Source organism: Budorcas taxicolor, chromosome 5 (assembly GCF_023091745.1).
Source record: "Budorcas taxicolor isolate Tak-1 chromosome 5, Takin1.1, whole genome shotgun sequence".
NCBI classification, from domain to species: domain Eukaryota; kingdom Metazoa; phylum Chordata; class Mammalia; order Artiodactyla; family Bovidae; genus Budorcas; species Budorcas taxicolor.
This window is the reverse complement of record NC_068914.1, coordinates 132,475,052-132,608,125: the sequence shown is the minus strand read 5'-3', so window position 1 is coordinate 132,608,125 and position 133,074 is coordinate 132,475,052. Positions and strand designations below refer to the sequence as shown.

At 38.3% G+C, this 133,074-nt stretch overlaps 1 protein-coding gene and 1 non-coding gene across 2 annotated transcripts; one reads left to right on the top strand and one right to left on the bottom strand.

Annotated features, from left to right (window-relative positions):
* The first annotated feature begins 44,884 nt into the window (after positions 1-44,884).
* Positions 44,885-118,818, top strand: LOC128047740 (solute carrier organic anion transporter family member 1B3-like). The gene is made up of 14 exons (XM_052640096.1): positions 44,885-44,974; positions 76,307-76,448; positions 87,085-87,217; positions 91,510-91,631; positions 92,728-92,874; positions 93,069-93,167; positions 96,149-96,394; positions 99,454-99,618; positions 103,407-103,602; positions 107,396-107,561; positions 109,998-110,182; positions 113,035-113,099; positions 117,461-117,578; positions 118,623-118,818. The coding sequence occupies exons 1-14, from the start codon at positions 44,885-44,887 to the stop codon at positions 118,816-118,818; spliced, it is 2,070 nt and encodes a 689-aa protein (XP_052496056.1).
* On the bottom strand, positions 63,728-63,834 carry LOC128049094 (U6 spliceosomal RNA). The gene has a single exon (XR_008199465.1). It is a non-coding gene; the product is annotated as a U6 spliceosomal RNA (small nuclear RNA).
* Positions 118,819-133,074: the final 14,256 nt, after the last annotated feature.

Below are 133,074 nucleotides of genomic sequence, written 5' to 3'. Positions count from 1 at the left end.
ACATGCCTTAATCTTCAGTTTTAAGGCATGTTCAATTTTCTAAGCTAGAGGAACCAGAGATCAAACTGCCAACACCCGCTAGATCATGGAAAAAGCAAGAGAATTCCAGAAAAACATCTGTTTCTGTTTTATTGACTATGCCAAAGCCTTTGACTGTGTGGATCACAATAAACTGTGGAAAATTCTGAGAGAGATGGGAATACCAGACCACCTGACCTGCCTCTTGAGAAATCTGTATGCAGGTCAGGAAGCAACAGTTAGAACTGGACATGGAACAACAGACTGGTTCCAAATACGAAAAGGAGTACGTCAAGGCTGTATATTGTCACCCTGCTTATTTTACTTCTATGCAGAGCACATCATGAGGAACGCTGGGTTGGAAGAAACACAAGCTGGAATCAAGATTGCCGGGAGAAATATCGATAACCTCAGATATGCAGGTGACACCACCCTTATGGCAGAAAGTGAAGAGGAACTAAAAAGCCTCTTGATGAAAGTGAAAGTGGAGAGTGAAAAAGTTTGCTTAAAGCTCAACATTCAGAAAATGAAGATCATGGCGTCTGGTCCCATCACTTCATGGGAAATAGATGAGGGAACAGTGGAAACAGTGTCAGACTTTATTTTTGGGGGCTCCAAAATCACTGCAGACGGTGACTGCAGCCATGAAATTGAAAGACGCTTACTCCTTGGAAGAAAAGTTATGACCAACCTAGATAGTATATTCAAAAGCAGACATTACTTTGCTGACTAAGGTCCGTCTAGTCAAGGCTATGGTTTTTCCATTGGTCATGTATGGATGTGAGAGTTGGACTGTGGAGAAAGCTGAGTGCCGAAGAACTGATGCTTCTGAACTGTGGTGTTGGAGAAGACTCTTGAGAGTCCCTTGGACTGCAAGGAGACCCAACCAGTCCGTTCTGAAGATCAGCCCTGGGATTTCTTTGGAAGGAATGATGCTAAAGCTGAAACTCCAGTACTTTTGCCACCTCATGCCAAGAGTTGACTCGTTGGAAAAGTCTCTGATGCTGGGAGGGATTGGGGGCAGGAGGAGAAGGGGACGACAGAGGATGAGATGGCTGGATGGCATCACTGACTCGATGGACGTGAATCTGAGTGAACTCCGGGAATTGGTGATGGACAGGGAGGCCTGGTGTGCTGAGATTTATGGGGTCGCAAATGAGTTGGACATGACTGAGCGACTGAACTGAACTGAATCTTCAGTTTTGTTCATAATACAAAGTTTTGCCATACTGCAGTACCCAGAATATTTTCCTAACTGTTTACAAATGCATTCTTGATTTTCTATTCAATTCAGAATTCCTATTTTCTCTAAAAGTAGAATGATTTAAAGTTTTCCTGTGCTTGACTATTTCAGTTTAAATTTAAGTTTTTAGATTAACTAACTACGTTTATAATTAGGGAATGCTGCTACTGCTGCTAAGTCACTTCAGTCGTGTCCGACTCTGTGCGACCCCATAGACGGCAGCCCACCAGGATCCCTGTCCCTGGGATTCTCCAGGCAAGAACACTGGAATGGGTTGCCATTTCCTTCTCCAATGCATGAAAGTGAAAATTGAAAGTGAAGTCACTCAGTCGTGTCCAACTTGTAGCCACCCCATGGACTGCAGCCTACCAGGCTCCTCCATCCATAGAATTTTCCAGGCAAGAGTACTGGAGTGGGGTGCCATTGCCTTCTCCAATTAGGGAATGTAGCCCACTCAATTTATTATTTTGGAAATTTGAGGATTTAAGGCCGTCATCAATATTTGAAAATGTTCAGATTTTGAAAATAAAGTATGTTTATTGATTATAGAGGATACTACTACATATATATTTACTAAACCAAACAATTTCACTGCTCACATCTTTTGATACTTATTTTCTTTCCTGTTTTCTCTTCAAGGCTTTAGAGTTACAATATGTCAAAATCTCCCAATTATGATTGAATGACTTTTTGTGAATTACTTCTACTTTTAAAAAGGTTTTATTCATAGAATTAAACATTATGTTTCACAACTATTATAATGCATATATTTGATTATTAAAACTTTGTTGTCATAGTTAATACTTTGACTTTTATTTTTAAATAATTATCTTCATTAATTAATATTGCCATTTCTGCTTTATTATGTTTACTTGATATATCTTTGGTCCTTCCTTTATTTTTAAAAGTTTCCTGTATTTTGTTTAACATTAGATATTTGTTAACAGTTCTGAATTGAATTTTATTTTCACTTAAATTTTTTCCTATCAACAAGTCATTTAATTATCACATTTGTTTGGTTTTAGTTTCGCTATATTATTCATTAAATTTTCCCTTATGCTTTCCTTACATTCTTTCATATGCTATATGTATTATATTTTTGCTTTTATTTATCAGCAATATAGAAGTTACAGCCACTTTTTTAGCAGTCTGGAAAATATTCTGCAATTGATTAACCCAAAATTATAAAAATATACATTGATATCATTCTCCTCTTTTAAAAATACCAAGAATCAAACAATAAATGTTGTCTATTGACTTTCTTCATGTAAGATTAAATATTCAAAATGTTAAGTTTAAAAGACTTAAATGTAAGACCTGAAACCATAAAGCTCTTAGAAGAAAAATAGGGATCAGCTCCTTGACATTATCATGGCATGGTTTTCTAGATTTGCACCAAAAACAAGCACAACAATAGCAAAAATAAATTTGTGGGACTACATAAAACTAAAAAGCTACTGCACAGCAAAGGAGACCCTCAACAAAATGAAAATGCAGCCTATGGAGTGGAAGAAAATAATTACAAATCATGTAAGCAGTAAATATCCAAAATAAACAACTCATAGAGCTCAATGGTAAAAGACAAACAACACTGATTTAAAAATGGGCACAGCCTTTTAATGCTGTGAATGAATAAGCATTTTCCAAAGAAAATATACAAATGGCTAACAGATATGTGAAAAGGTGCTCAATATCACTAATCATCAGGGAAATGTAAATCAAAACCACAAGATACCACTTCACACCTGTTAGAATGGCTACCATCAAAAAGACCAGACACAAGTGTCAGGAAAGATGTGGAAAAAAGAGAACACATGTACACTATTGGTAGGAATTATTAACCCATTTGTGCAGCCACTATTGAAAACAGTAAGGAGATTCCTCAAAAAATTAAAAATAGAATTACCATACAATCCAACAATTTCACTTCTGGGAATATATCTAAAGGAAATAAAAGCAGAATCTCAAAGATATACCCACCCTTCTATGTTCATTGTGTCATTATTCACAATAGACAAGATCTTGTATGAAAACTACATGTTTGTCAACAGATGAATGGATATACATCAGTTATTGCTCAATAAAGCTAAAACTTTAAAAATTTTAACTAAAAAGTTTTTACTTCCAACCTCCACTCCTACCCACAAGTCCAAGATTTTTTTTTACTAATATAATCAAGGATTTACTTTAAAGTTATTAATAAATTAATTTTACTTTCTAAATCTTTTTGCTATATAAACAAATCTACAAGGAAACTTTTGTGCATGCATCCTCTCCTTATCTTTATTTAAAATAGATTCCTAGGGATAGAATATTTCAAACATATGAATCAACAGCATTCCAAAAAACAAAGATAGTAGAGCCTGACACAAACAGCACTTAAAAGATAAGCTCTCCTCAAGCTTCACTAATCAATCAACTGCGTAAGTGGAAATGGCATCTCAATATTTTGATTTTCATGTCTTTACTAGTGACTTAAAACTTTTATATGTGTATTGATCATATTTGTTCACAGCCTTGCTTATATGTTTATGGTTGTAGATCTAATCATTATTGTATCCCATGTATAATAACCATTTTTTAGAAAAATATGGGGTCTATATTAGTTTCCTAAAGTTGCCACAACAAAATACCATCCTGGATAAAGGTCAAACAACAGAAGATGTGTTTTCTCACAATCTAGAGACTAGAAGTCCAAGGTCAATGCTTGGCAAGTTATGTTGTTTTTTGTGTGTGGATTCTAGTCTTGGCTTGCAGATGGCTGCTTTCTCATTGTGCTCACACAGTCTTTTCTCTGTGCATATGAGTCCTCAGTGTCTCTTTTTCTGTCTTAATTTCTTTTTATAAGAATCAGAATGACTGGACTCAGGCAGGCCCATTCTAATGGCCTCATCTTAATTTAGGCTTGCATGCTCAGTCTTATCTGACTCTCTGTGATCCCTTGGACTATAGCCCTCCAGGCTCCTCTTTCCATGAGATTTCCACGCAAGAATATTGGAATGGGTATTCCTACTCCAGGGAATCTTCCCAGCCCAGGGACTGAACCTGCGTCTCTTGCATCTCCTGCATTGGCAGGTGGATTCTTTATCACTAGCTTAATCACATCTTTAAAGACTCTATCACCAAATACACTCATATTCTGAGGTACTACATGCTAGGTCTTTAACATACACATTTGGGGAGAAAGACATTCAACACATAACAGGGGCTAAATTTTAATTTTTTTAATGTGATTTTTTAAATTTATGCATTTGAAAAAGGTATATAGTCAAATATCTTTCTCTATAGATTCTACATTTGCATATGTGCTTAAAAGAATTTTCTTACCATAAGATGATGATTACTTACATCTACCTGTTTTATAATTTCTAAAGCTAAGATATTTAAAATATCTCAGTTTATTTTGATGTAGTATTTTGAGATAAGGAATCCCATTATTTTGACAAATGGTTAGACACAATCCAATACTGTTAACTTAATAATCCTTATTCTCCACTTTAAAACTTCTTAAATTATGGGTGTTTGGGGACTTTCTAGTTTCATTAATATACCTATTTCTGTCTAGGGTCACTCTATATAAAAATTATAACTGTAAAATGTAAAAACACATCTCAGTTTCTAACAATTGATATCTTCTTTCATATGATTCATTTTCAAAAGTTCTTGGACTCCCTTGCGGTCCAATGGTTAAGAATCCATCTGCCAATGCAGGACATGGGTTACATCCCTGGTCCTGAAAGATTCCATGAGTCATGGAGCAACTAAGTTCCTGGTTGCAACTCCTGAGCCATGTGCCATGACTACTGAAGCCAGTGTGCTCTAAAGCCCAGGCTCCACAACAAGAGAAGCCACCTCAGTGAGAGGCTAAGCACCACAACTAGAGAGCAGCCCCGACTCAGCACAAGAGAAAGCCTGAGCAACAGCGAAGACCCGGCACAGCCAGAAACAAATAAATATTGAAAAACTTCTTAAATATGCTCACTCTTTTTTCCCCCCTGGATAAATTCAGGATTATTATGTCAAGTTCCAAAAATACCCAATTGAAACTATTAACCTAAAAGAGGAAGAAAAAAAAAAAAAAAAAACTACCTGCTTCCTCTCTGTACTATACATGACATTTAAAGTAAAAGAAAATACCCACTTTCTCAAGTAGGGCATCTCCCCACACCCACCACCAACCATTTCACCCACCCCAGCTGGGTGTCCTAAAGTGAAAATAAAAGTGCTCAGTTATGTCCAATGCTTTACAACCCCATGGACTATACCGTCCATGGAATTCTCCAGACCAGAATACTGGAATGGGTAGCCGTTCCCTTCTCCAGGGGATTCTCAACCCAGGGATTGAACCCAGGTCTTCCACATTGCAGGTGGATTCTTTACCAGCTGATCTACCAGGGAAGCCCTAAGTGTCCTAAACTTTAACTCAGTTCTATCTATTTAGAGTAATTGTCAGATGCCACAGATTAAGTGCTCATCCCACAGGACTGGGCATCCCCTTCAGAGGGCAATCACAAGTACAGGTTATCACCTGGGCTTCTGACCATCTGGCCATAAATAAAAGATGACCACATGCTCAGGTTCATAACAGGCAAACCTCAGAAATACTGCTGGTTCACTTTCAGGCCACCTCAATAAAGTGAATAGAATCAATTAAGTGTGAATAGCATTCTATTCAGCAGTTGTTGCTGCTTTTGCCAGACAACCACCATGCCACTTGTGGGATCTTAGTTCCCTGGGCCCTCGAAAGGGATTGAACCCAGACCCTCAGCAATGAGAGCTCAGCGTCCTTACCACAGGATCAACAGGGAATTCCCAGCACTATATCTAATAAAACAATGTACATACCTTAAATAATACTTTATATTGCTAAAAAATGCTAACCATCATCTCAGCCTTTACCAATTCATACACAGTAGTACCTTTATAGACCACTGATTATAGTTCACCATAATAATGAAAACATTTAAAATATTCTGAAAATTGCTAAAATGTGACACAGACAGACACAAGGGTGAGCAGATACTATTGGAAAACCAGAGCCAACAGACTTGTTTGACACAGGGTGGTCACAAACCATCAATCAGAAAAAAAAAAAAAATGCAATTATCTGTGAAGCAGGAGTTGGGCTGCATCCTGCAGTCTTAAAAGACCTGTACTTGTCCAAATTTAAGACAGAAGAAAGGACAGGAGTCAGCAACAGAGACAATGGTTTAAGGCAGGGCTCTGCAAACCCTTGTGCCCATCCATGACTTCTTAGAAACCAGGTCACACAGCAGGAGAGGAGATGGGGGAGAAACTGAAACCACCATCACCACCCCATCGCCCCCAGCCTTGTCTGCGGAAAAACTGTCTTCCACCAAACAAGTCCCTGCTGCCTAAGAGGTTAGGGACTGCTGGTCTAATGGATGAGGGGAGCTTACCACTCTGAAGCAAGGTCCTGGAGCAACACCCCACCTTGTGAGGCAGATGGTGAGCAGGACATGGCAGCAGTCTGGCTTCCAGGGGGAGGGGTATATTGCCAGTCACAGGAGGAATTGAGCTCAGGTTTATTTATCTGTTCCCATGGAAACGCCCCCTCACTGCCCTTTAATAAGAGCAATCAGTGGCTGGGGTCTGAGGCAAGTATGTAAGAAGGCCAGGTAAGTGAGTAGGGTGTAGGTGAAGCAGGCTCTCACTGGTTGGGCAGGGGACGTACAGAGAACAGAAGACCCGCCAGGTGTGGCCTGACCACACACACAATAAAAGAAGGTAATCCCCAGACAGCTCATAGAACTCAGAAAGACTTACTAGATTACTGATTTACTATGACAAGGTACAACTCAGGAATAGGCAGATGGAGGAAATGCATGGGGCAAGGTGTGTAGGAGAGTAGGAAGTTTTCACATCCTCTCCAGGTGCATCACCCTCCTAACTCTTGCACTTGTTTACCAAGCTGGAATTTGTCTGAAACCACATAGCCCATTATGTTTTTTGTTGTTGTTGTTTTAATGGAGGTTTTAATGGGTAAGCAATTAAGTCATTGACCATTAGTGATTAGATCCACCTCCAGCCTCTCTCCCATCCTTGGAGCTGGTAAGGAAGGGGGCTGAAAGTTGCAGTGGTTCAAGTAGTTGGTTTCCCTGGCAACCAGCCCCACCTCCTTTGGGACTTTCCTAAAATTACTGCTTATACATAAACTCAGGTGGTTGAAAGGGGCTTGTTAGGAAGAACAAAGATGCTCTTTTCAACTTTATCACTTAGAGAATTCCAGTGGTTTTAGGAGCTCTGTTCTTATAAATCATAGTTTCACAATAATCATGTAATCTACTAGAACCAACCTTGCATGCTAAGTTGGTTCAGTTGTGTCTGATTATTTGCAACCCCATGGACTGTAGCCTGCCAGACTCCTCTGTCCATGGGATTCTCCAGGCAAGAATGGAGTGGGTTGCCATTTCCTCCTCCAGGGGATTTTCCTGACCCAGGGATCAAACCCACGTCTCTTCTGTCTCCTGCATTGACAGGAGGATTCTTTACCACTAGCGCCACCTGGGAAGCCCAGTACCAACTGAGTAACTGATAATTTCATAATCTTGAGTCCTCCCATCAGGAACGTGGTTTATGTTTCACAATATTTTTCTTTTTTTTACTTTAATCAAATATGTGTGTGTACACACACTCAGTTGTGTTTGACTTTTGGGGTCCCCAAGGACTATAGCCTACCAGGCTTCTCTGTCCCAGCAATTTTCTAGGTAAGAATACTGAAGTGGGTTGCCATTTCCTCTTCTAGGGGATCTTCCTTACCCAGGGATCGAACCTGAGTCTCCTAGGTCTCCTACGTTGGCAGGCGGATTCTTTTACCACTGAGCTAACTTGGAAATGAGCTCTCCTCAAACTTCACTACTTTATCAATTTTATAAATAAAAAATGGCATCTTAAAGTTTTGAATTTCAAGTCTTTGCTAGTGCATTAAAATTTTATATGTGTATTGGTCGTATCTCTCATTTTATAGATTGTGTTCACAGCCTTGCTTATATGTTTATAGTGGTAGTTATCTTATTGATAATGTTAACCATTACTGTGTCCCAATATAATAATTATTTTTCTAATTTGGGAGCTGTATTAGTTTGCTAAAGATGTCACAACAAAATACCACCCTGGGTAAAGTTCAAACGACAGAAATGTATTTTCTCACTGTCTGGAGGCTAGAAGTCCAAGGTTAACGTTTGGCAAGCTTTTTTCCCTTTTGAGGACTCTCATCTTGGCTTGCAGATGGCTGCCTTCTCACTGTGCTGACATGGTCTTTTCTCTGAATGTATGTATCCTTGCGGTCTCTTTTTCTGTCCTGATCTCTTGTTTTAAGAACCAGAGAGATTGGGTTAGGGCCATTTTAATGGTCATCTTAGCTTAATTACATATATAAAGCCTTATCCCCAAATGCACTCATATTCTGTGGTTCTGGCTGTCAGGGCTTTAAAATATGAATTTGGGGGAAACATAATTCATCTTGTAACAGGGATTAAATTTTAAATTTTTGTAACTGATTTTTAAAGTTGAAAATATTTTGAAAATGTATATAATAAAATATCTCCTTTCTCTATAGATTCTACATTTTCATATGTGCTTAAAATAATTTGTTTACCTTAAGATGATACAATTACCTATATTTATATTTATAATTTAATTTCTAAAGATATTTAAAATATATCTTTTGATGTAAAATTTTGAGACAGCCTCATTATTTTGACAAATTATAGACACTTGTCCCAATACTATTAATATAATAATACTTATTTCAGATTGCTATGTTTATGTACACATTGCTATGTGTAAAATAGATAACCAACAAGGACTTACAGTATAGCACATGGAACTCTGCTCAATGTTATAGCAGCCTGGATGGGAGTGGAGTTTGGGGGAGAATGGATACATATTTATGTATGGTTGAGTCCCTTTGCCGTTCACCCGAAACTATCACAACATTGTTAAATGAATATACCCCAACACAAAAAGTTTTTTTTTTTTAATCCTGATTCTGTACCTTTAAAACTTATTAAATTATGGGTGTCTGGGGACTTTCTAATCTCATTAATATGCCTATTTCTGCCTAAGGTCACTCTATATAAAAATTATATCTATAAAATGTAAAAATACGTTTTAATTTCTAAAAATTCACATCTTCCTGCATAAGATTCATTTTCAAAATTTCTTGGACTTCCCTGGTGATCCGGTGGTTAATAATCCACCTGCCAAGGCAGGGAACATGGTTTCAATCACTGGTCCAGGAAGATTCCACATGCATGTTGGGAACTAAGCTCCTGTACCACAACTACTGAGCCAGTACCCTAGGGCCTTCGAGCCACAACAAGGGAACCTACCACAATGACAAGCCTGTACACTGCAATTGGAGAGAAGCCCCCACTCCCCACAACTAAAGGAAGCCTAGGCACAACAACAAAGACCAGAGCAGCCGAAAAATATTGAAAAAATTTTTCTTAAATACGCTCACTTCATTTTTCCTGAATAACTTTAGAATCATGTCAAGTTCCAAATGTATCCAACTGAGACTATTAATTTAAAAGACAAAAACAAGAATCAAAAAACCCCTATCTGCTTGCTATCTGTATCATATGTAACATTTAAAGAAAAAGAAAATCGCCATTTTTCTCAAGCAGAGTTTATTCTTCCCCCACACCAAACATTTTGCCAACCCCAGCTGGGTGTCCTACAGTTTAACCCAATTCTATTTAGAGCAATTGTCAGATGCCACAGATTAAGTGCTCATCCCACAGGACTGGCCGTCCCCTTCAGAGGCCAATCACAAACGCAGATTATCACCTGGGTTTCTGACCATCTGGCTGTAAGTTAAAGGCGACCACAACGACCTCTTCAGGTTCGATACAGGCAAAGCTCAGAAATTCTGCAGGTTCTGTTCCAGACCACTGCAATGAAGTGAACAGAATCAATTAAGTGTGCAATAGCATTATATATATATTTTTTCACCCATGCCACACGGCTGCCATGCCACATGTGCGACCTTAGCTCCCAGGCATTTGGCAAGGATTGAACCTAGGCCCTCCACAGTGAGACATCAGAGTCCTAAGCCACCAGACCACCAGGTATTCCCAGCATTATGTCTCATAAGATCATGTACTTACCTTAATTCAATAATACTTTATATTGCTAAAAGGAAAAGTGCTAACCATCATTTCAGCCTTCAGCAAATCATACGTGGTAGTAACATTATAGATCACTGGTCACAGTTCACCGTAACAAACAATGAAAACATTTGAAATATTCTGAGAATTATCAAAATGTAAAAAAATACATAAAATGAGCAAATACTAATGGCAAAACAGAGCCAACAGACTTGCTTGATACAGGGTGGCCACAAACCATCAATTAAAAATAAAAACTATTGAAACATGTATAATATCATATATGAAACGAATCGCCAGTCCAGGTTCGATGCGTGATACAGGATGCTTGGGGCTGGTGCACTGGGATGACCCAGAGGGATGGTATGGGGAGGGAGGTGGGAGTGGGGTTCAGGATGGGGAACATGTGTACACCCGTGGTGGATTCATGCTGATGTATGGCAAAACCAATACAATATTGTAAAGTAATTAGCCTCTAATTAAAATTAAATTTATACTAAAAATAAATAAATAAAAACTAGATTATCTGTGAAGCACAAGATCAACTGCACCCCACAGTCCTAGGAGACCTGTACTTGATCAACTTTAAGACCAGAGAAAGGCCGGGAATCAGCAACAGAGACAATAATGGTTTAAATGCAGGGGTCCTCAACCCCCAGTGCCTGTCCATGGCCTCTTAGATACGAGGCCACGCAGCAGGAGAGGAGCTACAGGAGAAACTGAAACCACCACCACCACCCGACTGCCCCCAGCCTTGCCTGTGGAATGATTATCTTCCAAAAAACTGGTCCCTGGTGCCTAAGAGGTTAGGGACTGCTGGTCTGACAGATAAGGGGATGTTCTCTCTCTGAAACAAGGTTCTGGAGTGATACCACACCATGTAAGGCAGATGAAGAGCAGGACATGGTGACAGTCTTGCTTCTGGGGTGGAGGGGGGAGGGTAAGACTGCCATTTATAGAGGGAATTGACCTCAGATTGGTTTATCAGTTCCCAGGAAAACTGCTGCTGTTGCTAAGTCACTTAAGTTGTGTCTGACTCTGTGCAACCCCATAGATGGCAGCCCACCAGGCTCCGCCGTCCCTGGGATTCTCCAGGCAAGAACACTGGAGTGGGTTGCCATTGCCTTCTCCAATGCATGAAAGTGAAAAGTGATAGTGAAGTCACTCAGTCGTGTCTGACTCTTAGTGACCCCATGGACTGCAGCCTACCAGGCTCCTCCATCCATGGGATTTTCCAGGCAAGCGTACTGGAGTGGGGTGCCATTGCCTTCTCTGCCCAGGGAAACTAGTAGAGGGACAACACCACCTCACCACCCTTCAATACGAGCAATCAGTGGCTGGGGTCTGGGACAAGTATGTAAGAAGGTCAGGTAAATGAGTAGGGTGTAGGTGAAGCAAGTGCTCACTGATCGGGCAGGGGATGTACAGAGAGCAAGAGAACAGCCACAGTGAGTGGCCTGACCACTAAGGTATGCCCTAGACAGCTCTCAGAACTCAGGAAAACTTACTGGATTACTGATTTATCATGATAAAGGACAACAGGAATAGGCAGATGGAAGAAATGCATGGGGCAAGGTATGTGGAAGAGTAGGAAGCTTTCACATCCTCTCCAGGCACAGCGCCCTGCCAATTCTTGCAAGCGTTTACCAAACTTGAAGTTTGCTGAAACCACACATCCTTTATGGTTTTGTTTGTTTGTTTTTTTTGTTTTTAATGAAATGGAGGTTTCATTAAGTAAGCAATATTAAATCGTTGACCCTTAGTGATTAGCTCAACCTCCAGCCTCTCTCTCATCCCTGGAGGTGGTAGGAAAGGGGGCTGAAAGTTGCAATGGTTCAGGTCGTTGGTTTCCCTGGCAACCAGCTCCCACCTCCTTAGAGACTTTTCTAAAATTATTGCATAAACATAAACTCAGATGGTTGAAAGGGGCTTGTTAGGAAGAACAAAGATGCTCTTTTCAACTTTATCACTTAGAAAATTCCAGTGGTCTTAGGAGCTCTATTCTCATTATAAATCATAGTTTCACAATATCATGTAATCTACCAGTACCAATCTTAGTAACTTATTTTTATGATCTTGAGTCTTCCCATCAGGAACATGGTTTATGTTTCACAGTAATATTTTCTACTTCAAACAAATATGTGTGTGTGTTTAGTCGCTCAGTCATGTCCAACTCTTTTTGACCTCATGGACTGCAGCCTGCCAGGTTCCTCTGTCCATAGAATTTTCCATGCAAGAATACTGGAGTGGGTTGCCATTTGCTCCTTCAGGGGATCTTCCCAACCCAAAGATAATGAACCTGAGTCTCCTGGGTCTCCTGGATTGGCAGGGGGATTCTTTACCACTGAGGCACCTGGGAATTAGCTTTCCTTAAACTTTACTGATTTATTAATTTTGTAAAAAAAATAGCATCCCATTGTTTTTATTCTCATGTCTTTGCTAGTGAATTAAAAATTTTATGTGTATTGGTCATATCTCTTAGCTTATAGATTGTGTTCATAGCTGTGCTTGTATGTTTATTGTGGTAGTTATTAATATATTAACCATTACTGTGTACCACTTATGACAATTATTTTCTAATTTGGGAGCTGTATTGGTGTGCTAGAGTTACCACAACAGAACACCACCCTGGGTAAAGCTCAAACAACACAAATATATTCTCTCACAGTCTAGAGGCTACAAGTTGAAAGTCAAGGTATGGCAGATTTTGTTTCTTTCGAGGACTTTCATCTTGGCTTGCAGATGACTGCCTTCTCAACATGCTCACATGGTACTTTCTCTGTAAAGATGTATCCTTGATGTCTCTTTTTATATCATAATCTCCTCTAGTTATAAGAACCAGAGAGTTTGGGTTCAGGGCCATTGAGTGGCCTCATTTTAACTTAATTACATATTTAAAACAAAATACACTCATATTCTGAGATACTGGGTGTTAGTTCAGTTCAGTTCAGTCGCTCAGTCGTGTCCGACTCTCTGCAACCCCATGAATCGCAGCACACAGGGCCTCCCTGTCCATCACCAACTCCCGGAGTTCATTCAGACTCATGTCCATCGAGTCAATGATGCCATCCAGCCATCTCATCCTCTGTCGTCCCCTTCTCCTCCTGCCCCCAATCCCTCCCAGCATCAGAGTCTTTTCCAATGAGTCAACTCTTTGCATGAGGTGGCCAAAGTACTGGAGTTTCAGCTTCATCATCATTCCCTCCAAAGAAATCCCAGGGCTGATCTCCTTCAGAAGGACTGGTTGGATCTCCTTGCAGTCCAAGGGACTCTCAAGAGTCTTCTCCAACACCACAGTTCAAACGCATCAATTCTTCAGCGCTCAGCCTTCTTCACAGTCCAACTCTCACATGCATACATGACCACAGGAAAAACCATAGCCTTGACTAGACAGACCTTAGTCGGCAAAGTAATGTCTCTGCTTTTCAATAAGCTATCTAGGTTGGTCATAACTTTTCTTCCAAGGAGTAAGTGTCTTTTAATTTCATGGCTGCAATCACAATCTGAAGTGATTTTGGAGCCCCCCAAAATAAAGTCTGACACTGTTTCCACTGTTTCCCCATCTATTTCCCATGAAGTGATGGGACCAGATGCCATGATCTTCGTTTTCTGAATGTTGAGCTTTAAGCCAACTTTTTCACTCTCTACTTTCACTTTCATCAAGAGGCTCTTTAGGTCCTCTTCACTTTCTGCCATAAGGGTGGTGTCATCTGCCTATCTGAGGTTATTGATATTTCTTCCGGCAATCTTGATTCCAGCTTGTGCTTAATTCAGCCTGGAATTTTGCATGATATACTCTGCATATAAGTTAGTCAGGGTGACAATACAGCCTTGATGTACTCTTTTCCCTATTTGGAACCAGCCTGTTGTTCCATGTCCAGTTCTAGCTGTTGCTTCTTGACCTGCATACAGATTTCTCAAGAGGCAGGTCAGGTAGTCTGGTATTCCCATCTCTTTCAGAATTTTCCACAGTTTTCTGTGATCTACACAGTCAAAGGCTTTGGCATGGTCAATAAAGCAGAATTAGATGCTTTTCTGGAACTCTCTTGCTTTTTCAATGATCCAGCAGATGTTGGCATTTTGATCTCTGGTTCCTCTGCCTTTTCTCAAACCAGCTTGACCATCTGGAAGTTCATGGTTCACGTATTGTTGAAGCCTGGCTTAGAGAATTTTGAGCATTACTTTGACAACGTGTGAGATGAATGCAATTGTGTGGTAGTTTGAACATTCTTTGGCATTGCCTTTCTTTGGGATTGGAATGAAAACTGACCTTTTCCAGCCCTGTGGCCACTGCTGAGTTGTCCAAATTTGCTGGCATATTGAGTGCAGCACTTTCACAGCATCATCTTTCAGGATTTGAAATAGCTCAACTGGAATTCCATCACCTTCACTAGGTTTGTTCGAAGTGATGCCTCCTAAGGCCCACTTGATTTCTCACTCCAGGATGTCTTGCTCTAGGTGAGTGATCACACCACTGTGATTTTTTGTGTTGTGAATATCTTTTTTGTATAGTTCTTCTGTATTTTCTTGCCACCTCTTCTTAATATCTTCTGCTTCTGTTAGGTCCCTATCATTTCTGTCCCTTATTTTGCCCATCTTTGCATGAAATGTTCCCTTGCTATCTCTAATTTTCTTGAAGAGACCTCTAGTCTTTCCCCTTCTATTGTTTTCCACTATTTATTTGCACTGATCACTGAGGAAGGCTTTCTTATCTCTCCTTGCTGTTCTTTGGAACTCTGCATTCAAATATGTGTATCTTTCCTTTTCTCCTTTGCCTTTTGCTTCTCTTCTTTTCACAACTATCTGTAAGGCCTCCTCAGACAACCATTTGACCTTTTTGCATTTCTTTTTCTTGGGGATGGTCTTGACCCCTGCCTCCTGTATAATGTCATGAACCTCCATCCATAGTTCTTCAGGCACTCTGTCTGTCTTATCTAATCCCTTGAATCTCTTTGTCACTTCCACTGTATAGTCGTAAGGGATTTGATTTAGGTCATACCTGAATGGTCCAGTGATTTTCCCTACTTTCTTCAATTTCAGTCTGAATTTGGCAATAAGGAGCTCATGATCTGAGCCACAGTCAGTTCCCGGTCTTGTTTTTGCTGACTGTATAGAGCTTCTCCATCTTTGACTGCAAAGAATATAATCAATCTGATTTTGGTATTGACCATCTCGTGATGCCCATGTGTAGTCTTCTCTTGTGTTTTTGGAAGAGGGTGTTTGCTATGACCAGTGTGTTCTCTTGGCAAAACTCTATTAGCCTTTGCCCTGCTTCATTCTGTACTCCAAGGCCAAATTTGCCTGTTACTCGAGGTGTTTCTTGACTTTCTACTGTTGCACTTAAGTCCCCAAAATGAAAAGGACATCTTGTTTGAGTGTTAGTTCTAGAAGGTCCTGTAAGTCTTCATAGAACCATTCAACTTCAGCTTCTTCAGCATTACTTGTCAGGGCATAGACTTGGATTACTGTGATAATGAATGGTTTGCCTTGGAAACGAACAGAGATCATTCTATCATTTTTGAGATTGCATTCATGTACTGCATTTCGGACTCTTGTTGACTGTGATGGCTACTCCATTTCTTCTAAGGTATTCTTGCCCACAGTAGTAGAAATAATGGTTCTGAGTTAAATACACCCATTCCAGTCCATTTTAGTTTGCTGATTCCTAAAATATTGACGTTCACTCTTGCCATCTCTTGTTTTGACCACTTCCAGTTTACCTAGATTCATGGACCTAACCTTCCAGGTTCCTATGCAATATTGCTCTTTACAGCATCAGACTTTACTTCCAACACCATTCACATCCACAACTGAGTTGTTTTTGCATGGCTCTGTTTCTTCATTCTTTCTAGAGTTATTTCTCCACTGATCTCCAGTAGCATATTGGGCATCTACCAACCTGGTGGGGGGCGGGGGGTGGTTCATCTTTCAGTGTCCTATCTTTTTGACTTTTCATACTGTTCATGGGGTTCTCAAGGCAAGACTACTGAAATGGTTTGTCATTTCCTTCTCCAGTGGACCATGTTTTGTCAGAACTCTCCACCATGACCTGTTCATCTTGGGTGGCCCTACACGGCTTGGCTCATGGTTTCATTGAGTTAGATGAGGCTGTGGTCCATGTGATCAGATTGCTAGCTTTCTGTGATTATGGTTTGCAGTCTGTCTGCCCTCTAATGGAGAAGGGCAAGAGATTTATGGAAGCTTTCTGATGGGAGAGACTGACTGAGGTGGAAATTGGGTCTTGTTCTGATGGGCTGGGCCATGTTCAGTAAATCTTTAATCCAATTTTCTGTTGATGGCTGGGGCTGTGCTCCCTCCCTGTTATTTACCTGTGGCCAAACTATGGTGGAGGTAATGAAGATAACGGCGACCTCCTTCAAAAGATCCCATGAAAGCACTGCTACACTCAGTGCCCCCAGCCCTGCAGCAGGCCACCGCCAACCTACGCCTCTGCCAGAGACTCCTGGACACTCACAGGCAAGTCTGGGTCAGTCTCTTGTGGGGTCACTGCTCCTTTCTCCTGGATCCTGATGCACACAAGTTTCCGTTTGTGCCCTCTAAGTGTCAGTTTCTCAGTCCAGTGTAAGTTCTAGTGGCTCTATGGTGGGGTTAACGGTGGCCTCCTCCAAGAGGGCTTATGCCACACCCAAGTCTGCTGCACCCAGAGCCCCTGCCCCCGCGGCAGTCCACTGCTGACCCGCACCTCCACAGGAGACACTCAAACTCAGTTCTGTCTCAGTCTCTGTGGGGCTCTGGGTCCTGGGTATGCACAAGGTTTGTTTGAGCCCTCTGAGCGTCTCTGGGGTGTATGGGGTTTGATTCTAAACCTGATTTTGTCCCTCCTACCACCTTGCTGGGGCTTCTGCTTTGCCCTTGGATATGGGTTATCTCCTCACAGTTGCTCGAGCACCATGCAGCTGCTGCTCCAGATTACTTAAGATCTTTTATTATATTTTATATGTACCAGATTTAGCAAAGCTATTAGGAGCATCATGTTAATTTTGTAACTGGTATTCTTTACCAAAGTCCACTACTAGTTCAGTTTGCTCAATTGATTCTCTTGGTATATTTTGGGAAGTGATCAAAGAATCTAGGAAAGAGTGTTATTTTGACTCCTTTTCAAAGCTGATACTTCTTGTCTGATGGGAAACTCAATGATATTTATGTATATCATACATCTAAATTTTACATGTGTTTATGATTTAAATCTGCTATTCAAAATCAACCAGTAGCTTTCCAGCATTTTTGGGAAACATCAATCATCCTGGTAAAACATGACCTTTCAAGTTCTGATCCCTGATGACCTCCTCATACCATATCCCACAAAACCCCTGAATCAAATTCTTGACTAGATCCTCTGGTCCCTTGTACCAAATAAAATTTCCTAAATGTGCTGTTCAGACCTACTACTTTCTTTGCCTAAAAAACACTTTCTCTTTTTTCACCTTTTCACCCACCTCAGGGCTCCTCAAACTTTATTATGTGTCTGTGAATCACCTGGAGATCTTGTTTGAATTGCAGATGATTCAGTGGTTCTGGGGTGAGGCCTGAGATTCTGCAATTCTAACCAGCCCCACAGACGAGCAGCATCATGTCCTTAGCAAGGACCTGGCTAATTCCTCCTCTGTGACAGTTTGGTTCAGTCCCCTCTCGTCAGCTTTCCCTGGACCTCAGCCTCACAGCACCGCCAAAGTACCTGATAATGGTCCAGTACGGACTAGTGGTAGAAACTCTTCTATCTTGCACATTACCAGATACATGCTACAAACTAAATGTTGAATAAATGAATAAGCTGGTGATATAGGAAAAATAAACTTCCTTTAGGAATTGAGAAAAGGCTCAATAAAATCACACCTTACCTAATTCTTCATAAAATTTCCGTATTTTTACTGAATTCACTTCAGGAAGAATTTGGCAAGAACGAATTAAGACTAGTCTAGAATAGGGCTTCCCCAGTGGCTCAGGAGTAAAGAATCTGCCTGCAGTACAGTAGATGCAGGAGACATAGGTTTGATCCCTGTGTCAAGAAGATCCCCTGGAGGAGGAAATGGCAATCCACTCCAGCATTCTGGCCTGGAAAACCCCATGGACAGAAAAGCCTGGTGGGCTACAGTCCATGGGGTGGAAAAGATCAGACCCAACTTAGCGACTAGCACACACCCTGCAAAGAACCCCATAACAGCAGTAGGGCCTGCTAATAAACACAGAGAACCTACAGCCATGGCAAACTGAATATCAGCACGCAGCATTGGAGGTCATCTTGGAAACTGTTCAGTGAGAAGACAGGAAAGTCAGAGTCCCCAGGTGAAAGGTCTCATAGTCCAAACACATCCAGTTACTTACTGGCTGTGCTGAGCTTGCTGACTGGATGCCTGATATCCTGTTATCTCTCACCCAGACCTGCTATTAATCAGTCTGAGCTGAAAATCAAAGACTTTGAAATTTGAGGTAGACAAGCCTGGAATTAAAAACTGAGAAACTCAGATAACTTTGTATATAAAGCACTCACACTAATATATTGTGTGCGTGTGTGTGTTAATCACTCAGTCTTGTCCAACTCTTTGTGACTCCATGGACTATATCCCCCTAGGCTTCTCTGTCCATGGGATTCTCCAGACAAGAATACTGGAGTGGGTTGCCATGCCCTTCTCCAAGGGAACTTCCAAATTCTGAGATAGGACCCGGGTCTCTGGCAAATTCTTAACTGTCTGAGCCACCTGGGAAACCCAATATAGCATGTAATTGTTGATTAGATATATTTAATGTTTTCATGGCTTTCCATCAGCTAACATAGCTGTCTTTCAAATACCATTTCCTCTCATTCTACCCACACTCATTCTGTTCCACTCAGTCGCCCTCTCTGTTGGGCCAAAAATCAAGCAGCCGCTAAGTCATGGGTGTTTGTACTTCCTGCAACATTCCTGAGTTCTCTGCCTGCAATATTTTGCCCTGTAAGACTTCAAAAAATATATATATGTGTGTGTGTGTATATATACATATATATATTGGCTGCACTGTGTCTTTGTGGCTTGCCCACAGGGTTTCTCTAGTTACAATGAGCAAGGGCTGCTCTCTAGTTGCGGTGCATGGATTTCTCATTGCAGTGGCTTCTTTTGCTGCAGAACATGGGCTCAGAAGTTGTGGTGCATGGGCTTTGTTGTCCTGAAGCCCGTAAAATCTTCTTGGACCAGGGATTTACCCCATGTCCCTTGCACTGGCAGGCAGATTCTTAACCACTGGACTCCAGGGAAGTGCCCCCTAGGATTTGATCCTTCACTCCTTTCTTCCAGTATATTAGCTTTTTGAAGGCCTTTCCTGGCCACCTTCTCGAAAACAGCATGTGCTGGCCCTCTTTGGGCTTCCCTGATAGCTCAGATGGTAAAGAATCTGCCTGCAATGCAGGAGACCCTGGTTCAATTCCTGGATCCAGAAGATCATCTGGAGAAGGGATAAGCTAAATACTCCAGTATTCTTGGGGCTCTCTGTACACTCTTAACCTTACTTGTTTCTCCTTATGGTAGTTATTATTCCTTAATATAGATCCTCTTGCTCATTTATTTATTGTCTTCAAGCTCCATAAAGTGTCAAAGAATAGTTGTTATTCTCCACTATAAAGAACATAGAACAGAGCACCCAGTGACTGAATGAATAAAACATCCCAGATTTGAAATAAATAGGAAAGACAACAGAGAAAAATCTAGAGATGTAGAAGACGTCTTCTCCATTAAAAAATAATGAGTTTGCCCATGAAAAGTTTGTAAATAGATGTCACATACTGGAAGCTAACAAACTTTTTACCCAAAGTTTTCCAGGAGTTACTCTTTACAGAAAGGCTTTATTAAGGTATTATTTACAATTAGCTAGACTTTACAACTGAGGTTACTTAGGTGCATCTACACATAAGACCCTTTAATAGACGCATTTTCTAACATTCAGTCTCCAACATCAGTACAACCAAATCTTAGATTACACAGTGCTTTAGGCCAGGTCTGGCTTGGATTAAACCCATATTTTAAAAATCCAGGCATTGATTTATTTCATGCCTAAGGCCAATGTGATTGGAACATACTCCATGCTTCATAAGTAAAATCCAAAGTAGTGAAAGATTCCAATTCCAAGACAGAAAAGTATTCAGGAGGTGAACAAATGCATCTGTTTTTGACTTATTAAGAAATACATATTTTTAAAAAAAGCCTGCCAGAACCCTGGCCATTTTGAAAGTGTATAGTTTACTGTCATTCTGAAATAGCATTTTTGCCATTCTAAATCTGGGTCAAGATCACCTGTGAGTTGACCAAGTGCCATATCTGTACTTTGCTGTTGTTTAGTCACTAAGTTGTGTCCAACTCTTCGAGACTCCATGGACTGTAGAGGAGCCCCCCAGGCTCCTCTGTCCATGGAATTTTCCAGGCACAGATACTGGAGTGGGTTGCAATTTCCTCCTCCAGGGGATCTTCCTGATGCAGGGATTGAAACCACCTCTCTTGCATCTCCTGCATTGGCATGCAGATTCTTTACCACTGTGTCACTTGGGAAGCCTCTTAGTTCCCTGAACAGCAAACCCGCATTTCCTGCATTGAAGGTGAAATCTTAAGCACTGGACCACCAGGGAAGCCCCCTTCTTCATTTCTATTTCTTCTGAGTTTATGTTTTTTAGACTCATGCTTGCACCCTCCCCTAAGTGATTTCTTTTGTATTCAAAATTATTTTTCTACCATGTCTCCTAAAAGTGACATTTCTAATCTAGAGCTGTCTGTTGGACACATTTTTAATCAATCACAGATATCTCAAACTTAATTTGCCTGTGAGGAAATTACCCTGATATTACCAGTATATGTGTGGTTTTTGCAAGTTTGGGAAGACCTATATGGAAAAGACTTATGTGCTTGTTATTATATGGGGCCATGGAAGAATAAGATAGGTTTTAGTGTTATTAACCTGGGAAAGAGGGAGTCTGTAGAAAAATTAACTAAGAAAGTGGAATATAGGCCAGTGAGAGAGAAGATTCAGGCTCCACTCTGATTCTAGTCATCAAATAATTGATATTATGGGTCTTTGTTCATCATAGGTTTTGATATGAAGCCTGACATAGAGAGTAAGACTAATAGCTAGAAAGGGATGAAATTTACAAAGGCAGATATTAGCAAACTTTTTCCCAAAAGGGGACAGACTATACATTCACGATAAGCCATATGATCTCGGTTACAACCACTTAACTCTGCCCTTAACTCTGCCCATTGTAGCATGAATTGAAGCCAAAACTCCAATACTTTGGCCACCTGATGCAAAGAGGTAACTCATTTGAAAAGACCCTGATGCTGGGAAAGATTGAGGGCAGGAGGAGAAGGGGACAACAGAGGATGAGATGGTTGGATGGCATCACCGACTCAATGGGCATGAGTTTGAATAAACTCCGGGAGTTGGTGATGGACAGGGAGGCCTAGCTTGCTGCAGTCCATGAGGTCTCAAAGAGTCGGACAAGACTGAGGGACTGAACTGAACTGAACTGTAGCATGAGTGCAGCTGAAGACAATACATAAATGAATGAGCATGGTTATGTTTCCATGAAGCATTTTTTTCTGAGAAAACCATCAAGAGGTTATTTTTGGTCCTCAGTGTGTAATTTTCCCACCATTGATTTAGAGGAACAGGAACTAATGATCATATTTAGAATGGATAACCAACAGGGGCCTACTGTATAACACAGGGAACTCTACTCCATGTTATGTGGCACCTGGATGGGAGTTTAGGGGAGAATGGATGCATGTATATGAATGGCTGAGCCCCTTTGCTGTCCACCTGAAACTATCTCAATATTGTTAATTGGCTATACTCCAATATAAAATAAAAAATTTTTGAAAAGAAAATAATTAGCAATAAGCTATTACCATAAAACCAACACCAGCCCCTGCTTTTCTTAATCTCCTAACATTTTGTTTGAACATTTTACTGATTCTTGAACTTATTCAAAGAAATTTAAGGATTTGACAGTTTGACCATAGGCGAAGTAGCGTATTACTTAGGGAGCAGCACACCCTTAGGTCATTCATTTTATTTACAATCAGTCTGGGAGCTTCCTGAGGACGTGAACATATTTGTTTGTGTAGATGCCCACCTCTCAGCATGTTACTATCACTCAATAAACTTGTGTCAATTGAATGAGCTGAGTCTTCAGCACTAGTGTGTTGTACTCAGGCTCTCAGTTCAGTTTGGTTCAGTCGCTCAGTCGTGTCTGACTCTCTGCGACCCCATGAATCGCAGCACACAGGCCTCCCTGTCCATCACCATCTCCTGGAGTTCACTCAGACTCGCGTCCATCTAGTCCGTGATGCCATCCAACCGTCTCATCCTCGGTTGTCCCCTTCTCCTCCTGCCCCCAAACCCTCCCAGCATCAAAGTCTTTTCCAATGAGTCAACTCTTCGCATGAGGTGGCCAAAGTACTGGAGCTTCAGCTTTAGCATCATTCCTTCCAAAGAAATTCCAGGGTTGATCTCCTTCAGAATGGACTGGTTGGATCTCCTTGCAGTCCAAGGGAGTAGCATTCAGCAAATTTCCACAATCCTAAGACTGATGAAAAATTCCTAAGATATATAGATGACACAAATAGAGGTCAGCTCAAGCCTATATTTCTCAAAATATGGAAATGAAGTCGACTTTCCCGACTTTGAATCACTAATATATTTGTAATGATGTTCTAAAATTGAGTTCTGTGTTGAAGGACTCTATTCCTTTACCCCGAGACTGGCCTGGCTGGGACTCCAATGTCAGAGTCCCATTGCCTATCTCAGTGCCTAACTTTCCTCTAGGATAGATAATGTTGACTAGATGGCTTTAATGTCATATTCTATTGGTTATATGCAACTTGGAAGCCCATAGAGAAGGAGAAATGAGGGGTGAAAAAGGCAGCTACCACCTGTATTATTTTCCATGATTACAATACAAAGTATCACAAACTTAGTGTCTTAACACACTCAAACATTTTCCCCTACGGCTCTGAAGTCACAAGTCTGAAACCAGTTTCACTGTGCTGATGTCAAAGTGTCAGTTGGGCTGGTTTCTTCTGGAATCTCTGAGAGGATAGAACCTGTTTCCTGCTTTTCAAGTTGTAGTGGCCTCTTGGATTCCTTGACACACGGTCTCTTCCTCCATGTTCAAATTTCCTCTACCTGCCTCTTATTTTTTCTTTAATTTTATTTATTCATTGGCTTATTTTTGCCTGATGGGGTCTTCATTGCTGTGAAAGGGCTTTCTCTACTTATGGCAAGCAGGGGCTACTCTCTAATTGTGATGCACGGGCTTTCTCACTGTGGCGGCTTCTCTTATTACAGATCATGGGCATAGGGCCTGTGTGCTTCCGTAGTTGTGGTCCACAGGCTTAGTTACCCCATGGCATGTAGAATGTTCCCGGGCTAGGGCTCGAACCCCTGTGCCCTGCATTGGCAGGTGGATTCTTAACCACCCGAGCACCAGGGAAGTCCTATCTGCCTCTTAAGGGACACTTTTGACTACATTTAGGACCTATCTGGATTTTCAGGATGCCTCCCTCATGTTAAGATCCTTAATTACACTAATAAAACATCTTTTGTCATGTAAATTAATACTCCCAGCGGCGAGGGATTAGGGTGTAGACATCTTTCAGGACTATTCTTCAGCCTCCCACATCATCATTCTCCAATGGCCTTCAGTGTTCTTTCATGCATTACATACATTTAACAAGGGATTCTGCTGGGATAACAAATCCTAAGAAGAGACACCATACAAACTTCTCTATAGTCATTCACCACTTTACTAACAAATATTTCATGTGTATCCACTAGGTATTTGGAACTTGTTAGCCTTTGAAGCTGACATTGTAGATACATCCTTGCCCTCATGGAGCTCGGGTCACATTATCCCCATTACTAAATCATGTTTGCCCTCCCACTTACTTCCTTCTCTGTGGATTTGCCCTTTTGAGTCCAATCCTCCCTTCCTGAGCCTAAGCCAAGAAGCATTGTCTTCTTAGGAGAACGAGGTAAGAACAGAATTTATTTTGGATGTCCCATGATCAATTTATTAGCATTTAAAACCTACTCAGATGATATGTGGGGCTTCCCAGGTGGCTCAGTGATAAAGAATTCGCCTGCCAGTGCAGGACCCCTGGGTCAGGAAGATCCCCTGGAGATGGAAATGGCAACCCACTCCAGTGTTATTGTCTGGGAAATCCCATGAACAGAAGACCCATGGGGTTGCTAAACAGTCAGACACGATTGAGCAGCTAAACAACAACAACAGATGAAATTTTACTCTTTTGTTATGTTTGCTTTGCCTAACCTGAACTTGCATGGAAAAATATTTTATTATACTAGGCATGGGTTAAATTCATGAAGGCTCCTAATCTCCTTTGAATAAGGATTACTGACTGCATAAATATTACCCAAGAAAGGGCAGATTCTTGGAGAAGGAAAGCTGCTTTTACTGCAAAGTGGTAAACAACGGCTCAGATATGAGAGTTGGTCATAGGATCACTTTTTACAGACAGCAGTCTGCTTCCACCTACTGGCAGGAGAATTTCACAAACATCAGTACTGCACAGGTAATTTCCAATTGGATCTTTGTATTTGCTTCTGACTTGTAGCCATGTCAGCTCCTATCTACCTAGCGCTTCTTACTCCAAAACCTACCAGTTGTCTCTAGTACAAGCTTCTGGAGTGTTTGAATAAATATTTCAGCGTGTTGTGTTATGAATATTGTTAGACGGCTACAAATATCTAAGAGGACGTTGGAAGCCACCAGGAAGTCCATGGAACACAACATACTTAGAGAGGCCTGAAGGAAATGGACAAGATGATTCAAGGAAGTCAGGTCATAACTGGAATTTCAGGATTAGCAGGAGTTAAGAATAGGAGAATCCTGTTGTTGCAGAGACATTGTTGGGAATTGTGCCTGGTCTTTTTTACAATATATTGCAGGAGAGCAAACAAACTGAGAATTATTTAGAAAAGTTAGAATTTCCAGAAAAAAAAATGTTTATTTTATGACTAGGATTCCTATTACAGTGAACGAAATGCTACACTGGTGGAGTTCAAAAGGACACTTTTTTGCCATTTGAGAATGAAAAAATATTTTTCTGAGTTTAAGCCGGAGTAAACTAAAAAGAAACAAAGGAAGTAATATCTGTGTCATATAAAATACGTTAGAGGACTTGATTATAAGATCCTATGGAATTAGCATAAATATGGTCCACGATCAAAAAATGCAAAATGAAAAAACAGTGAGTTTCCATTTAGCATCTATACTTTAAGACTGAAACTATATATGACTGATGGATATGAAATGAGAGGTGCAATATATATGCAGGGTCCACTATTGATAGAATCTATCTGGAAAGCAATTTGAAAAGTGAGTTTTTAAAAGCTTACACTCTCTGAATCAGTAATTTTGGTAGTAAGATTGTACCCTATAGAAATAATCATAGACATATTCAAATATTTACGTTAAAGATGTTCATTATAGTATTGTTTATAAATAGAAAAAGACTATCATAATAGCTGCCATGTATTGAATGACTACGATATCTGATATTGTGCTTGATCCTTAATCTTGAGATAGCAGGATATGAGAAGGAGAGAAAAGAGGAGAAAGAGGTAAATCATACATGGAAATAGCAGTAATAGAGTACTGCGTATCTTCTGTTTCTTAATAGCCTTATGATTTGGCAGTTCAATCCTTGGAAAGAATTAAGTTAAAGGTAATGTTTTAAGTGAGATTTTGTGATATTCTCAGGAAAAGGTCATTCTTACTCTGCTCCAAAAGGATACAGATTGACACCCTGAAATTATGCTATCCAATAAAGTAGCTACTAGATATATGTGGCGATTTAAACCTGAATTAAATAAAATTAAAAATTCAGTGTCTTGTTCTCACTAGTCATCTTTGAAGTGCTAAATAGCCATGTGTAGCTAATGCTGCTGCTTTTGAGAATCCACTTAGGAACATTTTCATCATCACAGAAGGAAATTTGTTCAGCGCTACCTTGAAGGCACAACACAGCCTTGAGTAGAATTTCTTTTGTTTTTAAACATTTAAAATTTTAATAAATACTGACAGTTTGCTTTCCAAAAGGGCAGTATATGATTTGCACTTCAGCTGGAATGTGGGCAAATACCTGTTTTCCCACATCTTCATCAATATTGGTTACATTCGATCTTTCAGATTTTTGCCAATATAATAGGTAAAAATGATATCCGTGTTGTTCTATACTTTTTTGATCAGTGAGAAAATGCACACCTCTATTCCACTTCAGTAAACCCATCCTGCAGCCATTTTTTTGGTATTTGTCATCATCTGGAAATGCTCTAAAATGATATATTTAGATTTCCACATTTTACCTTCATCTTATTCCCTCAAATTCTCTCAGGTATTTTTTCTCCTAACTCATTGAACTTCCAGTTTGTTGGATCCCCTATTTTCTCCCTATCCATCAGTACCAATAAGAGTAAGGAAGTAGGTAGGTATTCTGGTAGATGCTCTATGTTATCTTAAGAAAATTCTAGTCATAGTTTGCTAAGATTTTTTATCATAAATGAGTGAAGAATTTCATCAAATGCTTTTTCTGCATCTTTTGAAATAATATATGTTTAAGAGTTTTTTTTTTTCTCTTTAGCCTACTGATGCAGTGAATTACCTTGATTGACTTTGAATGTTAAGCCATTTATTAATGATTTAATTCAGAAAAAATAGAAATAACAGAAAACTTTTTTAACCAACATCTACACCAAACCTACGCTAGAATCATACTTAATTGTGAAAAACACTATCCCATAATGTCGGGAACAAAGCAAGGATGCTTGCTCTCGCCACTTTTATTTTGTGATAGATTAGCCTAGAGAGGGGACTGGAAGTCCTAATCAGTACAATAAGGAAGAGGAGGAAAAGGATCAAATTGGAAAGGAAAAAAGAAGTACAATTGTCTTTATTTGCACAGACCATGGTTCAGTTCAGTCACTCAGTCGTGCCCGACTCTGCGACCCTGTGGATCGCAGCACACAAGGCCTCCCTGTCAATCACCAACTTCCGGAGTTCACTCAGACTCCCGTCCGTCGCGTCAGTGATGCCATCCAGCCATCTCATCCTCTGTTGTCCCCTTCTCCTCCTGCCCCTAATCCCTCCCAGCATCAGAGTCTTTTCCAATGGTAACCTATATTTAAAATCCTAAGAAACCTATTTTTTTAAAAATCCACTAGAACTATAAAATGAGTTGTGTAGGGTTGCAGGATATAATTCCAATATACAGAAATCAATTTTATTTCTATATACTGGTACTGAAGAGTCAGAAATTGAAATTAAAATAAAACAAAAATAGTATAAATATGAAATGCTTAACAATTTTGACAAACCATGACAGACCAATACACTGAAAACTACAATCTGAGCAGAAATTAAACAAAATTTAAACAAAGGAGAGATGTACCATGTTCATGAATTGTATGACTCAATATTGTTAAGATACCATTTATACCAAAACTGATCTGTAGCATGACTGCAATCCCAAAATTCCAGCAGAGGCTGTTTTTTCAGAAATTGACAAGCAGATTAAAACTTTTATATGGACATGCCAAGGACCTAGAATAGCCACAACATTGTTGAAGAAGAACAAAGTGGGAAGATTTAAACTATTTCATTTCAGGACTTATTATGAAGCTATAGTAAATAAGATACTATGTTATTGCTGTGTAGATAGACATATTAATTAGTGGAATAGAATAAAGAGTCTGGATCTAGACCAACATATTTATATTTAACTGATATTTTGCAAGCATTCTAAGTCAATAGGAGAAAATAATCTTTTTAACAAATAATGCTAAATAAATTAGATAATAATAGACAAATTAATTAATCTTAACCCTTGCCTCACACCTTATACTAATATTAATGCAAAATGGAATGTAGACATAAATGTAATGCTAAAAATATAAAATCTCTAGAACAAAATGAGACAATTTCATTGGCCTTGATTTTGGTAAAGATTTCTCATGTAGAACACAAAAGCACAAACTGAAAAGAAAAAATAAATTGGACTCTATCAAATTTTAAATTTTTGCTCTTGTAAGTCTTTGCAAACAATTTTCCAAGAAAGGCCTTCTTTGAAAACATGTAAAGAACTCTTACAATTCAATGATAAGAGGACAAACACGCCAGTCAAAACTGGGTGAAAGATTTGAGCAGACATTTTACAAAAGTAAAAGAAAAAGTGAAAATATATTTAGGGAGATGGACAGGAAGTAAATACATGATAAGATATTCAGCATCATTTAATATTCAGTTCAGTTCAGTCGCTCAGTCATGTCTGACCCTTTGTGACCCCATGAATCGCAGCATGCCAGGCCTCCCTGTCCATCACCAACTCCCAGAGTTCACTCAGACTCACGTCCATCGAGTCAGTGATGCCATCCAGCCATCTCATCCTCTGTCCCCATCTCCTCCTGCCCCCAATCACTCCCAGAATCAGTCTTTTCCAATGAGTCAGCTCTTCGTATGAGGTGGCCAAAGTACTGCAGTTTCAGCTTTAGCATCATTCCTTTCAAAGAAATCCCAGGGTTGATCTTCAGAATGGACTGGTTGGATCTCCTTGCAGTCCAAGGGACTCTCAAGAGTCTTCTCCAACACCGCAGTTCAAAAGCATCAATTCTTCGGCGCTCAGCCTTCTTCATAGTCCAACTCTCACATCCATACATGACCACAGGAAAAACCATAGCCTTGACGAGACGGACCTTAGTTGGCAAAGTAATGTCTCTGCTTTTGAATATACTATCTAGGTTGGTCATAACTTTTCTTCCAAGGAGTAAGTGTCTTTTAATTTTAGGGAAATGTAAATTAAAACCACTATTAGATACCACTACACATGTACTAAAAGGACTAAAATTAAAAAGACTGTTCATACCAACATGAGTGAGGATATTGAGGAACTGAAACTCTTATACACTGCTGATGGGAATGTGAAATGATACAACTGTGTTAGAAAGCAGTTTAACAATTTCTTAAAACCTTAAGCACAAATCTTCCATATGAGCCAGGCATTCCACAGCTAGGTATTTTTTAGGAGAAATGAAAGCATATGTACACAATAATGCATGTAAATGAATATTCATAAGACTTTTATTTGTACTAGTCAAAAACTGAAAACAACTCAAATTTTTATAACCAGGTGAGTAGACAAATTGTGACATACCCATATATTAGACTACCAATTAGCATTGAAAAGAATGAGACTACTGATATACATAACATGGTTGAATTTCACAATAATTATGCTGAATGAAAGAAGTCAGTCAAAAAGCAGTACATACAATTTGACTACATTAGTATAAAATTCTATAAAATATAAATTAATCTGTAGAGCTGGAGGAGCATCAGTGGCTTGGTCTAGGCTTGGAAATACTAGAGGAGGTAGAAGAAAATTTCTGGGAGTGACTTTATGTTCATTATTTTGGTCTCATCATTGAAAACATATGTCAAAATATTAAATTATATTTGCAAATGTATAGCGTACTATGTGGGCTTCCTGGGTGGTGCAATCATAAAGAAGCCACCTGCCAATGCAGGAGACAAAACAAACTCAAGTTCGATCCTGGGGTTGGAAGATCCCCTGGGGGAAGAAATAGCAACCCATTCCAGTATTTTGCCAGGAAAATTTTATGGACAGAGGAGCCTGGCGGGCTACAGTCCACGGGATCGCAAAGAGTCAGACTCGACTGAGCAAACAGTATACTGTGTATCCAATATCCTTCAGTAAAGCTGTTAATTTTTCTCTAAAACATTATCTATGCTTACATAACTTTTCGAAAGCCTTCTCATTTCTCCAAGAGAATATGTATCCTAGACTTAAGACCTCTAAAGACTGAAATTCATAATACGATGAATTATAAGAGAAAATAAATTAGTGAGGCGCTATATTGAGGTCAGAGGGGATAATATTTAAAATAATTTTCAGAGAACACTTCACTGAGAAAGTATCATTCAGATGGGTGTTGAAACATGATGATGATGATGAAAGATGATGAGGCAGATATCTGGAGAAGAACATTCTAGACAAAAGCAACAGCATGCTGGGGTCCAGCCCCGGTGGATCCAGGGCAATTCAAAGGGGAGACGGAGTAGGCATCCTAGGAAAAAACTTATTTAATTAAAGATATAGAGAGAGATTAGAAATGGATAGTGTAGTAGGAAAATTAGTGGAGGAAAGAGGCTGAATAACTTGGTTTACGTGGAATACCAATCACCACCTACGTAGGCCACAGGCGTCTTTCCATTCTCCTGAAGGAGAGGAGGCACTGAGGCCTCCCTGGTCCAATCTTAGAAGCCCAGGTAAAATTAGTAGGCTTGGTGAGTACCCACGTACCAGATGGGAATTCAGCCAGAAGGGAAGAAAACGACACAGGGGAATCAGTCTTTCCAGAAACTGATCCGATTTATTTATTTTTTAGGTTTGTTTATATACCTTTTGTTACACACGAGGATGAATACAGAGTCACCCGGGGGTCAGCAGACCTGACCCTTGTCACAATCAGGTGCTTCATATAAAATTATACAAAGGTCTTATGGGTTTTACATCATCTTATGGCCATGAGGCCTGCTGACATTTTATGATCCTTTCTTTTCTGATAACCAAAAAACTTATTTTTTCCAAGGGTGTTTTTTCTTAAACCAGGCGCCACCCTCTGAAGGTAGCAGATAAAGTTGCATTCCTATAGGGTGAGGGTGTAGCAGGTTACAATCAAGAAAGGAACTTACTTAGCCTAAGGTTTAACATGATTAATCTTAAAGGTTAATACTTATTTCTTCTATATGCTTAAAGGTTAATACTTATTTCTCTTATATGCTAGTTATATTCATTATAAGGGCAGGGAATATGGAGATTTAGCAGCAAACATCAGCCCAACAAATGAAAACCCTTCACCAATGTTCCCCTTAAGATCTATTTAGTCTTAAGATAGTGATAAACTTACATTTTTGCATAGCAAGGACACAGTGATTTATAACAAAGTACAGTGATCTATAACAAAAGAGAAAATTCATTAACTCAAAAAGTCTAGTACTGCTATCATCAAACACTACTATATTTCCTTTTCTATATTCCAAATACATTGATTAATACATTCCCAGGTGCCTAAGGATATGGAGACCTGGAGACAATCATTGACTCAATAATGAGAAAAGCCCTATGCTAATTAAGACTTTTAAAATACTCCAAACACTCTGTGCTGTTTATGGTTGAGAGGCTGTCACACAAGCTAGTCTGTCAGCAGAGAGGTTTGACCTGAGACACCCTTATCACACCCAGGGCATGGAATTAGCAGTAATTATTAGCACAATAAATGAAAAACCCTTCACCAATATAATTCCTAATCAACCCTCTATACTATACTAATAATTTTCTAACTTTACAAAAGAGTCTGTATTTAGAAAGTTTTAAAGCATCTCATGCCTCTCATGGTTGGGAGGCTGTAAACAATCACATGTGGCCAGAGAACCCACTCAGGCAGGCTAGAGAACCTTCAGAGGAATTTATAAGTTGAAACACTCTTGTCACGCCCAGGAATTTTTATTAACTGGAGCTTCAAGTTAACTCCTTCTCCGAGAGAAATGGTGATGGGGGAGAGCCCTCTGTAAAGTCAGAAGTACAGGTGAGAGCATAAAACAGACTCTGGTTTTGGGGGTAGATGCTCGGGAACAGGGGGTTTCCTGAGGCTCGATCCTGCCTTTGTGTATGCTGAGCCTCCTTCCTCATGACCTTTGCCAAGGGCGGAGTTCCTCACGCTGGCTCCCGGCAACAGCAAGTACAAAGATCCTGGGTGTAGGATCTCTGTCTTATACAGCCTTGAGGCTAGTCTTCGGATTTTTATGCTGAGTAAGGTAAGAAGCCATTGGAGGGTTTCAGTAGAGCAGTGTCATAAGATGACCTGATTGGGCATGAGGGTTCAGGCTGTGTATTAAAGTTTACACTGGGAAGTGAGATTGGGAAAGAGTGGGGAGGAGGATGAGTGTAAAGAAGGTAACTTTTTAAAAAAAGTTAAAGGGTGTTGGTTCAGGACCAAAGTGATAACTGCTGATGGTAAAAAAAAAAAAGTCAGATTCAGGATATATTTTTAAATTAGAGCCTGATATGGTGTCAGAGAGGAGTCAAGAATGATTCCAGGATGTGTGTGTGTGTGCAGCTAGAAAGATGAGTGCGTGCTCACTCACTCAGTGATGCTATGGACTATAGCCCACCACCCTCATTTGTCCATGGGATTCTCCAGATAAGAATACTGGAGTGAGTTTCCATTTCTTTCTCCAGGGGAATCTTCCTGACTCAGGGATTGAACTTGTGTCCCCTGCATCTCCTGCATTGGCAGGTGGATTCTTTACCACTGAGCCACCTGGAATTGGGAATAATACAGGAGATGAGGTTTGGGAATGGAAAATGATGAGAACAACTTGGAAAATGTTAAGTGTAAGATGTCTATGACAGCTAAAAAGGGATGGTGAGCAGGCAATGGAAATATCTACAGCTCAGAAGTGAAGTCTTGATCAGAGATAAAAAGTTGGTAATTAGCAACTTACCAGACATCCTGGAATGTGAAGTCAAGTGGGCCTTAGAAAGCATCACTATGAACAAAGCTAGTGGAGGTGATGGAATTCCAGTTGAGCTCTTTCAAATCCTGAAAAATGATGCTGCAAAAGAGCTGTACTCAATATGCCAGCAAATTTGGAAAACTCAGCAATGACTACAAGACGGGAAAAGGTCAGTTTTCATTCCAATCCCAAAGAAAGACAATGCCAAAGAATGCTCGAACTACCGCACAATTGCACTCATCTCACACACTAGTAAAGTAATGCTCAAAATTCTTGAAGCCAGGCTTCAGCAATACATGAACCATGAAATTCCAGATGTTCAAGCTGGTTTTAGGAAAGGCAGAGGAACCAGAGATCAAATTACCAACATCTGCTGGATCATCAAAAAAAACCAAGAGAGTTCCAGAGAAACATCTATTTCTGCTTTATTGACTATGCCAAAGCCTTTGACTGTGTGGATCACTATAAACTGTAGAAAATTCTGAAAGAGATGGGAATAACAGACCACCTGACCTGCCTCTTGAGAAACCTATATGCAGGCCAGGAAGCAGCAGTTAGACCTGGACATGGAACAACAGACTGGTTCCAAATAGGAAAAGGAGTTTGTCAAGGCTGTTTATTGTCAACTTGCTTATTTAACTTATATGCAGAGTACATCATGAGAAATGCTGGGCTGGAGGAAGCACAAGCTGGAATCAAGATTGCAGGGAGAAATATCAATAACCTCAGATATGCAGATGACAACACCCTTATGGCAGAAAGTGAAGAGGAACTAAAAAGCCTCTTGATGAAAGTGAAAGAGGAGAGTGAACTGTTGGCTTAAAGCTCAACATTCAGAAAACGAAGATCATGGCATCCAGTCCCATCACTTCATGGGAAATAGACGGGGAAACAGTGGAAACAGTGTCAGACTTTATTTTGGGGGGCTCCAAAATCACTGCAGATGGTGATTGCAGCCATGAAATTAAAAGACACTTACTCCTTGGAAGAAAAGTTATGACCAACCTAAAGAGCATATTCAAAAGCAGAGACATTACTTTGCCAACTAAGGTCCTTCTAATCAAGGCTATGGTTTTTCCATTGGTCATGTATGGATGTGAGAGTTGAACTGTGAAGAAGGCTGAGTGCCGAAGAATTGATGATTTTGACCTATGGTGTTGAAGGAGACTCTTGAGAGTCCCTTGGACTGCAAGGAGATCCAACCAGTCCATTCTGAAGGAGATCAACCCTGGGATTTCTTTGGAAGGAATGATGCTAAAGCTGAAACTCCAGTACTTTGGCCACCTCATACGAAGAGTTGACTCATTGGAAGACTCTGACGCTGGGAGGGATTGGGGGCAGGAGGAGAAGGGGATGGCAGAGGATGAGATAGTTGGATGGCATCACTGACTCGATGGACATGAGTCTGAGTGAACTCTGGGAGTTGGTGATGGACAGGGAGGCCTGGCATGCTGCGATTCATCGGGTCGCAAAGAGTCGTACATGACTGAGTGACTAAACTGAACCGAACTGAACTGAACTCAAAATCACTGCAGATGGTGACTGCAGCCATGAAATTAAAAGACGCTTACTCCTTGGAAGGAAAGTTATGACCAACCTAGATAGCATATTAAAAAGCAGAGATATTACTTTGCCAACAAAGATTCAGTTAGTCAAGGCTATGGTTTTTCCAGTGGTCGTGTATGGATGTGAAAGCTGGACTCTGAAGAAAGCTGAGCACCAAAGAATTGATGCTTTTGAACTGTGGTGTTGGAGACTATTGAGAGTCCCTTGGACTGCACGGAGATCCAACCAGTCCTGAGTGTTCATTGGAAGGACTGATGCTGAAGGTGAAACTCCAATTTTTTGGCCACCTCATGGGAAGAGTTGACTCATTGGAAAAGACTCTGGTGCTGGGAGGAATTGGGGGCAGGAGGATAAGGGGACAAGAGAGGATGAGATGGCTGCATAGCATCACCAACTCGATGGACATGAGCTTGGGTAAACTCCGGGAGTTGGTAATGGACAGGGAGTCCTGCCATGCTGCAGTTCATGGGGTCACAAAGAGTCGGACACGGCTGAGCGTCTGAACTGAACTGAGATAGCATTAAAGACATGAGAAAAATGAGAGCACTGAAATAGAACAGTTAAATCCTGAGGCACTTCAATTGTTTTTTTAAAAAGTTTTTCATGTGGACGATTAAGGTCTTTATAGAATTTAGTACAATACTGCTTTTTTTTACGTTTTGGTTTTTTGCCCCCAAGGCATGTGGAATCCTAGATCTCTGACCAGGAATTGAACCTGCTCCCTACCACATTGGAAGGCAAAGTTAACCACTTGATTACCAGGGAGGTCCCCTGAAATACTTTAAGAAGCCAAAGTATATAAAAGATCAGTAAATAAAAAGAGTCAGTAGCTAGTAAGTTAAGAGGAAAATCACAAAAGATAGTATCCTGAAAATTAATTTCAGGAGAAGGAAATAATCAGCTCTGAAAAAAAATGCTGCTAATAGGTCTAGTCAGCTGAAGACCATTACATGTAGCATTTAGGTAATTTATAACTTAGGCAAGAATAATTGAGTGAAGATTTGGGGGTAAAAACATGATGCAAGTGTACTCAAGGGAGAATGTCAGGGAAGGAATAAAAGACAGTGATTATAGATAAGCTTTTGAGAAGTTTTTTTAAATGTTAAAATAGCACAAAAATAAAGTGATACCTGGAAGGGGAATGGGATCAAAAGAGGGATTTTTGAAGATGAAAAAGTGATGGCGTGTATATATGCTGAAGGAAAAAATTCTTAGAAAGGAAAAATTGGTATCCTTGAAAACACCAGAGGAAGCACAAGCAGACAAGTGGAGGTTGGTCTTAGCTAGAGCATAGAAAGTTCATCAAGACAGAATATGTGGTACTGATGCTACAGGTTAATAGATGCATTGAAAGGAGATCTGGGAAATTTTGTTCTTCATTCAATCAGTTCAGTCACTCAGTTGTGTCCGACTGTTTGTCTGCAACCCCCTGGACTGCAGCACGCCTGGTTTCCCTGTCCGTCACCAACTCCCAAGTTGTTCTTCATTTTTGTTAGTGAAATCATCATCATTTGAAGGTGGAGATAGGAAAGGATGTGTTAGAGTTTTGAAGAGAGATGAAAGCACAAAATAGTTACTGAGAAGGCAAAATGTGGATTGGGAAAATGTAGCATAATACCTAAGCCCAAGAAAGATGCCCCTTGAATTTCATGATCATAAATTTAAAGCCAACATGGTTGAGAATTTTCCTTTAGTCATGTTCAGCAACATGGATGAATGGACAGAGTTGTCTGAGAGTTGTATTTAATCAAGGTTGTGGTTTTGAAAAGCAGTTAAAATGATACCAAGATCATAATAACTTGAAGATAAATGGAGGAAAGTGATTACCGTGACCATTAAATTTAACCCAGATATGGGGGGAAATGGCGACATGAAATAAGGCACAGTGAAATCTCTGATAGAATCCATCAATAGTGAGATAGGTCCTGGTCATTAGCAAGTATTGTTGCATCCAGAGTGCTACAGTTTGTGAGCTGGCAACATAGATAGAGGAGATCAAGTCCTTGTAGCTGGCAGTAGGCAGAAGTTGCCATTTTGATGTGACAAAGCCTAGGATATGTCCATTGGGGTGGATAGAAGACCATTAGAGAAGAGAAAGCTGAAAAACTGTGAAGTGGAAGGATTAGAAGGATTCTCTTCATGACCATTTGTTGGGGTCCTTTAATGGACTGGAACCTGGTGGTCCAGAGTCGACAATAAGAAAGTGAAAGAAAGAAAAAAAAAAAAAAAATAGAGAGAGAAGGAAGGACACGGGGACCCAAGTCTCTGGTGGAACAAGGGTGCTTTATTGAATTCTGTGTGAGTAATATATACCGTATTACAAGGTAGCTTCTTCAGATAAAGATCAAAAGACCAGACTTTACAAGTTACCAAGGAAACAAGGAGCAATAGAGGCCATAAGGCCAAAAGGCAATCTGTATCAAGAGGGTTATAAATAATCCCTTTCACCATATAGAAAAGCTAATGAAGGAAATCCTATGCAAAAATCCCATTTTTTTAAATCTCAGTCCTTGGAGTGGCTTGCCACTCTGCTTGCTCCTATCAGGAACTGATAAGGAACAGAGGGCTCAAGAGAGATAGGAAACAGCACACAGGAATCCTACTGTTAAACATTCCCTGACAACCATTGACATTACCAATAATTATGACAGCAGGGATACTTTGAGAGATTGGCTTTGAACCAAGAACTGAAACTCATGGAAGAGGTAGGAGCGACTCAAGGTCTAGTGGATGATTCCACCATGAAGAAGTGATGGTCTTTAAATATGAGATTCATAACAGTGGGTTCAGAAAGCAGAAGGTTTAAAAACAGAAAGGAGGGCCTTCCCTCGAAGTCCAGTGGTTAAGACTTCACCTTCCAATACAGGGGGTGTAGGTTCAATCCCTCATTGGAGAGATAAGATCCCACATACCTCACAGCCCCACCAAAAAATGAAAATATAAAACAAAGGCAATATTGTAACAAATCCAATAAAGAATTTTAAAATAGTCCACATCCAAAAATTCCTTTAAAAAAAAAAAGCAAAGTAAGGCAAATTGGAAACCAGTGCTTCCTATGTGGTATAAAATAGACAACAATGCATCTAGCATTGATCACAGCAGCCAGAGAGGCAGTGTCTTCAGGGAAAGGCCAAGTTTAAGTGAAAGCAAGAATGTGAGGCAAAATGTGTCAAGAAAGAGGCTGAAAGTAAAGGGAATCATACTTGTGATTACTCATAAGTTCCAAAAAAATCTGAAGAGAAAGATCTCATTTCAGGACTGAGAGAGAGACAGGAGATCAGGGTCAAATACAGGAGCATGCAGAGCCATATGGAAATTAGAATGGCACTGACAAGCATGATCAGGGAATCACTTGCTTCCCATGGTGGTGATCAACACGAGAGAAGATGGCCACAGTAAGATCAATCATGATGATGCCAGGACTTTTGTGGGTAGAAAGATGTGAGTTCTGTCCAGGAGTCTGCAGCCTCCTAGTGCTTCCCACTTTTTTCTAAAATATTTTTTCCACTATTTTCCTTTTTTTTTCGGTCATGCTGAAAAGCTTTCAGAATTTGGGGCAGCATGCCCAATCTTAGTTCCCTGACAAGGGATCAAACCTATGCCCCCTGCATTGGGAGAACAGAGCCCTAGCCACTGGACTGCCAAAGAAGTCCCCACCTCTTTTTTAAAATTAACTTTTATTGGAGTATAATTGATTTATAATGTGTTACAGAACAACCTCTTGACCATTGCCAAGAGAAGTTTGGAGTAAGCAACTGCATGTTGGCTTTGAGCCTGAAGGCTCCCCACTCAGTAATCCCTGTGGACACATCTGAGCACTTTGGAAATAAAAAGCTCCTAGAAAAATGAAAAAAACAAAAACAAAAACAAAAAAAACTGCTGGGTGTGTGTCTTAGAGATTTTACTTTTATTCATTTCATATGAATCAATTGCTTTAAATATTTATAATACACTAATGTAGTACAATGAATCTTAAGTATTGAATCAATAATTTGTCAAGTACTGTGCAAAGCACTTTATGTATATTATTTAACCCTTAATCCAAGTATTGTCTTCCTACTTTATAGATGTGGTATTATTGCTCAGAAAAGTTTAGATAACCTACTTGAGTTCATACTGCTAGCAAGTGGCAGAGACACATTGGCATCAAAGTCTATCAGATTTCAAAGACCATAACATATCAGAACTGGGGTGATTACGTCTGTAGTAAATATCAATAAGGTTATTTTTAGGAAATTTTGCAATTCTATTGACCTATGGAGGTTAGCATAGCATTGATCTTGAAAGAACTGTTGCAATGTCTTTCCTCTGACCACTTTTATTCTTCCACAAGCCACACAAAGAAAACGGTCTAAGTGCTTAAACAGTCACACAAGAAAAAGAGCAAATGTTCTTTGATCTCTGGAAACACTCCAGAATTTCACCAGAGATTGGATTAGATTAGAAAGGGTCTAGTTAACTTGTACTGTTTTACCTTCATTCTTTCTACGGTTGTCTCAAAACAAGGTGGTGCGACTAGAGTAGAATAGAAATTTAGAGAGAAAATCATTAGCATAGGAACACCTAAACTGTATCATGACTCTGAATGAAAGGGAAGCACACAAAATCAATTCCTCCAGCTCTGCTACACTGGTTCTCAAAATCGGGTGTCACACAAAAGGTCACTTAAGTGCTTATTAAGAAATAGTAATCTTTGGTCAACTGAATCAGAATCTCCTGGGTGTGGGGACGCGACTGCTATAGATGTTGACTCTGCTGAGGAATATTTGGGAGGCTGAACCCTAATCTTCTCAGCCCCAGATCTTCTTTTCTCAGTTACCTTTAATTGAGAAAATAGAGATTACCTAAACCTTTCCCCTCTGCACCTGTTCTTACTGTGGTTCCAACAGTTCCAAGAATAAGCCAGGATAGAACTAATCGATCAAATAACTGAGATACAGGGCTTAAATAAATATTGTTGCAGCAGTATCAAAGATTATCCTGCAGAAGTGATGAGGGATAACATTATTTTCACATACGCATCTTCACATTACAACATAAGTATGTGCATATATATATTCACATGTGTATGTGCATACCTATGTATATATGTATACATTCAAGCTGCTATCTCTATATAATAGCTATATATATATATATACATGCACATATCTCTATACATATATGATATTAAGTATGCTGCATAATAAATAACATGCATGTATAAAACATATATAATATACATTATTTATTCATGTGATAGAAGAAAGATACTAATCTTACTTATAAGAAATAGAGTATTTCTGTCATATCAACAAGTAGGGATTTCACAGCCATCCATGAATCTGGCACTCCAAATGTGAATTTCTGAACCCAAGGGTGCCCAGGAAGAACAATACCTGCTATCAGGCAGCCATTAGTCACTCCCTAAGGTGAGCACTGAGGAGCTGGGGGGAGGGATGGAAAAAGCCAGATACTGGCCCCAGATAGCTGAGATGCATATGGAAGGAATGATTTCAGTGAGCCCAAACTCTTGTATCTTCCCACACACAGAAAAGCACTAAATTCCTTGAGATATCTGCTTTTCCTTTATTATCAATAATCTTTTGATGTTCAGACTACCTGCCCTTTCTTGCAAACCTCTCTATAACCTGACTCCTCCCTCTGCCTCCTCAGAGCAATTCTCTCAGGGTTATTTGAGGTGCTGTCTCCTGGGCTTCTTGTTGTTGTTCAGAAGCTAAGTCATGCCCGACTCTCTGTGACACCATAAACTATAGCACTCCAGGGTTCTCTGACCTTCACTGTCTCCCAGAGTTTGCTCAAACTCATGTCCACTGAGCCAGTGAAGCCATCCAACCATCTCATCCTCTGTCGCCCCTTCTCCTCTTGCCCTCAGTCTTTCCCAGCATCAGGGTCTTTTCCAATGGATCTGCTATCTGTATCAGGTGGCCAAAGTATTGGACCTTCAGCTTCAGCATCAGTCCTTCCCATGAATATTCAGGGTTGACAAGTTTGATCTTCTTGCTGTCCAAGGAACTCTCAAGAGTCTTCTCCACCACCACAGTTTGGAAGCATCAGTTCTTCAGCACTCAACCTTCTTTATGGTACAGCTCTCACATTCATACATGACTACTGGAAAAATAATAGCTTTGACTAAATGGACCTTTGTCGGCAAAGTGATTTTCTGCTTTTTAATATGCTGTCTAGGTTTGTCACAGCTTTTCTTCCAAGGAGCAAATGTCTTTTAATTTCATGGCTACAGTCACCGTCTCATGTTTGAAGTCCTAAAAATTCCCACCAAATAAAGCATAACACTCAACTTTTAGACTGTGACAATTTTTTTAAGTTGACACTTACATCATTATGTGTGAAGGAGACCTGGGTCTGATCCCTAGATTAGGAAGATCCCCTGGAGAAGGGAATGGATAACCACTTCAGTATTCTTGCCTGGGAAATTCCATGGACAGAGGAGCCTATGAAGTCTCAAAGAGTTGGACACAACTGAGTGACTAACACTTTCACTTTTACTTAACTTCTGTACACCTCCAGAACAGAGTCCAATGACTGGGGTAAAGAGGTATAATAGCGATTCAAAAGTGCTTGAGTGAGTGAATGAAATCATGAGAGCATGAAACATCATACCTCCTCAAGAAAACTTGCAACTGGATCAAGCTCTCCCCTTCTCTAAAAACCAGGTTAATAGAAATCACGTGATCTATCTTTCTGCAGACATTGATATAAGAAATCTATCATGCAAAGTAGTCTTGACTTCCATCATCTTTAAAAATTTTTGTTGTTTAGAAAATCTATCTTGTAATAAATTGGCACTTTTACTATTCCATATGGGACATCTGGTATCCAGAAACATCATGTTAGAATTGCACCCAAGTACCAAACAAAAGGGGGCTTCCTGGAGGCTCAGTTGGTAAAGAATCTGCCTACAGTGCAGGAAACCTGAGTTTGATACATACGTCAGGAACATACCCTGGAGAAGGGAGTGGCAACCCACTCCAGTAGTCTTGCCTGGAGAATTCCATGAACAGAGGAGCCTGGCAGGCTACAGTCCATGAGGCTGCAGATAGTCGGACACAACTGAGCAAATTTCACAACAAAAAGAATCAAACAAAATAGTGTATTTGATCCTTTGAATATTAAAGCAATCTATAGACAAGTTTTAAAAATTGCTTTGTAGTCTTCTTTATATGGAAGAGTTTTAATAATCTGTTGTATTTGTATTTTTAAAGAAAAATATGCAAACTAAGGAAATATAAATTATTCTCAGAAATAAAGCTTAATTTTTGAACTTTCATATACAAACATTTTGTAAGTTCTGAGATAATATTAACACAATTTTTAAAATATAAGTGTGCAGTGGAGATTCTTATAAGTGGTCGGTTTTCTTCTATTTGCCTAGGACAATGACCTAATAAGATAGTTAATCATCATTGGACTGAAAAAAGAAATAACCCAGCTAACTATTTAGCAAGAGACTCTGACAACAGATAAAGGGATAGACCTGTGGTTGTTGCTGTGGGATCCTAAGTCCAGGTAAGAAAGACCCTTTGAAATTCTCAAACTTCAGTGTTTCTCTTATGTGAGAAACTTCCACAATTTTCAAGGATAAAAATTGTTTTTATAGACATGATAAATATTACACATTTTATGCTGTGTGTCTTCTACATGGTTATAATCTAAGCCCTTAAAACCTATCTTCTAGAGGTAGCTGAGCCTCAGGCTTGTGTTTTTGAAAATAAAAGACAGGAAATCAGACATTGATAATTTAACAATAAAGTCTGAAATCCCATTCCTATTACTTTCTATCCAAGTGGAACTTCAAGTCTGAAAAAATGAACCCCCAGTTATCTTCTCAAAATATGCTCCAAGGCAATTAGTACCACTGACTATATAAAATTATTAAACTTGCTCTTAATTTCTTTGATTCCAACTGGATAATGTGGGTTGAAGTGTTAGCTGGCAAGCATTGAGAAATGAGATGTGTCTCAAACCTACTTACCCACCTCGATGTTACTTGTTTCAAGTCAAGTTTTGACTCGGCGGGGGTGGAAATAGGTCTTCAAGATTCTTTTATCTCTGATTCAATGAGAAAAAATTCCACTCAGCCCAGTTCCTGGCACAAACTATGGACTCAAAAATATCAGTCCCTTCTCCAATTCAGGAAGATGGCTAGCCTAATAATTATTGTTAAGGTTATTTAATTAAAAATTATGAAGTTATTTACAGACTTGTAAAAGATCTGAGAATGAATGCTGTTTTCACTTCCCCCCGCTCCCCCCTCTCAGTACCACCAGTACAGGTCAGGCTAAAATGTCATGATGTTTAGAGTCAACTCTGAATTGATATTCCACTCTTTTAATTAATTTGTAGTGAGTTATTACAATTTAACCTTTTTCCAGAAATAAGGTAAAAGTGCCTACTTTTCCAACTTTTTATCTGAATATTTTTCCCAATATGTAGGAGAGAGGTGACAACAAGTAGTCTGTCTGGGAAAGTAGTAGAAATACAAAGAAAAGGAATAATTCTGTTTAATTAATTAAAATAAAGTGGAATTGCGGTTATGGTGAGATCAGGCATGACCATAGTCTCTCTGAGAGGTGCTTAGAGTACACTAAGCTCTTTTTAACAAGTCCAAACTCTACCTGCTTTTTGAGCTTGGTTCAGGGGTATTTTCTCTATGAAACCTTTTTAGGGCATTCTAATTATAATTCATGACATTGTTTTTTCTGTTCATTTTGACTGTCTACTATGTGGAAGGCAGTGTTTGACACTTTGTAAAGACATAAAGATGAATTAAGGGCTTCTCAGGTGGCTCAGTGGTAAAGAGTCTGTCTGCCAGTGCAGGAGAGGCAAGAGATGTGGGTTTGATCCCCGAATTGGGAAGATCCCCTGGAGAAGGAAATGGCAACCCACTCCAGTATTCTTCACAGACAATTCCATGGACAGAGGAGCCTGGTGGGCTACAGTCTACAGGGTTGTGAAGAGTCAGACACAACTGAGTACGCAAAGATGAATTAATGTTTGTCTTCCTAAGATCTTGTAATGTAGATATGCAGAAAATGTAACAAAATTTTCTTTCTTTCTCTTTAAAAAAAATATTTATTTATTTGTTTGGTTGTGCTGTGAACAGATTTTCTCTAGTTGTGGTAACTAGGGACTATTCTTCCTAGGGGCTCAGTAGTTGCAGCTCGAGGGCTCTAGAACATACAGGCTCAATAGTTGTGGTGTGGGCTTAGTTCCTCTGTGGCATGTGGACTTTTCCTGCACCAGGGATCGATCCCATGTCCTCTGCAGTGGCAGGCAGATTCCTATCCACTGTACCATCAGGAAAATCCCCAGATTTTATTTCTAATAGATATTGCTAATAATTTATTTAATCTAATCTAGTGTGTGACTCTGTTACCTTATTTGTTAATTCAAGTTTCCCTCTATAAATTTATCTTCCTAAATTATAATCTCACTAAAACTAGAAATGTGTGTGTGTGTGTTTCCCCTGCATTTTGTGTTTCAGTGCTCAGTGAAACGTGAAACACGAGCTCTGTTCATGGAGCCGAAGAATGAAATCTGCAAACTTGCAAACTCTCAAACAGACAAAGTTTATCTTAAAGGGTAGAGATACAAAGCTCACAGCATAGACATTGAGAGGGGGTGAAGAGCCCCCAGAAGGCAGGGATTACAGCAGTTTTATATCTTTACTAGTATCAAACTGTATATCTTTGGTTGGCTGGTGACTTTAATATACATCATTTTTGACCAATCAGTTCAACTATTGCAAAGTCCAGATTGTCATTTTTATAGCTTTTTTGGATCCTCCATTTCTCAATTTCTCTAGACATTGTGATGCCATCCCTCAACCCTTTCTTAAGACCCCAGACCATTATTTAGGAACCAAAGGTATGTTTAAGAGCTAATGGTCTTCTTGAAGTTTTGGGGGGTTTTTTTCCCGCTTAATAAACTGGACAGCAGGTAATGATTGTCTTATCCTTGACCTGAATGTTTTATGACCCTCCAGACTAGGGAGGTATTCCTCTGATGCGTGGTAATTGGAACAAAAAGTGAGATGCTTACTTGGGAAGATAAAAAAAAAATGAAATTAAAAAGAACCAAGGTCTCAGAGTCTTAGACTGTCTAGCAATTTCTGCCTCATCAGGACATAATAAATCCTACATGAATATTTGTGGAATTATTGATTGATGGATGTTGACCTTGAGGTTTTTCTCATTTCTGAATTGCTAATGTGAAATAAAACCTACTTTTTCTCTCTCAAAAGGTGATCATTTTGAGCTAAACATCAAAAACAACTGGAAACATTCGCATGATATATGCAGTTCAATGATGGACCAAAATCATCATTCAGATAAGACAGCAGAGGCACAACCTTCTGAGAAAAGGAAAACTAGAAACTGCTGCAATGGATTCAAGGTGGAATAAGTTTTATATTTTCAAACTAAAATAAGTAAAGGGGTAATTTTTATTTCCAGAAAAGGCAGCCAGTCTTTTTAAAAGAACATTTATATTTCAAATTAGAGTTTTTGAAAGAAGCATACATTAAAATATAGAATGATACTTATCTTGGTATACGTCAGTCTTTCAATCAGAAAAAGTATTTCTTTGGTGACATTTTTGGCTTAGAATTTATTAATGTTGAAAATTTAGAAAGATTTTGGTATCCTCTCTTCATTCTTGATGGAACAAAAGGTACTTACAAAAAATATGATTCAAATAAAAGTAGTCTTTGTATAATGGATAATACGTTTTTTTAAAAAATCTTGTATTTGACCTATTGACAGAGAAGATTTATCAGTCTTGTGAATCACTTTGTGGTCTTGACCTATTTAATTTTAAAAAAAGAAAATAGCATTTTTATTCTATTAATTTAAATAATATAGTCTGATGGAAAAGAGATCTGTTACAACTAAAAGACCTGGCCCCAAAGCCTAGTTGATGACTTGGGATTGTCAGTTAATTTTTCCATATGCAGTGGTTAAAAGTGGTAATCCTGTCTCTTGCTTTTGTCATAAAACCGTGAAACCCTGAATGATATAGGCTGTATTGGGATTTTCACAGACAGGGAAAAGCAATCCTTGAGCACAGTATTAAGAGAACTAAGACAAACGGAAATTGAGAAGTTTGCATGAAGCCATCTAGACTGTAAATGGAAAACTCTTGAATCAAAGCCTTTTTCTAATTTATTTTTTTTAGTGAAGAGTAATTGCTTTACAAAATTTTATTGTTTTCTGTCAAACTTCAAAATGAATCAGCCATAGGTATACATATCCCCTCCCTTTGGAACCTCCCTCCCATCTCCCTCCCCACCCCACCCCTCTAGGTTGATACAGAGCCCCTGTTTGAGTTCCCTGAGCCATACAGCAAGTTCCTGTTGGGTATCTACTTTATATATGGTATTAAAGCCTTAAACCCCCATAGGGCTTCCCAGGTGATGCTAGCGGTAATACAGAACCTGCCTGCCAATGTAGGAGACATAATAAGAGATGAGGGTTTGATCCCTGGGTCAGGAAGATCCCCTGGAGGAGAGCATGGCAACCCGCTCCAGTATTCCTGTCTAGAGAATCACATGAGAGAGGAGCCTAGTAGGCTATGGTCCAAGTGTCGCAGAGTCAGACATGACTGAGCACGCACACATGCAGAGAAGACTAGAAGAAATCAAAAACTCAACCAGAGCCGACACTGATCATTATTTAAAATGTTTTCCTCACATTTATAGTTTTGTCTAGCTGAATAAAGACCAGAGATTAAACTCAATTGCAATCGTGTTATATAAGGTCTTTTTTAACTTTGTCCAGGGAACATAAGGTCTGTTTGTTTTTCAGAGATTATTGGTAAAGTCTATTCTGATGAAATATTTAAGTAATATTTAAGCCAAGAAGCAGTCACCAGGAGAAGCTACTGGCTAATGCATTTGGAACAGGTCTATTGTCTGTTGATGTCAGTATGATGTGCTGGATTATTTTGCTTTTAAACATGGGCAGTTATAGTGATTTCATTTGCACATGTATTCAAGATGACGACAAACTAGCTAAAGCAAATAAAGTTGCCTGTGTAGTCTCTTGAAGCATATTTGTAGAAAAGTTTCAAGTTAGCAAGTCATCAGTGTGTATAAAGTATGTTAATTGCAGTCCAATAATAAAGAACAGAAAAACAATCACAATAATAGTATATTGAGCACTTACTCTTATGCAAGACACTATTCCAGTGTTTTATTTTTTGTTATTTTGGTTACACTGAATGTGTAATGATCCAACCAGTCCATCCTAAAGGAAATCAGTCTGAATATTCACTGGGAGGACTGATGCTGAAGCTGAAGCTCCAACACTTTGGCCACCTGATGTGAAGAACTGACTCATTGGAAAAGACCCTGATGCTGGGAAAGATTGATGGTGGGAAAAGGGGACGACAGAGGATGAGATGATTGGATAGCATCACCAACTCAATGGACATGAGTTTGAGTAAACTCTGGGAGTTGGTGATGGATAGGGAGGCCTGGTGTGCTGCAGTCCTTGGGGCTGCGAAGAGTCAGACACCACTGAGCGACTGAACTGAACCGAACGCTGGCTGTGCAGGCTTTCTCTAGTTATGGCCGATGGAGCTTCTCAATGTGGTGGCTCCCCTTGTTGCAGAGCTCTAGGTGTATGGGCTTCAGCAGTTGTGGTGCATGGGCTTAGTTGCTGCATGGCATGTGGAACATTCCCAGACCAGGGACGGAAACTGTGAGCCCTGCACTGGCAGGATTCTTATCCACCCTACCACCGGGGAAGCCCTCTTCTAGTGTTTCAGTTCTGCGTGCCTGTGTACTCAGTTGCTTCAATTGTATCTGACTCTGTGACCCTAGACTCTTTGTGACTGTAGACTGCCAGGTTCCTCTATCCATGGAACTCTCCAGGCAAGAATATTGGAGTGGGTTGCCACGCCCTCCTCCAGGGGATCTTCCCAACCCAGGGACTGAACCAGCATCTCCTGCATTGCAAGCGGATTTGTTATCGTGGAGCCACCAGGGAAGCCTCTTTTAGTTCTACTAGTGGGTGTATTAATTATCACAATTCAGTCAGTCATGTGCTATTATCTCCCTTTTCAGATGGGGAAAAAAAAAATTTAGGAGGTTGAATGACCTTCTGTAGGTCCCTAAGCTGGTAAGTGGTAGACCCAAGGTCTGAACTCAGGCAGCCTGAAATCCCATGATCTCAACTGTACTCCATGTTGCTAATGTATAAGGGAGTTTCCATAATATTAGTATCTTCAAGATGTTCTGGTAAGCATGGATTTATAAATAATCTTTTTATTTCTATACTTCCAAATATTCCCCTTCATACCAAATAATTCAGCTTCAAGCAAACATATGTCCCCACACACATACAAATGTACATGTTGTTTCTGAGGAGTGTATATAGATTCAGCATGTAGAATGTGTAAAAGTGCAAATAGATAGCAAATAATCTTGAATAACAACAGCATGGTTTGATTCTTTCTTACCCCTTTCCCTCAATTTTTGAACAGAACCAAGTAAGTTATGAAAACCCTGCCAGTACACTGCTCACCTTTATACTTGTTTCTGTGCTTCAGATTTCTTGTACTGCTGTATTATAATGAAAATTCTTTAAAAATATAAAAGTAATGCATCATCATCAAAAAATATAAATAACAGGGCAAAAGTAAAAGTTGTCTCAGTCCACCTTCATTTCTATTCCTTTTCCAGAAATCATTAGGATAACTATCCCATTTTTATCCACCAACAGAATCACTATCCCACAGTTTTCCTCTGGCTCATTGCCTCTGTCCTATTGCTATTTCTCAAGATGCACAGTGCAATTCTGACTTGGAGAAACTTGTACTTACTGTTTCCTCATCTGAAATGTTCTACTCCCATATCTTGCACTTTCATCTCACTCAAATCTCTGTTTAAATATTACCTCATCCCTGACCACCCCATATAAACGGTGGTGAATATATATATATATTATATATATATATATATTATATATATATTATATATATATATATACACACCATATATCACCCATATATATGGATAGCAGTTCCTATCCATAACTCTTCAACCAAACTGATTTTCCATAGCATTTATCGCCACTTGACACTGACATGCAAATGTACACATATGTATAGGTGTGTGTGCATATCTATGTCCTTAATAGAATAAAACAACACAAATTTATTACAGCTGTGTAATAATTATACCATTCTAAAGTCAAGAAGTCTGAAATAGTTCTCACTGGGCTAAAATCAAGGTTTGGGTAGGGTTGTGTTCCTTTCTGGAGACTCTAGAGAAAAGTTAATTTCCTTGTCTTTTCCAGTTTCTAGAAACTGTCCAAAGTTCTTGACTAATAACTCTCTTCCATATTCAAAGCTAGTGATGGTCAATCAAATATTTGTTACATTGCATCACATTGTTGTTGAATTTTCTGCTCTCTCATCCATGCTTAAAGGATGCTTGCGATTACACTGAGTTAACAAAGACAACATATGACAATCTCTTCAAGGTCATCTGATTAGCAACCTCAACTCCATTTGCAAACTTAATATCCCCTTACCATGTTACCTAATATATTCATAGTTAGACAGAGAAATGGCATGCAAAGATGCCCAAGTCCTCATCTCCAAAACCTGTAAATATAATTCTTTCCTTGGAGGAAGTCATTTACCCTCTCTGTATCTAAGATTTTTCATCTGTGAAAGGGAAATAATAGCATCTGAGTGATGGAATTATGCTAAGAAATGAATCCACTAATGGAAGGGCAACAGTAAAACAATAGCTGGTGTATAGTACTATCAGTAGCTAGCTACCTTTATTTTTATTGCTTCTCTGAGCTTTATTATTGGACAGCAATTAACATGCTTTATACACAAAGCCATCTTGCTAACTCATAACTCCTCTCCAAATATGCTGCATCAGACCATGCAGGCAACTATACGTGCTTTGGCCAGGTTGTCATCACGTTGTTGTGCATGTGAGAATGAAGCCACTGTCCCTCCAGCACACTGAAATGTAAAGCTGGGTGGCTGATTTGAGACTTTCCTTCCTTTTATATATAGGCACTAATCACTATGAAATTCCTTCTTAGTACTGTATACGTACATCCCATATGTTTTGGTATGTTGTGATTTTAGTTTTGCTTGTCTTGAGGTATTTTCTAAATTCTTTTTAGCATTCTTTGATCTACTGTTGTTTAAAAGGGTGTTGCAGATTTTCATGTATTTGTGAATTCTCCAGTTTTTACCCTGCTATTGATTTTTAGTTTCATTCCATTGTGGATAGAAAAGATACTTGGGATGAGATCAATATTCTTAGATTTGTTACAATTTATTTTGTGGTGAAACATGCAAAGATATGTGTACACTTGAAAGCAGTATGTATTTTGCTAGTGTTGGGTGGGATGTTTTGTGTATATCTTTTAGGTCAATTTGGTCTATAATGTTCTTCAAGTTATCCATTGCTTTATTATTTCTATTTACTATTTAAAATGAGGTATTCAAATTTCTACTATTATTGTATTACTGTTTATTTCTCCATTCAGTGTTTATATATTTAGGTACTCTGATGTTGGGGATAGAAAGATAGAGATATTTATTAAATCTTCCTGGTCAATTGACTCTTTCATCTTTAATATTAATGTCTTCTTTTGTCTCTTGTGACATTTTTACTTAAAATCTATTTTGTCTGAAGTAAGTACAGCCACTTTTGGTTACCTACGTCATGGAAAATCTTTTCCTGTCACTTCACTTTCAGTCTTTGTGTGTCTTTAGTTCTAAAGTGAGAAACTGAGAGTCTTATACATAGGGAATAGTTGAGTCTTGCTTCTTTTTAATTTTTAGTTTTTTAATGAAGTGTAGCTGACTCACAATATTATATTAATTTCAGGTGTATAGCATAGAAACAGTATTTTGACAGACTATACTACACTAGAACTTATTACAAGATAATGGATATAATTCCCTGTACTATATCTTATATCCTTGAAAGTGAAAGTGTTTAGTCGCTCAGTGATGTCTGACTCTTTGCAATCCCATGGACTGTGGCCCACCAGGCTCCTCTGTCCATGGAATTCTCCAGGCAAGAATACTCGAGTGGGTCACCATTCCCTTCTCCAGGGGATCTTCCTGACCCAGGGATTGAGATCAGGTCTCCTACATTGCAGGCAAATTCTATATCATCTGAGCCATCAGGGAAGACTTAGTGCTTATCTATTTTAGCAGCTGGTATCTCCTAATTTCATACCCCTAATTGTGTCCTTCCTCTTTTCCCCTTCACCACTGGAAACCACTAGTTCTTTTTCTATATCTGTGTCTTTTTCTGTTTTGCTATACAGAAAAAGCCTTTGTTTGTATTAATTTTTAGATCCCACATGTAAGTGATATCATACAATATTTGTTTTTATCAAATCATATTTCTAGGTCCATCCACATCACTATAAATGGGAGATTTTCATTCTTTTTTATAGCTGAGTAATAGTCCTACTATAAACATTGGGGTGCATATATCGTTTTTAATTAGTGTCTTTGATTTTTCTAGATATATACTCAGGAGTGGAATTGCTGGATCATATATTAGTTCTATTTTTAGTTTTTTTTAGGAACCTCCATACTGTAAGTGTCTGCACCAGTTTACATTCCTGTCAACAGCGTACAAGTGCTCTCTTTTCTCCACGTCATCACCAACACTTATTATTTGTAGTTGTTTTGATGATAGCCATTCTGACAACTGTGAGGTTATATCTTACACTTGTTGTTTGATGTGCATTTATCTGTTAGTGATGATGAGTATCTGCTCATGTGTCTGTTGGCCATTTGTATGTCTTCTTTGGACAATGTCTATTCAGATCTTCTGCCAATTATTTAATTATTATTTTTTTAATATTGAGTTGTATGGGCTATTTATGTATTTTGGATATTAACACCTTGCCAGTCATATTGTTTTCAAATCCTATAGACTACCTTTTCTTTTTATCCATGGTTTCCTTTGATGTGCAAAGACTTTTAGATTTAATTAGATCGCATTTGTTTATTTTTGCTTGATTTTTTTTAGCTTAGGAGACAGATCCAGAAAAATTATTTGTTGCAATTTATGTTAAACAGTGTCCTGCCTATGTTCTCTGCTAGATGTCTTATGGTTTCAGGTCTCTATTCACCTCTTTATTCCTTATTGAGTTGTGTGTATATATATCTATATATCCATATTGCATTTTATATATATATATACACACATACATTCAATGTGAGGAAATGTATGCATTTCGTTGTCTTACATGTAACTGTACATTTTTTCCAACACCACTTGTTGAGAGATTTGTCTTTTTTCCACTGTATATTCTTACATCCTTTACTGTAGATTAATTGACCATAGGTATGTGAGGTTTTTCCCTAGGATCTCTATTCTGTTCTGTTGATGTGTATATCTGTTTTTTGTGGCAATACCAGGTTGTTTTGGTTACTATATCTTTGTACAGTTGTCTAAAATCTGGGAGAGTGACACATTCAGCTTTGATCTTTTTTCCTCAAGACTGCTTTGGCAAATTAGGGTCTTTTATGGTTCCATATCTATAATTATGACGGTTATAAAGCTGATAACAACAAATTTGATAGCAGAAAGCTCTACATATTAAATTCTCCAGTTTCATATACTTTACATTACTATTATCACATTTTACATCTGTATATACTTTTAAAATATTTGTATAATTATTTTTAAATATTATTGTCATTAATCTTTTATACTAAAATCCAAACTGGCTTGCCCACTACTATTATAGTAATACAGTATTCTGTTTTTGTCTCTATGTCTACCTTACTAACAAGTTTCCTGCTTTCTTCTGCTATCATGTTGCTGTCTAGTATTCTTTTATTTCAACTTGAAGGACTCCCTTTAGTGTTTCTTATAAGGGAAGTCTGGTGTTGATGATCTCCTTCAGTTTCAGTTTGTCTGGGAGAGTTTTTACCTCTCTTTCATTTGGAAGGTTTCTTTTGCTCAGTATAGTATTCTTGGATGATATGGTTTGTTTTGGCTTTTTTCTGAGTTCTGTTAACATATCATTCCATTTCTCCTGACCTATAATGAAAAACTTGCTCTTAGTCTTCTGGGGGTTCCTCTTTCTATGACAAGTTTCTCTCCTCTTGATTCTTGTCTTTCTTTTTATTTTAATTATACTGTGCCTTCAGTTCAGTTCAGTCGCTTAGTCGTGTCCAACTCTTCATGACCCCATGGACTGCAGCACACCAGGCTTCCCTGTCCATCACCAACTCCCAAAGCTTGCTCAAATTCATGTCCATTGAGTCAGTGATGCCATCCAACCATCTCATCCTCTGGAGTACCCTTCTCCTTCTGCCTTCATTCTTTCCCAGCATCAGAGTCTTTTCCAAGGTGTCAGTTTTTCACATCAGGTGGCCAAAGTATTGAAGTTTCAGCTTCAGCATCAATCCTTCCAATGAATATTCAGAACTGATTTCCTTGAGGATGACTGATTGGATCTCCTGGCAGTACAAGGGACTCTCAAGAGTCTTCTCCAACACCACAGTTCAAAAGCATCTGTTCTTTGGTACTCAGCTTTCTTTATAGTCCAATTCTCACGTCCATACATGACTCCTGGAAAAACCATAGCCTTGACTAGACGGACCTTTGTCAGCAGGATAATGTCTTTGCTTTTTAATATGCTGTATAGTTTGGTCATAGCTTTTCTTCCAAGGAGCAAGTGTCTTTTAATTTCATAGCTGCAGTCACAATCTGTAGTGATTTTGGAGCCCACGAAAGTAAAGTCTGTCATTGTTTCTATTGTTTCCCCATCTATTTGCCATGAAGTGATGGAACCAGATGCTGTGATCCTAGTTTTCTGAATATTGAGTTTTAAGCCAACTTTTTCACCCTCCTCTTTCAATTTCATCAAGAGGCTCTTTAGTTCTTGTTCACTTTCTGCCATAAGAGTGGTGTCATCTGCATATCTGAGGTTATTGAGATTTCTCCTGGCAATCTTGATTCCAGCTTGTGCTTAATTCAGCCTGGCATTTTTCATGATATACTCTGCATATAAATTAGTCAGGGTAACAATATACAGCCTTGATGTACTCTTTTCCCTATTTGGAACCAGCCTGTTGGTCCATGTCCAGTTCTAACTGTTGCTTCCTTACCTGCATACAGATGTCTCAGGAGGCAGGTAAGGTGGTCTGGTATTCCCATCTCTTTCAGAATTTTCCACTGTTTGGTATTACCCACACAGTCAAAGGCTTTGGGGTAGTCAATAAAGCAGAAGTAAATGCTTTTCTGGAACTCTCTAGCTTTTTTGATGATCCAACAGATGTTGGCAATTTGATCTCTGGTTCCTCTGCCTTTTCTAAAAGCAGCTTGAACATCTGGAATTTCACAGTTCACGTACTGTTGAAGCCTGACTTGGAGAATTTTGAGCATTACTTTGATAGCATGTGAGATGAGTGCAGTTGTGTGGTAGTTTGAGCATTCTTTGGCATTGCCTTTTTTGGGAATGGAATGAAAACTGAGCTTTCCCAGTCCTGTGGCTACCACCTGTTTTCCAAATTTGCTGGCATATTGAGTGCAGCACTTTCACAGCATCTTCTTTTAGGATTTGTAATAGCCTAATTGGAATTCCATCACCTCCACTTGCTTTGTTCATAGTGATTCTTCCTAAGGCCCACTTAACTTCACATTCCAGGATGTCTGTCTCTAGGTGAGTGATCACACCATCGTGGTTATCTGGGTCATGAAGATCTTTTTTGTATAGTTCTTTTGTGTATTCTTTCCACCTCTTCTTAATCTCTTAGGTCTATAACATTTCTGTCCTTTATTGAGCCCATCTTTGCATGAAGTGTTCCCTTGGTATCTCTAATTTTCTTGAAGTGATCTCTAGTCTTTCCCTTTCTATTGTTTTCCTCTATTTCTTTGTATTGATCACTGAGGAAGCCTTTCTTATCTCTCTTTGCTATTCTTTGGAACCCTGTATTCAAATGAGTATATCTTTTCTTTTCTCCTTTGCCTCTTGCTACTCTTCTTTTCTCAGCTGTTTGTAAGGCCTCCTCAGGCGACAGTTTTGCCTTCTTTGCATATTTTTTTCCTTGGGGATGATCTTGATCACTGCCTCCTGTATGATGTCATGAACCTCCATCTATAATTTTTCATACAGTGCCTTAGTGTGGCACATTACAGAGATATTCTTAAATTATTTATCACTTTTTCCTCCCAGCATTCATATGTATTTAAATAATTAAGAAAATAGCTTATGCCAAAAGAAGTTCAAATTTTCATAAAGCTCTTTAACATTGGTAAGCAGAGCTAAAACAAATCACTTAGGCAACAACCAGTATATTACCAAAAACTCTGGATTATGACAATGAACACATAGAATTTGGCTGAAATTAATCAAATCAAAATATATGGACAAAAAAGAAATTTACAATGATAAAATCTCTTTTAAAAAAATAGAAAGGAATTAAACACAAGATAGTTTTCCAAAGTGAATTTTAAGGCAATACAATTGCCTAATTAGTACATAATAGAAAAGAGAAGAAATATATCAAATATCAAAAAAATTTTCAGTGATTTTTGCAATTATTAAAATTACATAAAGAAAAATTCAGTCAAATAGATCAAAATCAAAGACATCAAACACATTAGAAAGACATCAAAATAGTTATTAAAACATAAGCTTAATATTTAATAAAAATTAAATCTTTGGGCTAAGTATTAGATAGTGAAGTGAAAGTCACTCAGTTGTGTCCGACTCTTTGTGACCCCATGGACTATAGTCCACGGAATTCTGCAGGCCAGAATACTGGCGTTTCACTCCTTCAGGGGATCTTCCCAACCCAGGTCTCCCGCATTGCAGGCAGATGCTTTACCAGCTGAGCCACAAGGGAAGCCCAAGAATACTGGAGTGGGTAGTCTATCCCTTCTCCAGCAGATCTTCCCGACCCAGAAATCAAACTGGGGTCTCCTGTATTGCAGGCAGATTCTCTACCAACTGAGCTATGAGGGAAGCCCAGGTATTAGATAAGCACTTTATAATATTTTTCACTCTATAATATACATGATTCTAACTTGGTTATGATATGTCTTACAGAAGTGGTAGGAATGGCTTTGGGATTTAACACTCTTCTTCCACGAGTGCAAAGAAAAAATATATATATATTTGCAGAGTGTGAATGGAGCAAAGTTTAAAAACAAGTCATATTAATAAAAAGAAAAAAAAGATAAATCTACAGTGGCCTTTCAAATTACATATATTTGGTGCACTGACAAACATTCACAAACACATCCATGAGCTCATGAACATAATTTCCTTTGAACCTTACAATGACCCTATAAAATAAATAAGCTAACTATTTTGTATTACCTTTTAATGGATTAGGAAACTGAAGTTCAGTGAACTGTGTAATTTTTTCATCTTTGTTGGGTTAGGAAATTAAAAACAAGACAACTGGATCTAGATCTTCTGATTGCAAAATACATTCTTTTTTCTTTCATCACATGCATACCAGGTAATCCATGAATAATTTTCTATCATTGCTAAGAAGGAAACAAAGTAGTGGGTAGGGGATATTAGAAGAAAGAAGAGGGAATTATGAGATATAAAGTCCATATGCAAAATAAAGTCAGTGTTAAAACAAAGAGATACAGTATATCAAGAACTTATTTTTTCTGAAACATACCAATAAATTGCATTCCAGTCTTGTTTGGAAGTAGCATATTTAATCAATAATACTTCAGGTCAGTTCAGGTCAGTTCAGTCGCACAGTTGCATCTGACTCTGTGACCCCATGGATTGCAGCACCCCAGGCTTCCCTGTCCATTACCAACACCTGAAGCTTGCTCAAACTCATGTCCATTGAGCCAGTGATGCCATCCAGTCATCTCATCTTCTGTCATTCCCTTCTCTTCCTGCCTTCAATCTTTCCGAGCCTCAGGGTCTTTTCTAATGAGTCAGTTCCTTGCATCAAGTGGCCAAAGTAATGGAGCTTCAGCTTCAGCATCCTTCCAATGAATATTCAAGACTGATTTCCTTTAGGATTGACTGGTTTGATCTCCTTGAGGTCCAAGATTCATTTAAAAATTAGACTAAACCTTATGGAAATTGAGATCTAATAATAATGCCATTCACAAAGCATTTTAGCTAGGAATTCTTCTAAGAAATTATATAATTTAAAGATGAGAAGAAAACGATAGACTTGTCTCAATAATACAAATAGCACAGTGATTTGAGATTATGTGTGTACTCATTTGTTCAGTTGTGTCCGACTCTTCACAACCCTTGGACCGAAGCCCACCAGACTCCTTTGTCCATGGGAATCTCCAGGCAAGAATATTGGAGCAAGTTGCCATTTCCTCCTCCAGGGGAGTTGCTGACCCAGGGATCAAACCTGCATCTCCTGTTTCTCCCACATTGCAGCCAGATTCTTTACCCCTGAGCCATTGGGGAAGCCCAATTTTAGATTACAAATATTCTGACAGTAAGACTAATTCAAAATCATGGTAAAGTCAGAGTCTCCCTTTTTCCATCCCCTTAAATCTGCAACCAGTAGAACACCCACAGCCTAGCAAAGCTGACTCTGCACAACACACCAGGATGCCAGAGAACCCACGCATCTGTGCATCCAAAGTTGAGTGGACTGGAATACATAGAAGAGGTGGAACTAGGGGACAGCAGAAGCAGTTCCTATTGTCCCAGACCCCCATATATAGCTGCTGAGCCAACAGCCTCAGAGAATCTAATTGCATCAGGGGAAGCAGTGCACATAGCTCCAGCCTCTCAGGCACAGCAATGCCCAAATCCATAGGAAATTGGGCAGTAATGGCAATAAGGTCTGTGATGATTTCCTCTAGCCTGGGAGGTGCCTACAACTCTGAGCCACACCTCCCACCCACAGTAGGTGCACCCGTGAATCTGATAACTCTGAACACAGCAGAGGCACTTGTAAACCTACTTTCCAGTCTGTGCTTTCCCTCTCTCTGTGGTGAAGAAGTCTTTGTGGTGAAGGAGATCCTGCCATTCCAGTGACCTACGTGGTGACACTGACAGCAGCAAGGCATCAAGAATCTGAGTCACAAGAAGGTGACAATTTTCTTAAAGTGATGGAGTATAGTGATCTAACTGAAAGAGAATCCAAAATAGCTGTCATGAAGAAACTGAATGAGTTACAAGAAAACTCAGAAAGGCAATTCAATAAGCTCAGGAATAAAATTAATGAACAGAAGGGACACTTTACTAAAAAAGAGCAAAATTCTTAACAAAAAAAAAAAAGAGAGGGGTGGGCAGGCAATTCAAAACTCAATAAACAAGATGAAAAATGCATTAGTAAGCACTAAAAATAGAGCAGACAATATGAGAGAGAATTAGCAAGCTCAAAGGTGGAAATCTAGAAATGATATAGATAAAAGAGGTGAGATAATTAAGACATAACAAAAGGAGGAAATTCTTTGAGAAATATCTGACTCTTTTATGAAAGGAAATATTAGCATGATGGGTATCCCAGAAGAAGAGAGGGAAAAGGGAACAGAGCTTATTTAAAGAAATAATAGCTGAGAACTCACCAAACATGGGGCAGAAATTGGAAATCCAATGAAGAATATTCATCCTCTATGAAGCTAAGAGAATACCTAATTATCTCAACATTAAAAGATGTTCTCTAAGACACATTATATTAAAACTATCAAAAGTCAGTGACAAAAAGATTTTTAAAGGCAATTAAGAAAGACTAGATGGTAACCTACAAAGGAAAGAAGGTTTCTTAAATTACAGAAGTTACAGGCCAGGAGAGAGTGAAATGATATTTTCAAAATGAAGAAAGCCTGTCAGCCAAAAATATCCTATCTAGCTAATGATAACTTCTAGAAAGTTTTCATTCAGATATGGAGAAATTAAGAGTTTTCAAGACAAACTAGGGTTGAAGGACTTCATCAATACTAGACCTGCCTTATGAGAAACATTGAAACTCTTATGAGAAAGAAAAAGTCTTTTACCAAAAACAAAAAGTCAAAGGTACATAACACTGAATAAGGTGATAAATAGAGTCTGAAAATTGCAACTACATATCAGAAGAGAATTTTAAACACCTCATTATAGAATAAAGGTTAAAGAAAAAAAGTAATACAAATGACCGTAGCTTCTTAAATTGGTAACAAATTCACAACATAAAAAGGGATAATTTGAGATAACAGAAACATAAAAGTTGAAAAGATGGGACTTGTATAAGCAAATGAAGATAAGGTGCTATCAGCAGAAAAGGATTATGTTATCTATGAGATATTTTATATGAAGCTCACGGTAACCATGAAACATAAGTCTAGAGCAGAGACATAAAACATAAAAAAGAGGAAACAGAAAAACCTGATTTAAAAAAAAAAAAAAACCTACCAAACTAAAATGATTGACAGAAACACAAACAGAAAAAAATGGAGATACAGACAAATCAGAAAACAAAAGACAAACAGATAGTACTAAGTCCTCATTTATCTATAATCACCTAAAGGTAAATGGGTTGAATTCACCAATGCAACAAAACACAGGGAGGCTTTGTTGTCAGTTGTTCGGTCACTCAACCGTGTCCGACTCTTTGTGACCCCAAGGACTGTGGCATGCCAGGCTTCCCTGTCCTTCACCATCTCCTGGAGCTTCTTCAAACTCATGCCCATTGAGTCAGTGATGCCATCCAACCGTCTCATCCCCTTCCATGCATTCTCCTCCTGCCTTCAATCTTTCCCAGCATCAGGGTCTTTTCTAATGAGTCCACTCTTCGCATCAGATGGCCAAAGTATTGGAGCTTCATCATCAGTCCTTCCAATGAATATTCAAGATTGATTTCCTTTAGGATTGACTGGTTGGATCTCCTGGCAGTCCAAGGGACTCTCAAGAGTCTTCTCCAACACCAGAGTTCAAAGCATCAATTCTTCGGCGCTCAGCTTTCTTTACAGTCCAACTCTCATGTCCATACATGACTACTGGGAAAATTATAGCTGTGACTAGATGGATCTTTGTCAGCAAAGTAATGTCTCTGCTTTTCAATATGCTGACTAGGTTGGTCATAGCTTTTCTTTCGAGCAGCAAGCGTCTTTTAATTTCATGGCTACAGTCACCATATGTAGTGATTTTGGAGCCCAAGAAAATAGGCTGTCACTGTTTTCATTGTTTCCTCATCTATTTGCCATGAAGTGATGGGACCAGATGCCATGGTCTTAGTTTTTTTAATGTTGAGTTTTAAGCCAGCTTTTTCACTCTCCTCTTTCACTTTCATCAAGAGGCTCTTCAGTTTCTCTTCATTTTCCGCCATAAGGGTGGTGTCATCTGCATATCTGAGGTTATTGATATTTCTCCTGGCAATCTTGATTCCAGCTTGTGCTTCATCCAGCCCGATATTTTACATGATGTATTTTGCATATAAGTTAAATAAGCAGGGTGACAATATACAGCCTTGATTTACTCCTTTCCCTATTTGGAAACAGTCTGTTGTTCCATGTCCAGTTTTAACTGTTGCTTCTTGACCTGCATACAGATTTCTCAGGAGGCAGTAGTCTAAGATAGTCTGGATGGATTTAAAAATAAATCCCAACAATATGCTCCTTCCAGGAGACTCATCTCAGCTCTAAAGACAAACATGGGCTTAAAATGAATGCATAAAAGATGATACTTCAAGCAAATAGCAGATAGAAAAAGCAAGTGTAGCCATATACATATCAGACAACATGAATTTCAAGCTAAATAAAATAACAAGACACTAAGATAGGCATTATACAATGATAAAGGAGACAACTCATAAAGGAGACATAATAGTGATGAATACATATGCACTTACAATAGGAGCAACAAAATAAAAAGCATTATAAAAAGACTTAGAGAGAATTTGAGGGCAACACAGAAATAATGAGATTTTAACACCCTGCTTACATCAATGGATTCATCATCCAGGCAAAATACCAACAAAGAAACAACAGTCTTAAATGGAACATTAGGCCAGGGAATTTGACAGATTTGTTTAGAACATTCCACCAAAATGAAGCAGAATACGCATTCTTATAAAGAGCACATGGAACAGTCTCAAGGATGAACCACATGTTGGGATACAAAACACTAAATTTAAGAAGACTGCAATCAAATCAAACATTTTTTTCCCAATTACAATAGCATGAAACTATAAACCAAAGCTGGATAAATCACAAATATTGGAGAGTAAACAATATGCTACTGAACAACTTCAATGAACACCTCAAAGGAAAAAAATTCAGACAGATGAAAATAAAAATATAACATACTAAACTTTATGGGATGCAACAAAAGCTGTATCAAGACAGAAGTTTTTAGCAATAGAGGTCTATTTTAACAAATAAGATACATATATATAGAGAGAGATATATAGATATATACATATATAATCTCACATCTAAAGGAACTAGAAAATGAAAACCAAATGAAGCCCAAAGTCAGTAGAAGGAATGAAATAATAAATATCAGAGCTGAAATAAATGAATCGGACTAGAAAAGACAATAGAAGAGATTAATGAATCTAAATGCTTGTTTTTTGAAAAGATAAACAAATTGACAAATCTTTAGCTTAACTCACTACGGAAAAAGGAGGGAAGACATAAACTCAGAACTGAAGAGGAGAAATAATAACAGATACCCCAGAAGTAAAAAGAATTATGAGAGAATGTTATGAACAGCTATTTGCTAACAAATTGGACAATCTAGAAAAGATATGGATAAATTCTTAGAATCATACAACCTTCCGTGACTGAATTGTGGAGAAATATAAATTATGAACAGACTGATCATTAGTGAAGAGATTAAAATAGTAATCAAGAAAGTCCCAAACACAGACATCCAGGAGCAGACAGCTTTAAAAAGCAACTCAAAATGGATCAGAATTAAATGTAAGAACTGAAATCATAAAACTAGAAGAAAAGATACGTAATGTACTCTTTGGCATTGGTCTTAGCAGTACTTTCTGGATATGTCTTCTCAGACAAGGGAAGCAAAAGCAAAAATAAACAAACAAAAGATCTTCTGCACAGTAAAAGACACCATCATCAAAAAAAAAAAAGAAAGAAAGAAAGAAAAGAAAAGGCAACCTACTGAATGAGAGACGATATTTGCAAAGCATATGTCAGATAAGGGGTTAATATCCAAAATATATTTTAAAACTCACAGACAACAACAACAATACAACCAATCTCATTTAAAAAAAAAATAGGCAGAGGAGCCAAAACGCATTTTTCCAAAGAAGACATATGATGGCCTTTGAAAGGCCATATATACATAGATACAGAAAGGTACACTGAAAGATGTTCAACATCATTAATTATTTGGGCAATGCAAATCAAAACCATAAGGAGATATATCACCTTACACCTGTCAGAATCTATATCATTAAGAAAAAAAAAATAAGCCAAATGAGAGATAACAAGGATGTGATTTAGGATGATAAAGAGATGAAGGAAAAGTGTGTGAGTATATCAGACCCAAGAACTGTTTTGCTTTTCATGTGTGAAATACTTGCATTTCAATTACAGTACTGCTACATTTTTAGCTTTACTCCTCTGGTTAAATAACTTTGCATGTCTAAAGTTTATTATTCTTATTCTGAAGACAGAAATGCATGACAGGCAAGGATTTTGTGAGCATTATAAATAATACTTGTAGAATACCTGGAACACATCCTAGCAAATATTAGCTTCCAGATAATAATAAATAATTATTATATTATTATATTATATAAATATTATTATATTATCTGGAATAAATAAATAAAACATAAATTGTTTTCATGTCCTTCCTGCATTAATTGGAAAAAGAAATATCTAGTGAATGAGGAGAAACTAAGTTTTCTGTAGGGTGTCAGATGCAAACCTTCATCTTCATCTCTGCTATTAAACATTTTTCAAAGGATATATTGACTCTTTACAGTTTCTGTTTAAGAAAATTTGGATGTATACTAATATCTGTCATAAGAAAGCACAGATTACAAAGAGAGTACATATACATCTATTCAGAAGATGTGGTATAAATTAGCATATTTAATATGCATATTATTTTGGATAGTGCATTTTTCTCATTTTTATAGCTTCTTTTCAGTTTTTTTTGTGTGTGAAATGTTCTGTTTCTTTTCCTTCATTCTGAGATACTTTCCTCTACATCAGAGTGCCCAGTTAGATTAGTTGCTTTAAAATTCTTGTCCAGCAATACTAACGTATGTGTTAGTTACTAACATAATCTAAGTGTTGGACTTGGTTGATTGTTAATTTTCTTGAGAATTGGCTACATTTTCCTGGCTCTCCATGTATTGGTAATTTTGGACATTGTTATATTCTTCCAAAGTCTGTTGATATTTTTCATTTGTGTTACAAGGCAATTAAGTTTGTTGACCTGAAATTGCAATGTTTATCTCTTAGGAAATAGTTCAAATCTCAGTTCAATTACCTTATCCTTAGCTGACTAGCTTAAATTGTTCAGAGGTCAAATATTTGGAGCGTTTACATATAGAATTAAAGGCCCCCAATCTCTGGATCTCTCCTTTATGAGATTCTCCCCTGAATTTATTTTTCAGATTAGACCAATATTTATTGCAAAAATACAAGCAGGTTTTCTGATCCAAGTGCTTTGGCTCCTCTGATGCAAGGGTGTATTTGGATAAAAAATTGAGAGTTTAAGATAATACAATTCCAATCATATGTGTATACATATGCATTTCTAAAATTTATGTTTATATGCTGGGTCTTCATTGCTGCAGGGGTTTTTCTCTAGTTGCAGTGAGTGGAGGCTACTCTCTAGTTGTGTTCATGGGCTCCTCATTGCAGTAGCTTCTCTTGTTGTGTAGCACGGGCTCTGGGGCACACGGGCTTCAGTAGTTGCTGCGCTTGGGCTCAGTAGTCGTGGCTCCTAAGCTCTAAATCATGAGCTCAGTAGTTACGGCACACCGACTTAGTTGTTGTAAAGCGTGTGGGATCTTCCTGGATAGAGGATCAAGTCTGTGTCTCCTGCATTAGCAGGCAGATTCTTTTACCGCTGAGCTACCAGGGAAGCCCCTGCATATACATTTGGATCAGAACATTACACTGATGACCTACAGGCTTTTTTTTAAATTGTAGGCAAAATGTTCATTTCCTCTTGTCTATCCACACTTTAATATATTTCATAGATGTTAAGAAGTATCATAAAAAATATGGAACCCTTCACACACCTGCATGCCATCCTTGCACAGGGACCATACTTATCTTCTTTGTATTGTTCCAAATTTAGCATATGTGCTGCCAAAGCAAACACTCTCCCCTAAATTTTAATCTAAACTCTTTTTTCTCACTCTTCAGGGCAAAAGTACTGGGATGTCTTTTAAAAGAATTTTAACTTGTCTGAATAATGCTAACTGTGGCCTCACCTTAAAGCCTATAAGAAAAAGAAACTAACCTTAGGTGTCTCCTTGTAAGTGTCAACTCCTCTCCAGAATCTGACAGCTTTTTTGGCTCTCCCATGTTTTGGGGTGTTTTTTTTGTTTTCCCCTAAGACTTTGCAGGATCAGTCCAGTGGGAAGTTATTCAGCTACATTGGAGAACTAAATGTTTAAAAATCACCCTCAGCCTGCTGAGGATACTTAAGAAGAATAATGCAAAAAATAAGGTTTGATTCATGGAAATGTAAACAAATCTTGGTTTTATTGAGGAAGAAAAAAAAAGAGAGAGTTATGGAAAAGTTGTGGAGCAGGAATAAGTTGTTAATGTAACAAGCCTGAATATGGATTTAACTGTAAAGTTATCCACTGGTAAATCTCAAAACTGTTTCCATACAAAACTCTCTCTTGAGCACCAAACCTGCCTTACCTGTGGGTCTATCAGGTAGTTTATTTTTAGACATCTCAATTTTTTGTGAAGAGATGGTTTCATTGTCTTCCCTAAGACTTCTCTTTTTCTCATCCCAAGTAAAAGTATTACTACATAAAATGAAGCAAACTATAAGACAAAATTAGAATACTTATATTCTGTTATTTCCACATTTTATTAGTTCTCCTCTTAAACTTCTCCCAAGCATGTCTATAGCCTTCTGTTCCCCTTTTCCCATCTCTGTTCATCTTTCTTTCTGAAATCAGCTTCCAAACTAATTTCTTTGCCATAAATTCATCTTCCTCATGACTACAGAACTAGCCCTCTAAAATTTAATTTCCTTAGGTCACATTTAAAAATGCAGATTGATCTCCCAGAGGTTGACATATTTCTATCCTTATATTTCACCCACAGATATTCTTTTTGTTTTGCAAACGATCTGTGTTCTTCCACTACTCTGGGCTTTCTGTGAGTTTCTTACTTTGTTTAAAATGTTTATTTTCTTTTTCAGTTTCTAAGCTTCTTTTACTCCCTAAAGAATTCTTTCAAATGTTACCACATTTATAGGAACATTGACCCTTGCAGACAGAATTAACCACTGTCCTGTATACTCATAAATTTATACATGTATAGCAATTGCAGTACTCATTACATTATTATACTGGCATTATTTGTTTATTGGGCGAGGAATACGTTAATTCTTTGGGGGCAATTATTATGTCTTAATTGTTTTTACTTCCCTTCTTACCCTGTGTCTTTTTCCAACTCCAAAGCTTAGTGGAGTTAATTACCATACTGTAGTTTCTCAACAAATGTTTGCTGAGTAAATGAATTGAGGTTCAAATGAGTTTATGTTGTTGATTATGGCTGTACACATGGCAATGTGGAAACTTGGAACTGCCGCTGACCTTAATTCTAGAGCTTTTGCCATAATAAACAAAGGACTGACCTGCCACTTCAGTTCAGTTCAGTCGCTCGGTCGTGTCCAACTCTTTGCAACCCCATGAATTGCAGCACACCAGGCCTCCCTGTCCATCACCAACTCCCGGAGTTCACCCAAACTCACGTCCATCAAGTCGGTGATGCCATCTAGCCATCTCATCCTCTGTCGTCCCCTTCTCCTCCTGCCCCCAATCCCTCCCAGCATCAGAGTCTTTTCCAGTCAGTCAACTCTTCTCATGAGGTAGCCAAAGTATTGGAGTTTCAGCTTTAGCATCAGTCCTTCCAAAGAATACCCAGGACTGATCTCCTTTAGAATGGACTTGTTGGATCTCCTTGCAGTCCAAGGGACTCTCAAGATTCATGTGGATGTATGGCAAAATCAATACAATATTGTAAAGTAATTAGCCTCCAATTAAAATAAATAAATTTCTATTTTAAAAAATTTTTAAAAAGAGTCTTCTCCAACACCACAGTTCAAACTCATCAATTTTCAGCGCTCAGCTTTCTTCTCAGTCCAACTCTCACATCCATACATGACCAATGGAAAAACCATAGCCTTGACTAGACATACCTTTGTTGGCAAAGTAATGTCTCTGCTTTTCAATATGCTATCTAGGTTGATCATAACTTTCCTTCCAAGGAGTAAGAGTCTTTTAATTTCATGGCTGCAATCACCATCTGCAGTGATTTTGGAGCCCCAAAAAGTAAAGTCTGACACTGTTTCCACTGTTTTGCCATCTATTTCCCATGAAGTGATGGGACCAGATGCCATGATCTTCGTTTTCTGAATGTTGAGCTTTAAGTCAACTTTTTCACTCTCCTCTTCCACTTTCATCAAGAGGCTTTTTAGTTCCTCTTCACTTTCTGCCATAAGGGTGGTGTCATCTGCATATCTGAGATTATTGATATTTCTCCCAGCAATCTTGATTCCAGCTTGTGCTTCCTCCAGCCCAGCGTTTCTCATGATGTACTCTGCATATAAGTTAAATAAGCAGGGTGACAATATACAGCCTTGATGTACTCCTTCTCCTATTTGGAACCAGTCTGTTGTTCCATGTCCAGTTCTAACTGTTGCTTCCTGACCTGCATACAGGCTTCTCAAGAGGTAGGTCAAGTGGTCTGGTATTCCCATCTATCTCAGAATTTTCCACACTTAATTGTGATCCACACAGTCAAAGGCTTTGGCATAGTCAATAAAGCAGAAATAGATGTTTTTCTGGAACTCTCTTCCTTTTCCCATGATCCAGCAGATGTTGGCAATTTGATCTCTGATTCCTCTGCTTTTTCTAAAGCCAGCTTGAACATCTGGAAGTTCATGGTTCACATATTGCTGAAGCCTGGCTTGGAGAATTTTGAGCATTACTTTACTAGCATGTGAGATGAGTGCAATTGTGCTGTAGTTTGAGCATTCTTTATTTCAGGTAAATGCTGACTTTACCTTTTATCTCAGTACTAGTTGTGTCTTTCTGCCTGTGATATTTTAAAATGTATTTGGTAATTGTGAATATTTGTATTTCTGTTCTGAAATCTCTCAGTCTTAAATTCTCTATCCTCATGGCATCAGTCTTTTAATATTTTTCATTGAAGAAATTAGTTTTTTATTAGGTAATTATTTATGTTCTAAGAATGTCACCATACCGTTCTTTCTCTGAACTTCAGCCCCACATTAAGAACATGGCTAAAATGCTCACAGCTCAGGTTATAGTTAGAATAAAAGAAAGCACATTTATAAATCTATCTACAGTAACTCATTCCATATCTTTCTAAAATCCAGTTTATGAAGAATCCTATTGTAGCCCTTGTGTTTGCACCTGTTATTATTTTCTTCTTTGTAAAGCCAATTTAGAATTATATCATGCAAATTTTGATTTTTATGAATCTCTTGTTTTGAGCTAATCTTCCTTTTAAGATTGAAAATAAGCACATTGCAAAACCTTTTTCAGAACTTTTAGAAAGCTGCTCTTATATAGAACAAGTTTTACTTCTGGTCACACTTATATCTGCTTTAATGAGATAATGTCCTGTTACTTTCTAAAACCCCTTCTCTTTGATTGTACCAATTAGAGCTTTGATGATCAGGACTTAGATAAGAGTTTGCCTCACTATTTCTTTAATAATCAATAAATCATTTTGTCAGTGTGCTCATTACTGATTCTGCAGCAACTCAAATAGTGCCTGACAAAAAATGTGTTTGGCTAAATGATCAGAGTTCTATTTTTAACTGAATGAATTTACAGCCAAAAGCTGAGTGATGACAGCTCACAGTGATAATAAAATCAGACATTTATCAATGCTTATTACATGCTAAAAATTTTATGTATATTATTTTAATTAATCTTCATAATAATTTTATTGTAATTATCTCCATCTAAAAGCTGAAAATCTAAAATATGAGAGGTTTCACTCCATGTAAACTGTATACCATACAATTTATTCAGCAACCAAAAATCGTTTATGGAGTACATACTCATAATGTGTCAGGCATCTGAGTTTGATAAAAAGCCTGATAACATTTTTTTTTCTATTTATTACAGAAGGAAAGGTATAACTTGACTTTCAGTTCAATACAGCACACTGTGAATAATAAGGCTGAAGCCATGTCCTCCTCCCTCCAATTTTAATAAAAATGTAAAAGATATTAAAAGCAACTTGTGGATGTGCTAGAAAACAAGAAGAGATACATTGTGTAAATCAGAAACTATAAGAGTTTTTGAAAAACTAAGAAGGAAAAAGAATTAGGCTAAAGAAAGAAATCACATTCTAATATAAGTGCAGGAGAAGAAAGCTGAAAAAATATGGATGTGACTCCAAGGGTGCTTCAAAGGCAAAAGCCAGTGATCATGGGATCAAGACAGGTCCCAGAGACAAGCAGCAGGCATCTGTATAGTGTGTTCCACTCATTCAGTCAGAGAAAACATGCCTCTTTCCTTGTTTAACTTTCACCTGATTGTCAAATTACCCTCCCACCCCAACTTAGTCCAAGCAGCAAGCTGCAGAGGCATCTATCCTGGGCAGGAAAAGTGAGTGTAGGTGGATGCCTGGGCATATGGAGCTGAACAATGTCTCTAGTGGCTGCTGACACCCATGGAGAAGTGAAGGCCCACATGCAGATTAACTATTGATTTATTGCTTTAGTCACTACAACATGCCTGACTCTTATGCGACCCTGTGAACTGTAGTCTGCCAGGCTTCTCTGTCCATTCAATGCTGGAACAGGTTGCCATTTCTTTCTCTGGGAAATCTTTTTGACCCAGGAATCAAACCTGGGTCTCCTGCATTTACAGGCTGATTCTTTAGCACTCAGCCACCCTGCTGCCAAAGACCGCTGCCTCTTCATCCCAGATAGGCTTCACAAAGACTGAACATTCAAAGACAAGGAAAGGGAGCTTCCATATGCAAAACAAAGCAGGCAGGCAAGAATCACCAGATATTTTATTTACTTCACCACTCTTGAAAAGAGGCAACAAACTCAATAAATTAAAAAATTCACCCATGGCTGTACATACACACACACACAGGTACACACACATAACTGTGTATATGTATATATACATATCTATAAGATTTATTTACTTATAGTTATATATATTTATAAAAAGAACAGAACTTTAAAATTAGCAGACGGTAGGGGAGAGGAATGGAGGAGGAAATGCTCACCAGGAAGTTCTACATCTGTATAAAATTTCATATATCAGGGGATGACGAAAGTGAAGAGAAGTTACAGAGGGGGAAAATGAACCTATGTAGTAACGTACCTCTATCTGTCAGCCACAGTGACAGTTTGAATATATCCAGTAGCACATGTTACTTCTCTCAGCAGAAAGCTACCCACATTTTTTAAATGGGAAAATACACTTTCTATAGTTTTAAAGACATATGATGATAAATTTATTGTCTTAACCAATTTTTAAAGGTACAGCTCAGTGGTGTTAAGTATCTTTGTGTTGTTTACAACAAATCTCTAGATTTTTTCATCTTGCAACACTGAAATACTTACTAAACACTAATATTCTGTTGTCTTCGCCTGGTTTTGGGGACCCATATTTTGCATTTATGATTTTGGTTACTTTAAATACTTCACACGAGTGAAATCATACAGTATTTGTCCCTTTATGACTGGCTGACTTCGTTTAGCATGTCTTTGAGGCTCAGCCATGCTGTAGCATGTAATGGGATTTCCTTCCTTGTAGCAAAAGAAGAGAAGCGAAAAGCAAATGAGAAAAAGAAAGATAAACCCATATGAATGTGGAGTTCCAAAGAATAGCAAGGAGAGATAAGAAAGCCTTCCTGAGTGATCAGTGCAAATAAATAGAGGAAAATAATACAATGGGAAAGACTAGAGATCTCCCCAAGAAAATTAGAGATACCAAGGGAACATTTCATGCAAAGATGGGCTCAATAAAAGACCGAAATGATATGGACCTAATAGAAGCAGAAGATATTAAGAAGAGGTGGTAAGAATACACTGAAAAACTGTACAAAAAAGATCTTCTTAACCCAGATAATCATGGTGGTGTGATCACTCACTTGGAGCCAGAATCCTGGAATGTGAAGTCAAGTGGGCCTTAGGGAAGCATCACTATGAACAAAGCTAGTGGAGGTGATGAAATTCCAGTTGAACTATTTCAAATCCTAAAAGATGATGCTGTGAAAGTGCTGCACTCAATATGCCAGCAAATTTGGAAAACCTCATTGGTGGCCATAAGACTCGAAAAGGTCAGTTTTCATTCCAATACCAAAGAATGCTCAAACTACCACACAATTGCACCCATCTCACACGTTAGCAAAATAATGCTCAAAATTCTCCAAGCCAGGCTTCAGCAATATGTGAACCGTGAACTTCCAGATGTTCAAGCTCGTTTGAGAAAAGGCAGAGGAATCAGAGATCAAATTGCCAACATCTGCTGGATCATGGAAAAAGCAAGAGAGTTCCAGAAAAACATCTATTTCTGCTTTATTGACTATGCCAAAGCCTTTGACTGTGTGGATCACAATAAACTGCGGAAAATTCTGAAAGAGATGGGAATACCAGACCACCTGACCTGCCTCTTGAGAAGCCTGTATGCAGGTCAGGAAGCAACAGTTAGAACTGGACATGGAACAACAGACTGGTTCCAAATAGGAAAAAGAGTACATCAAGGTTGCATATTATCACCCTGCTTATTTAACTTATATGCAGAGTACATCATGAGAAACACTGGGCTGGAAGAAGCACAAGCTGGAATCAAGATTGCCAGGAGAAATATCAATAACCTCAGATATGCAGATGACACCACCCTTATGGCAGAAAAGTGAAGAAAAACTAAAGAGCCTCTTGACGAAAGTGAAAGAGGAGAGTGAAAAAGTTGGCTTAAAGTTCAACATTCAGAAAACTAAGATCATGGCATCTGGTCCCATTACTTCAAGGCAAATAGATGGGGAAACAGTGGAAGCCGTGTCAGACTTTTTTTTGGAGGGGGCTCCAAAATCACTGCAGATGGTGGTTGCAGCCATGAAATTAAAAGACGCTTACTCCTTGGAAGGAAAGTTATGACCAACCTAGCATATTGAAAAGCAGAGACATTACTTTGCCAACAAAGATCCATCTTGTCAAGACTCTGTTTTTTCCAGTAGTCATGTATGGGTGTGATAGTTGGACTATAAAGAAAGCTGAGCATGGAAGAACTGATGTTTTTGAACTGTGGTGTTGGAGAAGACTCTCGAGAGTCCCTTAGACTGCAAAGAGATCCAACCAGTCCATCGTAAAGGAGATCAGTCCTGGGTGTTCATTGGAAGGACTGATGCTGAAGCTGAAACTCCAATACTTTGGCCACCTCATGCAAAGAGTTGACTCATTGGAAAAGACCCTGATGTTGGGAAAGATTGTGGGCAGGAGGAACAGGGTACAACAGAGGATGAGATGGCTGGATGGCATCACTGACTCGATGGACATGAGTTTGAGTGAACTCCGGGAGTTGGTGATGGACAGAGAGGCCTGGTGTGCTGCAATTCATGGGGTCACAAAGAGTCGTACGTGACTGAGCAACTGAACTGACCTGAACTGAAGGCTGCATAATATTCCATTACATGTATGTGCCATGTTTTCCTCATCCTTTCATTTGTCGATGGACATTTGCATTCCTTCTAACTCCTGGATATTTTGAATAATGCTGTAATAAACATGGATACACAAATACCTCTTCAAGATTATTCTTTTAAGTCTTTTGGCTGTATACCCAGAAGTGGGATTGCTGTATCATATGAACATTCTATGAATCTACATGAAAGCTTTCCCTGCAGAAAGAAAAGCAAAAACAAAGAACCTGAGACAGTATAATAAACATGAAAGGCTTGAGGTACATGCACCAAGAACACCAAGAAGGCTAGGGTTTCTGTAGGGGAATAAGCAAGGACTGAAGCTACAGAAGATGAGATTTGAAAGTAAAAGAGAGCAGGGGAGAGGAGAGATTATTTCAAACCTTGGAGGACTTTGTGAAGATGAGATATTACTATGAGTGAGATGGAAAAACAGAGAATGCTGGCCTGATCTACTTTTCATTTTGAAAGAATCTTCCTACCTAATGTGTTGAGAAGAAATAGTAGGCAAACAAGAGCAGAAGCAGAAAGGTCTACACGGATAAAGATATGGTATCTATATACACTGGAATATTACTCAACCATAAAAATGAGTGAAATTTGGTCATTTATAGTGATGTGGATAAACCTAGAGCCTGTTACACAAAGTGAAGTAAGTCAGAAAAACAAATATTGTATATTAATGCATATACATGGAATCTAGAAAAATAGTACCGATTGACGTATATGCAGGGCAGGAATGGAGATGTAGACATAGAGATCGGACTTGTGGACACAGCAGGGGAAGAAGACGGTGAGATGAATTAGAGAGTAGCACTGACATGTATACACTACCATGTGTAAAACAAATAGCTAGTGGGAAGCTGCTGTATGTAGCACAGCGAGCTCAGCACTGCTCTGTGATGACCTGAAAGAGTGGGATGGAAGAGAGAAGGGATCCTCAAGAAGGAGGTTTTATATATTTTATATATATATATATATATATATATATATATATATATATATAAAGTACACATATACATATAGCTGATTAACATCATTGTATCGCAAAGAGTCGGACACGACTGAGCGACTGAACTGAACTGAACTGACCGATAGCAGAAACCAAAGCAACTTTATAAAGAAATTATAGTCTAGTGGCTCAGACTATAAAGAATCTGTCTGCAACAAAGGGGACTCAGGTTCAATTTCTGGGTCACGAAGATCCACTGGAGAAGGTAATGGACAGAAGAGCCTGGCGTGCTACAGTCCACGGAGTCACAAAAAGTTGGACACAATTGAGCAACTAACATACTCCAATTAAAAAATAAATGAAATGGTAAAAAAAAAAAAAAAGAAGAAGCAGAAAGGTCTTCTAGGAGGCTACTGCAGTGCTCCATTCTAGACATGATGTTGCCCACCACTTTGCAGAGTAGGAGGCAATGAGAAGGAGCTGTCTTAATCAGCTTGGGCTGCTATAACAGAATACCATAGACTAGCTGTTTTAAAAAGCAGAAATTTTATTTCTCACAGTTCTGGAGGCTAGGCATCTGTGATCAGGGTACCAGCATGATTGGGTTCTGTCGGGAACCATCTTCCTTGTTTTCAGATGATAATCTTCTTGCTGTGTCCTCACATGGCAGAGAGAGAAACATATCCTATCATGAGGGCTCCACTCTCATGGCCCAATTATAGGTATGAAGCGAAGTGAAGTGAAGTCGTTCAGTTGTGTCCGACTCTTTGCGACCCCATGGACAGTAGCCTACCAGGCTCCTCCCTCCATGGGATTCTCCAGGCAAGAGTACTGGAGTGGGTTGCCATTTCCTTCTCCAGGGGGTCTTCCCAACCCAGGGATCGAACCTGGGTCTCCCTCATTCCAGGCAGATGCTTTAACCTCTGAGCCACCAGGGAAGCCCTTAATTATAGGTATACCACTTTTCAAAAGTTCGCTTCACATCATTTATGTTTATGAAAGACCTGCATTAGTACCTGTTTGTGCTAACTGAAAGAAATTCAAACAGAAGTTTTGCTTTTACAAGGAATGGCAAAAAGCAAAAATAGCATTTAGCCTTGGTCACCTTGAATAATGGCAGCAGCATTTCTAATCTCCTTCCCTGAAAACTACACTTAGCATTTCAGCATGAAGCTGCCATATGTTTGAACTGTGCTTGCAAGCATCTGTGCTTTATCTAGATTTGTTTTGTGCATTTGTTAACAAGATGTGTCCTAAGGAAATAGATTATTTCCCATCTTAGCTTATGAAAATTTCAAAGGAATGCTTTGCTTTTGAATAGTGGGGAAAACTTGTATCACCCCAACACCCCATCTTGAAATATCATCACTAGGGATTAGAGTCTCAACATATGGATTTTGTGGAGACACTAACAGGCAGTTGATAACAGGATGATATTTTAATACTAGATGTAAGAGGAATTTGCTAATGGATATAAATGTGGACCATAAAAAATATGAGTCCATAATTTTTTTTAATCAAATTGAGAATAAAACATCGATAACCAGTGGGGTTAAAAGTCTTGTTTTCTAAAAACACTGACTATATTGCTTTGTTGTCTTCATGTTAATTTGGTTTGCTCCAATATTAGTGAGGTTTTATGAATGAAAAATATTTTCAGCTGGCTTCCTAGAAAAGACTTTTGAAAATGTCTAGTTACTTCCCTCACTGTTGATCTTTGCTATTTACTTGGGGCTAAAGAACAGTTTGTCCTCATGGCCATCTCATAACATTATCTAGCTTCTTAGGCTTTACAAATAGCTGTGAAAAGAAGAGAGGCAAAAAGCAAAGGAGAAAAGGAAAGATATACCCATTTGAATGCAGAATTCCAAAGAATAGCAAGGAGAGATAAGAAAGCCTTCCTTAGTAATCAGTGCAAAGAAATAGAGGAAAATAATACAATGGGAAAGACTACAGATCTCTCCAAGAAAATTAGAGATACCAAGGAACATTTGATGGAAAGATGGGCTCAATAAAGGACAGAAATGGTAGGGACCTAACAGAAGCAGAAGATATTAAGAAGAGGTGGCAAGAATACACTGAAGAACTGCACAAAAAAGATCTTCATGACCCAGATAATCATGATGGTGTGATCACTCACACTCACCTAGAGCCAGACATCCTGGAATGTGAAGTCAAGTGGGCCTTAGGGAAGCATTATTACAAACAAAGTTAGTGGAGATGATGGAATTTCTGTTGAGCTACTTCAAATCCTAAAAGATGATGCTGTGAAAATGCTGCACTCAATATGCCACCAAGTTTGGAAAACTTAGCAGTGGCCACAGGACTCGAAAAGGTCAATTTTCATTCCAATCCCAAAGAAAGGCAATGCCAAAGAATGCTCAAACTACCTCACAATTGCACTCATCTCACAAAAGTAATGCTCAAAATTCTTGAAGCCAGGCTTCAGCAATACATGAACCATGAACTTCTAGATGTTCAAGCTGGTTTGAGAAAAGGCACAGGAATCAGAGATCGGATTGCCAACATCTGCTGGATCATCAAAAAAAAAAAAGAAAAGGGAGTTCCAGAGAAACATCTATTTCTGCTTTATTGACTATGCCAAAGCCTTTGACTGTGTGGATCACAATAAACTGGAAAATTCTGAAAGAGATGGGAATACCAGACCACCTGACCTGCCTCTTGAGAAGCCTGTATGCAGGTCAGGAAGCAACAGTTGGAACTGGACATGGAACAACAGACTGGTTCCAAATAGGAAAAAGAATACGTCAAGTCTGTATATTGTCACCCTGCTTATTTAACTTATACGCAGAGTACATCATGAGAAATGCTGGTCTGGGTGAAGCACAAGCTGGAATCAAGATTGCCAAGAGAAATATCAATAACCTCACATATGCAGATGACACCACCCTTATGGCAGAAAGTGAAGAAAAACTAAAGAGCCTCTTGACGAAAGTGAAAGAAGAGAGTGAAAAAGTTGGCTTAAAGTTCAACATTCAGAAAACTAAGATCATGGCATCTAATCCCATCACTTAATGGCAAATAGATGGGGAAACAGTGGGTGACTTTATTTTTTTGTACTCCAAAATCACTGCAGGTGGTGATTGCAGCCATGAAATTAAAAGATGCTTACTCCTTGGAAGGAAAGTTATGACCAACCTAGATAGCATCTTAAAAAGCAGAGGCATTACTTTGTCAACAAAGGTCCATCTAGTCAAGGCTATGGTTTTTCCAGTAGTCATGTATGGATGTGAGAGTTGGGCTGTGAAGAAAGCTGAGCACTGAAGAATTGATGCTTTTGAACTGTGGTGTTGGAGAAGACTCTTGAGAGTCCCTTGGACTGCAAGGTGATCCAAACAGTCTATCCTAAATGAAATCAGTCCTGAATATTCATTGAAAGGACTGATGTTTAAGCTGAAACTCTGATACTTTGGCCACCTGATGTGAAGAGCTGACTCACTTGAAAAGATCCTGATGCATTGAAAGATTGAGGGCAGGAGGATAAGGGGATGACAGAGGATGAGATGGCTGGATGGCATCACGGACTCGATGGACGTGAGTCTGAGTGAACTCCGGGAGATGGTGATGGCCAGGGAGGCCTGGCGTGCTGCGGTTCATGGGGTCACAAAGAGTTGAACACGGCTTAGCGAATGAACTGAACTGAACTGAGAAATCAACTAATGACATTAACTTAAAGAAAAATTCAACTTTGTCCTACTCTAATAATCTGAAGCTGTAATCAAGTTAGAAAATGATGCTTTATGGATATAGTTATGTTAATGTTAAAAGGACTAACAAGTACCAATTGAAATAGAAGAAAGTGAGTATTCTTTTAACACACACATGCACACACATACAATACTAAGAAGAGAGCGTTTCAAATTCTGTATATATATGTAAGCACTATGGGATCTTATGATTAATCATTTTTCCCTTTCCTGCTTTTCCTTAGATGTTTTTGGCAGCCCTGTCACTCAGCTTTATTTCTAAGGCACTGGGTGCAATCATTATGAAAAGTTCCATCACTCAAATAGAAAGGAGATTTGACATATCATCTTCTACTGTTGGCTTAATTGATGGAAGCTTTGAAATTGGTAAGTTTTATATGCATTTTGATTATTTAGTAATCAGAATTGCAGGAGTGAAAACTGTTAATATATGCTCTCCACTACTGATCCTTAACCAGAGGTAAGGATCCCCACTCCCCTGCCATGGCAATTTGGTAGTATCTGCAGACATTTTGGTTGTCATCACCGAGGGTTAGGGAATGGTACTGGCATCTAGTGGTGGAGGCCAGAGATGCCTTCAAACATCCCGCAATGCCCAAGGCAGCTCCAAACCAAAGAATTACCTAGTCCAAAATGTCAAAAGCATAGAGGTTAAACAGCTCTGATTTACACACGCTCACGGTCTGTGAACTAATATTTTGCAGGGTTTTAACCTTCCTTTTCTCAAGATTCACTAGTGCAAAAAAAGGTTGGAGAGAGGACTATGATTCTGATGATTTAGGGAGGAAGGAACAGTTTTGAAGCAATGTTTGTCAGCTTCTACTGTTTGAAAAAAGTAAAAGTGTTAGTCAGTTGTGTCTGACTCTTTGTGACTCCATGGACTGTAGCCCACTAGGTGCCTCTGTCCCTAGAGTTCTCCAAGATTACTGGAGTGGGTAGTCATTCCTTTCTCCAGGGGGATCTTTGCAACCCAGGAATCAAACCCAGGTGTCTTGCATTGCAGACTGATTCTTTACTATCTGAGCCATCATATCCCAATTCCAGGTTCACAAACACATGTCCCCCTGCAGTTTCAAAGCTGTTTAAATGCATTCCTAGGACACAACGTACTATCTGTGAATGTTGACATCTTTAGCTGTTTTTCCTACAGCTAAATAGCTGTAGGACAAAAACACTTCAGGAAAGATATTTACTCAATGCATTTTTCATTCACCTTTCAGTTCAGTTCAGTTCAGTCCCTCAGTTGTGTCCGATTCTTTGAGACCCCATAAATCACAGCATGCCAGGCCTCCCTGTCCATCACCAACTCCCAGCGTTCACTCAAACTCATGTCGATCAAGTCGGTGATGCCATCCAGCCATCTCATCCTCTGTCGCCCCTTCTCCTCCTGCCCCCAATCCCTCCCAGCATCAGAGTCTTTTTCAGTGAGTCAACTCTCCACATGAGGTGGCCAAAGTATTGGAGTTTCGGCATCAGTCCTTCCAATGAACACCCAGGACTAATCTCCTTTAGGATGGACTGGTGGGACCTCCTTGCAGTCCAAGGGACTCTCAAGAGTCTTCTCCAACACCACAGTTCAAAAGCATCAATTCTTCGGCACTCAGCTTTCTTCACAGTCCAACTCTCACATCCATACATGACCACTGGGAAAACCATAGCCTTGACTAGATGGACCTTAGTTGGCAAAGTAATGTCTCTGCTTTCGAATATACTGTCTAGGTTGGTCATAACTTTCCTTCCAAGGAGTAAGCATCCTTTAATTTCATGGCTGCAATCACCATCTACAGTGATTTTAGAGCCAAAAAAAATAAAGTCTGACACTGTTTCCAGTGTTTCTCCATCTATTTCCCATGAAGTAGCATTCTTTAAATTCTTATAAAGTACCTTTCATGGTCCTAGAAGCCAGAAGTATAAGAAAAGAATAAACACTGTATGGTATCTGCTCTAAAAGAACGTACATACCACTGACAAAAGAGATAAATGAACAGAGGGTTCAATCCCTGGTTGAGGAATTGCAATCCCACATGGAGCATTGTCACGGTCTTTGTAGAACAGGACCTGGGGACTGGAGTTGAAAAGAAGAAGGACGCAGGGGACACAAGTCTCAAGTGAAACAAGGGTACTGTATTTGCAGAAAAGCATGCTTATATATCTGCAATAAAATGATTACTCAGCCATTAAAATGAATTAAATTCCACCAGTTGTGACAAAATGGACCTAAAAGATCATTGAAGGGAGTCACTGAAGGGAATCCAAGCAGATGCTCTTTACCATGATCTCAGTCCTGAGAACTGCTGCGTGCATCTCTGCTTGTTCCTGTTATCCAGGAACTGATAAGGAACAGAGAGTCCTTAAGAAACAGCACACAAAGGAATAAAACAACATATTGGCTCCCTTAAAGTTGAACGTCCCCTGACAATTCCCCCTTTTTTATTTTTTCATAAATGGGGGTGACTCTAGATACTTTTGTGAAAATGGCTCTGACCAATTGAGTTTGTTTAGTTTGAACAATTTTAGTTGAAAAGTATCAGTATACTACAAATAGAATCACCAGGATAATTATCAGAATTATAGTTCCAGACCCAATACTATGTGTAATGTTTTGAAACCATCTTTGAGGGTCTAGCCCAGATAATTGATCAGCTAGCTGTTTAGCTAAGGTTTTCAAATTGTTGGAAGAGAGTAGACTCTTAGAGAAGGTTTCAAAGATTTACTGTGCAATAATTGTACATTTAGGGAAGCATTATTATGTATATCTTGTAAATGAAATTTGATTTGTTCCCAGTTGTAAGCACTATCATTGAACTGAACAGGAGTGATACAAAATTGAGTAGAATTACAATCACAATTTAATAATACTTGTTTTTGTAAATCTATTAATTGATCTCCAACCCAGTGGATGACTGTTTCTAATTCCTGATATTTATCTTGAACTTTTTCATCTATCTGAACCTGAGTGACCCATAGAGTATGAGCATCTTTATTCCAATTTTGAATGAAGTTTTGTGTTTGAATTGAAGTTTGTAAAGCAATATCTGCAACAGCAGCAGTGGTGCAAATGGCTAATAACCCCAAAATGCCAAGAATTTACCATCCAATGAATCGCTTAGATCATCAGAGTAATTTAGTGAGTAACCAGGAGGCAAGTCCTGCCATGGGACCCTCTTTCCAGGGTCGTTGGAGATCTACTGGCAACCACAGACTATGTCGAGATCGAAGAATCAAAAGGGATTCGTTTTTTAGAAAAATAGAGGAATTAAGACAAGCATACAATTTGCAATCTATACAAGACACAGAATGTAAAGTCTTATTAAATTGTAAGTTTCCTATGGTTATAACAAAAGGAAAGGGAACACAAGCTTGTATAAAATATGAATGATTATAATGGAAGGAATAGTTACTATGACTATGATTGGTCCCTGTGAAATATCCAGTCCAAGTTCCAAGTTTTTCAGTACTTGCAGCAAGTTTCCCGATGTCCCATTGTTTAGGCCCAATCCGTTTGTTGAGGATGATTTGAGGGCAAGGAGGTGCCTTTCCACCGCCAAGCCAGCCAAAGAGTTCTTTGTCATGGAAGTGTTCCACTGAACTGTTGGTAATCTTCCATGTTACTTGAGTAACATAATCACACATAGTACTGTTAATATCATCTGAGCAGTTAGATAGCCACATACCATGGGGTCCCCAATCAACAATGGTGTAATTGGCCATGAACATTAATTTCCCTGATTTAGCTTAACATCTATCCCAATAAACAGGAGTATATTTAAAGTCCTTATAGGTAAACCCCTTACATTCCAATTTTTGTCCTTTTCCTAGAGTTTTGGTAGTATTGACATGGTTCTCATAAAAGGACAGGGCAGTGAACAGTCCAAGCAATGTGTGGAAGTTCTTTTTTGGAGGCAGGAGGAAAGACCACATTTGTCGATTAACATTAATACATAATTCTGCTGGGCCCATGCATAAAGGAAGGATTTCATAGCCTAGAGAAATGTTAATTAGTCTTCCTTCTTCCTCAGGATGAGAGGGCCCCTCCAAGCTCCAAGGAGGAGGCATATGTACTGAGTCATTAGTGGATATGATCAATCCTATATCTGTCCATTTTACAACCTGTAATAAAGGGGGATTAGGTATATAAGCCCAATAAGTGTGATTAATCAAGTCAGCCTGAGCGGGGGATGCAAAAGCAAGCAAAGCAAGCATAGCAACAAAAATATTTTCAGGATTCCAAGGCATTCCCTGTTGAGAAACCAGATTTTCATCTTGATTGAAGGGTTTTTATCTGTCCCCAAGTATGGAGATCATAAGGTTGATGACGTCGAGTGCAGCGTTTCTTGGAAAATTTTTTAAGCCACCATAGCTTGTACTGGAATCTCCTCCTCCTGGGGATTTTGCCATTTCTTCTCTATCTTGAACACTGGTGGCTCCCCTAGGGCAGATCTTCCAAAGAGGGAGCCAACTGATTTCGTTGGATACATCTGGAGAAATACAAGCATACCCTTTCCCCTGTGATACTAATTTTCCAGATTTTCATTGTTTAGTCAACCTGTCTTGATACCAAATGGGCAGAGGAAGGGAGGTATCCTTCAATGCCTCGAAATATTTTTCTGCTTTTGTCAAAATATCTCCTAGCAGTAAGTTTAAAAAATTTAAAACAAATAAAGCTGTATTAACAATAGTGATAGGATTAAAGAATATATTGTGTTGGAATCTAGTAAAGTCTGCTCTGGATAAGGAAGATAGAAGTGTTCCTGTGTATTCCCCCCTTTTAAGTTTTTTTTATCTGTAGTTTCAGTGTATGATGTGCTCATTTAATTATGTCCTGTGTTTGTGAATTATAAGGAATGTCTGTAATATGTTTAATAGAGAATGAATGTAAAAATTGTTTGAAGTGTCTAGAAATACAGGCAGGGCCAGTGTCTGTTTTTATAGAACTAGGTGTTCTCACTACTGTAAACCGAGCTAAAAGGTGGGTTATAACGTGTCATGTAGTTTCACCTTGGAGAAGTGTGGCCCATATAAAAGAAGAATTTGTATCGAGTGAGACATGTAAGAAGGAAGAGGGAGAAAGTTCAGGGCAATGAGTTACATCCATTTGTCATAGTTTATTGGGTTGTAATCCTCAAGGATTGATATCTTGTGCAATGGGTCAAAGATGTAGGGGCCTACAAGTAGAGCAATTATTAATGATTATTTTTAGCATATCAGTATGGAATTGTCCAAATTTGATGTAGTGAGCCAGCATTATCGTGTAATAGAGCACGTTGCTCTTCAGGAGTAGCAAAAGAGACAAGCTTATCAGTTTATTTATTGTCGTGAGCCATCGGGCCAGGAAGACAAGAATGTGTTCGAATATGGGTAACAGAAATGGGGGAAGTGTGGTTTTTAACAATAGATTGTAGATTAAGAAAAAGTTGTTGGATAATAGATTGATTAGAATTTATGGTAGAAGTTTTTATTTTTTTTAATACAAAAACTGAATATAAGGAGTTAGAAACTATATTAATAGGATAAGAATGTAGGTGAACAACCTGAATGAGAGCATATAATTCGTTTTGTTGAGCAGAGTGAAATTTAGTACAAAAGACTTTATATTTTTTGAGAGACCAGAATGAAGTTTTGGTGTGTTTAGTCCCATCTGTATAAAAAACATCAGTTTGAGGTATAGGTTGTGATGTGACAATGTGAGAGATAATAAATTCAGTATTTTTGAAGAAATTTTAAAGTTTGTTAGAAGGATAATGAAATGAAAATTTTCCAAAATATTTCAGAAAGGCTATTTGGAAATTGATAGAAGTTTGTAATGTGTTCTCCAATTGAGATTTATTAATAGGTACTACAATTTTATGAGGATTGGAGCCAATTAGAGTCCTAGCTCTATTTTTTTCATTGATAATGATTAGAGTGATCAAATCAAGATAGGGTGTAAGTGACCTTGTCCCTCTAACATGGGTATAAATCCATTCTATTGGGTATTTTTGTTGGGTAAGAAGTCCTGTGGGAGAATGGAGAGAGGGGAGTATAAATAACTCTAGAGGTAAATCAAGTCTAATACGAGTAAGAAATTGCTTTTGCAATTTATTTTATATTAAATAGAGTTCTTCTTGTATCTCTTGTGAAAGTGAATTAGGGCTATTTAAATTGGGATCTCTTTTTAAAGTGTTAAATAAATTAGTCAGTTGATAATTTGCAATGTCTAAAGGGGGTTTAATCCAATTTATATAGCCTAAAAGTTTTTGAAAATCATTCAAGGTTGATAATTTATTAATATGAATCTGTATTAGTTGGAGAGTAATACATTGTCTAGTAACAACAAATCTTAACTAATAGTAAGATGTAGATGTTTGAATCTTTTTAGGGGCAATGATTAATCCAGAAGCTTTCAAGCATTGTTGAGTTATGTCAAACATCTGTTGAGTTTCTAAAACAGATGGAGCTGAAAACAATATATCATCTATATAATGAATAACAAGACAGTTAGGAAATTATTTTCTCATAGGTTTAAGGGCTTTGGTTACATAATATTGACACATGGTGGGAGAATTCCAAGGGGAACAAGATTTATCAATACGCTTTGATTTCAATTGTGTATCTATAAGTTTCTTCAGTTCAGTTCAGTCGCTCAGTCATGTCCGACTCTTTGCAACCCCATGAATCACAGCACGCTAGGCCTCCCTGTCCATCACCAGTTCCCGGAGTTCACTCAGACTCATGTCCATCGAGTCAGCGACGCCATCCAGACATCTCATCCTCTGTTGTCCCCTTCTCCTCCTGCCCCCAATCTCTCCCAGCATCAGAGTCTTTTCCAGTGAGTCAACTCTTCGCATGAGGTGGCCAAAGTACTGGAGCTTCAGCTTTAGCATCATTCCTTCCAAAGAAATCCCAGGGCTGATCTCCTTCAGAATGGACTGGTTGGATCTCCTTGCAGTCCAAGGGACCCTCAAGAGTCTTCTCCAACACCACAGTTCAAAAGGATCAATTCTTCGGCGGTCAGCCTTCTTCACAGTCCAACTCTCACATCCATACATGACCACAGGAAAAACCATAGCCTTGACTAGACGGATCTTAGTCGGCAAAGTAATGTCTCTGCTTTAAAATATACTATCTAGGTTGGTCATAACTTTTCTTCCAAGGAGTAAGCGTCTTTCAATTTCATGGCTGCAATCACCATCTGCAGTGATTTTGGGGCCCAAAAAAATAAAGTCTGATACTGTTTCCACTGTTTCTGCATCTATTTCCCATGAAGTGATGGGACCGGATGCCATGATCTTCATTTTCTGAATGTTGAGCTTTAAGCCGACTTTTTCACTCTCCTCTTTCACTTTCATCAAGAGGCTTTTTAGTTCCTCTTCACTTTCTGCCATAAGGGTGGTGTCATCTGCATATCTGAGGTTATTGATATTTCTCCTGGCAATCTTGATTCCAGCTTGTGTTTCTTCCAGTCCAGCGTTTCTCATGATGTACTCTGCATATAAGTTAAATAAGCAGGGTGACAATATACAGCCTTGATGTACTCCTTTTCCTATTTGGAACCAGTCTGTTGTTCCATGTCCAGTTCTAACTGTTGCTTCCTGACCTGCATACAGATTTCTCAAGAGGCAGGTCAGGTGGTCTGGTATTCCCATCTCTTTCAGAATTTTCCACAGTTTATTGTGATCCACACAGTCAAAGGCTTTGGCATAGTCAATAAAGCAGAAATAGATGTTTTTCTGGAACTCTCTTGCTTTTTCCATGATCCAGCAGATGTTGGCAATTTGATCTCTGGTTCCTCTGCCTTTTCTCAAACCAGCTTGAACATCTAGAAGTTCATGGTTCATGTATTGCTGAAGCCTGGCTTCAAGAATTTTGAGCATTACTTTACTATCATGTGAGATGAGTGCAATTGTGAGGTAGTTTGAGCATTCTTTGGCATTGCCTTTCTTCGGGATTGGAATGAAAACTGACCTTTTCCAGTCCTGTGGCCACTGCTGAGTTTTCAAAATGTGCTGGCATATTGAGTGCAGCACTTTCATAGCATCATCTTTCAGGATTTGAAATAGCTCAACTGGAATTCCATCACCTCCACTAGCTTTGTTCATAGTGATGCTTTCTAAGGCCCGCTTGACTTCACATTCCAAGATGTCTGGCTCTAGATGAGTGATCACACCATCGTGATTATCCAGGTTGTGAAGATCTTTTTTTACAGTTCTTCTGTGCCTCTAATTTCTCTTTTGTAAAGGGCCATTGCTCTGTCTAAATAGGCTCGTCATTTTTCTAAGTTATTTTAATAATTGTATTGTTTGTTAAATGAGCAGTGGCTCCTAGGGAAAATGTGCAATATATATTTGAGTTTGTCATTGTATGAGTAAATCTCTTTCTATTAAATTAAGGGGTGCATCTATCACATAAGGTTTTAATGTTGTAGGCTGGCCTTCTGGTCCCTCACATGGATATATTTGGACACTTTGATAAACCTCTTGTACTTTGGTTTGAGAAACTCCTGCAATTTGGCAAGAAATTCTCTGTATAGGCCAAGATTTAGGCCATAAATGTTTGGAAATAATGGTAATATTGGATCCAGTATCAAGAAGACCAGAAAATATTTTGTCATTAATTTTGATATTTATATTTGGTCATGCATAGTAATGCTCAAAATTCTCCAAGCCAGACTTCAGCAATACGTGAACCATGAACTCCCTGATGTTCAATCTGGTTTTAGAAAAGGCAGAGGAACCAGAGATCAAATTGCCAACACCTGCTGGATCATGGAAAAAGCAAGAGAGTTCCAGAAAAACATCTATTTCTGCTTTATTGACTATGCCAAAGCCTTTGACTGTGTGGATCACAATAAACTGTGGAAAATTCTGAAAGAGATGGGAATACCAGACCACCTGACCTGCCTCTTGAGAAATCTGTATGCAGGTCAGGAAGCAACAGTTAGAACTGGACATGGAACAACAGACTGGTTCCAAATAGGAAAAGGAGTACATCAAGGCTGTATATTGTCACCCTGCTTATTTAACTTATATGCAGAGTACATCATGAGAAACGCTGGACTGGAAGAAACACAAGCTGGAATCAAGATTGCCAGGAGAAATATCAATAACCTCAGATATGCAGATGACACCACCCAGTCTTGTGGCTCCTTCAACATTTTTTTTTTTAACCCAGTTCCAAATTTTTAAATTGAAACTGTCTTCATCAGGGAACAAAGGATTATATACAACCACTGTTTGGAGACAAGCCTCTATCTGTTGATGTGAAACCAAAAGTCCTTGAACCTTAAATAAATGTTGAAGTAAAGTAGAAAAGTGGTGGGGCTTTCCAGCCGTTTGTCCCATAACCCCTCAATTACCAACCTCTGTAGGTCCTAACAGTCGTTCCGTCCGCTTGCCAAGGGCATTCACCAGGTCCCTGTTCAGGCACCAATTGTCACGATCTTTGTAGACCAGGACCTGGGGACTGGAGTCGACGAGAAGAAGGATGCAGGGGACACAAGTCTCGAGTGAAACAAGGGTACTTTATTTGCAGAAACACATGCTTATATATCTGCAATAAAATGATTACTCAGCTGTTAAAAAGAATGAAATTCCACCAGTTGCAACAAAATGGATAGTCCTAAAAGGTCACTGAAGGGAGTCACTGAAGGAAATCCAAGCAGGTGCTCTTTCCCATGATCTCAGTCCTGAGAACTGCATGCAGCTCTGCTCATTCCTGTTATCCAGGAACTGATAAGGAAAAGAGAGTCCTTGAGAAACAGCACACAAAGGAAGAAAACAACATACTGAATCCCTTAAAGTTGAACGTCCCCTGACAGAGTATGGCATGGCCAAAGAAACAGAGCATACTCGTAAAAAAAATATGTAGTCTATAAAACAGACATAAACTTTGAGTCCCTTCAAACCATTAAAAAGTGGGGGAAAAGGAAAATGGGCAGACTGTTTAACAAGATATAGAACTGGGGGTTAAAATTGCTTGTTTGTTTGTTTTTTAAGAACATTGAGTATATTGCTTTGTTGTCTTCATTTGATTTTTATTTTTCCAATACTCATGAGATTTTATATAATTACTGAGCAATTGAACTATTGAGAAATTGAATTATTTCTCTTATTTTATGAACCGGTTGCTGAACGCCTTTGCCCATTTTCCTTTTTTCCCCACTTTTTAATGATTTGAAAGGACTCAAAATTTATGTCTGTTGTATAAATTACATACATTTTTTACAAGTATGCTCTTTTTCTTTGGCCATGCCATAATCTATGTGAGATCCCAATTCCTCAACCAGGGACTGAGCCCTCTGTTCATTTATCTACTCTTGTCAATGCTATGTACATTCTTTTAGAACAGATACCATACAGTGTTTATTCTTTTCTTATACTTCTGGCTTCTAGGACCATGGAAGGTACTTAATAGGAATTTAAAGAATGCTAAAAGTGAATGAAAAATGCATTGAGTAAATATCTTTCCTCAAGTAAGTCTGTCCATTTTTCTCCATTCCAATACAACCGACTCAACTCCAAATTCTTCATCAAATTTTGCTTCACTCATATCACCAAGTAATTCAAGTCCTTTCACTCTTATCTAAAGTCAAGTCTATTTATTATTAATACCATACAACTGTATAGTAAGCGGCCTAAGGTAAATGAGTATTATCCTGATTAGATTACCAGATCTTTGAGGAAAGGTACCACATCTTATGGGCTTCCCAGGTGGTGCTAGTAGTAAAGAATTCACCTGGCAATGTAGGAGACCTAAGAAATGCAGGTTTGATCCCTGGAAGAGGGCATGGCAACCCACTCCGATATTCTTGCCTGGAGAATCCCATTGAGACAAGAGCCTGATGGGCTACAATTCATAGCATCGCAAATAGACCAACACGAGGGAAGCAACTTAGCATACACATACTATGTCTTATGCTTTATTTATATCCATTCTGGGCTTTCTATTCTCTTGGACACAAATATGGACTCAGTTACTGTTTGCTATAATGAATCATAAAAAAATAATTTTGTTCTCTTTGTAGGAAATTTGCTTGTGATTGTATTTGTGAGTTACTTTGGAGCCAAATTACACAGACCGAAGCTAATTGGAATTGGTTGCATTGTTATGGGAACTGGAAGTATTTTGACTGCTTTACCACATTTCTTCATGGGATAGTAAGTGGCTCTATGCTATCAATGATCATTTCCTTGTAAATTAATCATAGAATTTTATTTTTTATGTTTAAATAAGTATTCCCCTTAAGAAGAATGTCCACTAAGCATGTATAAAAATGGATTATATTTTCTATGTAATAATTAACTCATTGTTTTATCTACCATGGCTCTCATTGATATTGAAATAGGAATAGCAATAAATCAGGTGCAGTTTCATAGAAAATAAATAAGCTTTTTGTAACTTTTTACTATAACATATATTTTATGTCTTTGCCTACAAGATTTTGATACTATTTAATAAGACTTTATTTACTGACCCCAGGTCCAACTGCTCACCACTCAAAAATTAATACCTGAGAGACGATTGTCAGTAGAAAGGAAACTGCTTTCAATCAGAATGTCAACAATCTGGGGGAGAAGATGGACTCCTATCCCCCCAAAATCAATTCCCATGATTCTGTTTAGCCATAAAAGTTTTTGAAGGGAAAACAGGAGAGATCTGTTAATCATTGAGAAAGAGTGTCAAAGTCGTTACCATGCCCCACAGTGGGCAGGCTTGTCAACCTCTTGTGATCTTTCTTTAGACGCTACATTGTTCACACAGTTTGTTCACTGAAGGGAAAGCTATGAAAGAGATCTGGTCATTTATTAATTACTTAATAGATGATTACTTAATTGATTGATTGATTAATTACTTCTTCATTTTTACTTCTTTGATCTGCGGAAGGAATAGGCAGTTTAGGTAAGATATTGTGTGATCAAATCATTTGAAAGGTGTGCTTTGGCTAGAGATTGAGGAGCACAAGGGGTGCCTGATTAAAAGTTAGTTACAATGTAGTTTTGCTAAAGTGAAGAGACAAAGGGACCTCCTGCAGAGACCTCTTTCCTGCCAAAAGCTTCTCACAACTTCCCCACTCAACTCACTGCAGTATGGATTTTCCCACTACCATCTCAGTCTTCTACCTAAGTCTCTGTGTAGTTTTAATTAGTCAGATACTGATGACAAAAAAAAAAACAAAAATAGTGATGGCTTAAGTAAGATAGGAGCTTATTTTTTACATAAAAAGTTAATGTAGCAACCTAGGCTTTGACCGGCCTTGACTTCATGGTGTAAGTTGTGGCGATGTTGTTCCTTACAACAGGACAGAAGAAGGGAAGAAGAAGAAGAAACAGAACTCACACAGGCTGAGGCTTAAGGAATATCTTCAGAAGCATAACACTTCTACTGGCTTCAAGCTGGCCAGAACTTTGTTACAGCTCACATCTAGATATAAAGTTCTCGGGAAAAAATACTTTATTTCAGGCATACATTTCCCAGCTAAAGATCCTAGATTCTGTTACTATAGAAAGGGGAGAATAATGGATACTGAGAGCCAATGAGCAGTTTCTGCTAAAGATATAAATACCTTACTCATTATCAAAGCCAACAACCATGCTTTTTGTTATTAATTAATTACTATATTTGATTTTCATAAGGTCTTTCTTCTTCCTGGTACTGTTCCTTCTTATTTCCATCATCTTATTCCCTCTTGATTTGTTTCCTCCTTTTGGCTTTTCCATCATACCCACCCTTTCCTTCTGCTTCTGATGCCATAGGGTCAGTCTTGCCTAAGTTCCCTTACCAATCTTCTGCACTTTACACTCAACATGATTTCTGTCGAGTACATGCCTTAAATGCAACTATCACTGTACAGTGAACTTATCTTATACTCAAGAGTTATATAATCAACCACCTCATGGGTATCTCCAGCCTAACATCCTACAAACATTTTCCACCCATATATTCAGAACTGAATTTATCTCTGTGCCAAAACCAGCTCAGATTTTTCACATTCACTCTTTGAGCAGTGATTCATTTATCCACAGAGAGATTCAAACCAAAGTCAAGGATCTCATCTTAGACTTATTCTTTGTTTCAGTACACATGACCAGTGGTCACCAAATCTTGGTTTTTCTACCTCCTACATGTCAAAGTTTTCCCTTTTTTCTTTCCCATCATCTCTGGCCTGGACTTTCTGCATCCCATCCCAACTTCATTGTAACTCACATTCTATACTACAGTATTCATTTTACTTTTTGTAATTTTTATTTTAAAAATTATTTATTTGGCTGTAGTGGGTCTTATTGCAGCACATGGGATCTTTAATATTCATTGCAGTATGCAGAATCTTTAGTTGCAATATGTGAAATCCAGTTCCTTGACCAAAGATCAAACCCAGGCCCCCTGCATAGAGAGCTTGGAGTCTTAACCACTGGACCAGCAAGGAAGTACTATGGTGTTCATCTTAAAAACAAAAATCTTATTATTTTACTCCTACTTAAAACTCCCAATATCCTAGAACAGTGTTTTTCAAAATTCAGATCCTGAAAAACTTGTCAATCAATAAATCAATTCAGATTATTGAGACCAACAATTTTTTTTAATATGATAGAATAGAATAGAATAGAATAGAACAGAATAGAAGAAAACAGTTATTCTGTGAAACTTTCTTTTTGGTTTTATAAATGTGTGTGTGTGTGTGTGTGTGTGTGTGTGGATATGTATGTATTGTGATTGTGATGCAAAATATATTTCTCACTGTTGGTATAGTCAAAGTATTGAAAGTCTCCTTGCCTAAAAATTAATATCTAGGTTCATTTGCATATACAGATAACTCATTGATTTGACCTTGACTGTCTTCCCAGTTTCATTTTACACGGCTTCCCATGGTTGAGGACCACATTATAGGTCTGGAGTTTTCCACATGTGCCATAATAGGTCATACTTTTGTTCATAGTGTTTCTACAGCTTTGAGTGTTTTTCCTTCTTTGTCTACTTGTTAAACTCCTTTCTATCTGAAGTTTTCTCGAATCCACACCCTTCTGAATATCCAAGCAAAGTTGATCATCTCTCTTTCCTTTACAACAACTCAGGACCTGACATATTAACATTTTTGTATCTTTCATCATATACGTTTATCTTAGAGGACGTAAGATATTTTGATAACAAAAGTTGTGTGTTTTATTTCTAGTGATTTGGAGTTGTGCATAATGCCTGGCATACAGTAGGTTGCCCTTGGAACTCACAGGGTACCTCAGTATTTTTAATTTATATTGTTTATTGAAGTATAATGGATGAATTATAATAGTAATAGGTGCATAACATGGGGATTTATTATTTTTATAGATTATACTCCACTTATAGTGATAAAATGCTGGCTATATTCCCTGCGCTGTACATCACATCTTAATATCTTATTTCTTTTGTACCTAGTTGTTGGTACCTCTAATCCCTTTAACCTATTTACTCTCTCTTCCCCCAATCCTCTTCCCACTGGTAACCATTAATTTGTTCTCTGTATCTTTGAGTCTGTTTCTGCTTTGTTATATATGTTCTCTTTATTTTTTTAGGTTCCACATATAAGTGAAAACATACAATCTTTGTCTTTCTCTGCCTGACTTATTTTACTAAGCACAATACCTTTTCATCCATTCATGTATTTTTTTTTAATTTATTTTACTTTACAATACTGTATTGGTTTTGCCATACATTGGCATGGATCTGCCACGGGTGTATACGAGCTCCCAATCCTGAATCCCCCTCCCACCTCCCACCCCGTATCATCTCTCTGCATCATCCCTGTGCACCAGCCCCAAGCATCCTGTATCCTGTATCGAACATAGACTGGCGCTTCGTTTCTACATGATAGTATATATGTTTTGATGCCATTCTCCCAAATCATCCCACCCTCTCCCTCTCCCTCAGAGTCCAAAAGTAGGTCCATCTCTGTTGTTCTAATTAAGTTCTTCCTTATCAAATTGAAATAGACTAGAACTTTTTAAACTAAGTTTTGAGGAGTCAGGCATATGACTGTGTGTGTGTGTGTGTGTCCATGAAAGAAATTCAGGTAAATTATTGATAGAAAATGCACGTGAATCAGTATGATTGTAAATTAAATTTGAAAGTTTAGATTGTAACCATCTTTGAAGATAATTCAAAGGGATGAATAAATGCACTTAGCAATTTTTTTGAAACTTGAAACCAAGATATTTCATGCATTGACCAGAATATAAGAATTCTTAGGATGACAGTAATGTGATAATCCACCTTGCCTGGGGAGTATTGCATGACATGTCTTAGCGAACAATTCTATTTTACTTTTACCTATCATTTCTCCTAACGTATAGGCTGGGAAACTGATAAAGAGTATCCTGATAATTTGGAGAAGAGAATGGTACAGTTAAAGGGGGAAATTCCTCTGCATTTCTGGGAAAAGTAAAACTATTCAGTAAATATAATGATGTTCTTACAGTTACAGGTATTCTAAAGACACCACTTTTAATCCATCAGAGAATTCAACATCAAATTTACCAACTTGTTCGATTAACCAAAGTTTGTTACCCAATAGAACATCATTGGAGGTAGTGGAAAAAGGTAAGAATTGAACTCACACTACTGAATATTACTGTCACAAATAAATATTCTAAAATTTAACAATTATATTACATCTATAAAAAACTATTATATTATCTATTAGCAAAGTTTATTTAAAAACAACAGGGAAAACAATTTCATGTATGTAAGACAAAATTCATTGTTAATATATAAAAAGCTTTTAGAAGCAATAAGAAAAAAGAAATATTTTGATATGAAATTGGCAAAGAAAATAGGCAACTAATGTAAAAGAAGAGGATGTGGCATGAATACATTTAAATGTAATTTTACTCTCTATGAAAAATGCAAATTATTACACAAATTAAAGATTATTTACCTACTAAAACACAAATCGCTTTTATTATAGTACTAGTTAAAGATTTTGCTCCCTATTAGATAGGAAAAGATTAAAAATAAAAAGAAATGAGGTAGAGGCGAAAGCCACATTTTATGTATTATAGAGAGTGTATAAATTAATCTTTTGGAGGTTAATTTTTAAGATGGTAAAGGGCAAAAATATGCATATCTGCTTAAATCAGCAATTGTACTTTTATTGCTTTATCTTAAAGGAAATAATCAGGAATATACAGAAGGATTTATCTATCATTATAATCATGGCATCTCATGGCACTCCACTACTCTTGCCTGGGAAATCCCATGACAGAAGAGCCTAGTGGGCTTCAGTCCATGGGGTTGCAAAAGACTCAGACATGAATCAGCAGCTAAAAACAACAAACAAGGAAAGAGATTGATTAAAGAAATGATGAAACTTATTCAGCACACTATGATGCAGTCATTAAAATCCTGCTATAAGAACATAAAGAATATTATGCATATTTTTGTGTTCACTAAAAATGTGAAAGATATAAGCAAACATCAGAAGTGGCTCTCTGTGTGATGGGATTACAGATCATTTTACTTGTTTTCTTTGTGTTTCTCTATATTGTCAAATTCTGTAATGTGACTATAAATCATTCTTATAATTAGAAAAGAACAAAACACTTTAAATGGAATAATTAAAGAGTTACGTTAGTTGAGTTTTTAATAGGAATGCTAAGATTAATGTCTAAAATAAAGCATCTTCTTGTCTATGTAGGTTGGGAAAAGGATTCTGGGTCATATATGTGGATATATGTTCTCATGGGTAATATGCTTCGTGGAATTGGGGAAACCCCTATTGGCCCCTTGGGGATTTCTTACATCGATGATTTTGCTGAAGAAGGACATTCTTCTTTGTATTTAGGTAATGTACAGAAAATAGTAGATTTTATGGTTACTTTCCCTGGGTGTAACTTGCAATAACACTGCTCCTCAACTCATTCTTTTAGTTAATGTAAAAGTTATTTGGAGAAATATATTAAGTAGTATTACTTTTAAAAATTTAATAAGAACCATGTATTATTGGCATTTAATAAAAATGTTTTATAATGTTTTTAGGTAATTTGCTTGCAGTAACAATGATTGGTCCAATCATTGGCTTTGTACTGGTATCTCAGTTTTCTAAAATGTATGTGGATATTGGATACGTGGATCTGAGTAAGTACTCTCAGAACAAGGTAACATGATAATGCTTTTGAAGTACATGACAGCATTCTTCCAAATAAGTGAATTCATTCTTTCAGTGGCTTTTTGCAGACTAATCATCAAAAGTTACAAACAGGAAATGTGTTAATATCTATAATAAAAATAAAATACATCTCCTGTCGACATCAAGTGGTGCTAGTAGTAAGGAATCTGCCTGAAGGTGCAGGAGATGTAAGAGATGCTGGTTCAATCCTTGGGTCAAGAAGATCCCTTGGAGTAAGAAATGGCAACCCACTCCAGTGTTCTTGCCTGGAAAACTCCATAGACAGAGGAGCCTGGGGACCTACAGTCCATGGGGCCACAGAGTCTGACACAGTTAAGCACACACATAGCTATCTAAATCAGGTTTTTACAGCTAAGCACAAAATAAGAAAATTTAAGAAACTTAAGATGACTTCATCCAACATATTGCAAATTAATTGCAGGTCTCTCAGTAGGCTTTCTGATGTCACTTACCTGCATTTCATAGAAAACCCTCTCTATCTACATAGTTTAAAGTCTCTTCTAAAATGTGGCTCCTCTTCAGAGAAGCCTTACTTCACCATGTTCTACTGGCACCAAAAGTTAAACACCCCTGTTAATCACCAAGAGCAGGTCTTTACTGTAGTCTTTATCACAATGAGCCACAAATATTCGTACACCGATATGCCATCTCTTTTAGAACATAACAATATAGTGTCTCCATTGACATATAATAAGTAATTAGCATTTGGAAATAAGCAAATCAGATTTCCAAATCAGATTTGCACCAGGGCTACATAGAGTGGACTTCACAGCAGTCCAATGATAACCACAGTCTTGCAAGTATTTAAATATAAAACTAAAATGTGGACCTGATGGAATATGTTATGTCTTCTATTTTGGATGTGTGAATCATATTCTATGTTTCTATTCATTCACTTCCAGGTTCATCATTGTTTTTACCACCAGGAACCTAGGAATAAATGGTTATTAAAATATTTGGAATTATAGTTTTGTAACCTCTTCTCTATAGTCAGAAATTACTACTCATAGTGTTTTAGACACATGGTAATCCCATTTCTACCACTGAATGTCAAGACTTAATTACATCTTCTCTTAGTCAGTCATGGGTGTGTTGTAAACACAATATGAAGTGCACATTGGCGAGCTCCAATGCCAAAGGAGCCCACGAGATAACAAGTGAATAAAGAGTGTTAAGTATGATGGTTAAACTTGTAAGAACTGGTGGTGGTGAACTACCCTCTGAACACACTTGAAAATGAATTTATTACTCAGGCTCAACCTATTCTTTTCATGCAGAAATCAGGATACATCATTGACAAAATCTACTGATTGGTTTATAAGAAAATCTAGAAATCCAGACTTCCGTGTAGAATCTTCCAATTTTTATGATAGTGTGTGAGCAAAAGAGAACACTTCAGAAGGCTGTGTCTAGACAGGTTATGACCTCTAGTTCTTTTGTGTAGACCAGGGATAGAGCACAAAAAAAAAAAAAATGTTACCAAAGTGACATTTCTGACAGATGATGAATAAGTACTTGGCATATAGATGGAGTCTCTGATTTTACTAATCATTTCTAAAGTCTACCAGAGTTGCTGATTATGAAATAATATGAACATGCAAATCAATTTTAACCTCAGATCTATGTATAGTTTAAAACCACTTCAATAAATAGAATGAATAATTTACTTCTCTATATCAATTCAATGTTTTCTCATGTTAAAGAGTTTTTCTTATAGATCAAAGAGTAACACCACCATTCCTGTGCTTCAGATTTCTAGGGTGTGTTTGTGTGTGTGGTACTTCCTTATTAGAATTTTTACTTTATACTCACTGAAACAGTTCATTTATACTTGTTTAGATATAGCACATGGACCTCCCTGGTGCTCAGAAGGTAAAGAATCTGCCTGCTATGCAAGAGACCCTTGGGTCTCTTTAGTTTGATCTTTGGGTCAGGAAGATCCCCTGGAGAAGGCAACCCACTCTGATATTGTTGCCTGAAAAATTCCATGGACAGAGCAGCCTGGCAGGCTACAGTCCATGGGGTCGCAAAGAGTCAGGCACAGCTGAGTGGCTAACACACACAAATATTGCACATGCATATCACTCACACAGCTTTAAGGGAAAATATTATTGAAATAAAATGGTTACATTTTCCCTAAAATTTTGAGTTCAGATTTTGAACTCGGAGTTTCAGTATGTATATATCTTCACTATTATCATCCTCTGTGCTGTCAAAGAGTTGGAAATGCAGGTTCTAGTAGCGGGGCGGGAACCTTACTATTAGCTCTGGGACTTTCTTGCAGACTGCTGTAAGTTTCATTGCTGGTGATTTCTTGACCTCAGAAGATGATGCCAATATAAGTTTTCAGACAGTGAGGATTCATGCCTTCCATATTGCTATCGTTGTGATGCTCAGTCATGTCCAACTCTGCGATCCCATAAACTTCAGCCCACCAAGTTCCTGTGTCCATGAAATTTTCTAGGTAGGAATACTGGAGTGGGCTGCCATTTTCTACTCCAGGGGATCTTCCCAACCCAGGAATGGAAGCTGCCATCTCTTGTGTCTCCTCCACTGGCAGTTGGATTCTTTCCACTGAGCCACCAAGGAATTCCAAAGTTGGCCCTTAAATAGTTTGCAGGCTTTAATTGTTCCATAAGGACAGATGTTCAGTCATGTCAACACAAAACCACCAAGTTCACATAGTCTCCATCAACGACAACAGTGTCGTGACTGATAACAAGAGCAATTGTAAGATGTCTTTAAATGTTAGACTTACCCTTATTTCGAAATTGAAAATGTGTGAAAAAAAGAAAACATTGTCTCAGAATGGATGAAATATCATTTACTTTCTCCATCTATGAAGTACAGCAATTATTACCAATATTTCCCAGAAATTCTTGCACTTCAAAATGATTTTTGACTGGCTTTTTCTAATTCTTTATTCTAGGCACTATCAGAATAACTCCTAAGGACTCTCGTTGGGTTGGTGCCTGGTGGCTTGGTTTCCTTGCGGCTGGACTAATATCCATTATTTCTTCTATACCATTCTTTTTCTTGCCCAAAACTTTGGATAAGCCAAATAAGGAAAAAAAAGCTTCAGCATCCTCAATATCTTTGCCTATGAAAAATGAAGAGAAAAGTCAAATGGCTAGTTTGACCAAGACTGGGCAAAATGTTACTGACACTATAACTGGTAAGTATTTCACATTTATAGTCAGTTTGGAGTTGTTAATCCCAGTGAAAGAGAGAGGTAAATATTCAAAAATAATGTCACACTCAAACCATCTAAAGTGAATGTTCTTCTGTACTAAATTTGGCTGGATTAGTCTTCTAAGATTCCTACTAAAAAACTTCATAATATTTTCTGAACACATATCAGCTCTGTAGAGAAGAGGATTAGGCTGTGGTCTTTAGCAAGGAGAAACCAGAAAGGTTAAAAAACTATCTATTATTAGTAAACCAAAAAGTATGTAGTCATTTCCAAATTATATAGTACAAATTATGAGTTAAAAGGACTCTCTTTTTCTTTCTTGGTTCTTTCTCGCTTCCTTCCTTCCTTTCTCTCTTTTCCTTTTTTTCCCTTCTTTATTTCCCTCCCTTCCTTCCTTTCTTTTGCTTCACAAATGGTACCAGGAATCATATTATGCCCTGATAATAGAATATTGCCTCTGTTTTTCAAGTATTTGAATACAGTGACGCTGTAACAAGAATATAGGCAACAGCCATATAGTGCCTATATAAGGAATTCTGAGTGCCTATAAATTGGGCAACTTTATACTTAGGTGGAGACATGGAGTATGCAGAAGGAAATTAGATCAAGTTTCTTTCTAGATAATTAGAATAAGATTGTCTTCTTGGTACTTATATAGAAAACATTGCTCACCTAAATATTCAAAAATGAAGTAGAAACGAGTAGTAGCAAAGAGGATTGGAGTCAGTCATATAAAGAAGAATCCTCCATAGTAGAGGATAGTGACTTTCCTTTCCAACATAAGCTGCCAAAGACTAATAGAGAACAATTTAGGAGCACTAATCTGTTATTGATCCAGCAGCAGTCAGAGCAAGATGATTGAAACAATGAGATGCTAACAGTGCAGTTTTCAGATCACACAGCAATGGTGGAGCAGGAAGAGTCAAAGCAGAGCAACACCTGAGCCCTTGGCAACCTTTCAAGTTAAAGCTGAAGTGACATTAGAGGTTGGTGGAGCCCAAGTGCTCCCTCCCATTAGTTCTTCCACCTACTCCTTTTATTGTTACTTTCTCCTCCCCATCGCTCTAATCTGAAAGCAGTGGTGTTACTTGTATGGGCTCATGGGAGATTTAATTTTTTGACTACATTGGTAACTTGAAACTGGCCAAGTGGGAGAAGTTACCACCACTTACTACCAAAATTGGGAAATACTCAAATCAGGCACTGTGCTCCCAAGAATCCATTGTTAAACATTTACCAGCACATCACTGAAGAGGTTTTTGAAATTAATATGCAAATAAAAGTAGCATCCCATTGAATTTTCATCCAATTTATGCTATTTTCATACTGCAGCAGATTAAACCCATTAAAAGTAGTTGATTATTTAAACCTGTAAAGAACGTGGTTGACTGTAAGCCCAGAAAGAATGGAGAGGATAATGAAAATACAAAATTAGAACAATTGTTAACATCATCTGTATTATCAACTGTGTTTGCAAGATAGTGACCAATATGAGATAGCAAAGAGGTCCTTCATATGTGCTACTAGGAACAGGTGAAATAACTAAGAAGTTTTAGTCAGAAAAATTATATACCTAATTTGAACAGAAATAAGACTAATTGATTAGAAAGAAATAAAGCTTTCAGTTCATTAAAGAAACAATTTGTAAACATGGAGAATCAACCAAAAATGGAGCAATTTCTTTCTGAAATAATCAGCTTAATGTCACTTGCGTTATTTATTGATCAAGTTATTGAGGTTACATAATGGATCATGATTACGTAGAAGTACAATTGATGTCCAAGTTCTCAGTCACCTCAAAAATTCAATGATTTGGAGAACCTATATGTCTTATTTCTTTTGATCAAATATCACAACTCACATAGAATGCCTCACAAGTCAATGGTTCTTCCTGATTGGGGAGTCCCATGAGCAAAGTTTAGCATTTTGACCTAATAATTTTAAATATTATTTATTCCTGCTATATATTTCCATACATCTTCTTCTTCCCTCTTCTAAGTCCTTTGCCCTAATCTTTTTTCTTATTGTCATAAGCAGATGAAGCTATTTCTTAATTACCATTGGATAGAAGGTTTGATTCTGACCATGCTTGATGGAAACCTTTAGAGTTCTACGGCACAAGATCTTTCAAAGTGCATACCATCCATCTCTCCAGAACGATATCTTGTTCAGTCTTGCAAAACTTTGATACTTCCCACTGTTTTCCTAAGTAGTTCTTTTCACTTTACCTCCCATTGCAGCTGGTTAACCTGGTGATCATAGACTGAAATCACATAATTCTTGCTATAGAAATTATGGATTTCTTACACTCCTGTCTATAGGCATGGGGTTTTTGCCTACTGTTGTCAAAAGGCCATTTGAGACACAATATCTCTTTAATAAAGGTGATTGCTAATACTGCCAGAATTATTGAGGCAGTATTTTATGGTAGAAACTATATACCAGAAAAAGAGTTTTGAGTCCTGGTACTAAATTAAACTTACATTTTGAACCTTAGTATTCTATTTTTGTGAGCTTTGGGTTCATACTATTTTTAAGGTAAATTTCTACTTACTAATTATTTTATTAATAGAATCATTATATTATTAAATGCTAATAAATGAGACATTTCATTAGCTTTTGTTCCTTCAGTGCCTAGCATATTACCTGGTACCCAATCAAAACCCAAACATTTGTTAAACAAATGAATAAATGAACTAACATGTATGCAGTTGTATGGTAGAGTGCTATTAGTCAAATATGAAGTGAATAAGCAACTTGCTACAACAAACAGCATGTATGCTTAATCCCATTTGGGAATAAAATGAACAAAATAAATAGTTCATTTTATTTAGTTTATTCATAAAAATATGAATGTACATAAGGAAAGAATGGAAGTAATATATTTTAAGAAAACTGCTGGCAGTAGAATTGCAGAGTACTCTGACTTTTTGTGCTATATATTTACGGAATTTTAAGTCATAAAAATTATATTTACCAGATTAAGATATTTATGTATATTTAAGCTGCATTATATTTTCTTTCTTTTGATGTTTTTATAGGTTTCCTCCAGTCCTTGAAAAGCATCCTTACCAATCCCTTGTATGTTTTAATATTATTTTTGACACTGCTACAAGCCAGCAGCCACATTGGTTCTGTTACTTATGTGTTCAAATACGTAGAGCAGCAGTATGGCAATTCAGCATCTGAGACGAGCATTTTGCTTGGTAAGACCCATTGTTTATGTTTGCTGTATAAACGACAAACTACCGAGTAAATGAGTTCCAAGTTATATTTTGTTGTGAAGGCAATTTCCTGTTTTATTAAACATAGTTTTCTTTTTTTCAAATTTTATCATATCCATCCATTTTGTGATATTACCATTGTTCTGCCTTTGAAGTTGCATCTCATGTTATTTTTTATAATATTATTCCTTTATTTATTGGCTGTGCTGGATCACTGTTGCAAGGACTTTCTCTAGTTGTGGTGAGCAGGGGCTACTCTTCACTGCAGTGTGTGGGTTTCTCATTGTGGTGACTTCTCTTGTGGAGCACAGGCTCTGTGGAGTGCAGGCTTCAGTAGTTGCAGCAGACAGGCTCAGTAGCTGTGGTTCCTGGGCTCCAGAGCACAGGCTCAATTGTTGTGGGGTCAGTTCAGTTCAGTCACTCAGTCGTGTCTGACGCTTTGCGACCCCATGAATCGCAGCACGTCAGGCCCCCCCGTCGATTACCAACTCCCGGAGTTTGCTCAAACTCACGTCCATCAAGTTGGTGATGCCGTCCAGCCATCTCATCCTCTGTCGTCCCCTTCTCTTCCTGCCCCCAATCCCTCCCAGCATCAGAGTCTTTTCCAACGAGTCAACTTTTCACGTGAGGTGGCCAAAGTATTGGAGTTTCAGCTTTAGTGTCAGTCCTTCCAATGAACACCCAGGACTGATCTCCTTTAGAATGGACTGGCTGGATGTCCTTGCAGTCCAAGGGACTCTCCAGAGTCTTCTCCAACACAACAGTTAAAAAGCATCAATTCTTCAGCTCTCAGCTTTCTTCACAGTCCAACTCTCACAGCCATGCATGACCACAGGGAAAACCGTAGCCTTGACTAGATGGACATTTGTTGGCAAAGTAATGTCTCTGCTTTTAGGTTGATCATAACTTTTCTTCCAAGAAGTAAGAGTCTTTTAATTTCATGACTGCAATCACCATCTGCAGTGATTTTGGAGCCCCAAAAAATAAAGTCTGACACTGTTTCCACTGTTTCCGCATCTATTTCCCATGAAGTGATGGGACCAGATGCCATGATCTTTGTTTTCTGAATGTTGAGCTTTAAGCCAAGTTTTTCACTCTCCTCTTTCACTTTTATCAAGAGGCTTTTTAGTTCCTCTTCACTTTCTTCCATAACAGTGGTGTCATCTTCATATCTGAGGTTATTGCTATTTCTCCCGGCAATCTTGATTCCAGCTTGTACTTCTTTCAGCCCAGCCTTTCTCATGATGTACTCTGCGTATAAGTTAAATAAGCAGGGTGACAATATACAGCCTTGACGTACTCCTTTTCCTATTTGGAACCAGTCTGTTGTTCCATGTCCAGTTCTAACTGTTGCTTCCTGACCTGCATACAGGTTTCTCAAGAGGCAGGTCAGGTGGTCTGGTATTCCCATCTCTTTCAGAATTTTCCACAGTCTTTTGTGATCCACACTCTCAAAGGCTTTGGCATAGTCAATAAAGCAGAAGAAGATGTTTTTCTGAAACTCTTCCTTTTTCCATGATCCAGCAGATTTTGGCAATCGTAGTTGTTCCATGGCATGTGGAATTTCCCTGGGCCAGGGATTGAGCCTCTGTCTCCTACACTGGCAGGTGGATGCTTTACCACTGAAGCCACCAGGGAAGCCTTCAAGTAATTTTGGAGGAAGTGAATTCCTGAAGGAAAAGTTACATGTGAATGTGAATATCCATGTAGCTACAATATCTGTATAACTGGATCTTACAATCTAGTGCTGAGATCGTGAGGCAAATCCTTTCCTAATGTGACCGTTATACTCCCATCATTCATGAACTTTGAATTAGGATCCAAATACTTATAGAAAATAGGGCACTGTTGTTTCCAAAAGAAAAATCAATGTAAACACATCGTTGATATCTACATAATTCAAAACAAAATTATCATATTTTAGAGAGGTTTTTTGTGGCATGGGGAGCTACAGTATCTATTTCCAATGATATATGAAGGCTTGTTTATGAAGGAAAGGTTTCCTCATATTATTCTTTCCCTACCCACAATATAGTCTTTGCTGGTGTCTCAGCAACAAAGAATCCACTTGCCAATGCAGGAGACACAGGTTCAATCCCTGGTTCAGGAAGATCCCCTGGAGAAGGAAATGGCAATCCATGCCTTCATTCTTGCTTGGAAAATCCCAGAGGAGCCTAGTGAGCTACAGTTCACGGGGCTGTAAGAGTAGGACACGACTTAGTGACTAAAACAGCAACGCCCCCAATATAAGATTCTGAAGAGCAGTAGAATGCCCAGTATAGAGCCCAGATATTTGTAGAAACTTAATATTTTATAAGTTAAAGCTATATTTTGGAGAAGGTAATGGCAACCCACTCCAGTGTTCTTGCCTGAAGAATCCCAAGGATAGGGGAGCCTGGTGGGCTGCTGTCTATGGGATTTCACAGAGTCGGACACGATTGAAGCGACTTAGTAGCAACAGCAAAGTTATATTTATCAAGAGGTATATAAACAGGTCATAAGTAAACAAGAAAATAATAATTGTGTACAATGTTCTTATTGAACTTCAATTCAGTTCAGTTCAGTTCAGTCACTCCGTCGTGTCTGACTCTTTGTGACCCCATGAACTGCAGCATGCCAGGTCTCCCTGTCCATCACCAACTCTCAGAGTTCACCCAAACTCATGTCCATTGAGTCAGTGATGCCATCCAATCATCTCATTCTCTGTCATCCGCTTCTCCTCCTGCCCTCAATCTTTCCCAGCATCACGGTCTTTTCAAATGAGTCAGTTCTTTGCATCAGCTGGCCAAAGTATTGGAGTTTCAGCCTCAGCATCAGTCCTTCCAAAGAACACCCAGGACTGATCTCCTTTAGGATGGACTGGTTGGATCTCCTTGCAGTCCGAGGGACTCTCAAAAGTCTTCTCCAACACCACAGTTCAAAAGCATCAATTTTTCAGCATTCAGCTTTCTTCATAGTCCAACTCTCACATCCATACATGACCACTAGAAAAACCATAGCCTTAACTAGACAGACCTTTGTTGGCAAAGTAATGTCTGTGCTTTTTAATATACTGTCTAGGTTGGTCATAACTTTCCTTCCAAGGACTAAGTGTCTTTTAATTTCATGGCTGCAGTCACCATCTGCAATGATTTTGGAGAACTTAAAACTATAAATTTAACTCTTAATAAGGTTCTCAGCCTAATTTTTTTGTTAAAAGAATCTTCATCTTTAACAAATCTTGCAGGACTATGAAATGAAAGTTATAAGGGGAATCAATTATTCGTGACACCACATACAGGCCTGTTTATCACCTCAGGGCATATGTGTGTTTAGATGAATAAAGAAGAGAAATTAAGTATTCAAATCTAAAGTACTGGGAAATTTATAGTAAGTTTTTAAGGATAGGAAATCCTTATTTTAAAGAAATATATAGTATTTATGTGATAGGATAAAAAGTCTCAGAGTCAGGAAGATGATACTTTGTTGTAGTTTTCCAGGGAGAGAACAAAAAGTACCTTATAGAAACAATATGTTCAGATATACAGATATTCTCAGTTCCTGACTTTTGCTACTGGGAGGCTAAACCTTTAGCATCGGCAGGGAGAAATTATTTTTGTCTCTTCCACATGGTACACTAGTCCTCTATCTTCATCCTAGACTGTCAGTCTTCTGTTTAAGAAATAAGAAGATTGGATTAATTTGGTTAATAGATAGCATTTCACACATAAAGACATTCAGCATAACCATATTTATATAATTACATAATTACATTTTTTTTTCTCTTCTAGGATTCATAACCATACCATCTTTGGCAGCTGGAATGTTTACAGGAGGATTTATTGTTAAAAAGTTCAAGTTTACCTTGGTTGGAATTGCCAAATTTTCACTTTGTACCCATTTGATGTCCTTCCTATTTCATCTATTAAATTTTGCACTAATCTGTGAAAACAAATCAGTCGCCGGACTAACTCTGACCTATGATGGGTTTGTATATATCAATATATCAATTGCACAACATGTAGGCTATTTAATGTAAGAGAATGTAAGAAAAGCAAGGCAGATACCAATCTTTACTAAACTTTAAGCTGAGAGGACCGTCAATACATAAATTCTTAAAACATTTCTTAAGATCTCAAAAGATTCATTTCTTAAGATCCATTTTTTCCCTCCTTAAAGAAAAATAACTAGCAAAACATTGTTAATCAACTGTACTCCAATATAAAATAAAATTCTTTAAACAAATAGATACATAAAAGAAAATCTACATAGTCTGTAATAGAAATAGGTATTACTTATGGGGTGTTTACAATGAATGATAGGTACTTTTGTCAATATTTTATAGATAAGAAGAGCAAAACTTAAGAGAGACACACAGATTATATGATTCTGACTCAAATCTGAAAATTTTGACTCCAAAACTCTTTGTCCTAACCACTACGGTCTTGGATGACTCATGAGAGAAACATAAATGACATTTTCCAAAAGTGACTGAACAATCTTTATCTATCTGCAGTTAATTTTGATGTTTAACAATTATCTTTATAAGAAAACTCTTATATTGTTCCGAGTTCTCCTCTTCTGCGAACCCATTATGTTTTCTGGTATTATCTTTATTAGCACTAGAATTGATATTCTGTACATATAATAGTATATTAGGCCTAGAAAACTTCTAATTTTCATTATTATCACACATTGTGCAGCATAGCTAGTACTACAGTGAAAAGTGAAAATGTTAGTTGTGTCCAACTCTTTGTGACCCCATGAACTCTAACCCACCAAGCTCGTCTGTCCATGGAATTCTCCAGGCAAGAATACTGGAGTGGATTGCCATTCCATTCTCCAAGGGCTCTTCCCACCCAGGGATCAAACCTGGGTCTCCTGACTTGAAGGTAGATTCTTTACCATCTGAGCCACCAGGACTATGATCTCTACCCCAAATCAAGGGCAAGCTTCCTGTGCAGCTTTCTTGGTTTGTTTATTGTAGTAAACATCACATAGTGTAAAACACATTATTTTAACCATATTTAGCTGTACAGTTCAGTGCCTACTAAGTACATTCATCTTGCTGTACAAATCTCACCAAAATCCATCTCCTGAATTTTTAACCTTTCTAAACTGAAACGCTGTCCCCATTAAACACTAGTTCCCCATTGCCTTTCCCCATGCCCTCCACCCCAAACCTCTGGCCCCTACCAATGTATTTTCTGATTCTATGAAGATGTATTGTCATCTCATGAATATAACCAACAATTTTGGTTTAGGAAAGTTCACATCAAGTAGCAAGCAAAGATCCCTGGATCATAGTTTAGTAACCAGGGTTCTTAGCACTGCTTATTGTTGGCTTTGAGCTTTTAAACTCTGGATCTTATAAGGTGTCCATTTGAACCTGTTGAATCTTCCCACATTCACTTAACATCATCTTATTCTTAGAGGCTCGCCAACTTAATCTTGAATTATCTCCCCACTCTGTCCTCATCCTCTTTGTTGTTGAAATATTCCTATCAATTATCACTCACTCTGGTAAATCAAAATACAGAGTACCTAGAACATTGAACTTCAGGGGGAAAAGAACCCTGGAGATTACACAACCCAACCCTCTCAGAGGTTAAAGCATCTGCCTCCAATGCGGGAGACCCGGGTTCGATCCCTGGGTCGAGAAGATCCCCTGGAGAAGGAAATGGCAATCCAATCCAATATTCTTGCCTGGAGAATCCCATGGATGGAGAAGCCTAGTAGGTTACAGTCCACGGGGTCGCAAAGAGTCAGACACGACTGAGTGACTTCACCTCACCTTAACCCTCTTATATCCTCTTCCTTTTCTAGTTGAGACCTGGAGAAACTTTGACTTGTTTGAAAACAATCAGTGACTCCAGATGATGCTACTTCACATATCACAAGTATATAGGTTTTAACCTAAAGTCAGTTCCCTGAAAACAGTACAATAACAGTGCTGTCTAGTCAAAGAAGGCAGCCAGACTTCTATGTGACTTTTAATTCAGTAAAATTGCACTAAGTGCCTCCTTAAAGATCAGAATTTACAGGATATATCAGTGCCCTCATGAAACTCATCCTCTAGTGATGAGTATTAACAGAATGTATATATGCAGCATTTATGAAATGTTAGTCATTGGGGTAAATTTTTAAAGTATGACTTAGTGCAGAGGTTCTCAGAATGTGGTCTGAGAACCTATAGACTTTATCAGAGAGGGCCAACAAATTCTAAACTATTTATATACTAATACAAGATAGTGTTTTCCTTTTTCATTTTTCTCATGAGTATCTAGTGATATTTTCTTTTTTTTTAATCTTATATTGGAGTATACTTGATCAACAATGCTGTGTTAGTTTCAGGTGTACAGCAAAGTGATTCAGCTATACATATACATGTATTTATCCTTTTCAAAATTCTTTTCCCATTTAGGATATTACAGAGTGCTGAACAGAGTTTCCAGTGAGTGTATAGTGATATTTTCTAAGGCTACAAGATATGCAACAATAATATCAGTCTGATGGCTAAGGATGTATGCACTTGTGCATTCTCGTGTATTAATTTTTTACTGCTATTAATCTCTAGTAGTGTATATATATGTGAGATATATATATCTATATATAGATATATCTATCTATCTATCTATATATATATATATATATATATATATATCACTAAAGAGAACCCATTTGAAGAAAAAACCTTTAGGATCCTCAATACTTTTCAAGAGTGAAAACACTGCTGAGAACAGAAAGTTTGAGAACAGCTAAACTAATACTTTTCCAAAACAAATTTCAATAACGATTATGACTTACAAATGCAAAACTGATTTTAGAAAGTGAAGTCACATTGTTATGAGGTGGCAGACCTAATGGGAATGCAGGATTGTCTAATTGAAATGTCTGGACTGGATTATTAATCATTATGCTAAATTACTCCCCATCTGTTATGTGTCTCCAAGCAGGATTAGACAGATGCTTTTAGTAAAATTATTGATTACAGAATTTCTGAGTCTACCTTTTTCTTCCTTTGTGAAAATTATTTTCTCACTCAAAGATAATTTACCAAGATTTTTACCAAAAACAAGATTTTTTAAAAAAAATCTGTAGTCAGAAAATTAGCTGTGCAAATAGTTTGTTTTATAAATATAGCCATAAGATTATATTTCATAAACACAACTATGTTTTACAGTAAATTATTATAAAATTTGCTGTAGTTTCTTATGAAGCTTTTCTAGTCTCTCTCAATTGATTATATTGCTCTTGACTTTAAAAAATTGATCCTTAGGTATTCTCCTTTGTCCATGTTGAATTATTTTCTTCTGTAGTTAAAGTCTAGATTTTAAAATTCAAAGTAGTTGAGTAACATTCACAGATTCATGGGACTTTACAGTGAGCTGCAAAGAACCTTAGCCTAACGCCGTGACACTACTGAACAGAATCATTTTCAGAAAAACGAAGTGATTTTTTAAAGTAAATTTTTAATAGCCTTGTAAAGACCTACCCTCTTTGGTCTCTTTTTCATGTTTTACTTTTTCTACATAATAAATAGTGTCTGGGTAGCAATAAAAGGTGAGAAAGTTAATAAGCACCAAAAATATACTTTGTCATTTCGGAAAAGCAAAAGCAAAATTTCTCTAATTTAAAGACAACACTTTCCATTACTCCTCCTCTCCTCTTCCTCTCTCATCCTTTGCCTTTCCTTCTCTTTTTCTCCTCCTCATCTTTCTTTCCTCTTTCCCCTTCTTTCTCTTTTCTCCCTCTAATAATGTCTATCATATATTTCCAGAAATATTCCAGTGGCATCGCATGTAAATGTACCACTTTCTTATTGCAACTCAGACTGCAATTGTGACCCAACTCAATGGGAACCACTCTGTGGGAGCAATGGAATAACTTACATATCACCTTGTTTAGCAGGATGCACATCTTCAACTGGCAGCAAAAAGTCTATTGTGAGTATTAGTTTTTACTTTCTTCTCCTTAATCAAAGCTGCTGATTTGATGGAACTTACTAAACTTTGATAATGACGTGCCAGATGTTTTTACAACTAAGGTCCCCAGTAAAGAGATAGAAAAAGATTCCCCTCATTGCTTGTCATTGTGGTGGCTGTAATATGTAAACAAAACCTCACATAAAATCCTGCCTGAGACACAACAGGTTTTTCTTGGCTTGAATTCTCAGGAGAATACTCCCACTTTTTCTTCTTATGTTTATAAGACTATGGCCTTTTGAAATTTAAGAACACTTAGATCTTTAAGAAGCACTTCATTTGACTAAACGATATGATTTCCATTAGGTTGGAGGTACTTGACCCTTCAGATGCTAAGCGGAAGTCTTGAGCCAACCCCTTGTCAAGCTAGATGAACAGCCATTTATGTGCTGTCTTGCATATGGATTCTAGAGAGCTTATCTCTAAGCTCAATATCCTTTGACTTCCCAAGAAATTAAAGTGTGGTGAGGTGCTGTTGTCCCTCTACTAGTTTCCCTGGGCGGAGAAGGCAATGGCACCCCACTCCAGTACTCTTGCCTGGAAAATCCCATGGGCAGAGGAGCCTGGTGGGCTGCAGTCCATGGGGTCGCTAAGAGTCAGACACGACTGAGCGACTTCACTTTCACTTTTCACTTTCATGCATTGGAGAAGGAAATGGCAACCCACTCCAGTGTTCTTGCTTGGAGAAACCCAGGGACGGGGGAGCCTGGTGGGCTGCCGTCTATGGGGTTGCACAGAGTCAGACACAACTGAAGTGACTTAGCAGCAGCAGCAACTCACTTGACTGTCCAATTTTTGACTTCTAATTTTGATTTTTTTTCAAAACTGGCACTTCTCTTATCCAAGGTAACAATATTCTGCTTACCTATTGCTAACATCTCCCATAGGAATGCCACTGCCTTCTTCACTAAAAATATCCCCTGCCATGCAAATTATGAGTTCTTCCCAATCCTCTAGGTAACTTCCAACAGCTGGGCCTCATCCATGGTGTTATGCATTCCACTTCCAATCCACTGAATATCTCATTTCCTGGGCCTTTTTTCCTATCACCAGTGTTTGCAATATCATCCAATATGATCATTGCTCTCTATCACATCCTTTTGTCTTTGCTTTTCAAACTTTTTCCATCATTTTTCTTGCTCATAGTCATGCTAATTGCATAAATGAATGGCACCAAGGACTTTGAAGAACCTAGGTTCTTTGAAGCTGAAACATAAATTTGCACAGAAATTCCCCAAAGACTATACGTTAAAAAAAAAAAACACATCTCATATTTATGGCTATAGAGTGCCCCCTTTTAATATATTGTTCCACCATGTCCATGCGTGAAGGGCTGGAAGCGACATGATGTTAGAATCCTAAAGAGAGCTCTGTCTACTATGAAAACACCTTAAAACTAGCAATGATTTTATCATTTGGGGACCACTGGGGAGGGTCTTTTGCCAAATTCTTAGTAATACTTCATCCCTTCTTAATCATTCAAAACAATGTTCTTTGTACCTAAGTTTGGTTTTATTGACCAATGGGCTTGCTATATAAAGAGCTTCTCCATACTATCCTTAGTAAAAAGGTAAAACTCGGTCATCAAATAAGTATGGATTCAAATTCTTCCTCAGTTCCTCCCTCAGTATTTTGTCTTTGGCATTAACGGGTTCAAACTTCCCTTAAACGTTGGTTTAGCTTAGACTCAGAAAAGAATTTATTAAAGCCATCTAGCCACATAAATTGCCTGCTAAAGTAAGTCTTTAAAATCATTTGTTCCTAAATTTTCTCCTGCTGAGCCCTAACTTCTAGGGTATTTTGCTGTGCTGAACCTCTTGGGTAATGGCATTATTTATCCTATAATCTGTCACTATGCAATTGAAAGGTGTGTTTGCAGGCCAAAGCATAATTCTAGCGTCTCTGCCCGGTTCCTTTGGCCTTGACCTCTGCTACGTTCTGGTGGGTGGACTTAGGCCTGGGTTTGGCTCCTCCCAAACTACCATATTTTCTGGATTCCCTAGACAGTTCCTACCCAGGGATCGTCCCACATCACAGAAATTGCTAAAGAGAGTAAGTTAAGTGTGCTATAGAAAATAAAAGTGAGTAGTAGAGAAATATTCTAAACTTTCATATTAATAAGAAAATTATTTACAGAGTTCTAGACATTACTTTTTATACTCTTTCCTAATTTTTAATTTAAGGATGATTGAAAATTAATAAAATATTTTTTATCTATAAAGGAATCCAGAAAACTATTGTGCCTTTCAATAACTTAACATTGTTAGAATGTTTTCTTTAAAACTGTAAATATTTTAGCTTAAATGAGTGAGATGTCTTTAAATATAAAGGAATATATTTATAGCCCAGTCATATTTTGCAAATATATTCTGTAATATTTCAAAAACTATTTTTTAGGTGTTTCACAACTGTAGTTGTGTGGAAGAGAATGGTTTCCAGAGCAAAAATAACTCGATGAAGTTGGGTGAATGCCCGAAAAGTGATGACTGTAGAAGAAAATTTTATATTTACATAGTAGTGCAAATACTTACCCTTTTTTCTGCTGCATTAGGAAGCACCTCAAATATCATGCTGATTTTTAAGTGAGTATGACTTTTTAAAGGGGGTTTGGCTTCCCTGGTGGCTCAGAGGGTAAAACTTCTGTCTGCAATGCAGGAGACCCGGGTTCGATCCCTGGATCGGGAGGATCCCCTGGAGAAGGAAATGGCAACCCACTCCAGTGTTCTTGCCTGGAGAATCCCTTGGACAGAAGAGCCTGGTGGGCTACAGTCCACAGGGTCACAAAGAGTTGGAGATGACTGAGCAACTTCACTTATGTATATTAGCCAATAAACATACCTAATAATGTAAATATTTTTCCATAATATATTTGGAAATCAAATTCAGATTTTGTTACATTTAAATTTTCTGAGTGTATTTTCTTAGAATTACTGTGCTACTTCACTGCCATGGTTATTAATAATTTTGCCTTGGATTCTTCCACTACAAAATCTACAAAATTTGATCTCCACTACAAAATTTCTTCTTTTAATAAGAATTGTAAGACAGAGACTGATTGACAACTGCCTCAATGTGGAAGAATCTTGTTGTGATTCTAAAAGAACTTCTAATTTTAAGATGCTTATCAGAGTGAATCACCTATTTATTTCATTTTTAAAAATGTGGGAACCAGGCAGACAAACTAATATAAACAGTCTATGAGATTCCAGTTTTTAATCCCAGCCAAAAGAATGGCTTTTGACCTAGTCTCTCCAATACCCTCATAGAGAAAAGAAACATATATGAGCAGAATTTATTCCTTTCTTCATTGATCAGGCAAATATTTAAACCACATTTGATGAGGAATAATCCATGGTGAATAAAATACATAAAGTACCTGTTCCCATACAGATTGATGTAGGACGCACACTGCAGTGAACAATATTTTACATGACAATGATGTGTTTATGCATCAGAACATGCGTGTAAGTGTGAGCATGGGGGTCTGTGAGTGTGTGTGCATGAGAATGTAGGAATGTCTGTGATCATTATTGCGTGTGTGTGTGTCACTGTAACACGTAAATCTATCATTAACACAGAGCTGTCTAAGATTTCATGCCCCCTTGCAGGAAGATACTATCTCAATCTCCAAGTCCCCACAATTCTCCTGCCCACTATCCCATTCCTTGGGTAAAAATACAAGTTGATAACAAATATCTCAGTTTTGCCTCGATTGCATCTGGCATGCATGCCAAAAGCACCCTTTAAGAAACTAACAGCAATGAAAAGTAACACTTCAGGCACTTGTTACAGAGAGTTCAACCAAGAACAAACTGCATTCTCTCTCTTTCCAAAAGCCCTTTTTAAAAATTCTGGTATTCAAGAGAGACAGCTAAATGCACTAGTTAACTGTCACTGCTGGTTCCCTCATGCCTGTGTCCTCAGGGAAGAAACCACCTCCTTGAATAACATTAGATCCTCTACGTGCTACCATGGCTTCACTGCCCTCAAGTATATTGTTGTGAGTCCTCAGTTCAGCTAGTTGGAAGTGTCCCTGTCTTTTGAAAAAGCAGACAAAAACCCCTTTCAATTCATTTTCTCTTTTAATAAATAACTCTGCTGTGTTTAATTTTTATTATGCTGTGCTTAATTTAATTTTTATATTGTTTATTTTTATAAGCTTTCTTGGATATTTTTGAGAATCTCACTCAACAGTAGCACTCCTAAAAAACTTAACAGACAATTTTGTGTAAAGAAAATGGAGGATTGGAAGGCTAGCTCGCTATATTGGATCCTCATAACATACAAGATAAGTCTACTAAAAAAATAAGGAAACTAGGGCTAAGAGAGGCTAAATGACTTACCAAAGACATCTAGTTGGACTTCACTGGTGGCTCAGTGGTAAAGAACCTACCTGCCAGTGCAGGAGATATGGGTTCAGTCCCTGGGTCTGGAAAATCCCCTGGTGAAGGAAATGGTAACCCACTCCAGCACTCTTGCCTGGGAAATCTCAAGTCAGAGAAGTCTGGTGGGCTACAGTCAATGGAGTTGCAAAGTGTCGGACATGACTTATTGGCTAAACAATAACAAAGTTATCTATTTACTATGAAACATGATTTATCTCTTTATTATCAAGAACGAAGACTAGCATAGAATCTCATAGGAGGCACTTGACAAAGGTTTGTTGAATGACAAAGCTTATCTCTGAATGAATACAGTCATTCAAACCAAGAAAAAAAATAAGCCTTTGTATCAGTTAAATCAATATTTTGGTAAAAACAGAATTTTTGAGCCTTAATTGCTCACCATATCAGAGATGGTCATGTCATTAGCTAACTGAACATAGAAAAATGGAATTGTGGAAAGAACTTTCTAAATGCTAGACTGAGTTAATTTTTAAGAGAGGATAAACATGTATTTACTACCTTTAAAATGACATTTAAATACACTAGACACTAGAATATAGATAACTTTTTTGATCTTCCTGGTTATATTTTGTTGTCTATGAAACATATTAGTTAACTTTTCTGTTAACAGCAATTATATGAAGAAGGTACAAAAAAGAATTCTACTCAGTCTAAAAACCTGCATAAACATATTTGCTTTCTCATATGGCCTATGTCAACTAAATAGATTACATGAAATTATTGTCTTCATAGATATCATAATTCTATTTCAACCACTCTCTCAGAATTTCCTAAAGATAAAACATAAAAATGTTTGTAAAACTGTCTTGAACTTGCAACACAGTGAATAAGTAAAGTAATAATAACTATTAATATCATTCAGATGTTTGCCTTCTAAGACAACTGAAAACATAACTTTAAATAATGTCAATGCTTCGCTTCAAGGTTTTTATTCAATCATAAAGAAAAACACTGAAAAATGCTTTAATATTAACTCAGTTTGGTATTTTAGGGATGTTTAATGTTTCTTTGCCTTTATCTTATTTCAGAAATGTTGAACCTGAACTGAAATCACTTGCCATGGGTTTCCATTCACTAACTATTCGAACACTAGGTATGATAAATATGTAGATGATAAATTCCAGATATAATTTTTCATGTCAAAGACTAAAATGTAATTGATTTCTAATTGTAAGAAAGTTTTTTAAGGTATAAGTAAAAATTATTTGTATCTTTGTGGTAAATGAAAAATAATGAGATAAAGGAGAACTAAATGACCTAAAAGAAAATCTGATTGTCAATTCTGTGTAAAATCAATCTGTAAGAATAAGGCATCATTGCACTTGTATTATATCCCTTCTAAAACAAGAATCAGTAGTCTCCAAAGATTTTTAACTTAAGATGTAGGGATATTTCTTCCCATATGCAGAGTGGAGGGCTGTCCCTATACACTGAGGGGTTTAATGCTCAAAACAGCTCCAAAGGCCCACAGATTGTGCCAAACAACAAATGCAGACTTTCACAGTCCCACTGACTAGTTCTGTAAAGCAGAAGCAGCTAACCTTTATTAGAAATTTGAAATGCAAAAGGGAATGGATGTTAACTGAACTCAGGTTTGGCTGCTGCCTGCTCAAAAGTCAATACTCCAGTCAAAACTCCAGAGGCAAGTGTTGATAGAAAGGAAAGTTGCTTTAATCAAAAAAAAAACAGCAATCTGGGGAGAAGGCAGAAGGCATGTCCCAAAACCAACTCCAAGATTCTGCTTTTCCCTTTGGGAGGAGTTATGATATCTGTAAAACAACTCCAGGGTGTGCATCAGACACTGAAAGATTTTGCGACTTTATTAAATCGGGGAAATAAATTGTTGGCATATATTTTTCTTAAAGAGATGGGAATACCAGACCACCTTACCTGCCTCTTGAGAAACCTGTATGCAGGTCAGGAAGCAACAGTTAGAATTGGACATGGAACAACAGACTGGTTCCAAATAGGAAAAGGACTATATCAAGGCTGTATATCGTCACCCTGCTTATTTAACTTATATGTAGAGTACATCATAAGAAACACTGGGCTGGATGAAACACAAGATGGAATCAAGACTGCAGGGGGAAATATCAATAACCTCAGATATGCAGATGACACCACCCTTATGGCAGAAAGTGAAGAAGAACTAAAGAAGCTCTTGATGAAAGTCAAAGAGGAGAGTGACAAAGTTGGCTTAAAACTCAACATTCAGAAAACTAAGATCATGGGATCTGGTCCCATCACTTCATGGCAAATAGATGGGGAAATAGTGGAAACAGTGACAGACTTTATTTTCTTGGGCTCCAAAATTACTGCAGATGGTGACTGCAGCCATGAAATTAAAAGATGCTTACTCCTTGGAGGAAAAGTTATGACCAACCTAGAAAGCATGTTTAAAAGCAGAGATATTACTTTGCCAACAAATTTCCATTTAGTCAAGGCCATGGTTTTTCCAGTAGTCATGTATGGATGTGAGAGTTGGACTATAAAGAAAGCTGAGTGCTGAAGAATTGATGCTTTTAAACTGTGGTGTTAGAGAAGCCTCTTGAGAGTCCCTTGGACTGCAAGGAGATCCAACCAGTCCATCCTAAAGGAAATCAGTCCTGAATATTCATTGGAAGGACTGATGATGAAGCTGAAATTCCAATACTTTGGCCACCTGATGTGAAGAATTGGCTCATTGGAAAAGACCCTAATGCTGGGAAAGATTGAAGGCAGGAGGAGAAGGGGACAGAGGATGAGATGATTGGATGGCATCACTGACTCAATGGACATTAGTTTGAGTAAACTCTGGGAGCTGGCGATGGACAGGCAGGCCTGGCATGCTGCAGTCCATAGGATCACAAAGAATCGGACATGACTGAGCGACTGAACTGAATTGATTTTTCATTTTACAAAGGGTGGTTTTGTTTGTTTGTTTGTTTTTAATTTTTATTTTTACTTTATTAAAGGGTGGCTTTGATTTGTGAAAACCTGAGAATTCCTAATCCTGGTTTCTCGGTACCAATTTTCATCAGGTATATTTGTCTCGGACACCAGTTTCTTGACATTCTGAGATTTCTCATTTTAAGTCTCAAATTGCGACTGACTATAAGTAAATGTGCTTCCCTTGTGGCTCAGTTGATAAAGAATCTGCCTGCAATGCGGGAGACCTGGGTTTGATCCTGGATTGGGAAGATCCCCTGGAGAAGGGAGAGGCTCCCCACTCCAGTATTCTGGCCTGGAGAATTCCATGGACTCTATAGTCCATGAGGTTGCAGAGAGTCAGACACGACTGAGTGACATTCATTTCACTTCACTTCATAAGTAAATGGAATTTCCAAAAGTGTAAACTATGAATCACTATCATTTTTATGTAATAATATAGAAGTTGAAAATCAGCATATCTCTAAAATTTTGGTCACATTACCAATGCTTAGAACTAGGGGTCAATCTCAGAGCTTATTAAAATAGCAGTAAGAGTAGATGGACTTCACAAGTGGCTCAGTGGTAAAAATCTGCCTGCCAAGCAGGAGACATGGATTCAGTCCCTGGGTTGGAAAGATCCCCTGGAGAAGGAATTGGCAACCCACTCCAGTATTCTTGCCTGGGAAATCCCTGGACAGAGGAGCCTGGCAGAGTACAGTCCATGGGGTTGCAAAAGAGTCAGACATGTTTAGTGACTAAACAATAACAACAAGAGCAGACGGGCACTTTGTTATAAGACAACAGAAGTGTTCCTGAAAAGCCTTGAAAACTGCAAGACCATACACTACAGGTAAAAACTAGGTTAGGTGACAGACCACTGAAGACTTTGACATCATTATGATCAGAACATTAACAGAAACAAAATTCAGCACCAGAGTCTATAACTTGGACAGCCCAGGCTGCTTCAAGAGGTATTAAAAATGAACACAATTAATAGAGGGGAAAATGCATGATTGTGGGCTCTAAAGACTCCAAGATGATGGGAGTGGAGCCCTAAGGCAAGAAATAAGCACAACCAGGAGCCTTGCTGTTGTTTATTATTTAATTGCTAGTCATATCCAACTCTTTTTGTGACCCCATTGGACTGTAGCCTGCCAGGCTCCTCTGTCCATGGGATTCCCAGGCAAGAATACTAGGGTGGGTTCCCATGTCCTTCTCCAGGGGATCTTCTAGACCCAGGGATTGAAACTGCATCTCCTGCATTGGCAGGTGCATTCTTTACAATTGACCCACTGGTAAAACCTGGCATTCACCTTAACTTTTGCTTAAAAATTGAGTTGAAAACTCTTCTGTCTTTGCATTTGAGCAAAGAGTTTTTTACTTTCCCTGTGAAGTTATATCTCTACTCTTTCTATTTCAGTTGTCCTTGCCTAAGAAAAAAATTACATATGACCAACATAACTTCTGTGTTTTACTGACAGTTTTCTGCTTTTTGCCAACCAGGCTTAAGTTAATTGGTATTATAAGAAGAGCAATGTAAAGACATGTAATCTCGTTTTTTCTCTATGTGTGTTGGCATGGTAAAGGTAGATAAAGGATGCCTTTGCTATTGTATGTGATTTGAGCTTTGGAGATTTCTAATAATTTTGAATCTTTTTAAAAAAATAACTATGCTTTTTTGTAAGTCTTTATTGAATTTGTTACATTATCTCTCCTACTTTATGTTTTAATTTTTGACCACAATACATGTGAAATCTTAGCTCCCTGATTAGGGATCAAACCCTCACACCTTGCATTGGAAGGCAAAGTCCTAACCACTGGAGCACCAGAAAAGTCCCAGTAATCTTGATTCTTAAGTAGAGTTAGACCAAATCAACACATCAGTTCAGTTCAGTTCATTTCAGTCTCTCAGTCATGTCCAACTCTGCAACCCCATGAATCGCAGCACGCCAGGCCTCCATGTCCATCACCATCTCCCGGAGTTCACTCAGACTCACATCCATCGAGTCCATGATGCCATCCAGCCATCTCATCCTCTGTTGTCCCCTTCTCTTCCTGCCCCCAATCCCTCCCAGCATCAGAGTCTCTTCCAATGAGTCAACTCTTCGCATGAGGTGGCCAAAGTACTGGAGTTTCAGCCTCAGCATCATGCCTTCCAAAGAAATCCCAGGATTGATCTCCTTCACAATGGACTGGTTGGATCTCCTTGCAGTCCAAGGGACTCTCAAGAGTCTTCTCCAACATCACAGTTCAAAAGCATCAATTCTTCAGCGCTCAGCCTTCTTCACAGTCCAACTCTCACATCCATACATGACCACAGGAAAAACCATAGCCTTGACTAGACGGACCTTAGTCAGCAAAGTAATGTCTCTGCTTTTGAATCTGCTATCTAGGTTGGTCATAACTTTTCTTCCAAGGAGTAAGCGTCTTTTGAGTCCTCCAAAACTTTCAACTTCTACATAATTCAAAATGTATCAATGTGGAATGTCACTGTTTCCTTTGAAACATTCTCCTCCATTGACATCTTCTCATCTGATGTTACAGGAGGAATCCCAGCTCCTATATATTTTGGAGCTCTGATTGATAGAGCTTGTATGAAGTGGTCCATCAACAACTATGGGAAGCAAGGGTCTTGCAGGATATATAATTCCTTGTTATATGGGTAAGTTGTCATAAATAGGCTTCAGTAATTTTTTTCCTTTGACTCTGTTAATTCCTAAAGAATGAGATATCATTTTCAGTGTAGTAACAGTATTAATAACTATAGCCACCATTTAATAAACTTTATAAATATCTCAAAGTTATAGAATTGATTCCATTCACTTTCAGTTAAACCTAATAACTGTTCAAAGTATCTTTTGCATAACACTTGTCAACATTTAGTTAACAACTTTATGAGACAAGAGCTTCCTAACCTACCAGGTCAGCGGTCATCAATTTTTCTTGCTCATTATAATCACCTGAGGAGCTTTTAAAAGTACTAATTTCTTTCTTTTTTCTTTTTTTTCTGGCTGTACCACACAGCTTGCTAGGGTCTTAGCTCCCCAAACAGGGATTGAACCCACACCCTCAGCAGTGAAAGTACAGAATCCCAACCACTGGACCACCAGGAAATCCCCTCAAAATGCTAATGTGTGTGTCCTATCTTCAGCAATTTTGATTTAATTGGTCTGGGGGATATGGCCTGGGGAATGAGAGTTTTAAAATCTCCTCAGGTGATTCTAATGGTCAACCAGTTGAAAATCACAGCAATAGATCATGTACGCTAGGTAATTTTATGTGGTTGTTGTAAAGAATGTTCAGTAGACTACAAGGATCTTGTGGACCATAAGCCCATAAGGTAAACATAGGCTCCTGGTTCAATCTAAATGGATTCAATTTGATGATCTCACAGTCACTTCATTTCCTTTAAAATCTGTTCTCATTACACATGAGCTAATCAGTCTTTGAGAAAGTTAAACATTCCAAACACACCTTTACTTTATGGATAGCACTTGGGCAGATCTTGAACCAATCTTGGCTTCTGTGGTTAACATCCTTTAAAAATAATCACAGGCTTCTTCTGCTCCTATCGAAAGAATCACTGGAATCGCTACCTCAGTATTTCTACCTAAGATTTCAAGCGTCATTTTTTAAGGTCTTCTGCATACTGGAGAGCAACAATGTAAAGTGTTTTATACATGGATTCTTTTTTCTCTTTTTGCAGACATACTTTCTTTGGCTTGACTACAGGCTTAAAATTCTCAGCCCTTGTTTTATTTGTTGTACTGATTTTTGCTATGAAGAAAAAATACCAAGGGAAAGATATTAAGGCATCAGAAAATGAAACAAAAGCCGTGAATGAAGCAAACTCAGGACCATTAATTAATGATGCCAAAGTGGACCATGAAACACATATTTAGGGGAGAAAAAATTCTTTTTCTGCTGCTGTGTTTTCAACTAACATTGTATTAATTGAGTAGGATGTTATTTTTGAGTAGTTCCTGGTCTTTTCCCTGACAATTTCCACATTCTGTACTAATGATGGAGCTAAAACCAAAGGGGAAAAAATGAGAGTACTCATTGTTAACATATGACTATGCATTTGTGGTTAAGATTAGAATGCATGATCCATACAAATTTGAAGTGAAAGTTATAATTAATATGTAACAGAAAAAAAATATTTGTTCAGATGATTGTAGTACAATAAAACCAATGACTAGAAAATAGGTATAGGTGAAAAAGGAAGAGAGAAATTAATAGTCTAAATATGGAGAAAAGCCTGATACCTTACAAATAAACCAGTTTGGACCATCTTATTCAAACCTAAAGTCTATTATAATGGAGGGCTTATGCTATCATGACATCTGTCATTTGTGAATTAAGTCATATACTTCTCAGACCTTATTATTTTATTATTTGAAATCGTGTTTGACTATCACACAACCCCTGATGCATATTCTTCCAACCTCTTATTAAAATACTACTGAAGAAATAGAGCTAATCAAAAATTTGCAAGTTGCAGTTGTCAGCATATTACAGGCTGTATTAAGTTTTCTTCAGGTCCATGGAAGTAGATTAAGAAACACTGACATTAACTTGAGAAAGCAAAGCCCATTTAAAGGTGTGTCTTCACTTTTTTTGTCTGCTCTCTATAAGAAATGGAGTCTGCACTGAATCATTTACCAACTGTCCCAAAATTGCCTGGCTTTTTGTGTTTGTGTTTAGCGCATAAATAGACATCTTTCACACCTCCACAGGTTGGACAAGAAGTGGAGTGAATGAGAACAAATATCTGAACACTGCATTTGCTAGTGATGACAGCTTTTTATAATGAAAGCTAAAAGCTGTAGTTTTTATTCTCAGGCTAAAATGAAAAAAAGAGGTCATTAAAATCACCTGTGAAACATGTTTTTAGCTTGGGGCTGGTGCAAGGGGATGACCCAGAGAGATGTTATGGGGAGGGAGGTGGGAGGGGGGTTCATGTTTGGGAACACATGTACACCCATGGTGGATTCATGTCAATGTATGGCAAAACCAATACAGTATTGTAAAGTATAATAAAGTAAAGAAATCACAATCATACACCCACCCAAGATTCTGATTCTAAACCTTGTGGTACAAGCCTGGACCTCCCCTTTTGAAAAGTCCACATAGGGCTCCCCTCTTGGCTCAGTGGTAAAGAATCTGCCTGCTAATGTGGGAGACACAGGTTCTACCCCTGATCCAGGAAGACTTAACATGCAGTGGAGCAACAAAGCCCCTGTGCCACAACTAACTGGGCCTGTGCTCTAGAGCCCAGGAGCTGCAACTACTGAGCCCACATGCCACAACTACTGAAGCCTGTGCACCTTGAACCCACACTCCATAACAAGAGAAGCCATGGCAACGAGAAGCCTGCACACCTCACCCAGAGAATAGCCCCCACTCTCCATAACCAGAGAAAAGCCTGTGCAGCAACGAAGACCAAGCACAACCAAAAATAAATAAACAAATTATTTTTAAAAATTTACATAGAACTCTTGATAAACAGACACAAAAAACCAAACCAAATGATAGGAGACGATATCCCTGAGTATACCAAAGACACACCGCATGAATGCTTGCTAGAATCTGAGGATTACATTGGAAGTTATAGATATTAACCTGTTGTCAAACTGTAGACCTAAGAAAGATTCATTAATCAAAAAAGCAGAAATCTGGAAAAATCACCCACAGGCAAGGTTACTATATGACAGGTCTAATGGGACCTTGTCTCATTAAAAAATAAAGAGAGAAAATTACAGAGCTGTTTTTTAAAACATTGCATGAAAAGAAAGGCAGTATCTTGAATATTTAGTTCTTCAACAATTATTGAATGTCAAGAAACTGATAGGCAAACTGAGATATAACTGTAAAATAAACAAAGAAGGACACTACCTCACGGAGGTTGCACTTTAAAGGGGAAGAAAAACATTAACAAGATTAAATTATAAAATTTTATAAAATTATATAAATTGAAAGATAATTTTATATTTATATGTGACATGTACAGTGAAGGAAAGGAACATTAACAGATATACAACAGATTATTCGGTCTACTTCAGAATCCAAGAATCCAGAATAAATATTAATCTTTAATTCAATTGCATTTATTAAACATAAATACAGATTCTAGGGGGAAAAATCAACAGAGATAAGAATATGATAAGAAAAGTCTTCGAGGAAGCAAAATCATGTAAGACTCCAGTTAAACTATACATTGGACAAAATTGAAAGAAAGCAATGCCCCAAAACCTAAATCCATGATAAAGAAGATACATTTGGAAAAAAATAAATAAAGCCACTTGCAGCAATATGGATGGACCTAGAGATTCACACTGAGTGAAGTAAAGCAGACAGAGAAAGACAAATATCATATGATACCACTTATATGTGGAATCTTAAAAAAAAAAAAAGTACAAATGAACCTTTTTATAAGACAGAAATAGAGTCATAGACATAGAAACAACTTATGGTTACCAAGGGGTAATGGGAGGGTGAGGGGTGACCTGGAAGACTGGGATTGACAAATACACACCTACTTTATATAAAATAGATAACTAATAAGAACCTATTGCATAGTACAGGGAACTCGTCTCAATATTTGTAATGACCTATAAATGGCAACCCACTCCAGTACTCTCACCTGGAAAATCCCATGGACGGAGGAGTGTAGTAGGCTGCAGTCCACGGGGTCGCAGAGTCAGACATGACTGAGCGACTTCACTTCACTTCATGTGGAAATAGAATCTAAAGAAGAGTAGATATTTTAAAAATCAGTGAAAATGTAGAATAAAAAGATAAAGAAGCAATTTGTGAAATAAAGGTAAGTTATTTAGAGGACAAACAAAGCACCAACCTAAGGAATCTATTTTTGAGGAAGAAATGGAGTGGGAAAAGAAATATTAATCAGAAATTTAGTGGTAGAATGACTTCCTGCTCTGAAGAAAGACTTAAGTATCCAGACTGAGGTCTCCTTGTTTACACTGTGTCTTCACACTCTCTTTCACCTTAATGAAATGGGGTCTTTGATTATGATGTTTTTTCCTGAAATGCTCTTTTTTCCATGTAACTGCTTCTCAGCCTTCAAATCTAAGTTCAGTCATTATTCCTTCAATGTCTCTGACTTCATTTGTTAAAAAAAAAACTTCCAATATATTTGTAGCAGTATCACATTTATCAAAATAGTAATTTTATACTCATTATGGTTATTTGATAACTGTCTGTGTACCCCACTAGTCACACGCTCTAGGAGGGTAGAAACTGAACTCATTTTACCTATTTATTTTATTTCTTCTATCTAGTTGAAAGTGAAAGTAGCTCAGTTCAGTTCAGATCAGTTCAGTGGCTCAGTCGTGTCCGACTCTTTGCAACCCCATGAATCCCAGCACGCCAGGCTTCCCTCTCCATCACCAAATCCCGGAGTTCACTCAAACTCACATCCATCGAATCGGTGATGCCATCCAGCCATCTCATCCTCTGTCGTCCCCTTCTCCTCCTGCCCCCAATCCCCCCCAGCATCAGAGTCTTTTCCAATGAGTCAACTCTTCATATGAGGTGGCCAAAGTACTGGAGTTTCAGCTTTAGCATCAGTCCTTCCAAAGAACACCCAGGGCTGATCTCCTTCAGAATGGACTGATTGGATCTCCTTGCAGACCAAGGGACTCTTAAGAGTCTTCTCCAACACCACAGTTCAAAAGCATCAATTCTTTGGCACTCAGCTTTCTTCAGTCCAACTCTCACATCTATACATGACCACAGGAAAAACCATAACCTTGACTAGACAGACATTTTGTTGGCAAAGTAATGTCTCTACTCAGTCATGTCCAATTCTTTGTGACCCCACATAGAGGCGGGTTGCCATTTCCTTCTGCAAGGGATCTTCACCACCCAGGGATCGAACCCAGGTCTCCTGTATTGCAGACAGACTCTTTATCATCTGAGCCACTAGGGAAGCCCCCAATATCTAGTTGGTGTCTGACAAATAGGTGCTTTATCAACTATTCTTGAAAGAATGAATGAGTGAATGAACTCCAAAAGTGCCAGTCACATTAAATATGAATGTTATAAATAAGAACTAAAAACAACATGCAAAAATATCTGCATTAAGTCATTGAGTAACTAATGAAGGTTTCTGATATTTTGAAGATTTTCTTTAATATTTTTAAACGAAAAGATAAAATTCTAAATGTCAAAAAAGTATTTTTTGACTGCCATCTGATGCTAAGCACAAGAGATTTAAAACATTTATGAAACAGAATCTTGGCCCTTTGGAAGCCCACAAATGAGGTGGAGAATAGGCACACAAATGTATTATAATATATTCTCTTGTGGTCAAGTGGTTAAGACTTCAACTTCCAAACTAGAGGGTGGGAGGTGTGAGTTCAATCCCTGATTGGGGAGCTAAGATCCCACATGACTTCTGGCTAAAAAAAAAAAAAAAAAAAACACAAAGCAGAAGCAGTATTCTAGCAAATGTATTGAAGACTTAAAAATACAAATGTATGATAATATGCAATGTAATAAGTATTAGAATAAAGATGTTCACGTGTCTCATTCATAGGGACCATGCTAGTCTTGTCTCAATTTCAATATTCATCTTTGTGGAGACTGTACCCCCTGAAAAAAGTATTGAGAATTAATCACAACAAATTTGGCAGTGATCATTGTCACTTTCCTCTTGTGAACCTTCGCTAAGGTACACTTGCGCACTGTGCTAAGTCGCTTCAGTCGTGTCTGACTCTGCAACCCTATGGAATGAAGACCACCAGGCTCCCCTGTCTATGGGATTCTCTAGGCAAGAATACTGGAGTGGATTACCATACCCTCCTCCAGGGGATCTTCCCGACCCAAGGGTCGAACCCATGTCTCTTCATTGGCAGGCAGGTTCCTTACCATTAGCACCACCTGGGAAACCCTAAATAGGCTTGCTCACCACATGGAAACAAAGAACCAACCTGATGAGATGATTAGATAAACAGTGTGGTTTCAGCAACACCAACTCTAAACCTGTAGTCTATAAGACTACAAGCTTTTGTAAAGGGAATGTCCTCAGAAGTAGATGAAAAGTGGTGTCAACTAAACATTGGCACTTGCCATCTGTCTCTACAAGGATTAAATCGTACGCTGCTGCAGCTGCTTTCAACACCCTCTAAGAGGAGTTCATGGTGGAGAGCAGAAATGAGGCACTCTGTGCTCTGGGAAAAATGGCATAATAGAGCTTCAGATAGTCAGATATTTTCAGGAGCCAATTTTATGAACCCAGTTCTTGTATCTGTACCTCTTCTTACCTAGAAAAGTTCTAAAATCCTTCATGGTGATGCCTACTCCTCATGACTAGCAGAAATCTTCTGCAAAAATTATGAGCTTGATTGCATGTATTCCCCCTTCACCAAAACCACATGCATATTGACCTTGCCCTCTGCCTCCTAGAAGTAGTTTCTCAGAGCTATTCGAAATCTGTCTCCTGGGTGATAGTCCTCATTTTACCCCAAATAAAACTTAACTTACAGCTCTCACATTGTGCATTTTTAAGTCAACAATAAAATTTTAAAATTATCACTAAACCCCCCTTCCCCCGCCCCAGATACACCTCTGAGTCTCAACCAGTCTCCACTGTTAAACTTGAGGCTGTTTCAACTTGTATCCTTAGAACATTATCCCTTTGAATTAAGACTTCATCTCTAGTTCAGTTGGAAGAGATCGTATATTTATCCAGAGGGAGGTTCCAATCACAGTGGGCATGAAATTTAAGTCATTTTTAAGCAATATATTTTTGAAAGGAGTGGAAGTAGATAACATGAAGATATTCAGAAAGCAAGAGCAAAAGTAACAGAAAAGTGAGATCATAAGCACTAAACAACTTTTGTCTATTCACCGTTATGTTTAAGACTGATCCTCCCATAATGATTCTATCCATTTAAACCCTCCGTAAAAATGTCCTTTTGAGTCACATTCACTTTTTTTAAGTTATTTTTTAAATAATTCTATTAATTTGACTAAACTGTTTTATATCCGGGTTTGGGGTTGATGATTGTCTTGTCTATTCTGTGTTTTTTATTACTTTTTTATGTCTTATAATTCTTTGTTGAAGGCTATAAATGTAGTAGCCGACAGTTGACATGGAGGTAAGTATTTTTCAAACTTGGAGATGAGCACATCTTTCCTTCTACTAGACCTTCAGTGTGGGCTCTGTATCAAGAGTGAGGCTGGGTTTGAGGTGTGTTGTTGCACTGCTTACCCTCAGAAACTTCCCAGGTGGCTCAGTGGTAAAGAATCCACCTGCCAATGCAGGAGACACAGGTTCGATCCCTGGAAGATTTCCCTGGAGTAGGAAAGGGCAACCCACTCCAGTATTCTTGCCTGGAAAACTTCATAGACAGAGGAGACTGGCAGGCTAGAGTGCATGGAGTCGCAAAAGAGTCGGACTCCACAGAGTGAGTGAGCATGCGTGCACACACGCGTGGTTACCCTCAGTGCACCAAGAGCTTCAAATTCCTCTGGGAAAACTTTATTTAGGATCTATTACCTTTGAGGATTTGCCATGCTACCCATGAAAAATCTGCCTCTTGCCACTCACCCAAATATATCCCACTCTTCTTTTTACTGGATCCTTGTTACCATGGGTGTGATCTCGGGTGGCCTCAGTCTGCAGTAGCTTGAAGCAAGGTTTTGGTTCTCAGCCTGAGACTGAGGTCAGGCCAAGTCAGTGAGAGCACTGAATCCCAACCACTAGAACATCAGGGACCAGTGACCAGAGAGAAGGCTCTGGCCCATCAACTGCATAGAAATGAATTTCCGCATAGAGATGGAAAGAAGTAAAACAAGTTAAGTGTTTGTTTATTAGGAGGAAAAAGAGTCCATGCGGATAGCAGGCACATAGGCAGGCTCAGAGAGAGTCAAGCCCTCATGGTAGTTTGAGTCCCTTTTATGGGGTATTTCTCCTGGTTTTTTCTTCAGCAAATCATCTTGCTTTGCTTGGTTCTGAATCTGTATTTGGTTGATCTCAGGGTCCATAGAGTCAAAGCTATGGCTTTTCCAGCAGTCATGTATGAAAGTGAGAGTTGGACTATAAAGAAAGCTGAGCACCAAAGAAATGATGTTTTGAACTGTGGTGCTAGAGAAGACTTTTGAGAGTCCCTTGGATACCAAGGAGATCAAACTAGTCAATCCTAAAGGCAGTCAACAGCAATAGGATCCTCCCATGTGTGCGTGCGCATCTCTTAGCCAAGATGAATTCTAGCGGAGAGGCCTATGAGTAGGCTGATATCTCTATGAGGTGATGCCCCCTCTCCTTTGACTTCCAAGGAGCCTTTCTGTATGTTTGTAGTCAGGAAGGTCTCCTTGACTTTGAGAATGAGGAATATGAGGTCTTTGATCTCTTATCTGACCAGAACTCAGCTCCTCTCTCACTCCTGCTATTTTGGAGTATCTATCCACAGGGCACAAATTCCACCTTCTTAGCCTGGAGCTTATCTCTTGTCTCATGTGGATATGGCTGTGGAGACAGGAAGGCTTGGTGAACCAGGATCTTGGGGGTGACCTGTCCTTCCCTGGATAGTGGAACTTTTCTTCCTGCTGCCCTTCCCAGCCACAGGAGTTTTCATCAGCACCACAAGCTACAGTTTTTGTTGCCCGTCCTCATGGAAGAGAAAAGTTTCTCTTCCTTAGACGTTGTTGTGTTCAGTTGCTCAGTTGTGTCTGACTCTTTGTGACCCCATGGACTGCAGCACACCAGACTTCTTTGTTCTTCACCATCTCCCAGAGTTTGAGCAAATTCATGTCCATTGAGTCAGTGATGCCATCCAACCATCTTATCCTCTATCATCCCCTTCTCCTCCTGCCTGCAATCTTTCCCAGTATCAGGGTCTTTTCCAATGACTCAGCTCTTCACATCAGGTGGCCAAAATATTGAAGCTTCAGCATCAGTCCTTCCAATGAATATTCAGGGTTGATTTATTTTAGCATTGATTGGTTTGATCTCCTTGCTGCCCAAGGGACTCAGCAGGAAACCTTTATTAAAATTAAATTTCCCATTTAACTCTAATGTTTACATTGGGATTTTTTTTTAAAGTCATAATCCTCTTAAAGTATAGCACATGGAATTTGTTATGACTTTTTTTGATTCCTATTCTAAATAAATATTCACTTTTAACTTTATTTTGTATTCATCATCTTGAATTTAGTCAAAATATTTATTTATTTATTTGGCTGCACCAGGTCTTAACTGCAGGATCTAGTTTCCTGACCAGGGATAAATCCTGAGCCCCTTGCATCGATAGCATGGAGTCTTAGCCACTGGGTCACAGGGAAGTCCCCATTTTGAATTTTTTTATAGGCCTTTCTCTCAAATTTGGTAAGCTTAAAAATCCATAAAACTCAGCCCTGCCTCTGCTAGTGGCCAGGCTCTTTCTGCCTCCCTGCCACACCGTGTGTCATCATCTTTCATCCTAGTGCTTCCTGTCACTCCTTGAGTCTAGCATCCTCACTTCCCAAAGGAAGAAGGAAAAAGGGCAAAACGTCTTCCCGGGAAGCTTCGCCTTCTTATTTTGGAAAGAAATCCCTTCCCATCTATGCCTCTGCCAGTATCTCATTGATCAAAGCTTGGAGTCTCTGTAACTGTAGCCAGCAGCAAAAGAGATGTTCTTAACATTTGTTTCTACCCTTCTGTAAATCAAAAAACAGTGTTAATCTTCTTTTATCAACCCAAAGTCATCATTACCCTCAAGACTGCATGAGAAGCTTTTGAAAAAAAAAAAAAAAAACCTCTGATTACTTTGTGATTCATCTCATGTCCATAGGGTTTGAAATTACTTTGTGCTGTTTGTCATTCTGTCATTGTTTTCTGAGTATATGTATTCACCTGATAAAATGGCACCAACTTGAATTTTACAGCCTACAACTTAGTTTATTACCATGTCCTCACATACATGCACCAACATGCATATCCTCTAGAACCAAGTATAGAAAATAAATTGTTCAATAAACAGCCACTGGAGAACCTTTGAAGCTCTCACAATTGGAGGACTCAGTTTCCTCCCTTTCTGTAAAATGCCTTACTTCCTTTCATATTGCTTTTGCTGATGTGTTCTCTGTGAAACATTACATTTTCATTGTATTTTACATGCACAGGGAAAGTGAAGTTGCTCAGTCATGTCCGACTCTTTGTGACCCCATGGACAGTAGCCTGCACCAGGCTCCTCCGTCCATGGGATTTTCTAGGCAAGAGTACTGGAGCGGGTTGCCATTTCCTTCTCCAGGGAATCCTTCCTGACCCAGGGATCAAACCCAGGTCTCCTGCATTGTAGACAGACACTTTACCATCTGAGCCACCAGGGAAGTGGATCGCACGGAAAAGAAATCAGAATATAAAAGAGACGAAAATGCTTGTAGACTTTTGGATCACAGCTATTCTGACTGGCATGAAATGGTACCTCACTGTGGTTTTGATTTGCATTTCTCTGATAATGAGCGATGTTGAGCATCTTTTCATGTGTTTGTTAGCCATCTGTATGTCTTCTTTGGAGAAATGTCTATTTAGTTCTTTGGCCCATTTTTTGATTGGGTCGTTTATTTTTCTGGAATTGAGCTGCAGGAGTTGCTTGTATATTTTCGAGATTAGTTGTTTGTCAGTTGCTTTATTTGCTATTATTTTCTCCCATTCCAAAGGCTGTCTTTTCACCTTGCTTATAGTTTCCTTTGTTGTGCAGAAGCTTTTAATTTTAATTAGGTCCCATTTGTTTATTTTTGCTTTTATTTCCAGTATTCTGGGAGGTGGGTCATAGAGGATCCTGCTGTGATTTATGTCGGAGGGTGTTTTACCTATGTTCTACAAGCAATAAATGCTGGAGAGGGTGTGGAGAAAAGGGAACCCTCTTATACTGTTGGTGGGAATGCAAACTAGTACAGCCACTATGGAGAACAGTGTGGAGACTCCTTAAAAAAATGGAAATAGAACTGCCTTATGACCCAGGAATCCCACTGCTAGGCACGCACACCGAGGAAACCAGAACTGAAAGAGACGCGTGTACCCCAGTGTTCATCGCAGCACTGTTTATAATAGCCAGGACCTGGAAGCAACCTAGATGTCCATCAGCAGATGTATGGATAAGAAAGCTGTGGTACATATACACAATGGAGTATTACTCAGCCATTAAAAAGAATACATTTGAATCAGTTCTAATGAGGTGGATGAAACTGGAGCTGAATATATAGAGTGAAGCAAGCCAGAAAGAAAAACACCAATACAGTATACTAACACATATATATGGAATTTAGAAAGATGATAACAATAACCCTGTATGCGAGTCAGCAAAAGAGACACAGACGTATAGAACAGTATTTTGGACTCTGTGGGAGAGGGAGAGGGTGGGATGATTTGGGAGAATGGCATTGAAACATGTATACTATCATGTAAGAAACAAATCACCAGTCTAGGTTTGATGCAGGATACAGGATGCTTGGGGCTGGTGCACTGGGATGACCCAGAGGGATGGTATGGGGAGAGAGGTGGGAGGGGGGTTCAGGATTGGGAACACGTGTACACCCATGGCAGATTCATGTTGATGTATGGCAAAACCAATACAATATTGTAAAGTAAAATAATAATAATAATAAATAATAAATTTTTTTAAAAAAAGAAGAAAAAAATAAATTAAATTAAAAAGAGAGACGAAAATGCATTGCTGTTTGCATCTCTTCCTGGGTCTGATGCAGCAGAGGCAACCACTTCTCTGTGGTTCTGATAAGATGTGTTTGCCAATTTTATCTGAATTTATCATGATTAAAACACATTTAACTCTGTGCTATAAAATATGAAAAATTCCTCTCCTTCCCTTTATGCTTTTCCCCGATTTTCATGGTTTTTCTAAGTACTTATTTGTAAAGTTCCTATAAATATTAGTTATATTTACAATTATAAATAATATATTAAATCATTTCTTATTCCAAGAACTTAGGCTCCTCGCAATATTAAATAAGACCATGAATGACTCTAAGCTTCCTATTACCTATTTCCTGCTGTTTCTCTCCTCTACTTTCATCTGCTATACTTTTACTTCTGCCCTATCCTGAGAGAGGCCAAATGCCCAGAAAAATAATTGACTTTCCCAGGCTTCTTGAACTTGAACAACAGAGGTCAGGAGTGGTCACAAAGCATTCCAACACTCAAGAAGCATCAAAAGAGAACCCTACAGCAAAATGCCATCTTTCCCAGCAAGGAATAAGGGTGAGCCCAAGACACTGGGTCCAAAATCATCTCTCTTGACCTACTTTGCTCCATTTAGGGTATTCAAGTGGGTGAACCATGCATACAGTTAAGACTCAGCTTTCCCTGATCACTTTAAACCCATCAATAGTAGTCAAGAAAGAGCCACAGGTACTCAAGATTCTGCTTTTTCAGTTTGCCTCCGTGACAAGGAGTCATGAGGGAACCCAGTCATGACACCACCTGATTTTGACACTCATGGTCTTGCCAACACCATCTGCCCCGAAATCCATCAGGACTCATCTCCCTATGTCAATTACCTAAAAATTCCCAGAATTCCAGATGATCTCTCATTCCCTTTATTCTAATTTTCATTGTCTAGTTTCCATACTTTCAATTATCAACTTTTTATCTCAGACGTAAATTTTGAAATCTTCCCACTTTCAGTGAGTCCTCTGGAATTCTGAGTCCCTCATCTCCAAAACTGTTCATATTCTAAAACTCATAAACCAGCATTTTTTTTTCACAGCTTCAGCCTCACCAAAATCTGGGTTTCTCCTGAGGACTCTGCTTCCCCCAAAAGCTTCTCATATGGTAGCTGTTTTTCTCACAACTCTCTGGATACAAGGTGAGTCCTTGCTTCTCTTTTACCTTCCAGACCACTCTCCCCATTTCCTCCCTTCCCAAATACAGCAGATCCAAGTTTCATTTCACCCTAATACCCAGTGGTCCCTCATCACAGTTGCCACACCTCTCCTGAGTTGGAACTCCTCAGTTGCAATGATTTTAGCTCCACTCTCCAGTGTCAATACTATTCCTGCCTTGAATCATGGTTCTTTCTAAGACAGTCAGAGATGAAATCTCAAATTTCACAAGCACAGAATTTAACTTTTAATCCTCCACTCAAACCTGTTCTACTCAGTCCTCTCTGTTGCTTTCTTCTTAAATGATGCAACCAATTTTCAGGGGATTGTATTGGTCTGCAAAGTTTAGTTGCTAAGGTTGAATAGCTGAAGAAAAAAAAAATCCAACAATCTTTGCTACATGATTTTTAATTACTTGATTAAGTTTGTCAGTACTCTGGAAAAATGAGAAAATATATGATATGAATCACAAAGGAGGGAATGAACGGAAAGCAAGTGATAGCATATTAGTGAGTCAGTTCAGTTCAGTTCAGTCATTCAGTTGTGTCCAACTCTTTGCGACCCCATGGACTGCAGCATGCCAGGCTTCCCTGTCCATCACCAACTCCTGGAGTTTACTCAAACTCATGTCCATTGAGTCAGTGATGCCATCCAACCATCTCATCTGCTGTAGTCCCCTTCCCATCCCCTCTTCAATCTTTCCCAGCATCAGGGTCTTTTCAAATGAGTCAGTTCTTTGCATCAGCTGGCCAAAGCATTGGAGTTTCAGCTTCAGCATCAGTCCTTCCAATGAACATTCAGGACTGATCTCCTTTAGGACAGACTGGTTGGATCTCATTGCAGTCCAAGGGACTCTCAAGAGTCTTCTCCAACACCACAGTTCAAAAGCATCAATTCTTCGGTGTTCAGCTTTCTATATAGTCCAACTCTAACATCCATACGTGACTACTGGAAAAAGCACAGCCTGACTAGATGGACGTTTGTTGGCAAAGTAATGTCTCTACTTTTTAATATGCTGTCTAGGTTGGTCACAACTTTTCTTCCAAGGAGCAAGTGTCTTTTAATTTCATGGCTGCCATCACCATCTGCAGTGATTTTGAAGCCCCCCCAAATAAAGTCTGCCACTGTTTCCCTATCTATTTGCCATGAAGTGATGGGACCAGATGCCCGATCTTAGTTTTCTGAATGTTGAGTTTTAAGCCAACTTTTTCACTCTCCTCTTTCAAAGAGGCTCTTTAGTTCTTTGCTTTCTGCCATAAGGGTGGTATCATCTGCATATCTGAGGTTATTGATATTTCTCCCGGCAATCCTGATTCCAGCTTGTGCTCCTTCCAGCCCAGCGTTTCTCATGATGTACTCTGCATAAAAGTTAAATAAGCAGGGTGACAATGTACAACCTTGACATACTCCTTTTTCTATTTGGAACCAGTCTGTTGTTCCACGCTAGTTCTAACTGTTGCTTCCTGACCTGCATACAAATTTCTTAAGAGGCAGGTCAGGTGGTCTGGTATTCCCATTTCCTTCAGAATTTTCCACAGTTTGTTGTCCACACAATCAAAGGCTTTGGCATAGTCAATAAAGAAGGACTAGATTTTTTCTGGAACTCTCTTGCTTTTTCAATAATCCAACGAATGTTGGCAATTTGATCTCTGTTTCCTCTGCCTTTTCTAAAACCAGCTTGAACATCTGGAAGTTCACGGTTCACATACTGTGAAACCTGGCTTGGAGAATTTTGAGCATTACTTTACTAGCGTGTGAGATGAGTGCAATTGTGCAGTAGTTTGAGCATTCTTTGCCATTGCCTTTCTCTGGGATTGGAATGAAAGCTGACCTTTTCCAGTCCTGTGGCCACTGCTGAGTTTTCCAAATTTGCTGACATATTGAGTGCAGCACTTTTGCAGCATCATCTTTTAGGATTTGTAATAACTCAACTGGAATTCCATCACTTGGATAATTGCATTGATAGCTTTAAGTGAGTTAGTATTATTCTTTCTGTGTTATCTCTGCCTGATGCTTCCTAAGGCCCACTTGACTTCGCATTCCAAAATGTCTGGCTCTAGGTGAGTGATCATACCATCATGATTATCTGGGTCATGAAGATCTTTTTTGTATAGTTCTTCTATGTATTCTTGCCACCTCTTCTCAATATCTTCTGCTTCTGTTAGGTCCATACTATTTCTGTCCTTTATTTTATAAAGGACAGAATTTTATAATCTATTTTAAAAGAATCATTTCTGGAATGAATAGGAAGGGTTAAAGAAAAATTCCAAAATAGAATAAAAATATTTAGGCTTCTTTCACTTAAAGTC

Coding starts and splice junctions, on each gene's coding strand:
- LOC128047740 (XM_052640096.1), top strand. CDS start 44,885: ATGATGGACCAAAATCATCATTCAGATAAGACAGCAGAGGCACAACCT. Junction 93,168..96,148: donor TATTGGATACGTGGATCTGA/GTAAGTACTCTC, acceptor TCTTTATTCTAG/GCACTATCAGAATAACTCCT. Junction 117,579..118,622: donor TATAATTCCTTGTTATATGG/GTAAGTTGTCAT, acceptor CTCTTTTTGCAG/ACATACTTTCTTTGGCTTGA.